The 121,962-nt window shown below is 39.4% G+C and overlaps 4 protein-coding genes and 3 non-coding genes across 8 annotated transcripts in view; 6 read left to right on the top strand and 1 right to left on the bottom strand.

Annotated features, from left to right (window-relative positions):
• The first annotated feature begins 10,269 nt into the window (after nt 1–10,269).
• On the top strand, nt 10,270–69,287 carry LOC134820800 (anillin-like). Of its 2 annotated transcripts, none has more exons than XM_063831431.1 (19): nt 10,270–10,399; nt 10,530–10,669; nt 10,931–11,639; nt 14,819–15,129; nt 15,541–15,723; nt 15,977–16,144; nt 17,849–17,899; nt 18,044–18,140; nt 18,395–18,594; nt 21,377–21,494; nt 22,745–22,846; nt 27,982–28,159; nt 29,111–29,264; nt 33,327–33,378; nt 35,332–35,474; nt 66,909–67,004; nt 67,412–67,525; nt 67,925–68,097; nt 68,403–69,287. In XM_063831431.1, exons 1-19 carry the CDS (start codon nt 10,285–10,287, stop codon nt 68,494–68,496), a joined length of 3,198 nt encoding a protein of 1,065 aa, XP_063687501.1. In that variant the 5' UTR covers nt 10,270–10,284; the 3' UTR covers nt 68,497–69,287. The 2 variants fall into 2 exon arrangements, with proteins under 2 accessions (XP_063687501.1, XP_063687500.1); XM_063831430.1 differs by having other exon boundaries at nt 10,521–10,669.
• On the bottom strand, nt 23,082–23,153 carry Trnad-guc (transfer RNA aspartic acid (anticodon GUC)). Its single transcript has one exon. It is a non-coding gene; the product is annotated as a tRNA-Asp (tRNA).
• Trnad-guc (transfer RNA aspartic acid (anticodon GUC)) lies at nt 23,268–23,339 on the top strand. The gene has a single exon. It is a non-coding gene; the product is annotated as a tRNA-Asp (tRNA).
• Trnad-guc (transfer RNA aspartic acid (anticodon GUC)) lies at nt 23,534–23,605 on the top strand. The gene has a single exon. It is a non-coding gene; the product is annotated as a tRNA-Asp (tRNA).
• A 6,689-nt stretch (nt 69,288–75,976) lies between the features above and the next one.
• LOC134820442 (nucleoporin Nup43-like) lies at nt 75,977–85,956 on the top strand. The gene is made up of 7 exons (XM_063830827.1): nt 75,977–76,085; nt 76,283–76,449; nt 83,368–83,493; nt 83,731–83,907; nt 84,102–84,225; nt 84,639–84,749; nt 85,331–85,956. The coding sequence occupies exons 1-7, from the start codon at nt 75,992–75,994 to the stop codon at nt 85,528–85,530; spliced, it is 999 nt and encodes a 332-aa protein (XP_063686897.1). The 5' UTR covers nt 75,977–75,991; the 3' UTR covers nt 85,531–85,956.
• Nucleotides 85,957–86,063: 107 nt separating this feature from the next.
• LOC134820441 (uncharacterized) lies at nt 86,064–108,353 on the top strand. Its single transcript, XM_063830826.1, has 17 exons — nt 86,064–86,204; nt 86,361–86,560; nt 86,754–86,882; nt 88,818–89,010; nt 89,174–90,763; nt 91,011–91,158; nt 91,282–91,392; nt 91,829–91,922; nt 96,978–97,050; nt 97,660–97,755; nt 104,729–104,784; nt 104,905–105,015; nt 105,233–105,335; nt 105,461–105,607; nt 105,977–106,144; nt 106,411–106,548; nt 106,684–108,353. The coding sequence occupies exons 1-17, from the start codon at nt 86,130–86,132 to the stop codon at nt 108,073–108,075; spliced, it is 4,824 nt and encodes a 1,607-aa protein (XP_063686896.1). The 5' UTR covers nt 86,064–86,129; the 3' UTR covers nt 108,076–108,353.
• A 143-nt stretch (nt 108,354–108,496) lies between these two features.
• The window catches only part of LOC134820888 (bromodomain-containing protein 7-like), a 22,415-nt gene continuing 8,949 nt past the window's right edge, over nt 108,497–121,962 (top strand). The window contains exons 1-3 of the mRNA XM_063831536.1: nt 108,497–108,548; nt 108,982–109,077; nt 109,519–109,618. Of these exons, the coding sequence (XP_063687606.1) occupies nt 108,514–108,548; nt 108,982–109,077; nt 109,519–109,618 (231 nt within the window). The 5' untranslated portion in view covers nt 108,497–108,513. The remainder of the gene's footprint in view (nt 108,549–108,981; nt 109,078–109,518; nt 109,619–121,962) is intronic.

Here is a 121,962-nt window from a genome sequence, read left to right as displayed (position 1 = left end):
CTTGAATGACTCCTGGTACCAGTACCAGTGGCATGGTTACAGGAGCAACTGCTCCAACCACCCCACCCAGACCACCCAGCATTTACTGGACTACCTGGGGATTACTTTCTCGCATAAACTCTGGATGACATGATTAGTCGAATGTAAATCTTCTAAATTACTTTCATGTAGATTTTTATCTTCTTTTTGTTAGCTCTGGCTCTGAAGCCAATTATTTGATTACGGTATGGGGTACTTACATGATCTTCGTCGTCGCCTTACTCTTAACCCGGCGTCTACATTGTAAACAAGGCATACAAGAATCAGCACTTTCGAAAACCTCATCACAACCTTGCTATCGGTTTCTTAGCTAAATTGGATGAGATTAGAATACGATTTTATTGTGGCTCTCAAAGATCAATACTTTAATAACTTAGGGTTGATTATCTGAAAACATAGAATTATAATTTAAAATGAGCTCTGGCCCTTTTAACAGTGGTTAAGGGTCTTTAATATAGACTGTACGTTCATAACCTACCGACTCGCGCACCGAGTTGCGTCTCCTTGCCGGATCAATATTTTAAGCAAAAATATTTACGGGTATCATCTTGCTACACGTTGTATACCTCTTATCTTTTCTTCGCGAAAAGAGGTATACAGCGTGTGTCAAGTATCAACTGTAAATTGACCCAAGACGTCCAATATAACTTATTAATTTAATATGAATAACGCATAGTTATGGCGAGCTGAGTTTTAATACTTTTAAATTAAAAACTATTATTATTCAGCTATTATTCAACAATACTTTAACAAATATAAATCGAATGTGTACTATACCGCTATTAAAATTTAAAAGTCCTATTTGATTTCCAAATTCCTAATAATTTCTTTTCACTCATCACTGAGTTGACTTCATAAGGCAAAATCAATAAAATCAATCCAATAACTTAGTTACAATGCACATTGACATACTAATACTATGTGTACATTAAAGAAACGTATAGGAAGTTATAACTGATCAATATTTCAAGACTGATATCTTACCACCGACCAAATCACGTGTCATTATATTTTCTTTTTCGCTTTTCGGTTTCCAGGCACGCGCCCTAGCCAGTCTACTCAGTCTTTCCTGTCCCTACTCAATATGCAAATATACAAAAACATTTTTCCTATACTTTTGTGAACCGATTCATCATAGAAGACGCTCATAACAAAGTAAGTACAAATGTGTTGTATCACGTTGCGACCCCCACGGTCGTTTCACTATGTAGCGTCTTCGACGCTACAGGGGGAGCCGCGCACTTCGTGCGCGGCGGGTCATACAACGTATGACAACAAATGTGTAACTGTGGTATATGCGTTACTGGGCGCCGCTCAGCTTGTAATTCCGCCGAACCTCTATTCCACCAAACCTCTATTCCGCCGAACCTTTATGTTTATGAACAAAATAGCCTGGGGTCCCCAGGTAATGGTATACGTAATCCGGAGAAAAATAGGACAATCATGACTTTGAGTTTGTGTTTAGTTCAAGGTAGATGTTTTAAAGTTAGTAACATTTTAATTAAACTATTCATACTTTTTTTCAATCCAAATCATTTAATCGCGAATCATGAATAGTCTTGAAAATCCTTGTAGCGCGATGCACTACTGGGTCGCGCCGCGCATCAAATAATTCTTCTCGCAACCACATATGCAGATTGGCGAGATGCGAAGGATTGACATCGTGAATCAATGAAAATCCTAATTTAAACATTTAAACTGGTTTTCAATTTTATCATATCATTTTTGCTTTCACTTTCAGCACCTGATTCGTCCCTGCAATGTGCAAACAACAAATTTGCTTTAATTAACGCTAGCGATCGTAGTAAGACTTTTACTTGGAGGACGTCATCGCACGAACTATCATTTATCATTTTCGCTTTGTGTAGTGTGTAGTGTGTTGCTCTATCCGATCCAGATCCCTTGCACTTGCAGTGGCGCCCGCCTCCCTTGTTGTGAAACAAGCGCGCCCGCAATGGTGCGAATGCACATGGTTAGGTTAATGTTACTGGGCCGCGCTCAGCCTGTCATTCCGTTTATGAACATGATAACCTGAGGTCCCCAGGTCGGTGAGGTGAATGTAGTGTTTAGTTTTGTTTCTCGTTGATTAATATTGAGCTTTCTTATCTCATCTCTAATCGCTGCAATTCAACGACAACTTAGCTGCTACTTTGTGTCTGGCGCTATACAATTCTTAATACATAATGGGAAACGTGGACTTTGGCTCTACAATGTAGTCAAGTTAATATATGTTTGCTGATGCTTTCATTTCATTTCATTTCATTTCATTTCATTTCATTTCATTTCATTTCATTTCATTTCATTTCATTTCATTTCATTTCATTTCATTTCATTTCATTTCATTTCATTTCATTTCATTTCATTTCATTTCATTTCATTTCATTTCATTTCATTTCATTTCATTTCATTTCATTTCATTTCATTTCATTTCATTTCATTTCATTTCATTTCATTTCATTTCATTTCATTTCATTTCATTTCATTTCATTTCATTTCATTTCATTTCATTTCATTTCATTTCATTTCATTTCATTTCATTTCATTTCGTCATGATCATTTAGAGTCACTTCCAACTTCAAGGACTTGTTAAAAAAGTGTTTAAAAAACACAATAAATGAATCTGCACTCTGCAGGCGAGGCAAAAATCAAACAATAATTTAACCTCGCAATTTCGATCTTGAACTTAACGGGTGATACTCGTAAAATATCTGTTCCATATATTGGACCGTCGACGAGTCCAACTCGGCGCGCGTCTTACTGGGCCGCGCTCAGCCTGTCATTCCGCCTAATCTCTATTCGGCTCTATATGTTTATGAACATAATAGCCTGAGGTCCCCATGTAACGCGCGTCCTGGTAGGTTGTAAACCTACAATCTTGAAGATAAGGCTATTATGACCATTATATTATAGCCTTATCACTTTTGGTAATTTCGATCTAGCATGCATTAAGGTTTTATAGAAAAAGAAAAATCATAGGTCCGATTGTATTACTAGTAGAATTTGTATTGGAATTTGCGTTAACCATGACCGGTCACCAAAATCCTCGCACCGCGCTTGCAGTGGCAAGTGGCGTGCGTCCGCCATTTGCATATTGTGAATTACCTGAGGACCCCAGGCTTTAATGTTGGTAAACAACCGAATAGAGATTAGGCGGAATGACAGGCTGAGCGCGGCCCAGTAAATTGTGAAAACAAGCGCGTCACGCGAGTTTAACGGGTACGGTATGATATTTTGTACTTGTTATTTACGGGTAATAATTAAATGTATTAATTAAATCCTAAATTGTGTTATCAATTATGCTCGTAAAATATTTGTCCCAAGATCGTCGACGAGTCCAACTAGGCGCACGTTTTTATATTAAGCTGTCTTGGTACGTTATAAACTTACAACACGGAGTACAACTTGACGGATGTTACTCGTCAAAATTCCTTCTAAGTAGCTTGCGCCGCTTTCTTCCCGATGGCAAGTGCTACGAAGTAGCGCGCGCCGGGCCAAATCATTAACAATGGTCAAAGTACGACGTATATTGTGCGACGTATATTGTGTGGCGCGAAGTACGTGCGTGTGATAAGCTATACAATATACAATATACAAATTAAAATGGACCAATTACTGATATTTTTGATTACAGTCGCCGCCTTTCAGCGCGCGACGGTGACAATTAACTTAATATGTAATTTGTAGGTTTAGAACCTATCAGGACGCGCGCCGAGTTGGACTCGTCGACGGTCCTATATGGAACAAATATTTTACGAGTATCACCCGTTAATATGTAATACATTGTGAAATTATGAATAGCTAAAATTAACATGTTTGCATTTAAATTTGCATTTTGCTTTGGTTTAAATTACACACTTATGCAGTATACAAGTAAATTACATTTGATTTTATCATTATTCATATAATTTGTAGCGTGCTGCGTTACTGTGCCGCGCCGCGCACTCAATGAGGCTTCTCACAGCGACCGATCGGTGAAATGTGCTACTGTGCCGCGCCGAGCTGCGATGAATTGACATCGTCAATTAATCATACAATTTATACATCAAACATACATTTTTTTCTTACTCTTGCATCTTGCCTTGTAGGTTTACAACCTACCAGGACGCGCGCCGAGTTGGACACGTCGACGGTCTAATATTTCACATAGTCATGTGCCTACGCGTACTGCGTGACGCGCTTGTTTCACTCTTTTGCCGCCTTCGGCGGTCGCGCGCTACTGCAAGCGAGAGAGCTCTTATCTGGTTAGACTTAGAGCAAGTCCAATATATGGAACACTAAACAGATATTTTACGAGTATCACCCGTTAACTCTTGCCGCGAAGGCAAAAAGATCTTAGGGAATAAGTAATCGGGTTTGGATATATGAGGTGGCCCGACGTTAACGGGTGATACTCGTTAAATATCTGTTCCATGTATTGGACCGTCGACGAGTCCAACTCGGCGCGCGTCCTGGTAGTTGTAAACCTACAAAGCTAGCGCCGCCCATGCAGTATAATTCGGCCCAAAATACAACTTTTCTTAATCCACAATGTCTATCCTTCACAGCTCGGCGTGGCCTTACTGGGCAGCACTCAGCTTGTCATTCCGCCGACTTTCTATTCGGGCTGAGTGTTCACCTTGACGGATGTTACTCGTCTAAATTTCTTCTTTGTTTCACAAGTAAAAATCCCCAAATTGCAAATATCATGATTCAATTTAAGGTAAGAAATGTGGCGGTTTTTGCATTTTGGTAAAAATTCCGATATTTTCGTCCCCAAATCATCTAAGTCACCATAATTATGTCGAACATAAATATTTTTCGTAAGTGGTAAGGTAATTGAAAAATTCTCAATATATTTTTCAAACAGTATACACATAATGTCACAATGACCCTATATAAAAATAACCCTTCAAAAACTCAATATTTTTAAAATCACCCTTGGCCTTGCGGCTCCAAGTTCTAATCTAAACTGTAAAAATGAAATTTTCTAAGATTTTTATCGAATTTTTATATAGGGTCATTGCCATATTATGAAATGAAATGAGGTATTTATATCCCGCTCATATGATTAACCAACAACACAAGGAAGGTGGTTAACCATGTCAGAACGGCTGACTATGAGTGATGCGAGCAAATGTGTAAAAGTGAACTAAAGTATAACTCATCATAAGGCAAAGACAAAAGTAAAACATCTTTTATTGTAAACCACACTAAACTAAATAGAAGCAGAAACCATACCATACATGTAGGTATAATAAAGGTAAGTACAGTGACATAACCAATCAAGAAAGAAACAGATCCTAGAAATTAAGAGATCAAGACATAAAATGGAGTGCGGTAAAAATAAAAGCCAATGTGTCTTGCAAAGTAAAGACAATGGAAAGAAAAACATCAGAACTGATTATATAAATGATTCTTTAACATTCGCTTGAAACAGTTGGTATCAGTAGTACATCTCAACATCAGGGGAAGAGAGTTCCATGCAATTGGTGCATGGCTTGAGAAACGTCTGTCATCAACTTTGGACCTTTTATTCTTTGGTACTTTGAGCATGAGATGGTCACCAGGTCTCTTCGACCTGGTCATGGTGTTTGAAAGCTCTATATCATATCCACTACATCCACATCCAGTAGTGCTTTGAGGTAATCAGGTGTAGTACCGTGAACTGATTTGTGGGTTAAAAGACAAACTTTGAAGAAGATTCGTTGGTCTATAGGGAGTATGTGGGCCTTCTTATAGAAGGGAACCAAGTCTGTGGTCCTCTCTTCTATGTTATAGATGAAACGAACTGCCCCATTAAGGGTTGATCTAAGTTTGTTCAATCTGGTCTTGGGTAGATTCATGTAAAGAGAATTACAGTAGTCTAATTTAGATATGACCAGTTAGATATGATCTAGGCAAACTTGACCTCACAGCTATTGCAAACACCAAAGCAGCACTGAAAACTGAAAAAGAAAAAGATTTTGCAGCAGAGAGACTCAGAATAGAAAACGCAATAAGTTCTCCAGCAAAGAAAAGATCGTTCTCACTGGCTACACAAAAAGGCAGTTCATCTTGGCTGTCAGCCCTCCCAATGCAGTCTTATGGTTACTGCTTGAACAAGAAGGACTTTAGAGATGGTATATGTTTGCGATATGGCTGGCCTATACAAGATATTGCTAAACACTGTGCGTGTGGAGAAAGAAACTCCGTCGATCATGCCCTATCTTGTAAAAAAGGAGGGTATGTTTCCTTTAGACATACAGTGCTTGTAGAAACCGAAGCAGATCTACTACGTGAGGCTAAATGTAGAAACGTTTATACTGAGCCAGCTCTCTTACCAACGCCCAGTGACATAAATTTAAAAAGGGACTAGGAATCCAGTCTGGAAAGAAAAAACGGCTACCATATATTTTTAAAACGACTACCATAAATTTTTCGGCCGCTCCGCGGCCGGATAACGATTTCATTTTACTTTGCTAGTTATATTACAGAGGTTTAGTTATTCATTAGTATAGTTATTAATTCATTAGTATAGTTATTCATAATTGCCAAAAGATTGTGAAAAAATTCCTTTCCGGGTCTCGAACTCGCGATCTGCTAATATAGTACCGACGGATTAACCGACTAGGATACGATTCCATGTACGCTTTAGTAATATTTACATATAGGTCTTCGCGCGTTCCTGCAACTACCATACTACCATACTACCAAACAGTCCATACTACCATACTGGTAGTAGGAAAATCTTGGATCCTGACAGAAATATCTTGGATTATTTGGTAACGCGCAAGTTAAGCGCAAGAACTAGGATCCTGACAGGAATCTGGCATTTGCGCTCGATTCGAACATCTCAGATAAATATAGAATTAAAGTACAGTGCGCGGCGTTACAGTGTGTAACAACCGAGAGCGACTATTTTAAAGTTGATTTAATAATTTTGTTGACAAAAATTAGTCGGCGTGGCTATGGAAATTAATATGGCTAGGAATTAGATTCTTAGATTCCTCACTTTATGTCACTGGGTACCAACGTCTCCAGAACTTCATCCCAAAGGAACTACTACTGACAGCGGAGCAAGGCTAGATATTGTTGCAACTGGATTATATGGCAGGAATGCCAGGACTTTCATGGATGTAAGAATAACACACCCAAATGCACCATCAAACCTTAATGTTCCCCTGGACAAGTTGTACAAGAGAAATGAGGAAGAAAAAAAAACTAAGTATAACTCACGAGTCATCAACACTGAAAGAGCGTCTTTCATTCCTCTAGTATTTTCTACAGCAGGGACTACAGCACCAGAATGTGACAGATTTCACAAACGTCTTGCTAGATTGATATCAAAAAAGAGAAAGGAGAGCTACACAGATGTTATCAACTACATCAGGACCAAGATATGCTTTGCTATGCTTAAAAGCTTAGTGGTATCAGTTCATGGTGTGAGGAGTCAAGAAGAAAAGAAAGTAACAAAAACGGTTGCTGACACAGCATTTGGACTTATACCTAGTATGACCTCTTATGAGTGCCGTTAAATTATTAACAGGAAAATTGTCTTAATTTTGGTTGATCGAATGTTTTATATCAGATGTTGATTTCTTAAAGATAGGTGTATATTTTTGGTATTATTTCTATGAAAGGGGAGGTACAGATAAAGTACCAAACCTTATTGTGTATATTTGGTTCTCTTATGAGAGTGATACCGTGAGTTGCTTCCTTTTTTTTTTTTTTTTTTTTTTGATATGACCAGTTGTTTCACTAGCATCAATTTAATGCCTTCATCCAGGTAACGACCAATGGTTCTTAGGTTCATCATTGTCCAGCTGCATTTCCTTTTGACATTATTGATCTGTCTTTCCATATTTAGAGATTCATCAAATTTGACACCCAGACTCTTCCAGCTATCTCCTTTACACTCCGTAGGCAGAATTTCAGTGCTTCCAAATTGCAGTCTGACACTGAGTTCACACTTTTTTAGAACATGGCTCTTTCCTAACACCAGTAGTTCTGTCTTTGTTTCGTTCAGTTTCATGTAGTTGTTCACCATCCATGCTTTTATCTCTGCAAGACATTTTTTGTATATTGCTTGAATTTATTTTCATCTTTTAACTGTGCTTTATTGATGATATGATTTAAACGTCGAAGATTAGTGCCCCTGTACTGTATTATTTCAAGGGGAACCACACAGCACCAAAATATATATATTTTGCATGGTTACATCTGCCAGTGCAAGTGCACTTTCAATTTCCATTCATAAGCAGCCTTTTGGGTTCCCACTTCATTCATGGTCATATATATATATCAAATAAAACCTCAACTATGTTCTGAACAAGCAGAAGTTCCAAGACAGCATACGCCTATGGTATGGTTGGAAGATCCAAGGAGTGCCTTCTAAATGTGCCTACGGAAATGTAAACAGTTTCTACCACGCCCTTGATTGTAAACTAGGTGGATACGTTTCCATGCGCCACAATGCCATTCTTCCTCCGAGTTCAAGCAAAGTGTAAAGACGTAAGGATAGAACTAGCACTCCTGACAGTCCAACCAAGCTCATTCTCAAGGAAGAATTGCACCCAGGATGAAGCCCGTCTTGATGTTGCAGCTGTCGGATTGTATGCACCCTTTGAAAGAACATTCTTTGACATCAGGGTCACACATCCTAACTGTGACACAAATATATTTAAGCCACTACATAAGATCTATAGAGATCATGAGAAAAAAAAGAAAGATTTGTATGAAGAGAGAGTACTTCAGTCAGAGAAAGGATCCTTTGTCCCTCTCTAGCTCTAGTCTTCACAACCTCCGGAGGTATGGGACCGCTCTGCACTGTGTTTGTAGATCGTGTCTCTGAAATGATAGCTGACCACAAATAACAAGCCAAGAGCCAAGTCAAAAATTGCTTCGGCGGGTAGTTGATGCACCGTTCACAAGCAAGAGCCACTTTGGTCTACTTGCTGTGAGGTGGCTCAGCTACATGGGTTAGGGGTCCCCCCTTTTTCTTTTTTTTAAATGAAACAAGACATAAACTGTAGCCATACTGGGAATTTCACACCCTTCAGTCAGCTTGTCATCCTGATAGTTAGTGGGGACCTCATAGAGGCTTTTAAAGTAACAAGTGGTTTGACTGATTATGGATCAGTGGCGTAACAAAGGGCCCCGCTGACCCCGCTGCACAAAATCGTCGTTTAAATGTGGGAAAATTTTGAGAAACTTAACTAAGGTACTAGCAAAACTGCACGTTTTGCTCTAGAATCACACTTTTTTAGAGATTTTACCTGCGTATCCAATAAAATCACCTAATTAGTTCAGGGAGGGGCGTCAAAAGGGGAGAGGGCGCCAACAGGGGGGCGCATTTTCGGCAGGGGCGCCAACAGGCAATGTTACGCCACTGTTATGGATCGGGGATGTGTAGAATTAGCAGATCCTGTAGAAGTTTAACTGAAATCAAGAATGTCCGGAAGTCTTCTCTTCTGTCAAGCGAGTTATTCCATATTGGAATAAACTCCCTCCAGGCGTCAAGAACTCTGTGGCAGTTTTAGGCTTTAAAACTAAATTAGTATAGAAGGATTTAAGAAAGATATGATTTCTAGAAGTATTACAAATAATTGCTTTTTTTAAAATGTTTCTAATGAAGTTTTAGTAATAATTGAGGGAGCTAGTTATGTAATAAAGAGAAACATAACGATTATCTTTAGCTTTGGTTTCATCCTTATGTGGCAAAGAAGCGTTTTATAAATCTTTATTCCACCGGGAAGTTTGATTAGGTTTTTAAAATTGGATAATGTTTTGATACATTTAAAAAAATATTGTATTTGATAAATAATTAATGTTGGTGGGGAAATATTCATTATATATTTTTTCAAATTGTGCGATGATATTTTGTTGACATGCGATGATGTGATATCATAAATTTTACTTTAATTTATTTTACATTACTTTACTTTAGTAGTTAATAGTAATATTCCTATATTTACAGTACACTACAATTTAGACTTACTGAAGGGGTATCCTAATAAGATTCTTGATCTTCTAGCAGGTACCCCTCATCAAGTTTCTTATCATTTGGTTTACTCGACCAAGGAGATTGCATGGATCCAATGGGTCCTTAATTACTCCCTAGACTTGGTGACACTGGGATTCGAACCCTGGATGATAATAGTGATAAGAGTGACCTGTAAAAAACATTCTGAGATACAATTAAATTATAGTTATAAGCTACAATGCAATTGCATGCTTTATATATAATGATAAAATTTACCGTATACCAGTTAAAATGTTTCCAATAGGATGACTGACACACAAGACAGCACAGAGATGCTTCTAAGGAAAGCTAGGGAGAGGAGGGCCAGGAATCCAGAAAATTTGCTACTTCAACGGGAGAAAACTGGCTCAGAAAAAATGTGTGAGTTAAAGTTAGCCAATGTTTAGTTAAAGCATCTTATTTGTATAAAACTAATCCATTTGGTTTTCAAATTTGGTAAACTTTTCATGTTATCATTTATATCTGATATACACCTCCAAAGTATCATCAGGTACTCAAAGTATTGCAAGCGGAATTAGATCCCCAACCCCTGCCCGTAAAACCTACAATACAACTGCTGGAATTGGTATGGGAGTTAGTAAAGGTGTGGCTGGTGGAGTTAAGGGTGCCAGAGTTACTCCAAAACGTGAGGTAAGATCACCATTTCTTTACTGTCTACTCCCCTATTTTCTGTGTGTTCAGGGTAGATCAGATCATCAGTATATATAATACCTGCTTTTGCTCGATGATCAGAATGCTGTTCAATATTGAACGCTTTTCTGGGCTTGTATTCCTGTTTTTGAGGTTTTTGTTCATTATTACTACCGTTTTGCAAAACAACGTCTCTCTGTTTTGCAATTAAAATTAAATGAAGAAGTGTTCAATCTTGTGTTACATGCTTTATTTCAACAGGTGAAAGCTGTACCACTCGAAGAGATTGAGGATGACTTCGAATGTCTGCAAGAAAGAATGAGGAATAGATTCAAACAAAATTCTCCAGACTTAAAAGAAAATCTTTTGTCGCCCAAAACAATGACAACCGGGACCAAAAGGACTTTCTTCGATAACCCTAGCACAGAAAACAAAAGGAACCCCCTCTCACCAAGCAGGCAGAGTAATGTTATGTCCCCTACTAAGAAGTTTTTCCCAGATTTAAAATCTGACGATACTGTTGAGCCAATGGCTCCGAAAAGGACAACAAGCCGTTTGGGGAAAAAAGATTTTAAATACTCAAGTCAAACAAAATCCGATGAACTATCTAATGAACCTAAACCAGCTCCTCAAGTTATATCTCCTACAAAGAATATTTCATCTCCTGTCAAGAGAATAGATTCCACTTGCAGGACTGCTTCACCTAAAAGACAGGAATCTCACCCCACCCCAACACCTGTGAACAACTTAGGATCACCAGTGAAGAGAGTCGAGTCAACTAAAGGATCAAATTCACCTTTGAAACGGGTGGACTCCATGAACAGGTCACCAGCAAGGAAACATTCGCCAGTCAAGATTACGTCATCTTTTAGATCACGTGGTTCCCCTTCAACCAGCAACTCCCCCAATAAAGGAGCTTCCTCCCCTGGAGGGGGTCTCAGAACCATGCCCTCAATCCGTGTCAAACCCAGTAAGTTTGGTTGTAATTCTATTTTATGAATTTATTTTCTTAGTTTTCCTTGTGCACATTAGAAAATTAGGAGATTTTCGAACTTTGCCGTACTACCAATTTGATCCATATCTGTAAAAGCCCAGGTCAAGATTTATGCGAGATTGCGAGCCAGACTCATCGCACAAAATTTGTAAATAAATGAGGAAACAGAAAAGGTTTAACTTAAAAGTTGAGGGAATTAGGAACTTAACATGTATTTTATACTCTTAACGTGTATTTTATCACTTGTTTATAGCGTGAAAACTTCGACGTAACGCGCGCGAGATTTTTGCCAGATTTTTGCAAGTTTCTTTTAAATCTCATAGCTAGGCTCACGATATCGTGAGATTTTCCGCGAGATTTCGGCACCCTCTTTCAGCACTACATATTCGGTCGCGCGCTTGCATTTTCATCGCTATTCAGCGTGTTTATTCTTAGTTTATTTACCATACAACGGCCCCATAATACTATTCCTCATCTTGCTGGCCTTTTCGTCTTTATCATCAAGCCGACTTTTCATGGTCAATGAACTTTTGGTATCGATTGTTTTGAATTATTACTGGTTGTGACTTGTGTTACTCTGACGGCTTACTTTTCTGTACTGTCTAAGTCTTAAAGGATACTAGTTGTTGTCTATACTAATCGGTTTATAAGATCAAGATTCACAGCGGTTACTATAGTTACCATGGTTACCATTAAAGGAGGTCCGGTAACGGTCGAAATCTCAAGGTACTATTCCTGGCTACAGTCGACTCCATCTTTCTCAGAATATACTTGATACTGCCATAGGCATAGTGAATATTTCTTCATTAAAAGTTTGAGAAAGGGTCTCTTCAACTGGAGAACTGACTTATTAATCCTAGCAGGTAATTAACTCTGGATCCTCATCACATTGATTCCATTCTAAATTCTAGCCCTAAATAAAACAAACATTACCAGATAACTCCGTTTACCATAATTTGACATGTTCCAGTGTGAACAAGGCCTTCCCCGGACAAATCCTTAAATGCCAGTCTTCTCTAGCTGAAGTACGAACAGTATAATCTATCGGATAACGTATATTACAAGGTGCTCTGATGATAATTTTAGTAAAATAATTAATAATTGCCAAATGAATGACCGTTGGCGAGACTCGAACCGGAGTCAACTGCATAACGACCGCGCCCTAAACCATCGTGCTACGAGAGGCTTATCACATTTACAATATGTAACGGATCCAATAACAGGGACATACTTACAATTCTGAGAAATAAACATCGAGCGACATAAAGCAACTTACTTACAATTTCGCTTACAAAGGGACTCGCGAAATCTTTTTAAATAGAAAATAATTTGTGGGGCAAGAAATCTTGCAGGGGGGGGGGGGGGGGGGGGGGGGTTGGTGGGGAGTACATTTCGCCACTGCACGTGACACGTGAAAATCGCACTTTTAGTCTCAAAATCCAATCTCATCGCACTTTTTTTAGAATCTTGATAGGGGTGTAAAAGTTATATAATCATTGTGTGTACGAATTTATAAGGAGTTTGAGGCTTGCTAAATTGATCCCAAATTTCCGGTAGTTTATTCGTACGGGTGTAAGGCTGTCAGAATGATGGTGTTTTTATAAAAGCCACAAAATCTTTAAAAACAGCTGTTTTAAACCAGAAACTTCACAAAACACCTAAAAACTAGGGAAAGTTTTCTTCCCGGGGTTTGGAATTATTAAAATTTGCCAGTAAAAGGGGGAAAAATCGGCATGAAATTTACCCCTTTTTAGACTACGGCTGTCAGAATGAAGTTTTGTATTTTGAGGCCTAAATTATTAAAAAAAACTTTTTGGTTTATTAGACTTGCAGGCAGTTAGATATATTATACATCAATACCATATCACCTCTGTTGTCAACTAAATCACTATTCTTGGGGAATTATACAACATAGAAGGAAGACTGCGGCTGTCAGAATGACGTTTTCCAAAACAAAGTTGTCCCCATTTTTCCATCATGGCTCTAGGAATCTTTTTATACCCTCGCTCTATCATTATTAACACATATCTGCAGCGTTATTCTACCCAAATCAAACATTCCTGGCATTTTGGTATAAGTCAATAATCGCAATTTAGAAAACCTTCATTCTGACAGCCGTATTGAATAGTACACTTTTAAATTTTATATATTGGGCTGTGAGGTATTTCTAGGGGCTATGTTAGCTGTGTGTATGAACTAATTGAAATTAAATTAAATCATCGTATCTCTTATATGTTTCTAACCCAACTCCACTCAGTACTAATTGACAAGTATGACCTTTTACACACTACAACTTTCCAATGCTGGCCCCCAATTACTGCACTAGGCCCCCAATTATTGCATGTTATTGTCAACTTCAAGCAGTTATGATAGAGAGCTTGTAACCATGGATTGTTCTGTTAGTGTTCACTTAGTGTAGTTGCAATTCTTCCCAGCTTTGTTTGGATGTTTTACTGTTTGAAAAGTTGTGCAATGTGTTATAAATATACTGACTATCTACGGGTATACGGCTGTCAGAATGATGCGGCTGTCAGAATGAAGTTTTTATCAATGATCAAATTACTTTGTTAGAAACTTGATTTTGGGCATATTAAACAGGTTTCACTAGGTTTGCATATATACTAAAAACACAAATAAACACATTCTTTTATGTATCGGTTGTTTCTGATGTTTTTGATCAACTTGTTTTGATTGCAGAATATCATCATTCTGACAGCCGCCATACCATCATTCTGACAGCCGTTTGAATTTTTTGTTTTAATTTGTTAACACATGTTTATTGAGGGTTTTTAGGGTATGAATGCATTCTTTTAGAGTTGTTTGAGACACCAGTACCAGGTCTTATAGGGATAACTTTAACAACAAGATCACAAAACTGCCTCATATTTATGCAATGCCAAAATTTGAAAGTGTATTTCCAAATATTTCAGTAATAAATCATTTTTAGCCTTTCTTTCAGTGATGGAAGTGTTTATTTGTGTTTTCAGTATATGCAAACCTGTTTAATATGCCCAAAATCAAGTTTCTAACAAAGTAATTTGATCTTTGATAAAAACTTCATTCTGACAGCCGCATCATTCTGACAGCCGCATCATTCTGACAGCCGCATCATTCTGACAGCCTTACACCCGTATAAACATCATCCCAAATTTCAGACAGCGTAGTAAGCAGGGCCCTTGCGAAGCTGCAGAGTAACTGTTCAGAAGATGAGTCTGATTCAGAAGATGAGTCATGTCTTCCCAAACCTGTGGAAACTGTTGCTAAACCTCAAGAAGTGGTCCACGAAAAAGTCACCGAATCACCTCAAAATAAGAGTGAGATTAAACCAAAAGAAGCTACCCCAGGGAGAAGCAACACCACTGTGGACGACAGCATGTTCATCAATAACAACATGGCCCAGATCCAACATGATCTAGATGCTATGAAGAGCGATATTATAAAGGAGGAGTCAGAACACGAAGAAAGCGTAAGTCTGAGTTACACCGCATCCTAACCCTGGAGTAATTCTAAATTCTCGATTGTTCGACCAATTAATGAGATATTTGTGATTGTGTGTGTTTTGCAGCGAGTGTGTTGGTGATTTGAGTGGGACAAAGTGTGTATTGTGTAAGGTGAGATTCGTAGCATGGAAAGCCTTTCGTTATTTAGTCTGATTATATTCTTGTTTACTGTTGAAAATATTTGGTTGACTTAACGTTTATCATGGTAAGATATTAAATACCCCTAAGATATTTATCTCGAATAATTAAACCTCAGCCTCTACCTTTGCTTTCTTCATAATCCGAACTTTTAAATGAATAATAAATGTAGGTTTTGAGTTGATAACCCCATATTATTCGCCTAGTTATAAACCATGGCTAAATTAACTTCTCCACAGCAAAACACCGAGGACTCAGGAAGTAGTTTTGAGGATTTATGTGACGAAGTACTACCAGACACACCAGCTGACCCTATTACCAAGATGAATATAGAACCTGAGAGGGAAGCAGAGGAGTCAATGGAGACTGATGATAGTTTGGAGGATTTGGTTAATGATGTCATGCCTTCACCTTCTAAAGAGGTAGTACTGTGTTCTAGGCCTGCATCGCCTCCCCCTTGCGCACGCCCCTGGGCTTGTGTTTTATTGTATTGGTCGCGAGGCATTTTGGCGAATTTCAAAGGAGTTCAATCATTGCATTGACTTGGAAATTTGTATCTGGAATATTATAGCAATGAACGATTGCTTCTACGTCATTTTGCTATTATCATCACTGATCAGGATCATTGTATCTCAAGCCCTCAAACGACCACTCTCATTATTATACCTTATTCAGGAGGGCGACATGACGGAGGATTCGGAATGGTTGGACTTCTCCCCGGATGTTCGAGACAAACAGAACACCTCATTGAAACGAGACGCAGACTGTCTCGCTGAATCTGTACTGGGGAGTGTGGAGAGTTTTATTAGCTGTGATCTGACTACCACTTCTACTGCTAAACAGGTGGGAACTAGGAGCCAGATTACAGATGGGTTATCGTACTGATTAGTGATTACTAATTACTTATTACTAATTACTAGTTTTACTAATTTTACTTATTTTACTAATTATTGATAGATTATTTATTACTGAAAGATTGTTAGGACAATGCTTTACCTCGTGGTTTATATATTGCTTATAAATCTACAATCTACATTGCAATTGTAGTGTAAACATAATAATATACTATAAATTTACAAAACGTTTCGCATCATGACACTGGAAAAGATGGTATATCCAAATAATCTGATATCATCTACCTAACATAACTTTAAAATTCTTTTGTGGCATTCCATACTGCTTACTAATTTACAATATCGATAAACTGACAGATTCATCAGTAATTGTAAACTTTAAATATTAGATATTACTATTCCTAAATACTTCCAACCATTACCAACAACTAACAATAGAGAGTAGAAAAGTATTTCCTATTTATAGAACAAATTCACGTGGTAACATTGCAATGGAATTAAAGGCATGACGGATGAGTATGGAATATAAATATTTGCACGTGCAAACAGGACTGTAAAAGGCACGCACGCATGCGTTCTTCATCAGTCATCACTCAAATTATCCCTCTTAATATTTTTAAACAAATGTATCGGTTCCCTCAGACATTTCTCGACGCACTGTGTTATTTTGTTTTATGTTTCCTGTAATTAATCTAATACTTAAAAAATAATCTTATTTTGTAAACTTCCGAATTATTGTAACATTTGGCATAGATATAATGTAACATAAATATTGGAAATATTCGGACGTAATGACTGTTATTTATCATAACATAGGACCAATTAATTTAGTTTTGCAATAATAATAACACGGTAGTGTAGCAGCTGTTGCATATCATGTGGCTACTGTACAGTACGTTCAGGACAACTAACTTTCAGTCACTTCCTGACTTGGGTTCTAATTTACAGGTGGACGAAGTTATGGTTTTGATTGTTTTCTAATTAATTGGGGTAATTTGTTGTTTGAATAAATTAGCCAGACTTCCGTTAAGTACATAATTTAGAGATTGAATTTCTGAAAAGAAAAGAAGTACCTGTGAATGATCGCATAGTTACACCACTTGGGGGTCTAAATTTTACCTAAAGTTCTTATTCCTTAGCCAATTTTTAATTTCTTCAGACTGTCCAAAAGGCAATAAAAAGATAAAAGCTTTCGACATTGTCAAAAACATTTCAATGGTATAGCTCTCACAGTTTTCGTGTTATTATAAAAATCTCTTGTGAAATTTCAATCCTAAGACCAACTTTCAATTCGCAGTTTGTGTAAAGTTTATTTGGTACAGTAATATTGCACCCCCAGCATATAAACAGACTTTTAAAAGGGTGGAATACCCCGGTATAGTAGTAGTACCTACTAGGTAGCTAACTACCTACTAGTACCTACTAGGTACTACTTACTAGGTTTGATTTTCCGAAAATAAGTAAGTCCGGTAATAAACTCACCCGGGATTAGCTCATTTGTAAGTCTAGCGTTTGACCGTCAGAAGAAAAGTTTGCTTTCCTCATAGCACACCCGTGATCTGATAATCAGAAATGGTGGACAATAATCACATGAAATGATGCTAATCAATAATATAATGTTTCGATCCGGAAACTACGCTAGCTGTTGCCGTCAGTTCGAATTGTCGAGTGTTTGAGACATGACTCGTTTCAGGTGCCAAGGAATGAACGAACCAAAGCGCTTTCGCCCGTTCAGCCTCTAAAGGTTAGCTTTGTAATGCTTAGTTTAGTATACAAGTGTCTTTAACCGCACTTTGTTTTTGTTTTCGAAGAGTTTTATCCAATATTATAACTAACTCACCATTATTGATTATGCTCTACAATTAAATAATAAAATCGTTAATTTTAGAAGATGAGAAGATCGATGTCGGTGTCAGATATCCCTAATGCCAAATCTTCCCCCGCTCGCTTTGTTAGACTGGATAACCTCAGATCTTCATCTTCTTGTATGTTAACCTGAAAACTGTTGTAAATTATCTGATTATATATCTCGGGATTACTTTTACAGTTTTAGTTGACCGTGTATCCTCAGTGTTTCAGATTTATTTTTAATATTATGACAGAATATACCAAGGATATGTTGAACATTCTAAACAAAAATTTTAAAACTAACATTCAGGACATTGCCCGCTCATTTTTGAAAAACTCTCTCTCTCTAACTCCATTCCTAGAATGTACACGTAAATAAAATCATTTTCAGCTCTGCGTTCCCGCAACGTAAACTTCGGAAGCCAAAGCAGTAAAGACAGCAGCAGCAGTACGAGCAGAGGTAGTGGTTACTACAGTTACAACAGTAGTCAGGAAGATGTTACCCCCGTTAAAAAGGGGAAGAGTAACTCATACAAGGGCCCACTGGAGGAGGGCACTTTGGAGATCAGACCTCCATTTGAGCAAGTCAAGGTGGGTTTTAAAAAAATTAAAAAGTAAATAATTTATCAAAAAAGATGGTTTTTTTACGGTTTAGTGTTCTGTTTTGTGGTAAAACACCCTGTTATAGTCTAATCATTGCGCTTAGGGTCAAAAGAATGAGATTAAAAGCTGAGTAACTGGACTGTGATAGACGCTGGGCGTGCTAGTCTGTGCTTGTTTTGATTTTTTTTCAAATATTGACTATTGAGTTGTTAAAAGTCTGAAAGTATCCATCCTCAAGTTCACTACACAAGGGGATTCAACTCTGATGACTTTACCTGTCAGGAATAAATATCACGTGGTCACTAGGGCAATAATAAACTGCACGTGGTAACTCTAGTCACGTGATGATGTCATTACTAATCACACATAAAATACACGTCCTCATGGGATTCTACAATGAATTGTATTGCATGAATATTTAACTGTTAGGCCCGTGCTGTATTTTGCCATCTATATTTTCTTACATTTTAGTACCCATTTCATCTTTATTTAATGTTGTCTATACAAGTATACACCGCATAAGTGCTGTTGTTTGGATTTCTGTTTGTTGGTGATCAGTATAATTAGTAAATTGTTCAATTAGTTAATTAGTTAATTAGTTGAGATGAGCTGTAGTTCCTTGGAGTGGTGGTCCGAAACTGGGACGGTTATAACGGAGTGTGTGGAGTGTAACCAGTGTCAGGAGCTTATGTTTAGACTCTACAAGCTGGAGAATTATGTAAGTTATGTAACAGTAAGCTATGTAAGTTATTATGTAATTTGTAAAAGTTGTGTAAGTTACTTAAAGAAGAATGAGATCGAGGGCCAGGGGTCCAATGTCCATAAATAGTCTTTAGTTTAAATAGAATGTTCTTTTCAGTTTATTTTAAAAACCTAGAACTTCATTACAATGAATAGATAAACACATTTAGGTATTTAATTAATATACGTAGTGTTGAAAGTGTAAAAGTCTAAATTCTGACGAAACTGTCGATCATCTCACGTTTTTTTTATTGAACTAATGAGCTGAAAAGAGATATTAAGCGTCAGAAAATTTCTAATGCGGCTGATAAACAATCATAGAAATAGTTCAAAACATACCTGGAGTAGTATTATATATCTGATATAGTGTTGTAGTGAAAAGTTTTGAGACATATTTTACTACTATTGTAGGATATATTTAATCGCTGTTTGCTAGTTCATGCTTCAAAGTTATTTGTCTCTTTCCATCGCTAAAATATAAAACTGTGGTAGCCTCTCTGCCTAATATTGCCTGGTTTGAGTTCCTGTTCCTGGTTTCTTTCTGGAATGTCTCCAGAACGAGATAAGTGTGAATGCAGTGCCAAAACTTAACTATCTTAGGTACATAAAGCTCAGTGTCACGTGTGAAATATGTCATGTCACGTGATGTTCTGTAGACAGATGTAACCACATCTCGTGAGGCTACGTAATTGTTTAATTTATTTTCAGTTGTTTTAATTGCAAACTTGTGCAGTGTGCACATTGGGCGGGGGAGAGGGGGGGGGGAGGGCCAATGGCATAAAATGGCATGAATGATTAATGGAGAATTACCCAAGGGTTTTTCCATTTTCTCCATATAAAAAGTCTCCATTTTATGCCATTTTATGCCATTTTATGCCATTTAAAAACTTAACTAAACGTTTTGTCTTTCCAAGCTGAAAATAATCCTGTAAAAATATTTCCGATTTCGAAGTCCCCACATCACCCTCGGGTAACAGGAATTTGAATTGCAAAAGAGTCGAATTGATCTTGGCATCTAGTAGCCTGGTATGAATCTCTAGTAGCCTGGTATGAGCCTCTAGTAGCTTGGTATGAACTTTGAGTAGCCTGGTATGCGAAAATAAACATGTTAGAGTGTCCAAGTAAGCTGCCACATACGTAATTATGTGGCAGCTTACTAATAATGGAGAATTACCCAAGCGTTTTTCCCAGGGTATTTTATGCCATTGCCCCCCCCCCCCCCCCCCCCACATTGCACATATCCAGTTTTGTTTAATTTCACGGCCTACAGTTTAAAAATTATACTGACAAATTAATGAATCACGTCGGCTCTTCAGTACTTCTTCCTTTAGTCGATTTTAGCAATTTCACTTCCAAGCCTCTAAGACCTAAGTAGCTAATTATGATAATTGGTATTATTTTCTAACTTCATCGGACTCTGGACTTCGGGTGCATATTAACATTTTGCTTTGATCTTTTGTTTCGGTCTTTGTTTTAATACGATAAAAGGATGTAACCACACAGTTGATGACAGCGTTCACGAGGGATTCAGTGTTAGTTTTACTAAATCGACCCAGTAAGCAGACGAGACCTACTTCTAAGGTTGTTCACCGTTAATTCACAGTTCCTTCTCTTTTCATCTCCGCGTGATCTCACTTTGTTGATGGATCATTGTCGTAAAGTTTTTGAGCCCCTGTTGCTGGTAACAATACCGTTTATACCTTTCACACCGTATGGTATTGCGAAAGTAAGTTTAGTAACTACAGGTGTTGTTGAATTGTTATCAAATTGTTCCTCTTCCAATGCAATGTATGTCACATATTCATCCCAAAATGCCCATTAAAACCCATAAATCCCCAGCTTCCTTCCTACATGAGATAAGAAGAAACGGGTATTTTGGGTTTATGCAAGAATAACCCAAATCCTAGATCCCCATTTTCATAAATCCCCTGATCCTCACATGAATAAATCATTTCAAAGTTCGCTGCCCAGTCACTAAAGTCACTAATTAAGTCACTCCTTTAAGTCACTAAAGAAACTCTGTTTTCAGGTACTGGAGCAAGGGATAATGGTACAGAAAGAACTGGAAACTCAAGCTGCCCAACTTCTTGAACATTGTCAGTACGGACTAGAGCAGGTGGAGGCAGAGAAACTCCTCTTGGTTGCTGGTAAGTTGTATATATTTTGTGGTCCTAGATTGTGTTCACGAATTGACAGCTCTGATATTATCATATGACACGTCATGTAATTCCGACAGATTGTATGAGAATAGTTTAGTTGTAGAGTGGATGTGGTAAGTTAAGCTAATAGGCTATTTTACTGTCTTTTCTTATCCCAAGTTCACCGTCCAAAATTGAAAATTCCGTTTTTTGTGACGTACTCAACTACACGTCCTCTTCTGAACATATTTGTTCAAATCTCAGTTTGTGGTTCTCCACTCTTATACGAGTCACAGTATTTGTATATGTCGAGAGTAAGCTTAAGGAAACAACATCAATATTAGATGTCCCCAATTACCCAACACGGATATAAGCAGAAACATAAGTAGAAACATTCATTGTCCCACTGGATTGCCACTGTCACAAATATCCAGCAAATAGGTAATTGAACGTCAGGAGCCAAGATATAAAAATAGACAGCGCGCCGCTGATTATGACATTTAAATTTCCCGGGTTTGAATTGATGTCCTGAGAGTAAGTTTGAATGTTGGTCGGATATCTTCTCGTGTAGCCCCTAATTAGAGATGTCATATGATGAAAAATGACAAATATTTGATGACATTATCTTCAATCATCTCATCATCAGTCTGCCCGCAAGATTTTCGAAAATTTCAAAATTAGCGGCAACTTTGGGGCTTAGTGCGCGTCGCGTTTGACTTGTTGTCAGCACTTACTGTGGCAGATTTCGACGATCGAGCCGCGCGCACGCCGCTGATCAGTGATCACCCTAAGCTAGTCAAGTTCCATAGAATTATATCTCGACACCTGGTAAAATTTGTACGGTTTCCTATGATACAAGTGATGATTGTAGGTATTTAGCTGATTGGCTAAATTAAAGTCAATATCGGAAATCATACAACAAGTAGCTGTCATGCAATCCTAGTTAGATAATTTAACATTAAACATTTAGTGGGATTCCGGCGGAGAATTACACGATGGTAGACGTAGCTAGGAACGTATGTCATCTGTATAGCAGTGATCAATCATAAATCAGTAAAACTAGAGAATCAAATGTGCTGGAATACCAGCTTCAAGCTAAGGCCTAGGGACCACATTTTTTGTTGAAGAGAGATTATAACTTGCACACTCTTGGCACATCTAAACAGTATACTCTTACCTGTTTGCTGACATGCAAAAGCAAACCTAGCCAGGGTATTGAGGGATTAGTATCTTCGTATCCTTTATGTAAACAATTGCAGGATTAAAAAAGAACTTGTGGAACTACCATTTGGCGGAAGTGAAGGACGAAAAGCATATCTTCTCTAGTGAAGAGGTGCCTAAAGGATACCTAGAAATCAAAGGTAAGTGATTGAAACGTAAAGTTTCACTTAATTAAGGTTGTCTTGACACATGTGACATGATAGTAATCTAGGTTGATCTGTTTTTCAGACAATCGAAAATCAATATTAAGGTTGTTTCATTAAATTAGCGTTCTTTGGCCCTTAACATAAAACTTATTCCTGTACTTTCGCTGGAAAATGAAGGTAACTTCTGAGTGAACCATCATTGACCACTTGCCTTGTTTTAGCAAAAGAACTCCATGTCAGGGAATCGAACCCTGGTCACCCGCGTGACAGGCGGGTATACTCACCACTATACTAACACGGAGATGTTGATTGCGTGAATGGACACTCGTAATTTAGCATATTTCCGCGCGTCCCACCTCATGGAGTGCAGGCTTCGCGATCCAATTATGGACAGTAAATTTTCCAATCAGACATCTCCGTGTTAGTATAGTGGTGAGTATACCCGCCTGTCACGCGGGTGACCAGGGTTCGATTCCCTGACATGGAGTTCCTTTTTGTCGGGTTCGTTCTTTTATTTGAGCGGTTAGCTAATCAAAGCCCACACTGCCTCGGTTGTGACTGAAAATTTAGGAGTAGAAGCAAACCCAAAGTTTTTGTTCAAATCACTTCTGCGCGTTCCCTCAGTAAAACATCTGGCTACATGATCGATTTTCTAGACAGCAAATGCACACATGAGTCATCTCCGTGTTAGTATAGTGGTGAGTATACCCGCCTGTCACGCGGGTGACCAGGGTTCGATTCCCTGACATGGAGTTCTTTTGTATGGCTGGACTAGAAATGGTATTTAATTCATACTAGCACAGAACTAGTATAACTACATGGTAGAACTTCAGTTGGAATACACCTAAATACAAGGTTCAGTTTATCAAGATTTGGTAATATTATCAAAATCTTTCGTTAAAATGATGTCATGATGTTGAGTTAGGAAATTGTGGCCTGTTCACAATCCATACAGACCTCGCAAATATGGTCACTCAGGTTTTTCCCTTAAATGTGATCGTAAACTTTAATAATGCGTACTGTTACGAAGATGTTACCAAAATATTATTATTATGGTTAATAATAATCATCATTAACAGTACCTTTAACTGAGCACCTCCACTAATGACGCAAATGGTTGTGGATCATGGAATTCCTGACCGAGGTCGGCACATGCTCTTAGACTACGTACTAAGGGCATGTGCCGACCGTCTGTGTAATGTGCATATGTCGATATAAGGTGTACATTGTTGTGTGGATAACATAGCGTTATAATAACATAAACCCGCCACGCAAAGGGTTTATATAACAGATCATCCCGCGCTAGCGGGATGATCTGATAAACACATACGAGTGCGCGCAGCGCACGAGTTTTGTGTTAATATGTAATCCCGAAGCGCCAGCTGAGGGATTACATTTATTTAGCCCTGAGCGTGAAGTGTTTATGGATTATAATCATCTCCGGCGATTTCGACAAGGGATTTATACTTTAGAAGAGAGTGATAAACCGATCTGTCATAGTGGAGCAATAGCTTGAACGTTAGCAGGAACAAGAGCTGGAAGGAGAGCAAGCAAAACAATACTATTTTTAGGGCACGGACAAGGGTAGCTGGCTAGTCGCCAACTTCTCACGCCACGCGTTGGAGAAATTCCAAGAATTAGCTGCTTTGACAACGTTCCCAGGAATTTGCGTGTAAATGAAGTGGACGGTTACGATGTTTCATATCACGTGGTGCGCTTTCGTGTCACGTGGTATAGACTCGGCGTATGCTATTGGTGGCACGTGGTACGCACGTGACGCGCCCACGTGATCGCGCGTCTAACTGTTCTACTATTATCGAGTTCTAATCAGCAGTATCATTGATTATTGTAAGTCGGAGAATTGAATGATAAACATCAGTTACGACTAAAAAGCGGGCCGGGTTTATACAAATTTCCGGGGCGGGATGATATCACCTTGAGATGTTTATCTAACAGCGGGCCGGGCTGAGTGATAATATGATCCCGCGTCGAAATCCCGGAGATATTTATAACCTGCATAGTGATATATCCACCAGCGTGCGCTTTTTCGCATAGCGGGCTCTCACCAGCCCGCTGTCAAAGGGCCCGATATCTCTACAGCCCGCTCATGATATAGCCCGCTAACAAGTGACATTTAATTTGACCAGTAGCAATATAGCCCGGAGTTCTCTAAAATATTTTCAGTTTCTGTATCGTCTCCATGTGAAATTCCTTATTACACTGACTATATTATATACATTTTATTTTTGTGTCCGGTAGGGCTGCTCATGCAGCTCGTGAGCAGATGACATGATATTTTGATTTATATCAAAGTTATTATAACACACTACATAATACACATCAGCACTATAATCCCCCTATATTATTGATATTCATCGTCACTGACATTACATTCATTATTCCCACGGCCCAGGAATGCAGTGCATCTCCAGCCTCTATATACGACACAGCCCTTTATGATTGGCTTACATTGAACACGTGACGTGTTACCATGGTTACAACAATTAGTGGCGACCTTTTCTAGAGTTGACTTTTATACAAGCTCCATTGTTTATTTATAAAATTATATATTAACTGTAATACGCCCGCTGGTGGATATAATCCACATCACCTCGACCCGCGGGCGGAAAAATCGTATAGCACTCGGGCCCGATGGGCCCTCCGTGCTATACGAAAATATGTCCTCCTCGGGCTAGCGCCCTCGGGGACATATGAAATATTGCACGCGCGTGCGCGTGCAATATTTTGTTCCGCCCGCGAGTCTCCGGTGATATGTATATATATCCACCAGCGTGCGCTTTTTCGCATAGCGGGCTCTCACCAGCCCGCTGTCAAAGGGCCCGATATCTCTACAGCCCGCTCATGATATAGCCCGCTAACAAGTGACATTTAATTTGACCAGTAGCAATATAGCCCGGAGTTCTCTAAAATATTTTCAGTTTCTGTATCGTCTCCATGTGAAATTCCTTATTACACTGACTATATTATATACATTTTATTTTTGTGTCCGGTAGGGCTGCTCATGCAGCTCGTGAGCAGATGACATGATATTTTGATTTATATCAAAGTTATTATAACACACTACATAATACACATCAGCACTATAATCCCCCTATATTATTGATATTCATCGTCACTGACATTACATTCATTATTCCCACGGCCCAGGAATGCAGTGCATCTCCAGCCTCTATATACGACACAGCCCTTTATGATTGGCTTACATTGAACACGTGACGTGTTACCATGGTTACAACAATTAGTGGCGACCTTTTCTAGAGTTGACTTTTATACAAGCTCCATTGTTTATTTATAAAATTATATATTAACTGTAATACGCCCGCTGGTGGATATAATCCACATCACCTCGACCCGCGGGCGGAAAAATCGTATAGCACTCGGGCCCGATGGGCCCTCCGTGCTATACGAAAATATGTCCTCCTCGGGCTAGCGCCCTCGGGGACATATGAAATATTGCACGCGCGTGCGCGTGCAATATTTTGTTCCGCCCGCGAGTCTCCGGTGATATGTATATATACACACTTACACAGTGTCTGACGATAAACAGTATGTTAATCACCTTGCCGATAACACCATCTCTGAGATAAGATATCATAGTGTCTGCCTGGTTATTAAGATTGATCTCTACCTAGGCCTACTCGGAACGCTGAGTCATCACTCTTATTTGTACAATTTACAGGCATCGTATTATTGCGGTATGTTAGGGATGTTAAAAAGGAACACAGAAGGAATTTATAGAAGCCAGGAATCTCCCAGCAGTTAATAATTAACACGATGAATTGGTCCCACTAAAGTTTCTTTAAAGTTCTTGGGAATAATGACTAGTATTTCACTAGATAAAGTGTAATTTAGTGTACCCTTTTTTACTACACTTTTCATTACTACTACAACGAACAGAATGAATTGGTCCCACTAAAGTTTCTTTAAAGTTCTTGGGAATAATGACTAGTATTTCACTAGATAAAGTGTAATTAAGTGTACCTTTTTTACTACACTTTTCATTACTACTACAACGAACAGAATGAATTGGTCCCACTAAAGTTTCTTTAAAGTTCTTGGGAATAATGACTAGTATTTCACTAGATAAAGTGTAATTAAGTGTACCTTTTTTACTACACTTTTCATTACTACTACAACGAACAGAATGAATTGGTCCCACTAAAGTGTCTTTAAAGTTCTTGAGAATAATGACTAGTATTTCACTAGATAAAGTGTAATTTAGTGTAGGTAGGTAGGTAGGTAGCTGTAGGTAGGTAGGTAGGTGACCTTTTTTACTACACTTTTCATTACTACTACAACGAGCACGATGAATAGGTCCCACTAAAGTTTCTTTAAAGTTCTTGAGAATAATGATTAGTATTTCATGAGGGAGAGATGTATTATAGCATCGGCTAGCACCGTATATTCTTGCAGTGGTTCGTATTTGTGTGTGTGTGGTAACGTTATAATTTACACGACACACGTCTTTCTTGACCCTTAAATGTAGGTACTCTAGTTCTATTCTCATTTCAACTTAAATAAACAAGTTACTGTCATGGTTATTCCGGTAGTTTCAACTTAATGACCGTGAATTACCGTTATTATGGGTTCAGAGGTAAAGTACTCTGTTGTTATAATGATAATCACTGGAAACAACTGCCCACCTTTTGTTCATATTTGGAGAGTGGAGCTTTGTACCTCACAACAAATGACACTCTTATTTTCCCTAACAAGCTTGCGAATTCCCACATATTACAACTTTTAATCAGACTATGGGGTAGTCTGATTAAAAGTCGTAATAATCCCCGCCCAACATTCCAAAATCCCCAATTTTGTCAGACTCCCCAAACTCATCTAATGTGGCCTCGATGTTAATCGTAGATTTGATTTGACTAATCGTTATCATCACTTCATTAGTCTAGGTTTTTCAAACTACAGCTTTTATTATCCCCAAGTGTAAATTACAACTTGAATAATTTCGAAAATCCTGGAAAAATAAGGCCATTCTAATGATCTTAATTTTAATCTCACTTCACAACTTTACAAGAGACTCTAAATTCCCAGAAACCCCACTTTTAGAAACTAACCATCTACACCTACCTTAGATTATCTAATTTTCAAATTTACAGGAATATCGATGCTCCTGAGACAGGATTACTTGGTTAACAAAGTCGTGGAAACAAAGAAAAACCAAGCTTTCTTCGTTGTGGTAAAAGTATCCCCTTACCGGATCCTGACCACCAATATTGCTACTTCTGAGTGTAATATTCACGGGACCAACCTCTCAATCTCTGATACTATCGTTATGTAAGCTAATATGCCGCTAATTATTTGTTAATTAGTCGCTGTTAAATTTAGAATTAATCATCCGACCAGTTAATGTAAGGAGTTAATTTATCGGCACCGAGCCACTCACCGAAACCAGGGTGTAGCCCCATCCCCGGGCTGCTGTCTCGTCCCACAAAACCAGGGTGTAGCCCCATCCCCGGGCTGCTGTCTCGTCCCATAAGACCAGGGTGTAGCCCCATCCCCGGGCTGCTGTCTCGTCCCACAAGACCAGGGTGTAGCCCCATCCCCGGGCTGCTGTCTCGTCCCATAAGACCAGGGTGTAGCCCCATCCCCGGGCTGCTGTCTCGTCCCACAAGACCAGGGTGTAGCCCCATCCCCGGGCTGCTGTCTCGTCCCACAAAACCAGGGTGTAGCCCCATCCCCGGGCTGCTGTCTCGTCCCACAATACCAGGGTGTAGCCCCATCACCGGGCTGCTGTCTCGTCCCAGATAGACTCCGTACTTACCCCTGGGTTCTCGGGTGCAAGGGTTGGCGCTCCAACCTTCAATTATCTGCTAATCAGTTAATTAATTCTGACATAACAGTGATGTAATTATCATTCTATGATAGATTAAATGATTAATTCACTGAATAATGATCTTGTTTATACCCAATACCCGGTCACTTGTTTGCACATGGTTACACCCAACTCCACATGACCTAACCTAATTTAACTGCTGTGTGCAGCGCTAAAATTAGCAAGATCCACAAATCCCCTGAAAATCCAGGCATTTAAACGCGCCAGCTCCCTGCATTATGTAATGATCACTTAGTTTCTCAAGATCATCTCCAGCATCGTGACGTCATAACCCGGTAGATCCCCTCAAACCCATGTAAATCAGTGTACAAATTACAGTCCTAGCTTGTGCTCATCTCCCACAGTGTATTTGTAATCTATTACTTTATATGATTGTTGTGTTTCTTTTACAGTGACAACTTACCGCCCGACTACAAGATCACACTCGAGGTTTATTGTATGTCCTATAATATGATGAACAATGCAACCCCCGCGAGGAAGACTAGTAAGGTATCCAACACTCCGAAGAAGCTGTTCCAGAATGCTATCAACAAGATTGGAGCTCAGGTGGGTAAACGTTACAAGCTTTTGTGAACAACTGTGCAGTGTGAAGTGTTGAGTTCAGCTTCAACTTCCACTCTCATTGTTGTACCATATAACTCAAATATTTTAAAAATGTAAATGAGTTAAACGAATACTAGGACACGTATGCTAACGGCACGCTTGATTCTGGTCTCATTGTAAGCTTTTCTTCGGAGCTACTTAGTAAATGACTTTAATTATGAAGAAGCCGGTACTTGCCGCCACTAATGGGGTGTGATGCACGGTTGCTTTGACAATTGTGCTTTTGTTGCTTTGTAAAAAGGCGGAGTAAATTTGCACTGTCGCTCAATGATCTGAGTAGTAACAACTTCCTGAGATTCCGTCTTGGGTATTGAGCTGGCGGCGAACCAAAGTTATTTTTATACTAAACTAATTTCAATTATTTTGGCGCAAAACGTTAAATTTCACCCGATTTTGAGAGTTTGATATTTTATTGTGTATGTGACAAATGAACACCTCGATTTCACCTGATCTAAACTAATGAACTGTTATCCTTCATTCCAGATCTTATCAATATCGAAAAATTTGAAATATTTGGAACATTCCCATCTTCATGCCTTGTTTACCACTGAAAATCGAATGAAAGTTCATGTCACAAGATCTAAAGCTACAAAAAGTTTTGGGATCATCCATATTGAATTACCATTGTTCATCTTAAAACCAGGCACCTTAACAATGCTATACAGACAGCATTTTCCTTAAGAATTTCCCTACGAATTTATGGTATTTCAACCTTGATAACACATTACACAGCACAGCTTGAACAATTCCCGATTGTTAGGATAAAGGGTTAAGTAGCGATAATCAGTCGATTAGAGGCCCGGTGGAATTACCCGACAAATTTGCTATAAATTTGATTAAGTCGGTACTTAGTGCTCGGTTGGAGTTTTTAAGTATGAAGTAGGTCTGCGGTCTCGTGTTCATTGTACGTAAATTCTAATGAAATTTATAGAATGGCAAGTATTCCGGAGATTTGACCTTATATTTTAGGAGTACCACGGCGTGGAACTGATGCTGTGTTCATGTCAGTACTAGACATAGAAATAACTGATATTGACGGAGATTATGAGGGTGTCTTGGTACAGTATGGGCACTGGGCAGTGTCTGCTGAGTAACTGGCTTTTATATGTGGTGGCAGCAAAAACTGGATAAACCAACTTAGAAATACGTTCGATGTAAACTGTAAAGAGTAGGACCATTTTCGTGCTAGCTCTGGAGTTATGTAAAACCACTAAATGATTTGATTAGAAGAATGTTAAAGTCTCTGTTCCTCGAGTTCACCAAGGAGTGTGTCAACTTTGGTACATAATATTTATAGATTTAGCTTCCATAGTCGCACTAGTGGGTATTGTAATGACTGAAATTATCAAATAATTAATAATAATAAATAATAAATAATAATAAATAATGTATTACAGGATCATTAGGTTGATACTAAAATAACATCTCTATCGGCTCCAGGACTTAAACTCTATTTCGATTACATTATTAATTTAATGTGATAAGTCCATTAGATAGTACTAGTACTACCTTAAAGAATGCCTGCTTACGATCCTGAGATGCCTTTATAGCTTCATTACAGACCAGTGACTATATTAAAGGCGCCTTATAATTGATTATAATGACGACTTTGTAAAGGCATCTGTAAATAAAGCTATAAAGAGCTTCATTACAGACCAGTGACTATATTAATACCCACTGTGGATGCAAGATATAAATGGAAATCTGAGAATAATGAACCTTATGTTCGAAGTATTGCCGTATCGTGGTAGTTTATGCTTTCTTTCTTGCTGACTTGTTCTTAAAATTAGGATGAAAGTGTCTGCCTCAAGCGACAGAGGAACAATACCGGAAATTTAGTTACGTCTATCAAGGACGGTAAATATTCAAATACTTAATACGCAATATTGTCTTCACATAGTATATAAGTAGAATTATGTCGTATGATGAATGTAAAACTACTACTAGACACAGACTGAAGCTTTAAAAATTAAATGTGAATCCGGACTCTTATCAACTTTTAATATCAACGGTTCCGTGGAATTTAATCCCATATTTCATGGCCATGTGTGTCGCACTACTGTACCTAAATTCTTTCTGTGTAAAGTTTTCTGAAAGCAGTTTCTATTTTTCTGTCTTATTATTGCAATATTATGATACACATAGTTTTACTGTTAGCTACAAAATTTCAATCATGTTGTTATAATATTCAAAACATTCAGGTATTAAAATGCCTAGTGCTTTAAATTTAATGAAGAAAGAATTCTAGAAATTCTGTGCCGAAGTCTAAAATCTTAAAACCTGACGACAATCCTAGTATGCATAATACATATTCTTTGGATTAATAGCTTGGTTAAAATCATGCGTGGTTCTCAGAAATGCGAACGCCGCCACGTCCACGTATGCCAACATTCAGTTTAAATAATTTCTTCAGATTAAATTCAGATTAGATAATGTTTTCGCTAATTTTTCGAAAGTTGTTTCTCGTAAAATTTACTTAACGTAATTTAGTTAACATTTAGTACACTAACAACCTTGATATCAGGCTCGTTTTCAGGCATCAAGCGTTCAGTCTAATTTTAAGCTTTGTATTCACCACAATTGCAGTGGACTTGTGGATTTACCTGGCTGGCACTGGACAGGACTCTGTTACTCTGCAATGTAAAATTAGAAACTGTGCTTTGAATAACTGTGTAAAATTAGAAAATGTAGTCTGAAAACAGATTAGGTCATATTTAAACTAATTAAAACACCACACAGCTACTACTTTTGTTTAAAAGCTAAAACGTTAAGTCGTTAAAAGGAGAAACCACGTGTTAATTAATCTGAAGACAATATGAAGCCTGTAATCTGTATCCTAAATTTCAAACCGTTCCTTCTATTTGTGAAAAAATGTACAGACTACAGTTAGGTTAAACATGTTGACAGTTGACGGATCTAAAGAACCAAATGGTAAACCAATCTTATTTTTTTGGAAGATACTACTCTCATTGAGCTTGTCAGGTTTTGTCCATCTGTATCATTTAATCGAATTTAGCTGTGTATAATTTCCCTGCAATGAACTTGACCTAGAAAGTGCCTTCTTTACTTCTCTCTGCTGTCAACTGTTATCCACTGCCGTTATCGTGTTTTATCGTATTAAATTGTCAGTCTCTCATTCCCACATTCATTATCAGGCTTATCATAACAGCTGTCATAACTTATCTGTGAGTTCAAAGTTCATCAAATATCCGATTGAATCGCACACATTTTGGATATAATATCTCAGAAATGATACCAATTTAAATGGCTTCAATGTGTCCTTTCGTAACTACTATAAAAATGGGAATTATTATTTTTATGGAATTTCTTTTTATATATACGTGTATTTAATGAAAACAGAAACTGAGCTTTAGTCATAATGGCATTTTTGCCATCCGATCCGAGAAGTTAGGCTGAAATTTATAAATTTGCATATAAATGGAACAACCCTACCCTCGGGCCTGTCTTCAGTGGTCGTCTGAAAAAGAATTTACGATCACTTTTAGAACTATTTATAGTTTTATACGCAGCCTTTCAAGTTTTTGCAACCGCCGTACAAGCGTATAATATATATAATATATAATTGATATGCCTAGATTCTTTTTCGCGGCTACTTGACCAATACTGTATTCGAAAATTTTGTTCAAATTAGTGAATGGCGGTTCATCTCAGGATTTCGGACTTTTATTTGGGCCTTTGACCTAAATGAAGAGTTCCTTTGGTGAATTTTATTGGCTCCATATTTATTAGTCCGAGTGCCTTATCAAAGTCATGACCAACTGATTAAATCCTCATTCAAGTGAAAGTAGATGAAATGAACCGAAATTTTCCAATTACGGTTAAGGTTAGAAAAAAGAAAATGTTTCTGTTATGAGACGTCGATGGCCTGCCACCTTAATCTAAAGACCAAACTACCGTATCTTTAATATTCATTTTTGATCTCAATTTATATTTAATTTATATTTAAACGCACAATGTCATAATTAAATGTTTTATCTTTTTCAGAAAAAGACTGCTAATCCGTTAGCCTCATCCATGGAATCGTATAGCAAATCAGGTAAATACTCCTTCATTTCTTCCTTATCTCCTTCCTTTCATTTAACGCCCCTTATTGTACCTAGTAACCACCCCTCTAACTCCCCTTCTGACTAGTAACCACCCCTCTAACTCCCTTTCTGACTAGTAACCACCCCTCTAACTCCCCTTCTGACTAGTAACCACCCCTCTAACTCCCTTTCTGATTAGTAACCACCCCTCTAACTCCCCTTGTGACTAGTAACCACCCCTCTAACTCCCCTTCTGACTAGTAACCACCCCTCTAACTCCCCTTCTGACTAGTAACCACCCCTCTAACTCCCCTTCTGACTAGTAACCACCCCTCTAACTCCCCTTCTGACTAGTAACCACCCCTCTAACTCCCCTTCTGACTAGTAACCACCCCTCTAACTCCCCTTTTGACTAGCAACCACCCCTCTAACTCCCCTTCTGACTAATAACCACCCCTCTAACTCCCCTTCTGACTAGTAACCACCCCTCTAACTCCCCTTCTGACTAGTAACCACCCCTCTAACTCCCCTTCTGACTAGTAACCACCCCTCTAACTCCCTTTCTGACTAGTAACCACCCCTCTAACTCCCCTTCTGACTAGTAACCACCCCTCTAACTCCCTTTCTGATTAGTAACCACCCCTCTAACTCCCCTTGTGACTAGTAACCACCCCTCTAACTCCCCTTCTGACTAGTAACCACCCCTCTAACTCCCCTTCTGACTAGTAACCACCCCTCTAACTCCCCTTCTGACTAGTAACCACCCCTCTAACTCCCCTTCTGACTAGTAACCACCCCTCTAACTCCCCTTCTGACTAGTAACCACCCCTCTAACTCCCCTTTTGACTAGCAACCACCCCTCTAACTCCCCTTCTGACTAATAACCACCCCTCTAACTCCCCTTCTGACTAGTAACCACCCCTCTAACTCCCCTTCTGACTAGTAACCACCCCTCTAACTCCCCTTCTGACTAGTAACCACCTCTCTAACTCCCCTTCTGACTAGTAACCACCCCTCTGACTCCCTTTCTGACTAGTAACCACCCCTCTAACGCCTCTTCTGACTAGTAACCACCCCTCTAACTCCCCTTCTGACTAGTAACCACCCCTCTAACTCCCCTTCTGACTAGTAACCACCTCTCTAACTCCCCTTCTGACTAGTAACCACCCCTCTAACGCCTCTTCTGACTAGTAACCACCCCTCTAACTCCCTTTCTGACTAGTAACCACCCCTCTAACGCCTCTTCTGACTAGTAACCACCCCTCTAACTCCCCTTCTGACTAGTAACCACCCCTCTAACTCCCCTTCTGACTAGTAACCACCCCTCTAACTCCCCTTCTGACTAGTAACCACCCCTCTAACTCCCCTTCTGACTAGTAACCAACCCTCTAACTCCCCTTCTGACTAGTAACCACCCCTCTCACTCCCCTTCTGACTAGTAACCACCCCTCTAACTCCCCTTCTGACTAGTAACCACCCTTCTAACTCCCCTTCTGACTAGTAACCACCCCTCTAACTCCCCTTCTGACTAGTAACCACCCCTGTAACTCCCCTTCTGACTAGTAACCACCCCTCTAACTCCCCTTCTGACTAGTAACCACCCCTCTAACTCCCCTTCTGACTAGTAACCACCCCTCTAACTCCCTTTCTGACTAGTAACCACCCCTCTAACTCCCTTTCTGACTAGTAACCACCCCTCTAACTCCCCTTCTGACTAGTAACCACCCCTCTAACTCCCCTTCTGACTAGTAACCACCCCTCTAACTCCCTTTCTGACTAGTAACAACCCCTCTAACTCCCCTTCTGACTAGTAACCACCCCTCTAACTCCCTTTCTGACTAGTAACCACCCCTCTAACTCCCTTTCTGACTAGTAACCGCCCCTCTAACTCCCCTTCTGACTAGTAACCACCTCTCTAACTCCCATTCTGACTAGTAACCACCCCTCTAACTCCCCTCACCCAGGGAGCACGACACCTCGTGGAGGCTCAACCAGCTCGCGCGGTGGCGCTAAGAAGAGTGCTTCCCAAGAGAACAAGTTCGCTTTGGCGGGAACGTTAAACCTGTCCATCAAAGATGCGAAAAAAGATCAGTTCCGGTTAAGAAGGGTGAGTCGATATATATACATATCACCGGAGACTCGCGGGCGGAACAAAATATTGCACGCGCACGCGCGTGCAATATTTCATATGTCCCCGAGGGCGCTAGCCCGAGGAGGACATATTTTCGTATAGCACGGAGGGCCCATCGGGCCCGAGTGCTATACGATTTTTCCGCCCGCGGGTCGAGGTGATGTGGATTATATCCACCAGCGGGCGTATTACAGTTAATATATAATTTTATAAATAAACAATGGAGCTTGTATAAAAGTCAACTCTAGAAAAGGTCGCCACTAATTGTTGTAACCATGGTAACACGTCACGTGTTCAATGTAAGCCAATCATAAAGGGCTGTGTCGTATATAGGGGCTGGAGATGCACTGCATTCCTGGGCCGTGGGAATAATGAATGTAATGTCAGTGACGATGAATATCAATAATATAGGGGGATTATAGTGCTGATGTGTATTATGTAGTGTGTTATAATAACTTTGATATAAATCAAAGTATCATGTCATCTGCTCACGAGCTGCATGAGCAGCCCTACCGGACACAAAAATAAAATGTATATATTATAGTCAGTGTATTAAGGAATTTCACATGGAGACGATACAGAAACTGAAAATATTTTAGAGAACTCCGGGCTATATTGCTACTGGTCAAATTAAATGTCACTTGTTAGCGGGCTATATCATGAGCGGGCTGTAGAGATATCGGGTCCTTTGACAGCGGGCTGGTGAGAGCCCGCTATGCGAAAAAGCGCACGCTGGTGGATATAAGTCCATTTTAAACTTAAGCTCTACCAAGTCTAATGTTTGTTTCCTCTTGTATTGTTTGATATCGTCAGCTCTATTCATAGTCGAATATCTAAAGTTTTTTAACTGATCGTGAAGATAACTACCAAGTTAGGGTGGGGTTAGTTTTGAATGTTTGAGGTGGTTAAAACTGGGGACAGGGTTGGGTGATTGTGGGTGGTAATTGCGAAAGAGCAACGCTTATCAAATTATCCCACAAGGAAAGTGTCCTTTTTGAATCTATTTGATGCCATTTTCCTCCAGTTTTTCCCTCGTCGTGAGAAAAAGAGTTTAAAAAACTTTTAACTCCCGAACATCACAAACACTTTCTCCACCCTGAATTCTAATTAATTCTCCCTCTCCTCTGTGGTATTACATCATGCTAGAGAGTTCTCTTTACAGTTCTCCTTGTTTGTGTGGTTACCCGTTATTTGTACTAGCGGTAGTAAAGCTCGTACCACATCCTGCTTTTACCACGTTTATCTACTTTATACATTTATCTGTACTGAGAACCATTTCATCTACCTCAACTAATAGTAATGGCTCTGAGGCGTACAGTGTAATCATGATACGCCCTGAGATGATGATAGATATGGATCATTTAATATCTGCTAACTTCTATTTGCCGCTCGTTGATTATAATGATCATATTATGTCGGAGTTATAGTGGTAAATTGCAGCAGGTTTTAATGTCTACTTGGTTCTTTGTTCCGGTTCTAAGATTCCAGCTATTTTAGATATTCTAGCTATTTCAGACGTCCAAGCTATTATTTTAGATATTCTGACCTTCTTTTGGTGATCTTGTGTATAGAATAGTTTTACTTCTCGGAAAACACCATTCAACTGTATTTGGTATAGCATCAAAGTGAAATTGCTTATGCGGCAAGCTGTTAAAAGCGAAATGTTTCCCGTTGTAAAGATGTCTTAAAGTGAAATGTTTCCCCGTTGGAAAGACATCTTCACGTGAAATATTATTTAGAGGTACAGCACATCTTCACGTGAAATATTATTTAGAGGTACAGCACAGCTAACGGGCTGCCACCTGGGATTGACGAGGAAGGTTCAACAGCTTATATGAATAAGGTATGAACCGTGTGTGCACGCTACCCCGCTGTGTGTAAGCAAACCGTTTGGAGACCTTGAAATGTTAAATATTTATCATGGAGTTTAATGCTCCTGAAAATAATGATTTAGGAATAAGTATGCTCTCAATAATGTTGAGAAAGTAATGATTCCAGTTTGCAATTGTAAGCTAAGTGTATAACACTATTTTCATTATATAACGTACAGGTTGAGAGTTGTAAAATTGCATTCAAGTCTACATTCTTAGTAGCTTTATTTGTGTAAAAATCGATTAAAGAAAATTACATGACTTAAGAAAGGGGAAAGAAGTTAGAAATAAAATTGGAACCAACAAGCCGCCACAAAATCAGTTGTCTGAACATGGAACCAGGGTAGATAATGTAGTTATTGACCACTAGCATTATCCCTTAACCGGTATGGCAGGTATGCTGATTGAGAGAGAGCTGAAAGCTCCTTTTTTATTACACTTCTGTTGCTATGAGTTAGCTTTTGGGTAAGAAGCAGTGACGTTGAAATGTTGGATTTGTTATGATAGGGGTTGTTTAAAAAACTCTTATTCCTTTATACTGTTTTAAAGGCCATAGAAGCATCCGAACCAGCCAAACAAATTTCAATCGTATGTCTTTTGCGGTTTTCACGGAAAGTAGCGTTAAAGTTAAATAATGTCGTGGTGTTACCCCGGTGTTACTCAATCCATCCTTTTCCTGGTACAAACATTATTACAGTTTATAAAATTAACTAAACTAAATTAAAAACAAAATATTCCTAAAGGTTCCAGAATGGAAAAATAAATTTATTAGTGTTGTCTAAAGAGCCAAATGATAAACCAATCTTATTTTTAGGAAGATACTAATCTCATTGGGCTTGTCACCTTTTGTCCATCTATATTCTTTATTATAATGGTATCTATTTATAATTATATACAGTAAGATTACAGCTGCATAGAGTCTGAGTAGTGAGTACTCCTTGTACTGTTGCTTAGTGAGGATCTGAATAATTTAGCGTTACTTTTCGAAAAGTAACGCTCGCGCTGAATTTTCTTCACTATCAAAAGATTCTCGACATCATTCAATAACGTATCTATTGATAATCAGCATTAATCCTCATCAATACACCAAGGACTAAGTTGTCATCACTTGGTAGTTTTCAGAATATGAATCATAACCATGACGTTATATTCTTCTCAAGCTTCTTCGCATTGTTCGCTGTACAATTCTTGATTCTGAAAGTAAAGATACACAGCGAGGTGTCGTACGTAACAAACTACTGATAACTATAAGTGATAAGAGAGCTATTAATATATTCTAGCAGCATTAAGCCCGGTGATACAAATTGTAAGAATTGGTAAAAACGTTTACGCTGAGCTAATTTTTATTGCTAATTTGTTGTTATTAAATGTCTTTTTCATTCGTTTTAATTTGTTTCTTTTTTAAGCCATGATATCATTCGTCTGATAATATGATTTAGACTCTCCAAATTAAATCACACAAGCTCAAATTTAAAATTTGAATTTTAAGTTAGAAGATTTATTTTCTACAGAAGCCTTTATAAATTTCAGAAGTAAACCTGTGAAGATAAATTGGTTCGCCGGAAAACGGATATCCGTCGTTCATTCAAAATGAATTTTTAGATGCAACGGTTGGACCCCTGCGGAAGTGTTTTCTGTCATAAAATATTATTTCGCATCCTGCTCCCATGGGAATATTTTAAAACATAATGACTGCTTACGATAGCAACGTACGATATATTTGGTAAATGTACGGATTGATCTTGCTCTCATCTTTCCCTAGAAATAAAGTAAACAATTAAAATTCCGTGAAAATTTTAGGTTAACAACTTCCGTCTTCAAACTGAGGTTTATAATATGCATAGCACATTTTAAAGCAGTAGGACTGTGTTTAGTCATCGTAACCCCAAACATTTCCCTCCATCTCTCGTTTCTTGTGGGTTACAAATCCGAGCTCCTGAATGTCTCCCCCACGATGATTCAAGTTTAATCTTACCAACATCACAACCTGCTTAATAACCTGTGTCTAATTAATCCCTCCTCCAGCTCCAGTACATCCTACTCCCTCTGCCACTGTACATACTGTATCCTCCTGCGCTCTGGTGAGCTGTTCTCATTCGTACAACAGAGCCCCCGCTACTACTGATCTACTTACTACCCCACTACATTACCAGTCCTGGTATAATAATTAATTAATTAAATTAAACCAGGACATTACCAGGCCAGTTATCCAGTGACTAGTACACAGTGACCTCTGACTTCCACTTAAGATCTCCTGTAAAACAGCTGAGACTTAGTTGGCCGTATGAGAAATCTGCGGCTCTCTCCACAACGTATAACGTGTCGTGATGTAATGGCATTTTCTTCGTGTATTTGATATTTTCAACAATTATCTAGCAATGGGATGGAGACTGGTTGATTTGTAAAATTGTAAACAGTTTCTTGTGTTTGTCACCAGACCTCGAAATTCTTTTCTGAAGTAATGTTAAGTCACACCTTTACTTTCATTATCGTCACCGTGATATTATATTGTTGAATTGGCACTGTCACCTTGTTGACACTTTCGTTCGTGGAGATTGCCGTCTTCTTCTATTTTATAAGTTCCTATCTCACCTTTAGGTAGGAACTCTAATCTATATCCAGTCTATATCTAAGGGATCTAACTTCTATACATACCAGCCATTTTAAACTTTCCTTCATTAGTCCCTATCTAGTATCTAGTCTACATTAGTATATATTACAGTTCCTATCTATAGTTCATTAGTTCCTATCTAGTATCTAGTCTAGATACTCCAGTCACCTATTAGCAATCCACCGCATGGCTAATTCGACATGTTAAAAGCCCCCTAAATTACAGACCCATCACCTCACACAGGCACTACCTGGAACGGTGTGTATATCATATGTCTGGGAGAGGGTCTATGTAGTGCCCCTGTGTCCCTGTGTAGTACGTGAGGTCTGTAGTGCAGTGCTAGAGGGTGCAGCTTCAGTTCCCTGGTAATCTTCAGCTTGGGAACAGATGTTTTGTTTGTGGTACAGCCCCTGTCCCTATGTCCTATGTGTCCCCTGTGTCCTATGTGTTCCAACTTCCATATATCCCTGTGTCCCATGAGGATATCATGTGTTAAGGTCGGGTACAGCTCCACTACCGGCCCCACCCTCTCCCAGCTATCTAACAGTTGTTGTGTTTGTGTGTTCAGCTGTTGAATTACAGAGTTGTTGCAGCAGGGGGGATATTGGAGACTTACATCATCACACTAAGCAGTGTGGTCGTCAGATTCACTTTGCTACCGAACACATTTGCAGGGTTGCATGTCTCGGGTTCAGATTGCTGCAACATAATATTATGACATAATGACACTGCATATTATTCTCTGTAACAGTGGTCAGAGTCACTAGTGAGTCAGTGACTGTAGTCTGTAACTGATCCGCGTTTCTGAGACTTTCAGAATAGCTTGTGCTTGGTGTCTTCTGCTTTATTACCTCTCGACGTCTGGGCCAATTTGCTGATAATCTGAGATACTTTAATATTACCCATGAGGATAATCTTGACTGTCTCGATATTATCTACTGGTTGTGTCAATCCTTGTTCCGTAGCTGTGGCTGAAGTGATGACTTAAATATAGATGTTAAAAGCAGTGGATCTACCCCTGACAATAAAGAAATACTCACCGACAATAAAGAAATACTCACCGACAATAACTGTCTCAAGCTCGCGGACAGTATCTACTATCTTCCTCAAACCATTATTCTTGGAGGGGTTATATTGGGCGATCTTGCTCTGTGACAATGGCTGTCTCATTATCCGACAAATTGCAAGAAACTGGTGCAATGTTAACATTGTCATTCCCTTTTTATCGTTAACTCTGATACGCCCCAGGGCCCAGGCTGTTGTGTGTGACTGTGACGTCATAACCATAGTGCTCCTTTCTAAATTCTTTTGTTTACTGTTTACTCCCAACATGCTCTCTCTCTCTCTCTCTCTCTCTCTCTCTCTCTCTCTCTCTCTCTCTCTCTCTCTCTCTCTCTCTCTCTCTCTCTCTCTCTCTCTCTCTCTCTCTCTCTCTCTCTCTCTCTCTCTCTCTCTCTGAAGACTTTTCTCTGTTTCCTAGCTTTTGTGAAGCTTGTTAACTAACTCTGACCGAGAGCGATTGTCCAATAACAATAGTCTGAACATTACATCTGTTATTTTTGGGCAATGTCCGTTACTTTTCATTGTTTGCTCTGCTGAGTGTTGGGTTATGGACTGTGAGGGAACATTTTGTTTCGTTAATGCTGCTAGATCTAAGTAATTTAGTCCCGATAGTAAATAGTAATATCGTCAATTCTCCACCAAGTCGGTGTTGGTGTTCCTTGATCGCTCTGACGTTTCCCTGTCCAATATTCTCCCTACAATTTAATGATATGGACACAATTATTGGCAGTAATTGGGTCAATATTAGAGCATTCCAGCTAAATGGCAACCTGCCAATTACCCACACTCCTCCAATATTGACACTCAATAGCTCCTTCAATCTCTGTACGTGATATTAGATTGGCGGAGTCATATCCCGCACCTACCTTTAACTCCGTATCATTCGACCCTTGACAAAATCACGAGGAAATAGATACGTATTACGTCCGCAGTGTGTGCTTAATGTGATTGTTCGTGAATTGCTTCAGGTAGTTTAAATTTGATTTGCCCTCTTGTGATCTCGGAGTGTATGAAAGTGTTTACATTAAATTGGGAGGTAGCCGTTACGAGTTATAACCCGTGGTTTTTCTTTCCTGCCCGCACGTCACGAAGAGTCTAGTGTGATGATGAGTTTTCTTTAGTTCAGTGTATTTGATATAAGTGTTTTGGTTAAGTTTATCATGGTAAAATACGCCGGTATAGTCTATTGTTGTTGTAAACATTCCTCTTTGCTTTTATTGTGTGTGTTTTTACCTTTATTTATTCTCGTATTTTTCACCACGGGATTCTCTCTCGAAAAACTTGAAATGGTGTGTTAATTACGTTAAAAAAAGTAATTTGTACGTGCTTGTTATGTGCATAATCAACCACTTTTAATTACATGCTGTTGAAAGGATAGTAATGTAAATACTTCTTATTTGTTTTTCAGTATAGAGTAATTTTAAACTCCTCTTGTTCGCAGTAGTTATTCAAATTATAGAGTTCTTTGTTTGCCTTAATTAAATGACTTTCATAAATATAGGGGTTTTGGTGCACTGCCAACAATGCAGCCGCTTTTTAGTGCCATCAAAATGCCGCTATCGTCGTTATTCAATCTTTCAAAACACTGTTGTTTTTCTTGGCAACATTCCAAGGGAATAAATTGACTTGAGAAAATGATTTCCCATAGTCCATTTATTAGGCCTTACATCGGAATGTGGTACCAAGCATGATGACAATAACATTAAGGCCCTGAACGTTACATTCAAGCTCCAAAGCGCGTAAATAGAATAGTTATTTGCCTCACCGCTAATCATTGTATTTATTCAATTTCATAATAATAATTTTTGTTTGATATTGGCATTTATAATACTCATTGTATTGCGTTGCTATAGTTGACCCCAAAGAAAGCAAGATGAGCGCCACAACAATGTCACAAATGGTCTCTACCAACAACTCACGACTGTCACAGATGGTGAGTCTATAATATGATTTTCAGCATGTCTTCAACTTATCAAGACACAGTTGTGTCGTATTTTGATGCTTTCAATGCAAGGTTAATGTTAATATGTTTGCAATTGAATTTTTGAATATGGTGCAATCGATTTTCGAATCTTTCCCTGAGAAAAATTAAAACTCTCAGAACCAATATAATATTACTTAATCTATTATACGTAGAGTTTTACTAATATGTAGATCTCTGCGGGCCATGTGAGCATTTTTATCTCGACCATGCCAATACGCAATGTATTACATGTAAGACACCATAGAGCGTTAATGTTCAAATGTTAAGCTGAAAAAGCATTGTAAATATTCTTCAGGGCTTGGTGAGTTGGTTAATTAAATTCACGTTCGAACAAGAGGGCACCTGGCCTTCTTGAATATTCCACGCGTGGCCATTCTCAGCTCGCGTACCTGAAGCATCCTTTAAAAATAAACTAAATAACTTCACAATTAAGTTACATTTAAAACTGTTTATAAATTAAAACTATTGTACTGAAACGTGACAGGGTCTAACGTTTCAATAGCAACACGGAGTCAGTCACTTTGGACGCGGAATGGAATTTATGCAAATTGGATGCGGATAAGCTTGTGCAAACTTCAGTTATTTTGTTGAGACTGTCGCGAGATCATCTTTCTATGGATGAAATTCTATAACTTATAAAATGATTAAGGTGACTCTACTAAATTGAATTCTACAAATACCTTGGTGAAATTATGGTTAATTAAATATTTATGTTTTCGCCTTCTCACTCAGTCACCGTTTGAGCATACCTTGATAACCCTTAAATTTACATTTTGTATCGGTTGTATCTTCTAGCCGTCTTATTATAATTATAGCCAGGGACATTGTCATATCTTTATTATTATCTTATCAGCGTGAAAGTGATACAGAGCAATGATCTAGAATTCAGAATACTTTGGATAATGAATTAATAGATAGATGTATTGATGAAAATTAATTTTTCCCAGGGCGAGCTGGTGCGTCGACTATATCTAACCGCACTTGGTGGTTACCCTGGAATTTCATCCACGTTTTTTATCATACCCGATAGTTTGACTCAGGCAATTATCAATAACCCTCTGGCTCTATTTTTATAAAAATGTTACGAAAAAAGTAATGACCTAAAAATACCAAGTTAGTATCAACGACATTATCATTACTCATCAGTCATTAAAGAAAGTTTCAGACGGGATTTAGCTAATCTGTGTTTTTTGTTGCTCGGTGTCTGGTTAATTGTACGGCGCAACATTAAACGGGCGCATCTGTTGTATCTGATTAGCTTGGTAACTTGATCTAGACAGAGAAGGGGCGCAACTGTCGGCTGCCAATTATACACGTTAACAACCTCGTCGTAAGGAGAGATAACCCCACCTTAACCTCACTTGACCTCACCCTCCTTGAGCAGCTGAGGTTACGTTTTCAGACTAACTGTTGTACTAAATGTTGCGATAACTTTAGTAAATTTTCTAGTTTAGTCAGTAGTTACTGTGTGATGTAACGTGCACTAATTATTATATTATGCAGTTAAATTACTTATATCATTGTGATTTAACCTACTTGTAAGTTGAAATTAGCTAAGTTGTTTGGATCACTCACTGAGTCATGTAGTCAACATGTGTTGACATTGAAAAGTGATTACTTGATGTTATGACAAAACTGTAATGCTAATTTTGTAAGTTCTAGGGTGTGGTGTAACGTAGCAAAATTGTTGGTGGTCGAAGAAACGGAAATATTTGACCATGAGATTTCAAATACCGAGTTAAAATTCTTCTAAGATAACGTAAATAATCTTAATTGACGGTGGATTATGCTCATATATTATGAAAGAAACTGAAATATTTGACCATGAGATTTCAAATACCGAGTTAAAATTCTTTTAAGCTAACTTAAATATCTTAATAATAATTGAGGGTGGATTCTATTATTGCTCATAAATATTTGACCAAGAAATTTCAAATACCGAATTAAAATTCTTTTAAGATAACGTAAATAATCTTAATTGAGGGTGCGTTATGCTCATAAACATTTAATTTGCCCATGAGATTTCAAATACCAAGTTAAAATTCTTTTAGATAACTCAAATAATCTTAATCAACAGTGTGTTATTCTCATAAATGGAATGTTGTGGTTGAACGACCCACAAATGTATTAATGTGCCCAAACACAAATCGGTGAATAAGCACATCTCCCCAAAAGACATGCCAACTGTTGAACTAGCCGGGAAATTGTAAACAGTTATATAGACTGTAGAATGTAAAGTGTTAACTATCTGGAACAGATCGGTATTCGTCCTCCAACCAGTGGACACCGGTCGTGACAGTGATTACTGATTAGACATGTTTTAAAATTTACAGGTGTGCCACGGCCTCTCGGGTGGCGAATTAATTGCCCAGCAGTTATTTTCTCATTATATTTTAACGTTGCATGAACGGGGAGATTAGGAACTTACTTTCGTTGCGACCTGTCCGGTTCATGTGATATTTGGCTCTGATCAAACTGTTTAATCCGTCTCCTTTCACTATATTTCACTATATTTCACTACTACGTTTGTCCAATTCAATCCGTCTCAGGTGATTGTTTTACCGAATTTTTCTAACATAACGGAGAAGTAGAATTTTCTCTTTTATTGATTGAGAATATCTTGCGGTCTAAGCACTTATAATGTCGCGTTTTTGCAATATTTTTATTAATATATGTTTTAGCATAGTTTCATGCAGTGTAAATCTGTTTTTCCTTTATCTGCCAAGTGCCAATACAGTTGAATATATTGTGCTTCCCGGAAACAATTTGAAGTCGTCATAGAATATCTGTAACGCTTTACGAGACATATTTCTAGTAGATTATATCAGACAGTAAGAACACGGGATACTTCGTTCGAAAGTTTGACGTTGTTGTCTAATTTCAATGCGGTTCTAATTAAAGTGATGTTTGATAATATCGGAATTAAGTTTTTAATAGTATCTTCTCAAACTCTGTTCCAAATAGATCGCACAAGGTATCACAGTACCACAAAGTTGAGAAGTTTCTAATTTAAACCTTTCATTTCCTTGCCAACTATTTTATTTTCCTCTCACAGCATGTGATCGTTGTCAAGCAACATGTTTTCCTGTAGATCCCCAAGTTGCGGCCTAACTCCTGCTCATCAAATGAATATTCATTTGATAGAACTTTCAAACCCAACCACGGCCGGATAATCACTGACCAGGAAGCATTTTAAAAACAACAAGCTGCAAATCACGTCACAGACAGCAACCTAATACGTCAAACACCAAACAAATCACTAAAATCCCTCCTTATTTCCTGATCTCCTCCTTGATTTAAGTGATCGTGTTTTACAGCCCACCCTCTCCCTCTCTCTCTCTCTCTCTCTCTCTCTCTCTCTCTCTCTCTCTCTATCTCACTATCTCACTATCTCCCACCCTACCAGCTCTAACATGTCTGAGAGTGTCTGCTGACACCTGATTTAACCAGCTACTCCCCCGGGCTGAAAGTGTGAGATGTACCACCTGTAACCTCCCTTACCTGCTCCCCGCTGCTGCACCCGGGACATTGTAAACAAACACACGCTCTCTCTCTCTCTCTCTCCGGGGAAATAAATCACTACAGCTGTCAGATCATTGGGTTTGGTTGGTCACGTGGGTAATTGGAGGGATTTCATTGGTTGTTGCTATGGTTACGTTGTTTCTATTTTTGATGGTGATGAGCTTGTACAAAACATGGTTTGCTATTTTGTGGACTGTTTGATGTTTTTAGGCCGGGATTTTTACAAAGAATTTTAATTTCTCTCTGGCCCTCAGACACGGACCGTGAATCTGATTACTGCGGTAAATTTGTTACTTTGTGTCTATGTATTCGAATTAAGAAAGTCTCGTAAATGTCACTTTCTCGTTTACGGCAAGACTCAGAAGTAAAAAGCAAAAGAAATCCAATATTGAGAATTCGAATGTCTTTGTCTCCAAATTTGGATAAAAGTAATCAGGTACGCCCAATAATTCCCTCACAATGACCTTCATAGTTACAATAACCCTCACAGTTACTCAATGTGCAGATATATTTACATATACCCTGTAAAATTCCAAATTCTGTACAGAACTACAGAACTATACCGAATAATGCGGCCTACACTCGACTGGCTCTAGTTTTAAACTCACTTTGTTCACCAACCTCCACTATTGTCTGAACTTGCTTCACCAACCTCCACTATTGTCTTGTTTTCTGCTTTCTGTTAAGGTATGATCGTGCGGAAGGGTGGTGCTGTATTTGTGTCCGCTGTCTCGTCAGGGTTTATAGTCAGGTCGAGCTATTGTCTCCTAGTTGTTGATCCAGGATAGTAAATAAAAGTTGATCCAGGATAGTACAGTTCTCACGTGAGATTCGCTTTGTTGTTAAATTGTGGGGACCATTTTGTCAATTTTTTGTCGTAAGTGGATCCGGGTCCACATTTGACAAAAATCAACCCCCATATCCGCCCTTCCTTTTCACACACATGGTCATGTTCTACTCAACAAACAAATTATAATCTCTATCTCTTATTTGGGTGTGCTGCATGATGTTTTGACCTATTTTTGGTAAAAGTGTGGCTCTCACACCACGTGTCCCAACACGCACTCCTGATCCTGAACTACTCAACACAAAGTTACAATCTCTGGTGTGTGTCTGTTCGTCGTGTTCTCCTACATCAGCTCTATCTCTTATCTGTGCAATAAGACATTGCTATCTCTTATCAACATCCTTATTCCTTATATTATTATCTGTTCAATGTCGTACGATTCTGGCGATTATAATAGTAAAATCTCTTTTGTTATCAATGTCCTTATCTTTTGTTTTTATAGGTGGATCAATGAATAATCGCAGGCTCCCATTCTCTCATTCTCCCATTCTTTGCAACGCCTCCAATCCCCGCTATTGTCCTGTTACATGTATTAATAGTCAATCTCCATCCTTTTTGTTGACATTGTCCCTTTGTTGTAGTGTATTGACCGGCAGATTACGTCAATTGTTGTTGCTCAGTTTCCGCTTTATTACACCTCACTGCCCCGACACGCTTAAAAACTTTTAGTAATCACATTGAAGGAGACAGAAGTAAGTCTGTAACTGAGTAAAAGTGAGGTTGTAACTGTCGTTACAGAGTTACAGCGGGAGATCTTCGATAATAGAGTCGGAGACGAGATGTACTGATATTGTATTGCACTGTATAGCTTATATTACAGCGATCCTATGAGTCAATGTTTATTGTTCTGTGAACAGTAATCTAGCTTCCTTCTATCCTGTAACCTCGTGTAGATTGTGCGAGTTAGATTACTATTCTGTTTAAAGGTTGACTCGAATTAATGTTGATTTTAAATTTATGTTATAAGGTTTTGCGAATTAATATTGTTAACAAATCTGTGCTTAATTCGGATGTACTTTTAGTGCTACACACCCTCATGCACTCTTATAAGTAACTAAATCTTGTTTAACAGTGACAGAGTGACATTTAACTTAAGTAATTAACTTTTTATTTAACTTGATTCCTGCATAGCACAAGTCTTACTGGTGAATCCTTTTACTATATCGTAATTCTGTATATTGTGGGTCGTAATTCTTTTACACTTAGGTTGTGATTAGTTTTTTTTTGCAATTTGTCATGAATGTCAATCCATTGTAGGATGTTCATATACTCACAATACCCATAGATACTCATATATTCCTGCACGTGCGTTGAATCAGAATGGATCATATCGCACGTGCTCCTGCTCCTCGATAATATCTAGTTTATCACGTGTAATTGTATGATGGTGCCATAGTTACCCCGTTACACTAGATACAGATAATCAGATATGCGAGTGTGTACTATAATTTGGTAAAGGGGCCGGTAACATTGATTCCACATTACCCTTACTCAATCAGTATCATTACTTGTTTTTGCTTTGGTTTCTCTTCATTTGCTTGATACTTAGAGTTTAGCGTGCGTAATATTGCAGCTGTGACCTGATTAGGGCAAACTTTGATTAGATGATGATTTACGGGCCGTACAGATTCCTTTTATTCATTTTCTCTTAGCTTCACTTCGTTTGTTTTTATAAATAGCTATTTTGTTGCTTATTTGTCCTGATTTAAATGATTTTATCGTTCATAAAGACCTTTAAAAAGCTTTGATATGACCTCCCAGACCTTTGAGATTCAATTTTAGCGGTTAAGTGTCCGTCACCATTTGCCGCAATTTACCATTAAAATTTGGCGATGTGTCCCAATTATACAGACACTGCACAAACGCTTTTAGCAACTTAATGGATTTACAAAGAAGAAAGTTGCAAAATCCCCCGCCGCCGGCTGGCGGATTGCTTGATATCCCGAAGAAGTAATTAAATCCTAATTTTACTAGTAGCCTAGAATAATCGGCTGTTGTTTGAGCCGTGTCCAATCATTCTGAACATGTAGCAGTCTTGACAGTCTTTAGTCTGTAGGACTAGGAATGGGACTCTCGAAGGATATAATTCCTGCATTCAGATCCGACTTCTGCATATTTCTGTGTCAATAACTACCTGGCATTATTGGTCTAACAATTTGCTTATGTTATTTTTTGCCTTGTTTATACTTTTTTCCTTCAAGATCTCTAGTACAGTCCTTACCGGAACTAGTTTTGTAATTTGAATTTCAATGAAGCTTTCTCACCTTTTTAACTATATCAACTCGATCAAGTGCAGACATAATGAATTATCTGTTGACATTAATAGGGTCAAGCCATTCGTGATCTAATTTGAACAACTGAAATAAAATTGTATCGTTGATAGAAGTTGCAGAGTTCACTAGTTCTGGTTTTTAGTCAGCTGTTTAACGAGTGAATAATGAGGGCACCGCTCAGTAAAGTTGATATTTTTATCCGGTTTCTGAGGATCTGAGTCGAACAATAAATTGTCAAGTCGTTGTATTGGGATATAATTGGCCTTGTTCTCGATATAATTTCTGACATTTCGATCCCTTAACTTAATTTTCCTGGCACGTTAACTTGACTGATTTATGCAGAAAAAGCTTTTTGTTAAGGTAGCATCTCAGGTTAAGTATAAACTTCTGGAATGTTTCTCTTTCGTCATCCTTTTTTGCTTATATTTCCGCTTTCAAATAATCTCCATTGAGCGTAGTTTTGGGTTCCTGCCAAGCATTCATTGTCTAAAATACCAAGGTATTTGGTAACATTTAGATCGAGCTAAACTATTCTTAATACCAAGCAGCCCCCAAATCATAATCCTCCTCTCAGTCGTACTCAGCCGCTCTTGGAATGTTATCCAGTTTGTTACAACCAGCACTTGCTTGCTTCACAAAGAGTTTGCTGCAGGCTTATGAGTATTGTAAAGATCTTTAAAATACTCATCAGCCTGCAACAAACCCTCACTGCAACCCGTTATTAAACTGTTAACATGAAATACTACGGTCACCTAAATGGTACTTGCAGCTAGCTAGACAGACATGACAAGCGCTCTCTCCCCTCATAACTAGTGTATGATTATAGATATTATCTGTGCTACTCTGACAATGAAGTTGTGTCTGCGCCCGTTCCTCTTACTAAAGACACAACTATTTTTGTAAACAATGGTCCGCACCTCCAGTTAAATCACATTTCTACCGTCCTTTTTTCGTGATTCAATACGAATTACCGAAGAATTTCCCCGACAACGCATGCCTTGCAACCGTGTTTTTTCCGCTAAGCACACATGTGGCTACTCCAAGCAGGTTTTAATCTTAAAGTGGAGCACGTTTGATGCCACGCTTAGTCACCATTCTGCCACCCGCCCGCCATGGCGCGCCACAGTCTTCAATGTGCTGCCATCAACTGGACTCCAATCTCACGTCCCAGGCACTATCCTGATACTTGAGCCTATAAAACTTTAAAACCTTCACCTTGTTATCTATTGCGACTCAACATGGAGATCACCATCAGGATCTCCTCACGGCTAACTTGTTATATATTTTTACCGTTATATGTTCCTTTCTCCAACAACTTTTAAAACTCTAGTCTCTGTAAGTCTGGTATGTACAAAGCTTTGTAGTCGTCTACCCAGAGTCTATAGGTCTATATATAAACGGAGGGCTGGCCGCTCTTCTAGTTGATTCTCTCCAGTTGAGCTCCTCACGTTTTGATACGTAGTATTATTTCTAGCAGTATTATTTCTAGCAGTATTATTTCTGGCAATGCTGTTTATAGGTACATGTTTCTTCTTTTTTGTCATTCCATTCCAATTTTGCATTCTTGCTTGATCCCAACGTTGGTTTTAGCTCCCATGAACTTGCTTGAGAAATCAGAAAATTGAACTGTAAAATTAGTTAACACTACAGTTGCATTAATCCTGACGAGTGCTCCCTTTTCGGTCTGTTTCTTCTATTTTTAGATTTTCGCATCCGACATTGGTAGCTGCCATCCAGCAGGCAGCCTGCTCACGAACATTAATAAGGCAGTGGCTGCTGCTGGGATCGTCCTTTGTTTTAAAAGTATGAATATTAATCCAAATCTTGTTAAATGTGGCTGGTATATTATAACGTTACACAGCGATTTAAAATTTAAGATTATTATAATTTTAACATTCGTGATGTTGTTGGCGTAGCGTATTGTTATATATTGTTGCCGTTATGATAAGTTAAGATCATGGATTGGCTACGAGATAAAGATTGGACAAATGAATATAATAATTTATTAATTTGTTGGACGCCTGCACTACTGCCGTGATCGATGATTGTTCCTCGTGCATCAAATGCAGCATGTATGCTAAAATAAATTTTATTGATTCCTAACAACTTAACAAAGAAGTAAGACCACATGCACGTTACGTCACGCCCACGTGCACGTGACGTCACAGCTTCACCATGGCCGAAAAGTACCACGTGACACATTTTCCCTGTCAACGCAGCTGACACATTCTACTTTAAGCCAGCATCTCTCATTTTCATCATTGTTCTCATATAATTGAAAATACACTGTCTCCCGCGCTCTGGCTGCCATCTTGCTTGCCGTGACAATATAACTGTTCAATATATTTCTAATAGCTTGACAGACAGTCGACATCTTTATTAGCAGTAATACCTGTCCAATATCGCTCATTCTCTCAGCCTCCTTGTCAAAATATTCCCTGGAAATTTTCAGCGAAGTTTCACAGCTGAACGTGATGCCCTCATCCACTTTACATATTCTCGCCCTTCCTTCCCGGGTATCTCTTCCCGGACAAGCCCGGACACGTGGACACGGTTAATTGCCATGAAATAGGGAACCATCAACATATTGTTTGAGACATGCCCGGGCTGGTGTCACGTGCGCAGAACGCATGTCAGATTGGTGAATGCGCTTTGTGGTCCAACACTTCGTCCAAATATTTGACACTTTTATCCGTTTTTATCCTGAATAGGGTGTTCAACCCCTTGTCTTTTTTGTCACTGATAGTGTTTTTATGAGGAGTTTTTCTTTCTTGGTTTGCTGTCGTTTCCCATGCGTGGTGGGTATTTTCAATTCGTTTAAATTGTTGATAGGTAGCACTATTAGGTCATTGCCGTCTAGTTATTGGAAAGCTAGAGTTTACCTACTAGACTCCTTTTTTCTTTTGAGTTTCTACATCACTTTGTACCCCTGTCTTCTCGTTAAACGATTAACGCAGCCTTTTTAGTTGGAATAAATGCAGACCGGCTTGACCTCTCCCTAAGTCTGAAATCTGTGATCTTTATTATAGATTAAAGAATGACCTTTGCTGTGGTTGCTAAAATGTTTGGTCACTTTGATAATTATAATTAAACCGGCAAGCTGATTATCAAGCGGTACAATAGACTCCGGATTGTGGACATGCAAATGATCAAAGGAATTAATTTTCATAACCATTACTTGGTGAGGTCGGCAAAAAGAATAGACTGTGTTCATTAGCTCTGATTAATTTCCTATTCTGTTTAATCGTTCTTTGTCGACTTGCGGCAATCCCTGAGATTTACTTTAATTCACATCTAGTTGCATGAGGAGTTAAATTACATTGCTTAAATAACGAATATATTTAGTAAAATTACTTAACTTGACAGGTCCGCCCCATAAGTAATTTGTCTAGGCCATGTCAAAAATTACTCACCGTCCGATTTGTTCCTAAATTTGTATTGGTGCAGAGATTAAACTCTATTTAACGGACCATGTTCCTCTATTATAATGATTTTGTTCCTCTATTATCATTATTGTACGGACTGCATGTACGGTAACCTAGTATGCCCGGATATACTTTCCTCCAATAGCAATATGAGAGCAATTATCTGGTGTTCACCTGTTTGGTTGAGACTTCAGACTAGGGTCCACTGCTCCAACTTCCTTGATCAAGTCATAACGATTATTGCCATGTTACCCCGACAACCATTCCTGTTGCTTTGTGGTGGTCACGTGATTAAAGTGTACTGCGCACGTGCGTAATGTTAACAAAAGTTCTCAGTATCTTATTCGTCAGATGAATTCATTCTCTGTCCAGGTGCTTGGCAGAGCTGATGTATTCTCTTTTAAGTAAGATCTTCTCATTTCTTTGATCCGGCCTTCACAAGCCTTCACCTTGACTCTTTGAACTTTAGTACAGAAAAGTTGCCGCTTGCCTTCATGTCTCCAAACCATTGTAACTAACATATATAAAATCTAACTCATTTCGTTCACTTTTTTAGCCTGTATAAAATAATTGTGCTCTCCTAGTGATACCGTTTAAAGTATTAAGTGTATTACTATAAATAACTATTATTATCTGCCTGGTGCCCGTCGTTATAACTTCATACTCTCCATTATTTAAAGTCTCTATAATATTGTAACTTTTCTCATTTCTGCTGACGTGACGGAGTTATTCTGCGATATTCGTGTCAGTATCAGAGTAGTACCGGTACCTTGTACCACCCTGAAGTAGCCTGATTTATCCAGTACCCAAACAAAAAGTTGTTGCTATTTGCCAGTTATTCAATTATCTCGTGCCCTAAAGCGAGCTAAGCGCCAAGTATCCATTACCGGCTGAAGATTCCGAGCAAGTACAAAGCTTTGTGTGCTGTCTGTCTCTGGAACTGTCCTGGTAATGGGGTGTCACGTGGTAACCGCGTGGGACCACGTGACACCGCGCGTGCAAATCAGAGCGGGCCATTCAAAGGGAGTGTTTCCTCGCTCACGGGGTCCCATCATGCCTTTCGGGTCAAAGGTCCAAATCTTAACGCACTGCTGATCGGCAAAAACGAATAAAAATTAATTTACGCCCACCTGCTAAAATACTGCATATTCCTCTGTTATGTTACCTTTCCGTTTTATGTATTCGTAAAATGCGTTTATATTAGTATTAATGCAAAAGATTGTTCACTGGAACCACTCTCATATCAGCTCTTTTGTTTACTTGTTGTTATTTATTAATTAACAGGATCGAAAGTGGTCCCAAGAATTGGACGGTTCAATTTTAAACTTTATAAGTGGTAAGTTGTATCTCTGATAACTCGAAAAATGTTTGAATGCCGATGTTGAATTGTTGCTGCCGAGAAATTAAAAAAATCATCATCTGGAAGTTTTAAAATCCTCATCCTCCTCCTCCCTCTATTATATTCGGATTTCTTGACTCCTCTAAGTCCAGTCGATATGGTTGTTGCTGTGGTTTCAATAGTGTTAGATGCCCGTGGCTGTTAGTGAAACCCATTTTATCGGTTACTTCCAAGCTTATTCGTGATAACATATCGCTCGTTGTATGGTTTATATGTGAATTATGCACATATTTCACGTTAAACCATCGTATAGACCCCGACCGTCTTACAGAAGACGTTCATTGGAATGCGCTACCATTGATAATATAATGCTGATCCGATATCCAATCACTTCCACCTAGAATAGTTAAAGCTTTAAATAGGTACCAGTTTTAAAGCTACTCAAAACTTTAAAACCTGGATACTTTTGGAGACTTACAAAATTAGAAAAGTAATCGAACAACAATCTAGAGATTTCCTGAACTCTATGATTATTCTTTCTTTTGTTCTTTTGGGCAGAGCCGCCACAGCTGAGACGTGGACCCGCGCCAACTGAACACCTTCTTTTATCAGCTACTTCCAAGCTTATACGTGATATATTATCCCTCGTTGTATGGTTTATATGTGAACTGTGCATATATTTCAAGTTGAACCATCGTATAGACCCCGAGCGTCCGACAGAAGACGTTCATTGGAATGCGCTACCATTAATAATATAATGCTGATTCGATTTCCAATCACTTCCACCTAGAATAGTTAAAGCTTTAAATAGGTACCAGTTTTAAAGCTACTCAAAACTTTAAAACCTGGATACTTTTGGAGACTTACAAAATTGTAAAAGTAATCGAACATCAACAACAATCTAGAGGTTTCCTGAAGTCTGGGATTTTCCTTTCTTTAGGGCAGGGCCAACGTAGCTACGACCTGAACCTGGACTCACTTAACAGCTTCCTTAATAAAAACTCAGGATTGCTTGCAGAGTGTAATTGTATGGTTAATAGATCAGATCTGAGGATTCACTTGAGATCACCACGCATATCTCTGCAGTTGGAGTACCAGTACCACACCTAATAATTCGAATACCGGTGGAATCTGTAGCAATAACAGATAACATGGTCTAGAAGGTTTAGATTCTCTTCCTCTTTTCTTCCTCCTCCTCCTCCTCCCTCTATGACTATATCCGATCTCTTGACTCCTTTAAGTCCAGTCGATATGGTTATTGAATGTTGATGTGGTTTCGATGGTGTGAGGTGAATCCTGGTTTATCGGTTACCATCCAACTTACGTCTGATAATATATGCGGAGTGGCTGAGTTGTATGGTTTATATTATGCGAACTATTCATATTTCACGCTAGACCATCTTATAGTCTTGGAATGTTATAATGCTGATCAGATTTCTAGTTGCTACCACCTAGAATATTAGTCGCTCAAATTAAATCAGTTTAACAGCTTCTTTAGACTTTAAACTATGGTTACAATTAGAAAAGTAAGTAAAGAACAGTCCAGGGGTTTCCTGGATTCTGCGATTCTCCGTTCTTTTGGGCAGGGCCAGCAATACTATGACCTGGACCTGCCCCAATACAACTTAACAGCTTCCTTTTAAGATTCCCAGCAGATGAGCGTAGTTGTATGGTTAATAGATCAGATCTGAGGATTCTCTGACATCAATTGAGATCAGCACGCACATCTTATCAGTTGGACTACCATCTAACTTCGCCCATCACCACTATATAATTCCTGCTTATTTACTTAACCCTTACAAGTCACGTGAGATATCACGTGATCAACTGTTGACAGGACAAGAGTGGACACCTAGACCTGGGTGGTGGTATTATATAGGGCCGTGGTTATGCCAGCTTGCAGGTGATACGGGATATAGTCTCAGAGTTGGTGGTTAGTTCGCACTTGCAATTTCCCTGAGAGTTTGTTCTAACATTCACTTGAGTCTAATTTGGGTGTGGTTAGTTTAGGAGATTTTATTTGCCGTGGAAACTTGCACCTCTTTATTTTTCAATGTCCTCTGCCTGATATGACTCCCCGAGTTTACCCCCGATAATTGTGATGTTTTATATCCAGGAAGCCATCAGGGTCCCCAATCTTGATATACCTGTCCTTGTCACCAGATCGGAGGGGTTACCTCTGAGTTGTTAGTTCCTGTTACTTTGAGATTATTAACTTCTACTAGTTCCCCTTATCTCCGCCCACATCCTTACAGCTTAGAAGTACAGGCAACTCATAGCTACCAAACTATAATTATCATCGGACTACTGATATTCTGTAAATTTTAATCATAACATGCTTACCATATATCACTAAATGTTTATTTAGTTGCTTGAGTATGCTCTACTTTAAGTTTCGTGTAGCTGGGTGTGTCCGAGTGTTTTCAGACTTACTTCCTCCACGTCGGAGAAGATTGGTGATATATCTAAATAGTCACTGATTTGTCCCGCTAGTTGGGATCCTAGGCGAACTTCATCCTAATTCAGCCTCCTTTGGGCCGAGAGGAAGGATTTTAAACTCAGTTCACACGTTACATTCAGCGGAAACACTGTATTTCTCCAAGGGACCGGAGGGTTCAATGTTATCTGCGATACACATGGAAACTTTTAAATTGAGTAACTTATCTGCGCTAAGTAGGTGTAGAAGCCTCTTAGCTTGTTGTAGTCATCCTTTTATTGTGATCTAACTTTATCGTGTCTTTATCGTATTTACAATAGTTTAATATTGCTACTTTGTAGACGAGCCTTAACGTTGATTCACCACTTGTCCGAGAGGTAGCAGCCACGACCCGATGAAAGCCAACTGCAAAGATCATATTTTATTATAGACTGGTAAAATGTCACAACACTCCTCAGGCTAGACAGATCGAATCGCGCCCATCTTTAACGATAATTTGTAAAATAGTAAAATTTCCCCGAATCTGCACTTTGCACCTCTTCGCTTGGTTGGGTTTGCCTGCTTGCTAAGCAATTGACAGTAGCTTCAGACGCTCATGAATAATAAATGTTAATGCGGTTATAAAGGCTAAAATTAGAGACGGATTGTCCCAGGTTCCATGAAAGGGCGTGGATTTCTGTAGGATTTAAAACCGCATTTCCCGGCTGAAGGGATCACCAAACGTCTCGTGGGTCGCCAAACTTATGTTGCAGCGTCGGGTGGGTGGGTTGCTACGCTTGAAAAAGTTAACTTTATCCGATAACGTTAATTTTTAAAGAAAGGCTGGTATTGTTGATATTGTCTTCATGGCAGCAGAGCCCCGGCCCCATTTTAACTAACATCCGGATTCCGGAAATTCTTTACTTTAAAGAAAATTCGAGCAATTTATAACAGATGGATTTCTGCAGAGCTTGCAGTTAATTATAAAGTTTTTGTTGATGGTTGCTTTGCTCATTGCTGAGCATTTCCTCTTCTACCACAAATTGGGTTTCTGATCACATCTTTCGAGGAGTTTACGTTCTCTGAAGTGATGGCCGGGATGGAAACTTCTGGATCAGAGTGTAGAATGACAGGGTAATGAAGTATAGTAGGGATCATCATTCCCGCCAGCCTATCTCTTTATGTGCTCTCAGATAACTCCTTGTTCCATCCTAGTACCACAGAGAAATAAGCCCTAGAGCGATTTCATGACCGTTCCAGATTGACTGCCATTTAATTGTAAGCACCTTAATATCCAGAAATTTATCTGGTTAGCTTTAGACATATATAATATATTTAATATTGTATCAGCTACAATGAGCATAGACCATCTTTTCACTTCTTTCACGGTCACAAACAAAAGCCCGTCTTCTGAGGATCAAAGAATTGATGAGGAAGACAAAGAGATCAAAGCTTTTTCTTATGTTCTCTTTTTCGGATATGAACGATGGGCTCGGCGTTATAACTCTAATTATTTCCCTTTAGATTACAATGCAAATCCATGCGGGTTTTTATATTGTTTTATGGAGCGAAAAGTTTTTCAAATTAAACTTATGATAAACTTCACGTGGATATGAGGCTATCGCCAAATCATTTACAATCAATCGGGCAGATCTAATGCAGATTTCCTTGCAAATAGTAGTTCACAGTCATACTCAGACTCTCTATTCAATTATTGTGCTTTGTCGTGATTTTGGCTATGAAAAATGTCGAGGTTGCTATGGAGCATCTCTATTTTCCTACCGTGTTTAGATACTAATACTCGTAAGTAAAATTATAAACAATTCTTAGAATTGTCGATTAATAAAATTAATCTTTTCATAATCATATTCTATCTAACGTTAAATTTTCTGTAGAACTAAAATTAGCGACTACCAGATATAGGGCGTATGATTCCACAGCGGCAATGCCGAAATTCTCGTCTCTATTTTAAGCTTGTCCCAAATTGTTCCTCATAGGATTTAATTCCGAGCCCTGCAGTGGTCACGCCTAACTGCCTTGGACCCTCCTTTCTGCGTCTAACCCTTGATTTTGTTGATATAAGTAGATTCCAAACCGATATTCCACGGTTAACTGCATCAGTTGAGGTTGATTGAGAATGCATGATTTTGCTCATGAGTCCACATTTAGAGTTAAATCAAATATTATAATCTGATGAGTAATGAACTGCTAGTATCAAGTATCTCGGGATCCGTTTCTGTGATCCTTAGATCTGATCTACTTTGGGATCATGATAACCTATCCGTGCCTTGTGGTGGCACCTTCTAGACACTCACCATTTCAAGTCTGCCTCTTAGTTCTTATTTATCTCCTTTCAACTTTAAATGTTCGGATTTAAGCATTCCTTGGACCATCGGATAGATTATAAGGAATAATTATAATTATTCTTTGGCCTTTTCAACTTCAATTCATGTTCTTGAAATTCAAAGGTCAATTTTATAATTATAATTATTCTTTGGCCTTTTCAACTTCAAATGTTCTTGAACTTTAAAGGTCAATTTTCCAATCGATCGACAAAACCCTTATAATCTCCGGACTTTTCCTAAGCTGCAGTTATGTTTTAAAGTTTTTGGATGAGACAACGCTCCACGGTTGGCCTATTTGTTGCAACATTTTTAGATCGACTCCACCCAGACGTACTGTTAAATCATCTAAAAGTCACCGTTATTTAAAAGCTATAATGATTGATTATATAGACGTCTTCAGCATCTCAAATATTTGATCATCCTCCTTGTGTTACAACTCTGACAAATACTGGACACGTGTACCGATTGTAACAAGCGGCTATGTCTGGAGCAGGGTTAAAAATACAAGTTTTTATACTGATCTCAATAGCTGCTTTGTGAAATGCCGGCGCAGAGTAATGTTAGTTACTACACTTACAGCAGGTTGACAGGGACGATTCTGGTTGATTGCTGTGTACGCGGTCCACCTTCCTTAAAGGTCTGTGCTCTGTTACAGTCCGACTGGTTTTAATCAGCCTTAACATTCCGGCAACTTTCATATTGAGGGCAGACCGTTGAGACATTTAGTTTTCGTGTCACCAAGTCCGGTAGTTAAGCTATTTTGACCAATTTGTCAAAATACCAATTCTGTATTCGGTACTTGCTTATCCCAACTTTACACCGCAGACGCAGATAGACTGCAACTGCTTGAGCTATGTGAGCGGGCTAGATCAGATTATAATTAAGACATATCTCAGGCTTTGCCACATAGTTTCTCCCCGATTTACACTCTTTTATATCTAGTTTACAATTCTAATTACACCTGGTCCCGGGGTTTGTACGCCCTTTTTACAGTTTGTCATTTGTTTGTCCTTTTAAATTCTAATTTGCTGCAAATTTTTGTGGCAAATTAGAATGTAAGAGGCTCAACGGTTTTAAGGCAGATTTATGTGTATTAGTGTGTTTAGGACTGCGACTCCTTGGTTTTAGCTAAGATGACTTACGTTTCATGTAATCGCTATGTGAGCTGTTGTAATGGATTTCAAACTATTCGTACAGACTGCATGGCAACCTTATAAGTAGGGTACTTATCGTACATTTATTTTATAATTTTTATAATTTCGATACGTCAGTATGTCTTTGTTTGATCGGTTTCTTCTTGCTATATAAAGTGGTTCCGTTTCAAATTTTGTTTGAATGGTTTCCGGTTTTCCTGCAGTGATATGACATTTTTGTATTAATTCGGGTTATTCGCATTTTGCATTCCTTTGATTTTAAAGGATTTGAAATTTTTGTTCGGTGAAACGTTTGATCCGTTTGATGTTACCTTACAAAATATGTTAACCAAATTTTGACCCAAATTTAACCCTAGCTTGAACCGTGAACACTTAACTATGATGAGAAATCGCAACGCACCAGACCCTAAAGCAACCATGAGCCTCAAAGAGCGAATGAAATACTTCGAAGCTGCAGCGGCAGCAGAAGCAGCCAAAAAGAAACCTCCTCCTAAACTGTCCACCCCCATGAGGCGGAGCATCTCGTCCACCGGGAGCAGCACAGGACCCTCTCCCACCACCAGCTCTCCCCGAGCACTGGCTCCTCGATCAGCTGCTAGCGCACCAGGGGGTGTCTGTACCAGGGTGTCTCTCAGTCGTACTATCAGTGGAGAGAGTGTGGTTAAAGAGGTCCTCTCCCCTATCTCCCTGCCCACCAGAATCAGAATATCAGAGGACGATGATAATATATTCCCGACAACACAGAAAGAAATACAGGACCTGAACAAGTGCAAGTTTTCTGAAGTTAGACGAGACAATGTGGAAGTGTTGGACCACAGCTCTACTCACTATCTAGCTAAAGGAGTGATTGAACCAGTTGAGAACAGAGTAGAGGAGGAGAAGAGCGGAGTAAAGGCACACAGAGACACAGACAGAGACAGTGGAGTGTCCTGTTCCTCAGACGACCAGGACCCAGACGCACTCTCGGACACGGAGGTAGCTGAGCTGAGGAGCGTGGACAGCAGGGACAGCGGAGTGTTTGCTTCAAAGAGTGGTGAGCTGGAGAAAGTGCAGAGAGTTTATATAGCCACCTCCTCCTCAGTTGAGTCAACTGATGACACCATGACTGAGAGTGAGGTGACGTCAGAGAGCGAAGCATCAGAGACGTCAGCAGCGGAACAGGAGCGCGCCCCAACTCCCGTCAAATCTCCGTGGTCTTCACTCCTGGATGACGATATGGAACACAGCGAGGAGACGGAGGAGGGAAGTGAAAGTTCGAATAAAGATAGCGAGGAAACTAAGGCGGAATCTGAGGAGGATGCTCATACTCTCGTTGACACATCGCTCAATGAAGACGAAAAGGTAATTGCTAATTATGTTATTTATAGGAACGCCGGAAGGATTGGTAATTGGTAATTATGTTTTATAGGCTCACCGCCAGGATAGTTACGCATCTATCAGTAAATTTTTAGGATTTTTGTTCATGTTCAGAAAGTGTTCAGCATGAACCTTGATGGGTGATCGCCTAAGCTCATCGATTGAAATAACAATAAGCTGAATAATTTTGCTGTAAATGCGATCAAAGACCTTAACTAAACGATTGGGTTAATCTGTGATGTTATTTGGGCTTCTACTGAATCGATTTAAAGCTGCTTAACTTATTTAAAACGGGCCAAGAAATACCCTGATATTAATTTATAGAAACGGAAATGTTTTAAAATAGAGGTAATTTACCGTTTACAGCCGTAATTCACCTTTTCGTAAGATTCGCTGGTGTCAAATTTGTGCACGACACAAAGAATGCACATACTTCATTTTGCTACTAATCGTATCTTTACCAATTAAGGTAAAGGATCAAAGATTATTAGTAACGTGAAGCTACAAGGGATACCATTTCCGTCTTACGATACAACTTAGTAGGAGCTCATGCGATTACGTCACTATATGATAGCAGTATTTCCTAGCAGTGACTATCGGTGCCACACCATTCTCCCAGGATTACAGAGCTATCGATGATGTAATTTGCTTGACCACACCGGAAGGGAAGGGAATAGGTTTTATAAATATGCTTATCAGTGTGTGATTAGCGCATTTCGAATCTTCTGCATATCTGTCGACACATCCTTAACTCCTGCTTATATACCCGTTGTTGTTTTTTTCTAAAACTTAAAACTTCTTTCGATTGTTCATTTGTGCTGAATAGCTTGCATACTAAGAATTCCAACTCTAAGAATTCCGACTCTAAGAATTCCAACTCTTATTCAAACCATTTCCAACGACTCGATGAAACAAAAGATGATTTGTCTTGAAGTAAGTTCCTGTGACATTGCTTTATTGAATTTGTTATCCATTTTGGAGGTGAAAGTTTAGGGCACAATGGCAGAAACCATAGAGGACAATGGTATGAACCATAGGGCACATGACGCCATAAATTTTGGTTAAATTTTCATTTATTTCCCGACAATTAAATAATTGTTCCTCCTCACGCACGTGTGCACCCGGGCCCTATTTCAGTTATCTGAAACCTGCCTAGTGCGGGACTAATAAATAACCTGGCACCTTCGGTCGCTCCATAGCCCCGAAATCTTCCCAACCATGTTGCATAACGTGAAAATAAACGGTAGTTTGAACAGGGAAATTGAAAATGATTAGATACAAATTTGTGCCTAGTTTAGGGCACGAAAATTTCCGTCAAACGTCATGTGTCAGCCACGAGCCCTGTAACCACGTTTATTACGTCTCTGTTTACCTGTTGCAGTTCCTAATCTCGGACATGATTCACCGTGCGAATTATAGGGCACGTTGCAAATTTTCGAGAACAACATTATGTTAATTTCTGACTTCCGATCATGGCAGAACGGCTGTCCGACCTGTTAAAAAATGAAGGAATTCACGAGATCGAGACAGACTGCTAAAATTTGTAACGATTACTCCGGCTCAGCTCTGACTTTACCTTAATCGTCCTGGTTTTGTGTTATGAAAATAAAAACTGTGTGAATATATTAAATCATCGCTTGTCTGTCCGTGACCTTAACCATTGTTACCTACGTCTAATATCATCCTGTAAACATATCTCAGCATCATCGGAAATAACCGGGTTTCACGGCTTAATCTTGAAGAAAGATCTTTCGAGTACCAATTCGTTAAAAGTTAATAATGCGGGGAATCAATGAATCATCATTTGATATTCCTAGTGATACCGGGGACAGTGGTTGGCATTAATTCAAGTATGGGAAAATATAAACTCTGGAGTCAGACTTCCTGACACGGGGGTTGACGTAAAGGGGAAATAATGACCGTTAAGGAGCTTTTGTACCTCTCATTGCACCTTGACCCCCACGTGACCACCGGCTTTGAAATATTTAGAATATTTGCGGCTGAGTAGCAGCGAACTGTTATTTGGAAATATTTACCTAATGAAGTTAGGCCGGCAGTGCACTGGTGTAAGGGTCCCATCTCTAAAAATAAAGCTTCCTAATACCACCATCTTATTAGATTTACTGATTAGCAAAACCTATGGCGTCCGCTTAAAGGGTGACAATTGATTATACTTTGAATCTTTAATGTGTTTCGCCAGGTGCATTCCTTACCTTATAAAGCGTTATATTACCTTATAAAGCGAGAGCGTCGAGCCGAATTAAGTTTTAATTCTAGAATGTTATGACCTCAAGTGAAAAGCAAACATGAACCATGCCATTCGTTCTCCTGGTATGTGGTTAGGTTGAAAGAGTCACGGGAGACGAGAAATATCCCAAAAATTATCAAATATTATGATAATTTGGGGAATCCGGTCTTGTAAAACTGTCACCTTTGTCTATTTCACGTTTAGGTGGGGTTTAAAACGAACGAGACCAGTGCCAGAGATAGTTAGTTCTATGCTACTTTGTGTTTTACGTAAATCCGCGTGGTTCGAATTATCATTTTTTCGTGCATGGTCTCGATAAATCACCTGCTGCTAATAGAGATACGTGAATATGTTTTCTAAGTTTCCTTAAATTCTAAGCTACCATGACAATTTCCTGCTAGGCGAGTCAACGTCTCAATACTTGGTAGACCATAATATGACGTTGACTGTACGGGGATTTTAACGCTCGTGTCTCTTTTTGACCGATGAACATGTCTCATGCTTTTGAACATGTCTGCTGTTAGACTAACGTCAATAATTTTCCCAGCAATTCATTATTGATGATGTATCGTTATTTACAGTATACATCATAGGTTACAACCTATTTTCCGGTTCTGTTAGAGGAAATGTCTAATTTTGTCCTAAAAGTCGTCATGTTCATCTTCACTGATCTTGCAGCTTGAGTGAGAGTCAAAGCGGTTTGATGTTCTAATTAGCTTGAAAGGATATTATTAGGAGACAACTTATCTTTAAGAATCTAAATTTAGGACCTCTGGGCTTTGATGAAGTGCGTGATTTCTCGTCAAAGGAAGTTCAAGTTCGGCTTCAGTGACAATGTCATTGTGTTTCAAAAGAATTTCCAACCTCCTTTGTACCAAAAATCATTCCAGTTCATACCTTTGAGGGTTCAAAACAGCCGAGGACTGAAAAATATAATTAATTTATTCATTTCCCTGAACGGCGTTTAGATTGCAAACGACCGCGGTAATCAATTAACTTATTGATCATCGTTTAAACACACTGCATATATTTACCCAAACTCGGTTTATCTTCGTTTTACTGAAGATTGAAATCTGCACAATATTTACGGGAGCCGATTTAGCAATTAGTGTGATGGAGGACAAAGCTACATGCCTGGCAAACTCGACCAAATTATCACCTATTAACCAGCTCTATCTTGCTGGAGAGAGCGAGAGGGGTCCGGGGAATCCGAGATTTTGAGAAAAGGTTCCGGATATTTAATCAAATTATCACTAAATGATTCCTTATCAGTAAACCGCCACGTGACTTGCGCGTGCACTTCAGAATCACGTGACCCATATCCATGATAACCCAGGTCCTCGGCTGAGCTGAAACCATTTCCAATTCTCGTCCAAACGATTTGTCAACTCTAGTTTACTATCTTTGCTTTTTCCGTTCACCATGCAAACTGTTGATTCAATGTACAGAAGGCTGTCAAGCAAAAGGGGCTCAAAGAAAGGCAAGAAACTGATAGGAGAAACTGCCGGCTACATGTCCACTAGTTTATTTGTGTTGAGTAACGACGTCAAGATGCTCAGATCTGCTCTGTGGTGCTCTGGTGGTGGGGCCAAGTCCGAGTGCGAAAAGGTACTTCAATTAACTCCTTCAATTAACTCCTTCAATTAACTCCTTCGATTGCTCCTCAATTAGCTCCTCCAATTGCTCCTTAGATTTGCTCACAGAAATTGTTCCTTTTATAGTTTCCTCTGATGTATTTGGTGAAGGGGGAGGGAAACGCAAAAATGAGGCTTGAAATATTTTATATCTTCCCTTCCGCATTGTTAGGATTCTTTCGCAAATTAAATTTCACCATTTAACAAGCTTCTCGCTCTATTCACCTGACCATCACCTTCCGCATAGTATGAATACCTCCTAATTGCAAACTTTAAGATAAATTGTGAACTATGAGATAAAGTAGTAAATGTAACAATAGAAATATGTGTCGAAACGGCTGCTGATCTAAAGCTCTAAACGTTCCTTAATGACCGATAGCTCCGACACTGTCTGGTCCGTAATAGGACAAGGGTTTACGACACAAATTGTTTGCACTTTAATAGACCATGCAAGGGAGAATTTTATCTGGTAAACATCAACACTCGTCTTTCTGGTCGCCAGAATTTGCATATCTGTGTCGGTATTGTCTGATGTTGAGTTGTTTTGTAGAGCTGTCCAGTCCTGATCTATATTTAGAGCTAGATCATGACTACAAAGTTTACGGTACCAGTGGTTTCTGTGGTGCCTCGTTTTAAGATGAAATTCAAAATGAAAAATGAAATTAAAGTTAAAAGAAATGACATCATTCATGTCAAGAAACCTGAAATTCAAGTTAAGAAACCTGAAATTCAAGTAAGTCTGACGATATACTTTAAATTTTAATACCGATTCAGTTTAATTAGTTGCATACAATTAATACATCTCTACTTCGTAATTGCATCGGTACCAACTCGCCAGTCATTTTTTCTCGAATACTTTTCAACCTCCCAAATTTATCCGTCTCTTAGTTGTAGTATGTCGTGTCTCCCGGGATTAAAGAATGTTGTCCTTACTTTAATTGGTTGCCAATGTCTTGGTGTATAGTTTTTGAGGCTGATTAACTGTGCAAGTGCTAAATTCTTCATATCTGGGGTACTAGGAAAAGGCGACTAAATCAATTAAAAACCTCCACTGTACTATAAAAAAGTAGAGAAACGTGTCAATAATCAATATATAGTAGTGTTGTATTGTCCCTGCTGCGCGAGTAAGTTATATGTTTTATCTAAACCGTGCTGTATATTTACCGTATGGCAAAAGTGGCCAATTGCTATTGTGTACCGGGATTTGGGTTACGGGATAAGGGGATATTTCGATAACGGGAATGTTTGATCGACCATATGTTGAATTTGTGTTTAATATTTTGTTTTGTATCTTTGTAGATTCTAACCGTTCTTTTATTTCAGGCTCCGTTCCACTCACCGTTCGAAGGTACAATCAATCTGTCAATGACCGCTAAAGAGGCCATCTCATCCCAACCTCCCTCCCACAAAGGATTCTTGGTTAGTTACTTTAATTTTTCAAACTTATTCAGAGTTCAACGAGTTTACCTTTTAAACCTCAAACATTTTCAATTTGTCCATCATTTTCAGATCCTTTGTTGATGTTTTTATCAATTTGCCGTATTAATGTTTGTTGATGTTTCCGTTATGACAAATGTGCCAAATTATCCTTCAACGCGAAAATTCTTGGGCGTAATCATTTTGCATTGACAATCTGCGGTCACAAATACAAGGTCGTTAGCTTGAACACTGTTTTACATCCTCCCGGAAACATAATGTCTTCATGACCACTTTTAAAGTGACACTCCAAACATTTGGCACTCCGTCCGCCTATAACATCCTGCAGCGACATAACCCAGTTAAGATAATAATTTTATACGGATTTACTAACAACCCCTCTTCTTCAGACAATATTCCAAGACGAGTCCGGTTTAGGAGCCTGGAACAGAAGGTGGTGTAGTGTTCAGGATAACAAGATCTACTACTGGCTCTACCCCGAGGATGAGGTCAACCAGAATAAGGTTATTATTTGAATGGGAATTCATCCGGTATTCAGGGTCTAGACTCTTGGTAATACGGTTCTTCCCAGGGATTAATTACTAATTATTAAATCATAATTAACGCACATGACAATGTTATCGCGATCTTGATATCGTCATCTGATATGTGGGTAAACAAGGCCGGTTGTGTCTAGATGGAAAGGTCTAGACGTTTCCCCGAGGGCTAAAGATCTGTCAGACCCCCTTATCTCTTTTGTCTTATTCTCGTGTTAAAGACAAATCAATTACATAATATACACGTATAGTATACGGGTGATAAAGTGTAAATTATCACATTTTCACCCATTTATTTCAATCTTATCTCAATTTAGTTCACTTTTATTTCTCCTGACTTAATCTCTAATATCCTTCCTTTTTCAGCAACCCCACGGTGAAATCGACCTCAGGAACTGCAAAACAGAGACTGTCTCAGTAGCGTCCCGTCTGGACTGCGCTCGTCCCAACACATTCGTCCTAGTGATCATGGCGGCAGCTCAACCTGGTGACAGAACCAGCATCATTACAGAGAGCAATGGCAAGACCACACAGACCAAGTAAGTAACTTTAAATTCTCTCTAGAAACTTCTTATAAACTTTAATTCCTCTCTTATGAACTTGTTGTGAACTCTAATTCTCGGACCTGTGTTAATACGTCATGGTAATTGTGATGCGGTCCGTTTCTCGCGTCTTCCTGGACCCGGAACTTTTAGACAACAATGAGAATTCTGTAATCCTCTCAGCCTTCTCATTCCTGGAAATTATCGGTTTTGGAATATTGTAATACTCGATAATTCACCAAAGTGGTCTAATTATTATCTCTCTAATACAATCTAATATTAAATATAATCTCTCTCCTCAGATACCTTTTATCAGCGGACAGCCGAGAGGAACGAAAACAATGGATGGAAGTGCTGAACAAGTGTTTACAGTCTGTACACTCTTGGAACCACTGAGCACTCACGTGACTGTAACGTGAGCATGTCACGTGATTAACTCCAGACTTTGTCAGTAGCAGCAGCAGTGTAACATGAACATTAACTGTAATATTCATGTGCGATATTATTAGAGAGAAACAGGAAGTTGAGAATTGTGATGTAAAACACAGAATGTGTTTGTTCAGTCGCAGTAGAAAAACAAGGGAACTTTCGTTATCTGCATTGAGACTTTCGGCTGATTGAGAGATGACATTATGGAATCCATACGGAGATGGATATCCAGGCGGCCGCAACGTCTACAAAACGTCGGTTGTTGTAATTGGACAATTTATTTAATCGTTGCACGTGAAAGTGTATATTCTGTATTAGGTGAGGACAGCAAATTGATTGTTAGAATTTAATTGTTAATGGTTATGTAGTTTCAAAACGTGCGCATGAGATACCTGCGACTATAAATAACTTTGTTTTGTTTTGGGAATGTTGGTTGGAAGATGGCCAACACAAAATCGTTAAAAAATAACCCTTTTTTTCTGTTGTTTGTTTTTGATTTCCGTTTAATGTCTCAAAATAAATTGTAAAGTGTTTAAGAGATTTTCAATCAAAAGGTGAACGCTTTAACTCAAACTGTCAACCATCACATCCAGTTATTTTTGCAGACTTTTCATTTCCAGTAGTAATACTCATCAGCAAACGTGTATATCACTTGTATGTATCTTTCTGAGGATCGATAACATGTTATATTTTTATACCGATTTTGGTTGATAAATTAATATGTCAATAAATATTATGAGAACTTTGTTGAAACATAATATGATTTGTTTTACTTTTTAATGGCACTGGTCCCGCAGTTGAACAATGACGATTGTTGACCCAAAAATTTAAATTTATAATCACCCAACACTTAAAGATAAATTGTATCAATATTATATCATAGTATGGAACGTGCCATGCTTATGACTAATGATATAGAATGTTAGTATCGAAATTCGAAAGGGATGAGAAGGTTTATGTAGCGAGCATTTCAGGATTACTAATATTGTGTATTCAATAAAACTAATTCATAATTACAAATTACCACTTTTGTATCCTGAACGTGAAGGACTGCAGATTATTATGTATTAGCTGTTGAGTAATTGAGTAGAAACCCTGAGATAATTCTGAATTCTCATTTTCAACCACAAACCAACACTTTTTCAAGACAAATAGATAAATACAGATGACAAATATTACTTGTGTTGCAAAAATACACTCACAACTCATCAACTATATCATATATACAGTATAAATATAATAATTAACCAGGCGCGCGCTACTTTTGTGTTTTGACTTCAGTTTCACAGAGCTTTGCCTGGGGTAATATTTTCAATTTTTCCCGATCCATGACTCAAAGTGCCGGAGGCACAAAAGAGTCAAAGACAAGGGTTATCATGCGGCTGCATTGTACTTGTAGCGCGATGCGTTACTGGGCCGCGCCGCGCACTCAATTATGCTTTTCGCAACCTCGCTAGATCGGCAAAATGCGCTACTTGGCCTCGCCGAGCTGCGATGAATTGACATCGCGTCGTCAATTAAGCGGCCGCATTTCTTGTTCATGATTTTAAGGCGCAGTTTATATCTCTACAGAAAGCTTACCTGTGACCTGGGGACCTCAGGCTTCGCATAGCCATGTACTTGGTACTGCATACGCGTACTGCTTGACGGATGTTACTCGTCTAAATTTCTTCGAAGTAGCGCGCGCCGGGCCAGATCATTAACAATGGTCAAGCGTACTGCGTGACGCGCTTGTTTCACAAGTTGAAGTCCTTTGCCGCCTTCGGCGGTCGCGCGCTACAGCAAGCGAGAGGCCGAGAGGGCACTGGTTAGAGCGAACCTCAGGCTATAATGTTTATTAACATATAGAGATTTGGCGGAATGACACGAGTGTGCTAAATCACTCTACAGTCGATCTACGAGACTGTTCTGAAAGGGCCCCCGACAGTTGAAACCAAATTGAATCCATGTATTTTCGGACGCTGATTCAGAATCACCCCCCATGACATATGGTTAAAATGCTCCCCTGCCGAGATATTGGCGAAAAACTGTCTTGATCACGTGATATGACCGTATAAGGAAGTTGGTCGAATTTCTCGTTAGGGTAAGGGTTTCAGCATATGCTTTTGTTAGGGATTGGGTTAGGGTTAGGGTTGGGATCAGATAAGAGGGTTAGGGTTTCGAAAAGTCGTTCAGGGCCAGCTAGAGAACGGGTTTAAAAAGTCACGTGACAGTCGAGTGTAGAGTGATTAATCATCATCCGGAATGACAGGCTGAACGCGGCCCAGTAACAGAAAGCTTAATACATTGTCGTTTCACTAGGTGACTGTATCGTGACTACGATACAGCGGCGGCTCTGCAACGTATGACAAGTTGTTTGTATTTCGAAAAAAATGCAAACGCGGCTATATATTTTGATTGACGATGCCTCCCCTTCCAAATCACTTTACACTTGACTTGTAGGTTTATAACCTCAAACCTAGCAAAACGTGTGCCGAGTTGGACTCGCATAATATTTGAAACAAGTATTTTGCGAGTTCACCTTATATGACCATGTGCGTTTGCACCGGCGTCCGGCCATGCGGGAATTGGGCGCGCGCTACTGCAAGCGCAAGGGTTCTGGAATCTCAAATCTGGATAAAGCAATTTTGCGAGTATCACCCGTTAACTGTTTGCTGTTAACACTTGATTATCACATGACCTTACTTAAACATTAAACATGCTTTGTAGATATAAGCCCTAAGGGTCTATTAAAAACCCATGAAACTAAACCCTTTACTTTGACCCCAACACTAACCATAACCCAATCTGCAATCCTTAACAAGTGATATTTTCACCTAGCCATGAGTCTACGCGTACTGCAAGCGAGAGGGCTCTGGATAGAGTAAAGTAATAGTCAAGACCGTCGACGAGTCCAACTCGGCGCGCGTCTTGATCTTGGTAAATTATAAACCTACAACCCAATACAATACTTAACCTAGGCTATCCATTATCGGTATGAAATCTTTTATCTAGATAAACAGATAAATATTTAGGTTTTATCTAGATAAAACCGATAAAACCGATGATTTTTCTGCTGAAGGCCAAAGCCAAAATGTTTTCCGAATTTCGCAAAAACTAATTGTCGACTTTTATTACTGTTTACCAGTAATCTTGCTAAAGTACCACTTCCTTTCTTTTGAAAATATTAGAGCATCAGTTTTCTTCTCCGGGGAGCAGAAGTGTACCAGTTTTCTTCAAAACAGTAGACCAACGGTTTTCTTCTCCTAAGAACAGTAGTGTACCAGTTCTCTTCAAAACAGTAGACCAACGGTTTCCTTCTCCTGAGAACAGTAACGCACAAGTTCTTTTCAAAACAGTAGACCCCACCGGTTTTCTTTTCCTGAGAACAGTAACGCACTAGTTCTCTTCAACCAACGGTTTCCTTTTCCTGAGAACAGTAACGCACTAGTTCTCTTCAAAACAGTAGACCCCACCGGTTTTCTTTTCCTGAGAACAGTAACGCACTAGTTCTCTTCAAAACAGTAGACCACCGGTTTTCTTCTCCTGAGAACAATAACGCACCAGTTCTCTTCAAAACAGTAAACCACTGGTTTCCTTCTCCTGAGAACAGTAGTGCACCAAATACCAATTCTCCTCGAAACAGTCAAGCATTTAAAGTGATTCAGTGAACCGTTTTCTTATCCTGTTGATAACTTGGAGCAACAGATTTCTTCTCCTGAAGACAATGTTTCACGCCCAGAACACTTACAGAATTCAATTGAGTGCCCTGCCGGTAATTTTGACTCTTGTTAACAGTAACATGCTCGTTCCCGTTTCCAGAATAATTATAAGGTAAAACGCCAATACCCTCAAGAGAACAATGTCAATAACCTTCTCTGGATTTCAACAGTTCATACAGTTCTACAGTTCCATAGGTATACAAATGTAAATAAACCTCACATCTAAGTAAACCACCTCTTATATCATACTAGAAAACGTTTGGGACTGTTTCTTGGATTACTTGGAAAGGCAAAAACACTAATATTTTTTTACAATTTTACGGTATTGTGGCAGTATTTTCGGTAATATCTAGTAAATTTTTATACCGATAAAAATATGTTTTATCTAGATAAACAGATAACTTTTTTAAACGAATTATCGGAGATAATTATCGGTTACGATTATCGGAGTGGATAGCCTAACTTAACCATTACACATTAATTATGGCATTTGTTCATTTTTAATGGACTGATCCAGCTACTTTGAAGAAATTTATACGAGTAATTGGTAATAAAACAAAATTTTTAATAAATTTGTATTTTATACCCACAATCAATTCATATTTAGTTCAAATATTTATAGTCGAAATAACCATTTTACCGAATAACCATTCCGAATCACCCCCATGACATAGCTTGAAGCCAGGCAGCTGCAGAAAAAATGCCGCGCGCGTTCAGCGTTGATTTTACAAATGACAAAGCAACTTTAATGATTATTAATGGAATTATCGGATATTTATAATTCAATATGTATTGATTCTTCTGTGGAAAATAAAAATTGTATTTTACTTAAAAATTGTATTTTACTTAGGGTTAAAATGCTCCCCTGACGAGATATTGGCGAAAAACTGTCTCGATCACGTGATATGACCGTATAAGGAAGTTAGTCTAATTTCTCGTTAGGGTTAGGGTTTTAGCATATGTTTTTGTTAAGGATTGAGTTAGAGTTAGGGTTGGGATCAGATTAGAGGGTTAGAGTTTCTAAAAGTCGTTCAGAACCAGCTAGAGAACGGGTTGAAAAAGTCACGTGACAGTCGAGTGTAGAGTGATAAATCATCATCCATTATGTGTATATAGTTTGAAATATTTATGTTCTTAAATTTGATCCTTCGAACAGCTGTTGAGCAATGAAACGCAAACATAATCTTAGCAAAATGAATATATTTCTTTTATCTTCAGCATTTAATCAGTCACATAATCTCAAATTATTTGTTATATAGTAGTGTTGAAAGTATTAAAACTCATTTATTGCTTATTTATTATTTATGTTGCTATATTATTAATTGAGGGGCTATTCTTCAGCATCCAAAAATATATCGATTGAAGTTTGTTTCAACTGTCGGGGGTCCGTTTAGAAACATTTCGAAGTTTGAGCGTAAAGTTATTTAGCACGATCGGATGCTAAATTGCCATCTTTTGTTAGAAATTCAGTGTCTGTTATTGATTTTAAAATTAATCTTGAAGAATTTAAAAAGACTAATAATTTAGTAGACACAGGCAACTTTTGGGAAGTGTCAAATATAGTTTTAGCAAAAATAGAGGGTGTAAATTATATCGAAAAGAAGAAGCAACAAGTCCAATATTTATATAAAAATCCGTGTGTTGCCAAGAGAAAGGGAATAAATATCTCATGAATTTGTTTTTATTTTATTTTTTAATTAAGGGTTTTTAACTTTTTAAACTTTTTAAATAACTTATTAATTTAATCTCTACTATATGTAAATAAATTATGACAATTATGTTAGTTATAGAATTTGTTTGTTTTGAATGACGAAGGCTGTGAGATGTTCACAGTTCTGATAATTAGGAAATCAGAAAGAATGTTTAAAAAACTAGTGATGATGTTTATGTCATTATTCTTAATCTAATCTAATCTAATCTAATCATCTCTTTCTTAAACTCTTGTAAATCATCTCTTTCTTGAATCATTCCAATTTAACTTTAAAACTTAGAACTTAACTGTCTCAAAGTTCTTAACGGCCAGAAGGAGTTTTTTCCAGTATGGTCTATCTCCGGGAGAACATAACTGTGGAGTGTCTTAATAAGAGTACCATTCTTACAACATATACTGTTTGACACCAGATGTAGTCTGGATTGACTCATTCCACACTTCACAATCTTCTAAACTGCTGATAACTTTGAAAGCTCCATCATCATGTAGGCCATGTTCAGCCACCATTGTCAAATTGAGGATTTCAGACAAATTAGGTGATTTCAGAGGAAACGCCGGCAAAATCTCTAAAAAATGTGTTTCTAGAGCAAAACGCACAGTTTTGGGCAGTATCGAGATAGCCCGACCACGGTCCGCGGACCACTGTCCGCGGACCACTGTCTACCAGATCATATTACTGTATAATAACAGTATCCCCTGAATCAAGCAGGGTTCACATCATCCCCTGAGTCAAGCAGGGTTCACATCATCGCACGCGAATTCCAATCAGCGGTGGTGTCAAGGCTTATTAAACGATTAAGCAACCTTACGAGATCAGTTCACATCATGCAATATATAAAGAATAACTATTATCAGACTGCATCAATCATTTCTATCATCAACTCCTTCTTGAACAACTACAACTATGGTCTCAGAGAAAACGAAACGGATGAACTCAGCCCTACCCTGCGACCCTATCTGCAAACCTATCTCACCTCTCGACAAGTGGACTCAAGCTGGTAAAACCCTCATCGTCTCCAGAGCCAACCCAAGCTTCTGATTGGAATTCGCGTGCGATGATGTGAACCCTGCTTGACTCAGGGGATGATGTGAACCCTGCTTGATTCAGGGGATACTGTTATTATACAGTAATATGATCTGGTAGACAGTGGTCCGCAGACAGTGGTCCGCGGACAGTGGTCCCGGACCGTGGTCGGGCTATCTCGATACTGCCCAGTTTTGCTATTACTGCAGTTAAGTTTTTCAAATTGTCCCACATTTAAACGAAGATTTGGCGCCGCACAGCAGATCAACGGGGCCTTCGTTAAGCCAATGTGGAAGAGTACCCACCTCATCAATCAGATGAGGAAACTACCTCTGCATCTACACACTCTCCAGCTCCAAGATGATCTTCCAATTTCCATGAGCCGCAAATGGGTTCCACAATTGAACACAATACTCTAGATGTGGTCTTATCAATGCATTGTAGATAATTATCATTACAAATTTCTTCCTTTAAATAATGATATTTCTTTAAATAATCCAACATATCATCTTGTTAGCTTTGGATACTAAAGCTTCAATGTGTTCATTCCAAGGAAAGGAAAATCAAATGATGGAGTAGTTCGCTGTTTATTAGTCTCATGATTGAAATACTGATAGTTGGATAATATCCGGTTGGAAGAGACTAGGACAAGTGAAACAGTTTTAATACTTTCAACACAACTATATAACAAATAATTTGAGCCTGAAGATGGCGTTGAAAACTTGCCTACATTCCTAACTTACTGTTTCATTTGTCCTTGTCTCTTCCAACCGGAGATTAACCAACTATCAGTATTCCAAAGAAAGGAGTAAAGGGTTATAGCCCCTAACTTTTTTCCTGTACAGATTTTTCATAATTCCAATCACAGAATATCTTTATCTTGGGTTATCATCAAAGTCTAAATGCATAATCGCCCAGGAACAAGACACCAGACATACTCTCATTTGTCTAGTAGAAATAAAATCTGTGCGTTATCCCTAAGCTCTCCAGCTTGACTTCAACATGTTCCATTGCTTTAGGGAGGTTATGGCAACAAAATTTGTTGGTGAGAACCTAAGCTGTGTCAAGTGGGTTCCTTTGAGTAATTCGGTATTGGACAGAGCAAGCCTTTGCGTAACAGGTTCGGATAGACATTTTGTATTTTGTTGGTTATTTCTTTAATTTTTTCTTTTAAATGGCACTGGCTAGTGGCTAAAGTTATAGCTATAGAGTTTTAATGTACAGTGCCCCTTGAATTTTGAAATTTATCATTATAATATTGTTTTGCAGCATCTGTGGTAATTCCAAAACCGAATCTAACGAATGTTTTATTTTCAGTTGGCAAAGGTTCCAGTAATAAATCAGTTAGTCTATGGGAGTGTTCAACAGAAAAGATAAAGCTTCTTGCCAAAACACCTCTCACAACTAATGGGACTGGTTTGGCATTTCTGTCTCACAAAACATTTGTAACAGGAGGGGATGATTCTGATAACCAACTTTTGCAGGTACTTTTCACAATTTTTGTGGTCATTTTTATTTTGTGCCACTTTTGCCAAGTGCCATATTACAATTTCCACGAGGCACAAGGATAAGAAAGTTAACTTTATTTATGGGACTCTTATCTAATAATATCGTGGTATATTATGACCTGTAATCAGGCGTTTAGTTAGTAAGTGGCAATATCATAATCTTTTTGAAAAATCCTAGCCTTAGCTACAGCCTGTGTAGTGATGAGCATTAAACACAAAGTATTTATTCAAGACGTTTTAGTCCCATTTAAAGATACGATTAATAGTCTTATATAATTGTGAATCAATTTACATATTTTAAGCTTACACAACTAACACAAGGTGGAATCTCACTTTTGACCTAATTTTTCTTCCTACAAATATTACCATAAAGTTCTTAATTATTATTATCAGTTGCAAGTTGATAATGCTTTGTATTTTAATACTATCAATATTTGATTTTTAAAAAGAAAAGAGGTTGAATCTTGGCAAATTAATAATAATAGCTCCTCAAGCTGGATCGCAATCCTCGACAGATTAAAATTGAGTCACTTTAGTCACTTACACAGATTACACACATTGTGTTGTAAAGTTATAAAACGTATATATTCTACTTACTGGGGGGGGGGGGGGGGGGGGGTCCAACCCGATGTCCGATATGAGGGTTGATGAGGCCAAAATCGGAATCGGAAAAATCGGAAAATTGAGAAATTTACAGAATCGATCTCTAAAACCTCTCAGAAGTGATATAATTCAACCAGAACCCCTACATATGCTATATTGTTATGAGAAAACGAACCAATTGGACATTCCAATAGTATGTTTTATGTGTTTTTCCACTGCAGGGGCTAGTATGCTCACTACTAGTTGAAGTTGTCATGTACTCCCAGACCCAGGTGCTTTGGCCTCTTGACGTGAGATCGATTGTTTCTGCTCATTAATTTTATCCCTGTTACTTGTTATTATGTATTAGTACAACACTAGGTACCGGGTTATATTTTGTCATTTTGTGGTCCCGTCTTTAAACATACCATAATATCACTAGTACACTGCACCTTAAATGTATAGTCAAGTACATTTGTATCGTAACACATGCTTGGCTGGGGGATCATGTTTTGTGTCCGTTCGGTACCCTATATGTTAAAAACGGACAAAAAGTAGGGCGGACAAAAACGGATAAAAACAGACAAAAACAGACAAAACATTTAGATGTCCTCTTCCTCCCTAGTCTTCCTCCTCCTTCTCATCAGTCCTCCTCATCCTCCTAAGTCTTCCTCCTCCTCCTGAGTCCTTCTCCTCCTGAGTCCTCTTCAGTCCTCTTCATGACTCCTCGTCCTCCTCCTCCTCCTCAGCCCCCTCCTCGTCCTCCTCTTTCTCCTCAGTCCCCTCCTCCTCCTCAGTCCTACTCCCAGTTCTCCTCCTCCTCCTCCTCCTCCTCCTCCCCATCAGCCCTCCTCAGTCCTCCTCATAGTCGTCCTCCTCCTCCTGACTCCTCCTCCTCATCCTCCTCCTCAGTCATCCTCCTCTTCTTCCTTAATCCCCCTCCTCTTTCTCCTCCTCATCAGTCCTCATCTTCTGTCCTCCTCATAATCGTCCTCGTCCTCATCCTCTTCCTCACCCTCCTCCTCAGTCCCCTCTGAGTCCTACTCATAGTCGTCCTCCTCCTCCTGACTCCTTCTCCTCCTAATCAGTCCTCCTGCTCAGTCGACTCCTCCTCCTCCTCCTCCTCCTAATCAGTCCTCCTGCTCAGTCGTTCTCCTCCTCCTCCTCGTCCTTAGTCCTCGTCCTCGTCAGTCTTCCTCCTCAGTCCTCCTCATCATCCTCCTCCGCCTCCTCAGTCTCCTCCTCCTCATCCTCCTCCTCAGTCCTCCTCCTCATCATCCTAATCCTAAGTCCTCCTCCTTCTCCTCCTCATCAGTCCTCATCCTCAGTCCTCCACTAGTCGTCCTCGTCCTCGTCATTAGTCCTCCTCCTTCTCCTCTTCCTCCTCCTGAGTCCTCCTCCTCTTCCTCCTCCTGAGTCCTCCTTTGGAGTCCTCTTTCTCCTCCTCATCATCAGTCCTCCTCCTCCTCTTCAGTTCTCCTCCTGAGTCCTCCTCCTCATCCTCCTCCACCTCCTGAGTCCTCCTCCTGAGTCATCGCCTCCTCCTCCTCCTCCTCCTTCTCCTCATTATCCTCCTCCTCCGCAGTCCTCCTCCTCCTTCTCCTCCTCCTTCTCCTCTTCCTTCTCATCTTAATCAATCCTCTTCCTTAGCCCTCGTTATCATCCTCCTAGTCCTCATCCTTAGTCCTCGTCCTCATCCTCCTCAGTCTTCCTCCTCAGTCCTCCTCCTCCTTCTCCTCATCAGTCCTCCTCCTCCTCAGCCTCATCCTCCTCATCCTCGACTCCTCCTTAGTCCTCCTCAGTCCGCAGTCCTCTTCCTACTCGTCAGTCCTCCTCAGCCTCCTCCTCCTCATCCTCCTCCTTAGTCCTCCTCAGTCCCCAGTCCTCTTCCTACTCGTCAGTCCTCCTCCTCCTCCTCCTCCTCAGTCCTCCTCATCCTCATCCTCCTCCTCAGTCCTTCTCCTCCTCGTCAGTCCTCCTCCTCCCTCTCCTTCTCCTCCTTCTCCTCCTACTCCTAAGTCCTCCTCCTTCTCCTCCTTCTACTCCTAAGTCATCCTCCTCCTCAGTCCTCCTCATCCTCAGTCCTCCTCCTCATCATCCTCCTTCTCCTCCCCCAGTCCTCCTCCTTCTCCTCCCCCAGTCCTCCTCTTCCTCAGTCCTCCCCCAGTCCTCTTTCTCCTCATCCTCAGTCCTCCTCCTCAGTCCTCCTCCTCCTCCTCCTTTTTCTTCTTATCAGTCCTCCTCCTCAGTCCTCCTCCTCGTCCTCGCTCTCATCCTCCTCCTCAGTCCTCCTCGTCCTTAGTCCTCGCGTCCTCTTAATCCTCCTCCTCCTCCTCCCCGTCCTCAGTCCTCCTTCTCCTCCTCATCAGTCCTCCTCCTCCTCTTCAGTCCTCCTGAGTCCTCCTCCTCATCCTCCTCCACCTCCTGAGTCCTCCTCCTGAGTCATCCTCATCCTCCTCCTGATCATTCTCATCCTTATCCTCCTCCTCCTGAGTCCTCCTCATCATCCTCCTCATTCTCCTCCTTATCCTCCCCCTTATCCTCCTCCTCCTGAGTCCTCCTCCTCATCCTCCTCCTCCTCCTCTTCCTTCTCCTCCTAATCAGTCATCCTCCTCAGTCCTCCTTCTCCTTCTCCTCCTCCTACTCCTCAGTCCTCCTCCTCCTCCTCCTTCTCCTCCTTTTCCTCCTTCTCCTCCTACTCTTAAGTCTTCCTCCTCCTTAGTCCTCCCTCAGTCCTCCTCCTCATCAGTCCTCCCCCAGTCCTCCTTCTCCTCCACCTCATCCTCAGTCCTCCTCCACCTCATCCTCAGTCCTCCTCCTCATCATCCTCCTCAGTCCTCCCATAGTCCTCCTCCTCCTCAGTCTTCCTCAAGTCCTCCTCTTCCTCAGTCCTCCCCCTGTCCTCCTTCTCCTCATCCTTAGTCCTCCTCCTCAGTCCTCCTCCTCCTCCTTTTTCTTCTTATCAGTCCTCCTCCTCAGTCCTCGTCCTCGTCCTCGTTCTCGTCCTCCTCCTCAGTCCTCCTCGTCCTTAGTCCTCGCGTCCTCTTAGTCCTCCTCCTCCTCCCCGTCCTCAGTCCTCCTTCTCCTCCTCCTGAGTCCTCCTCCTCTGGAGTCCTCCTCCTCCCCGTCCTCAGTCCTTCTCCTCCATGTCGTCTTCCTCCTCCTCCTCCTCCTCACCAATCCTGCTCCTCTTCCTCAGTCCTCCCTCTCCTCTTCAGTCCTCCTCCTCCTCAGTCCTCCTCGGTCCTTCTCCTCCTCCCCAGTCTTCCCCAGTCATCCTCTTTCTCCTCAGTCTTCCTCCTTCTCCTCCTCTTCCTCAGTTCTCCTCCTCATCCTCCTCCTCATTCTCCTCTTCCTTCTCCTCCTAATCAGTCCTCCTCCTCAGTCGTCCTCCTGCTCGTCGTTAGTCATCGTCCATATCGTCCTAGTCCTCGTCCTGGTCCTCCTCAGTCTTCCTCCTCTGTCCTCCTTCTCCTCAGTCCTCCTCCTCCTTCACTTTCTTATCAGTCCTCCTCCTCAGTCCTCGCTCTCGTCCTCGTCCTCAGTCCTCCTCGTCCTTAGCCCTCGCGTCCTCTTAGTCCTCCTCCTCCCCGTCCTCAGTCCTCCTCTTCCTCACCAATCCCTCTCCTCTTCAGTCCTCCTCCTCCTCAGTCCTCCTCCTCCTCCTCAGTCCTCCTCGGTCCTTCTCCTCCTCGTCAGTCCTCCCCAGTCCTCCTCCTCCTCAGTTTTCCTCCTTCTCCTCCTCCTCCTCAGTCCTCCTCTTCTTCAGTCCTCATCCTCCTCCTCATCAGTTTACACAATTTATTGTTACTAAAATGTTTTTAAACGCATGTGAGTCTGTAACATATTGACATGTTACTGTTACTGACTCAAAATGTGCTGTAGAATTTTGTTTAACATAGTTTTACTCTCCAGTACTATGGAAAAGTTGTTACATGATAAATAAAGATTTTGATAAATAAAGTGATTTTCATCCCTTTTAATGTTATTAAAAATTGTGTAAACTATTCTTTGTATCTAAGAGATAACTGTTTCTGCAGATAGCCTGTTACAAATTGTGGAGACAATTTAAATCAAAAGTTACTAAAGCGTTCGCTATTTGTTACGATTGTTATTACCAACCGTACCTCTTTCAATTGTGGACCGGGGTGGATGTTTCTGTCAAACAAGAGTTGATACGTGTGTTTTTTTTTCGGACGAAACGATTCTTGATTGGAACAAGAAACTATTTTGGGGTTCTGGGACCACCACCAATCGATTTCTTGTCATATTTAAGAACAGAAATACCTACCTATATCGCCTAGAAACCTCAGAGGGAAGATTTAAATTTTCCCGATTTTTCCGATATGAGGGTTGCTGAGGCCAAAATCGGGATCGGAATGATCGGAAATGATCGGGTTGGACCCCCCCCACTTACTGCGTTGTCTTCCACAACAATCGTGTAAGAAAACGTTATAAAAGTTACGATGTTAAATCATTGTTGAACCTGAAAGCTGCAAATGTGGTGAATTGTTTAGCTTAATTGCAGTGTTTTGGTGTCTCCGAATTTGCCACACATAGAAAAGATTTGGACACTTTGCAGAATGGCACTATTTGCAAACTATCACCACATCTACATGTTGCCTCTGACACAAGATCGTTATAATAACAAAAATTAGTATAAGTAACTACTACTCATTACAAACACATTCAACACCGTCATTTTTCCACCGAGTCAAATACTTGTACTTCATTGAAGGACAAAGCACTGGGTCCGCCTGCCTCCTACACTCGAATGTTTTATCAAGCCAATGAAGCAATTTAAGATAATGATAGAACCATTTAATGAAAAATAAGTTCGTTGAGTCTGTTACATTCTGAAGAACATTATCATCATGTTTTGGGATAAGAGCTCCGGTGATATTGTGCTTTTGAACAACACGAGAGATTAACCATCCACTGAGGCCATCTTCAAATGGTATGGGCACATCTGTCTCGTTATCATTGAGTTCTGTTATCTTCTGAACGAGATCACGTGATATGACATAGCCTCCTCCTTTACAGTAATCAAATGTTTGATTGTACGGAGTTGACTTCAATTTGATACCACATTTGCCAGTGTAAAGGTTCTGTCTTGGTGCGAGGTTGAGTCCAGTAACCAGGTTTGGTAAATCGATCATGGTATCGTGATCGGTCTTGATAAAGTATTTAAAGTCAAACATTTCTACACTTTTTCTCAGTGCCCAAAGTAGTTTTTCGTTCAGAGCCACTGTGCTTTCCATTGTTTCAACGAGATAAAGATCGTCGTGCATGGAATTTTCGTGTAAGAGATCATCGGAATATCCATTTTCATTGGTTTTTCCTACAACAAACATCACTTTGAATCTCAAACACTCTTTTGGAACTCCCTCAAATTCATTCCCATTCCACAGTGATATATTCAGTCCTTTGGTTCGCACATGTTCCCTCCATTTTCCAGCTTCAGGCTTTGACGGTATGAAAATAACCATGAATATTTTTTCTAACTGTTTCCCTCTAACGTACTCAAACATGACATCATGCTTCAGACTGGTTTTGAGGGTGATAATAATTGTCTCTTGTGGAATAGTTGGCAAGATGTCTGTGTAAAAGTAGAGCAAAACAACAAAAGCTATGGAACAAGCAAGATATCGTGCTCTAAAACATCTCATTTGAAATTAATCTTTAGTCAGAGAGCAATGGAAATGAAACAGCGGTGCAACAAATTAGATAGACGAACTAGATAGACACGTTACCCACATATTGAACACTCGCTTATGGTCAACACTCATCATGGAAACTTGACCACATGCAAATACACCAACCATGATCTTATGAAGTATGGACTATGGATGAATTGTGTATAGGCAAAATTTGGATGAGGTGGAATGAGGCTGGAGCCCCCCCCCCCCCTGTATATGCAGTATGTACATATACACAACACTGTAGAACATGTGATGTCGAGAACTTTAGTCTGTACAATGTGAACTATGGTGGTCCTGGGGAGACCTATAAACCACTAAATTGCAGATTCGATGAAAGCTTTTGTAGTGCAGGTAATCCACCAGCAGAGTCTAAGGCAACCCATTAGCTTAGAACTACAGAAAGAAACATCCTAGACTCCACGATCCTCAAAACATTAAGCTTTATATCATCGTGAAACCACGAAGCAGTACGAAGTGGTTACTAACTCTGCAAGTATGGACTGTGCAGAGAAACCTAAAGATCAGAATAAAAAAGGGGAGTAATTTAATATCTCGACCATTGTTATTTATGAGCTCATCACCATTGTTATTTATGAGCTCATCACAACAGGTTTGGAACGTTCTAGGAGACGAGTTAGAGACGACAACAACGCTAAAAACGGGGAACAAACTTACCACACACGTGTCATGTACGGAGAAATTAATCGCATCCGTTGGGGAGGAGGGTTTCCTTCAGGTGAAACATCTTTCTTTACCCTTAAACATACTCAGATACTCCTGAATTGTATTTCACCGCAACATTTGTCTCCTGATACAGGGGATACAAAAGATAGCTTTACGAAACTTTGTTGAAATTTCAGGAAGTATTCTCTGCAGTTTTTAGTTGTTACAACCGTACTGGCTTGTATCTATTTTCTCTTTGACATATCTAAAGACAACTTATAAAATATCTAAAATACCCAAACCTTATCAGGTGCACATTCCGGCCCAGTCCCGGCCAGTGTACTCCACGAAGTGTGAAATGTGCCTGAACACCTCCACCTTCTACTTGTCTCACAGTGTGTTGGTGGGTACCTCTGCTGGACAGGTACACTGTTATGATACCCGACAACAGGGTGAGATGCCCGCTTCCACCATGTCCAGCGAACTGGTGAGCAAATCATGGCTGTTATTTTGATAAATCTGTGAAAATTATGTGCTGTGTGGATTAAAGTGAATTTGGATCTCAGACATTTCTGTTAAAGGATACTTTTGTAAGCTGTCTGCACCATGTTTGTTATGAATCTGATTTAGTTACTCGACTACTTCATTACTCAACTGTAGTAAAATCTAACGTTATGACAGGTATCAATACTGGGAATAGCAGTGCACACAACGCAACCCTTTATAATAGCTAACTCTAGATCTGATGGTAGTCTACTGATATGGGACATGAGGAATAACAGATATCCTCTGGCTACTTTTGCAGGTGCAGTTATAGTGCAGTTATAGTGCGGTTATAGTGCAGTTATAGTGAAGTTGTAGTGTAGTTATAGTGAGGTTATAGTGTAGTTATAGTGCAGTTGTAGTGAAGTTGTAGTGCAGTTATAGTGCAACTTAGAGAGACAAATGTTAAGGTGGAAATAGTTTTCCATGTGATTCTTTTGTCGTGTTTTATTTTTACCAATCCGATATTCAATAATTGATGGGCTGTACTCATCAGTAAAGATCATATTTCGTGGCTGTAATTGGAGACTTAATGAGACAAAAACCAGTCAGCTCCAATATCAGTTACATCAACGTTGCTTAGTGGAAGTGAACTAACACGTAAAACTACTTGTTGACTAACCTAATTAACTCACTAATTACTCTCTAATAACTCTTTAATTACAATCAAAACAGGACACGCCAGTGCTATATGGGAAGTGCAGTTTGAAAAGGAGAAGTCAGACAACTTGTACACATGCTCAGAGGATGGTCAGTTGTTAATGTGGAACGGAGCGGCTCTCAGTGGTTTGTTATCTTATTTTACTTTGCGTTAATTGATGAAATAATTTAAGTTAGAAATATCGTCTCAGTATTAGATATCACGTTTAAGTAAATTATATGTTATTTCTAATTTATTACTAAATCGCGTGGCAGGATTATTGGCAGTTTAAAATATTTATTGCTCGTGTCAATTGGAGCAGCTGATCAAAGTATGATTCATGACCGTACAAATGGCCACTTTTTACACTGCCAGTTTAGGAAGACTACATAAAGCTTTTGTGTCGCCGGTTGAGATTGCAATATTATTTTTTGTCTTAATAGTCAATTTACTACTATAATCTGACATTTGAAATCTCGAACATGCTTTTTTATGCCAGATCACCGGTCCCATATCTGTGATAACTTAAACGTTTTGATTGTGCCATCACTTATCGTTCCATTGAGTGTTGTCCAAAGTGGTTAGCTCTTTCATTGAGAATTAATGTCGGAGATTGTTTGTAGAATATTACCCAACTTAAGGCCTAAAATCAATGAAGTTTGACCGTATAACAGAACTGGTTAGAAATGTTTAGAATTTGCAACCCATCTACACAATAATCCACCAGGAGTTGGAGGATTGCTGGGGGGAGGCGGGAAAGTGTCGCCCTGGTTAACTCCTGAGATATCTCACCAGAAGATGGATGTGTTCAACTTGTTAGGCAGCGATAATAAACTCAGTATCAATAGTTTTGATGTACTGCAAGGAAAAGTTGTGTGTGGTGGAGCCAGACAGACTCTCTTTTGCACGGACAGTTGTGATGAGTGACTTTAAATTTTGTTTTTAATCTTAAGTTTTAGGGATGGATTTGGTAGGAGCAGGTTTTTATATTTGTTTTGACTGGGAGCCGACGTTTCTTGTACCTATGTTTAGGGCACGAGACATCCTGCAGAAACGTTAAGTGAGATGCAACGTGCAATAAAATACAAGGCCAAAAAATGCGCGCGAAATTATGAAATTTTGTACTAAAATGGAACACGCATCAATATGTTTATATTTATTTGTGCGCAGCACGCCACTATTTATTGCAATATTTGTAGAAAATGTGCTGTCACATTCCTTTCACTCTACTAGATTTGACGTACTACCGATACCTGCAGCCTGGAGCTGACTTTATTATAATAAAGATATAATGCATCTAAATTGATAAATTTTCATTTATTTCGTATGAAAAACCTTTCTTTTACTGTGAAATTTTCTGTTCACGCTCAAATTAGAAATTTGACCTCTAATAATTATGATTGTTCTTAGGAAACAAGTAAATTATTGATGATTAATATAGGTTAGAGGCTTTAGCTTGCTACTTTTATTCAAACTGGTGACTCAATAAATCGACTTTAATTCACACTAAAAATATCTCCTAGCTAATGTCTGAAGTCCTGAATGATTTGCTGGAAGGGAAAGTAACAAGTAATGAAGTAGTTAACTGGATTACTGGCTCCGTGAGTATTTCAACCTTGTAACTTTAAATCCCATGACCCATCTAAAATACATCGTCAACTAACTATGTTCAATTCAAACAAATCATCAAATATATTAAACTAATTATAGCACTTTTAGACTAATACACAAACATTGATCTTAATACTTGACCGTAGGGTACAATACGATACAAATGCAGCAAGGACGCCTTTATCTGCCACTTTTTGGCTTGGTTACATAGTCACGTGACTCACGCAGTACAGAGTGAACCGTCACATCACCACGGTAATAACCATGGTTACTATAGCAACAAGTCCAGGAACACTCCTAATAGAAAGAGAACGGATAAGAGAAGGAGTAATGGTGCTCATTACAGGTTTATTTTAAACATTAGAGTTTTTATACGACAAAACAAACTATTTATAGAACAATTTTTTAGACCGAGATTGCTTGAACCTTAAATTCTAATAAGACACTTATTATATATATTATTTTTTGAGTAAACATTGGCTGGTACTTCGGGCCGGTCCCCAACAAAAAAAAAAAAAGAAGTTTTACATTTCCCTCAGTCCGGGAAATACATCGCACAAAGGTTCGCGGACTCCTAAAAGTGGGAGCAAGACCCCCCAGACTCCCTTCAAGGACTCTCTGACTTCAATGACCGACTACCCTCCTTTGAGTAGCTCCACTCCTGTCGAGTTAGAAATGTTTCTTTGTAAATTTATAGTGTTTATGTTTTCACACTTCCTTGGACAGTGTCCGGCTATTGCCCAAATTAGAGGTCAATATTTCCAGGACTACTACCTCTCTGTCAATGACATATTCGACAACCAACACATCACCACAATTGTCAATTTCGCAAACCGCACCAAACGCTTAATTGTGCCGGAGGAGCTGGATCAGACCGGGGTGACTTAAAGTATTATTTCATATGCTGTCTCGTCTCGTTTTACTTTTCCAAACCCATCTGGCATTTAAGGGGGGGGGGGGGGGGGGGGGGGGGCGACAATGGATATTTTTTTGTGAAACTTGATTTCGAGATAGCAGTTGACCAACAAACTAGGACCAGTGACCGAACTTTTGAGGGGTCCCGGACCCCAACCGCCAAACGGTGCCCGCGGGGCAGCCACGCCCATATTTGGTCCAAATTAGGCCCAATTTAGCCAAATACCCTGAACATGCCCAAAACCCAGATTTTAGGTGCTCTACTTGTAGTTAGTGGTCTCTTGAACTCGTATATGAAATTTCATCAAGATTGAACAAAAAATGACTGAGTTATGAGCCAAAAATCATAGGCCCATATTTGGGCATATGCACCAAATTTGGTAGATTTCGTCCCATAAATTGGTCAAATATCAATATTTTTGAATGAAACTTACTTTATATGAAAGGTAAGCCTAAACTACATATTCTCTAGTTTATATCTGTTTAAATGTGGATACTAAGGCGAAAAAACCACAAAAAATGAACTAAATTGCCCGTATCTTGGTTCGCGATATTCGCGGAATTGATCTCATTAAAATTGTAACAACTCAATCAGTTTTCAAAATTTTTCCATGAAATTCTTGGAATCGACTCGAAATTGCATTTCCACCTTATTTTGAGAACAGATTTTTGATTTAGGCCTCAAAAAAAATTTGGCGGCCAAATTCTGAATTTTTCCGGGAAAATTTTGTGGTTTTTTCGCCTTAGTATCCACATTTAAACAGATATAAAGCTATAACTTATAGAGAATATGTAGTTTAGGCTTACCTTTCATATAAAGTAAGTTTCATTCAAAAATTTGATATTTGACCAATTTATGGGACGAAATCTACCAAATTTGGTGCGTATGACCAAATATGGGCATATGGTTTTTGGCTCATAACTCAGTCATTTTTTGTCCAATCTTGATGAAATTTAATATACGAGTTCAAGAGACCACTAGCTACAAGTAAAGCACCTAAAATCTGGGTTTTGGGCATGTTCAGGGTATTTGGCTAAATTGGGCCTAATTTGGACCAAATATGGGCGTGGCTGCCCCGCGGGCACCGTTTGGCGGTTGGGGTCCGGGACCCCTCAAAAGTTCGGTCACTGGTCCTAGTTTGTTGGTCAACTGCTATCTCGAAATCAAGTTTCACAAAAAAATATCCATTGTCCCCCCCCCCCCCCTTAAGCGTATCATTTTGACTCATATAATAACATCTTACACCATCCTCCACCAATCACTCTGATTTCACCGGCAACCTTCCCCAAGGTTGCCACACCCCAGAGGTAGGCAGAGCATCTCAATGCTATCCTCTCGTGGGCTATCTTGGCCTAGCCTCTCATTTAAAAAAAAAGTGTTTATGTTTCATGGCCCCTCTGATTCCCTGAGCTGGCAGTTGTATCAGTTACTCACCTTTTGGGCGGGATACAAGCACATTATTGTATTAATTCTTTTCAAAAAAAGTTACAACGAATTCTACATGTAGTGCATCATGGGTTTGGACAGGATATGCCCGTTTAAAATATTTCCATCAAATATTTCCATCACGTTATTCTCAATAAATGTAATAGATTTGTAGTGTTGTAATTAGTCATTTCATGTGATTAATGTAAATAGTGCCTTAACCGGATTTTCACATCTCAGCCCTGAAACACTTCAATTTCAGAGACACAGTTTCTCGTATCACTAACGAAGAAGAAGTTTTAATCGTGAAGCGGAAGGTGGATTTCTCTCGGTCCTTCACGTCGAGTAATAGGTCACAAGGGAGAGATGAAAGTGCCTGTAGCCGTGGTGGTACCCCTGGGTCTCCTCCTGTCGTTAGGAGAGTTGCTCTCACTCCTGCTCCTTCCAAACAGCAGGTTAGAGAAGTTACATTTATAGATGGATATCATTCGGCAGTATCCAAGAAGCCGGACCCAGTCCGTGGACTATGAAATTATGGCATAAATAGATCTAAAATTATATGTGTTTTGCTTTTTCACTTTTTAGTGTGATGCATTTGTATCATTCTTTATTCCTCAGATGACACAGTTAACACAGCACGTCAAGGAAACAACCCCCTTCAGCCAGGATTCTGTTTCAACTCCCAACGGTGACGTCACCACATCATTGGTCATGAGTTTTGATAACCCTTCCAACATTGATCAAGATCGTGGGCAAAATGTGGACTTCCAGATGAACATTACCCCGACTAAGAAACCTGTGAAGAAACCGTCTGTGAACGGGGACATTATAGATAACAAGTCTGTTTTTGGAAGTACCTCCATCTTTGAGAATATTTCTGGGGTTGAACTAACGAAGAGTGGTGATTCAGAAAGTTTTATGCCGGATAAAGACTCTGATTCATCAGCGCTTTCTATATCACAAGTAAACAAAAAACAAATTGAAAAGGATGCTGATAATAAACTTGTATCAACAAAATCAGTTAATCCGCCCTCACGCAAAAAGAAAATAAAGCGTGTCCCACTGATGACAATTTCAAACCATGCCAAACCTAACTGGGCAGAAAAGTCCGAATTTCCACCCGGAAAAAGTTCTTCGACGGAGAAACTAGATGTTAAAGACTTAGACTCTAGGTTTGGCGACCGTTTAAAAGGTGGCTCAAACGAAATTTATTCAAACTCGTCTGGTTTTATCGAAGAGTCTTATAATAAATGTTCACGTGATTCTTTTAAAGAACTTTCGATTCCCTCAAGTGACTCTAATGCAAATGGCTTCGGGAGTAAGGGAGGCAATGCACCTTTGATCGAGACTAAGCGACTGACTCCACAGAAATGCACTCTCACCAGCGGGACAAAGAATTGCGGTGTTGAATCTAATCCTTTTCTCCAATCACAAACTGTTGAGAATGGAGATTCTTCATTTGATATTTCTACCTCTGAGAAACTTTCGTGTTCGGATAACACAATACCAATAAGAAGAGTATCGTTGCAACCGGTCAAGTCAAAGGATTCCCAGATCCAGGAGATTGGTTTTACAACTAGTTTCACCACCACCAATACAAGCTGTCCCTCTACTTGCTTTGGATCAACTGTGACTGCCGGCAAAGTAAGCTCAGTTGGACCTGGTAGAAGAGTGACACTTACTCCCGCAAAATCTTCGGACAATTCTCTGACCCAGAATAGTGGTCTAGCCACCGATACAAACTGTCCTGCTCCTTGCTTTGGAGCTAACCCAGTTTCAACTGCGAATATCAGCAAAGGAAACTCTGGGCTTCCTGTTAGAAGAGTAACGCTAACTCCCTCCAAAACTTTAGACAATTCTCTGATTCAGAATAGTGGTTTGGCCACGAGTTTAACCAATACCAATACAAACTGTCCTGCTCCTTGCTTTGGAGTGAACCCTGTTTCAACTGCGAATATCAGCAAATTCAAAGGAGGTTCAGTTTTACCTATTAGAAGAGTCGTGCTGACTCCCTCGAAAACTTCTGCTACTGAACAAAATGTCGTAATATTTAGTAATAGACCTTCGGCAAATACTTCCTCGACAATAGTTCAACCGGATGGTTATTCAGAGAGGCCTATAGAAAACTCTGTGAAGTTGGATAAATCAGAGAACGAACTCTCAGAAGCTAAGCGAAAGGAGAGGACCCTTGTTTACAACCTTGCTGAGGTATCTACCATCCTATATACTAGTGTTTAGTGACGCAATAGTGACGTATTTAGTGACGTATTTAGTGACGTATTTAATGACGTATTTAGTGACGTAATAATATACCTCCAATACGCAATCTGCTCTTTATCTCTCGGTATGATAGAATTCATAGTTGTTTCAGTGAGCTGGGTGCCTTTCTTCCTTGATATAACTTTCATGTCAAATTAACTATTAATCAAACGGAAGTTAATAATAATATCCTCAGATATACACGGTTATACTAAATGAGGTATTAATCAGTAATATGGCTACAGAACTACAGCTACTTCTATCAATGATAAAGTCCCCCTCTACTAAGGCTGTATCTTACATAACATCTCATCGAATATATTTCATCTCTACTGTACTCAAGGGTTTGTAAATAACTTCCTCGATTGATTTTTTGTTTGGTTATGTGAGCCTTTTTCAATTCGCGTAATCCTTAAATTTATATATGAAAAAATGTTTCCTTGTGTTTGACTTTAAAAACTCCACAGGTCTAGATGTCTGGACAAGACATCTGTCTCCTGCTTTGCTTGTGGAACTGGAGAAACATGTGAATATCTCTGTTACTAGAGTGAATCCTCCTCTCCCTCTTTTTGCTTATGGTTCGTTTAATTCTTGATATTATACCTACATGTATTGTATGGTCTCTGCTTCTTTTTAGTTTAGTGTGGTTTAAAATAAAAGATGTTTTAATTTTGTCTTGGTCTTATATTAATATTACGTTATACTCTTGTTCATTTTTACACTTTTGCTCACATCACTCACAGTCAGCCGCTCTGACATGGTTAACCACCTTCCTTGTGTTGTTGGTTAATCATATGAGCGGGATATAAACACCTCATTTCATTTCATTTCATTTCATATCATTACACGTTACCATGGTAACTGTTGGATAATGGATATTGGATAATAATGGGCATTAACAATTAGAAATAAATCGTTACCATCAGCTTGAACTACTCTTGAACTAATATTATGCACACTAAATAATGTCTTTACTGTTGGTTTGATAAACTGTAACCCGTTTTTTGTTCTCAGATATTTCGATAGCGAGTGTACCATTCCAAATAGATGAGGACACACGGCCACAGTTCCCTAACGACAGAGTATTTCACGTTTTCAAACGAATTAGGTTAGTTAAATAAAATTTTAATTAACTATAAACATTTTTTTTGAACATTTAAAATATAATTTGAAACATTACAGTAACGTTAAATTTCAAATCTCAAACAGAAAAAGTATATTACAAAGTTTTGTGTTTTGATCATATGATCGTGGATGTATAGTGATTGATTGCATAATTTTGAATTTGATTGATGGTGATTGTGAGTGAGTAGTTAGGGCAAGAATTGCTGTTTATGGGTCAATCTGTGAACAAATTCGTAACAAAGGTTTGTCTACAGGAATGTGTTGTCCATAGTCCCAGGAACCACAAAAAAAAACCGTCCAGCTGAAACTTTTGGGCAAAAATTTTTATAGTCATTTTTCTCCAGGAACCCATACGCCCCACCCCTAATATTGGTTATTCGGCTCCCGAAGGTCTTGAGATCTCCATAGGGGGTGCAAAATGACCGCAATGGCCACATTATGAAAAAAAAAATAGTTTCAGAACGATTGGAGCTTTATTTTTCGAAATAAATGGAATTTTTCGAATTTTTTTCTCAATTTTATTGAAATTTCGGAAAAAAAACACCAAATTATTTTTAACGCTTATTTCAAATCTATTTAAAAACTTATCTACAAATAACAAATACAGTTAATCTAAAATGTGTATTCTCAGTAAGTACCATGACAATTATTAATACACAGTTAATATTAATCAAAATTCGCTTGTTCTTCAGGTTCATCATGTCTAATGTTTGTGCAGTTCATACCATGGCATCGTCCACAAGCTGGCAAACAATTGAAGCCATATTTCCTACATGAACATCTGAAAGTCAAACAGGCCTGTTCCACATCGACAGAACAGTTACAACATATAAGGTTCATATGAGGAGGATAACTGAGGAGGAGGAGAAGGACTGAGGAGGAGAAGAGGGATCCAGGAGGAGAACCCAGGAAGAGGAGGAGGAGGACTGAGGAGAAGGACTAAAGAGAAGGAGGACTGATGAGAAGGATGAGGAAGAGGGTGACTGGGAGAAGGACTGAGAAGGACTGAGGAGGAGAATGCGGACTGAGGAGGAGGAACCAGGAAAAGGAGGAGGAGGAGGACTGAAGAGGAGGACTGAGAAGGCGAAGGAGGACTGAGGAGGAGGGTGACTGGGGGAGGACTGAGGAATATGAGGAAGACTGAGGAGGAGGAGGAAGAGGAGAAGGACTGAGGAGGAGAAGGACTGAGGAGGAGAAGGACTGAGGAGGAGAAGCAGGAGGAGGAGGACCCAGGAGGATGAGGACCCAGGAGGAGGACCCAGGAAAAGGCCCCAGGAGGAGGAGAAGGAGGACTGGGGAGAAGGAGGACTGTTGAGGACGAGGAGGAGTAAAAGAAGGACTGAGGAGGGGAGGAGGAAGAGGACTGAGGAGGATCAGGAAGACCCAGGAGGAGGAGGACCCAGGAGGAGGACCCAGGAGGAGGAGGAGGAGGACTGAGGAGGATGACTGAGGAGGAGGAGGACTGAAGAGGAGGAGGAGGACTGATAAGGAGGAGGACTGAGGAGGAGGAGGACTGAGGAGGAGGAGGAGGACTGAGAAGGAGGAGGACTGAGGAGGAGGAGGACTGAGGAGGAGGAGGAGGAGGCTGCACGACGGCCAGGCCCCCTCACGGAGATCAGATCATGTCACCAATTAGTGACGTATAATTAGTGATGTGATCCGTCAGTAGAATTTAACTGACCTAGATTTTCTGGAAACTACGTTTGTTCATATTTCATGCTACCCTGATCATTATGAGCTTCTGAAGTCCGTATATACATTCGGAAGGCTGTGGATGTGATTGGTTCCATATACTAACCTTATCGGACCTTATTTGGACGGTCATTACTTAAACGGACATAATTATGAACAGACATTAATATGAACGCTAGAAGGCAATCAAAACCATCAAAAATCCGAATTTTTTTCATCTTTTTTAAAACTTTTTTAATTTTAGCAAATAATTTTTTCCCTGCTCTTGCCGAAGGCAAAAAGATCGTAGGGAATAAGTAATCGGGTTTGGATATATGAGCTATCCCGATGGACCTGCGATGATGACAAAAGTCTGCTCCTTCGCAATATAGACCACTCCCCTATAATTAAGTGTATAGGGAGCGTCTGTTATGCTGCGCGCGACGCTCGGCATGTGTTAGTTAATTGCAGTATCCAACGCGAATTTCAACTGTCAAACGATGCCGTTCAAATTAAATTAGCCCAAAATTTGTGCGCGGCGTACTATATATTCGAGTACATGCAATCCTGCACGCGCGCAATGACAAATTACGATGAAAATATTGCAACTTTTTAACAACAAAATAATCCAATATCTAATTTTTATTAATCGATAAAATTAACTTTTCGTTGCAAACATTAACGGTTTAAGCAGGGAAAATTAATCGTGCGTGGTGTAACCGCGGCGAAATTCTTGTTAAACCCATTTTTCATACAGTAAGCAAGAAACATGTTAAAATATGAAAATCGCGATTTGTCGCTGCAAACGTCAAAAATCGCGATTTGTCGCGGAGATTGGGAAAAATCGCGACTCCGCACGTGCCGCGATTTCCTTTTGTCCTTGAATTATATACCTAAGAACACTTGATCGGCTCACTCCCGTTGCATGCCTTTGGCACGTACGTCTCACATCCCTAGATACGAGAACCCCCCTTTATTAAGAGCTCCCGTCCCTTATGTAATCTAAAAGATCATGTTTACTTCTTAATGCACATCCATGATGTACAGAGTTGATATGTGAATTCTACACTGTATCTAGCCCATTTCTAGGTCAGTTAAATTCTACTGATGGATTATATCACTAATTATACGTTACTAATTGGTGATATGATCTGATCTCCGTGGGACCCCTAATAATGAGGGGGCCTGGTCGTCGGCCTCCCGAGGAGGAGGAGGAGGAGGAGGAGGAGGAGGAGGAGGAGGAGGAGTGAATAGGAGGAGGAGGGGGACTGGGCAGGACTGAGGAGGAGGAGGACTGAGGAAAAGGATGAGGAGGAGGACTGAGAAGGAGGACTGAGCTGAGGAGGAGGACTGAGGACTAAGGAGGAAGAGGAGGAGGATGAAGAGGAGGTGGACCTAAGAGGAGGAGGTCCCAGGAGGAGGACCCAGGAGGAGGACTGAGGAGGAGGAGGAGGATGACTGAGGAGGAGGAGGAGGAGGAGGAGGAGGAGGACTGAGGAGTACTGAGGAGGATCGCTGAGGAGGATCGCTGAGGAGGATGGCTGAGGAGGATGGCTGAGGAGGATGACTGAGGAGGATGACTGAGAGGGAGGAGGAGGAGGACTGAGGAGGAGGAGGAGAAAGAGGACCCAGGAGGAGGACTGAGGAGGATGGCTGAGGAGGATGACTGAGAGGGAGGGGGAGGAGGAGGAGGAGGACTCAGGAGGAGGACTCAGGAGGACTGAGAAGGAGGAGGACTGAGGAGAACTGAGGAGGATGAGGAGGAGGACTGAATAGAAGGAGGAGGAGGGGGACTGGGGGGAGGACTGAGGAGGAGGACTAAAGAGGACTGAGGAGAAGGATGAGGAGGAGGACTGAGGAGGAGGACTGAGGAGAAGGACTGAGGACTGAGGAGGAACAGGAGGAGGATGAAGAGGAGGAGGATGAAGAGGAGGAGGATGAAGAGGAGAAGGAGGACTCAGGAGGAGGACCCAGGAGGAGGACTCAGGAGGAGGACTCAGGAGGAGGAGGATGACTGAGGAGGATGACTGAGGAGGAGGAGGAGGAGGAGGAGGAGGAGGAAGAGGAGGAAGCATCTAAATGTTATTTCAATTTTTGTCCGTTTTTGTCCGTTTTTGTCCGCTTTATTTTTTGTCCGTTTTGAAAATATGGCTGCCAAACGGACAAAAACGGACAAAAAACATGATCCCCCCCCCCCCCCCCCCCCCCCCCCTTTAGAAGCAGAGTTATTTTCTCTGATAGATCCTGAATAGATTTAGTCTTAAAGTTAACACCTATATTTTCGTTCACACATTTGTTGATGTAACCTTCCAAGTCTACTAGTTCCTCGTCGTAAACTTCTTCCTCTATAATGAAACAACAAAGAGCGGCGTCGATCAGAAAGTGGGCTCTCAACGCTTTATAGTAAGATCCTCCATCCGATATATGCGTGACGTCTCCAGGATACACGAGTTTGATGAGCTCCTCTAAACCCGAGTCTGCCATTATATAGCCTATGCAGCCAAGAAAACTCGTGAGAGTGTGGAAGCCCCCAAGTGCCCCAACCCTGACCACAATAGGCATCCCAGTTTCCAGTACTATTCGGGTGGCCTTAATCCACAATGGCAAATCGAATGTGATTATCATCGGCTCACTGTAGGATAACTTAAGACATTCAACCAGAGTAGCATGTACCGTCGAATAGCTGTCTGGGGGTTGGTCAATAATCTGTTGTTTGTTAGTTAACCTTGATATTTGTTAATTGAAGTTATTTCCCGAGTAAGATTTGAAATAAGCGTTAAAAATAATTTGGTGTATTTTTTTCGAAATTTCAATAAAATTGAGGAAAATTGAGAAAAATTCCATTTATTTCGAAAAATAAAGCCCCAATCGTTCTGAAACTATCATTCGCCTGCCATAATGTGGCCATTGCGGTCATTTTGCCCCCCCCCCCCCCTATGGAGATCTCAAGACCTTCGGTAGCCGAATAACCAATATTAGGGGTGGGGCGTATGGGTTCCTGGAGAAAAATGACCATAAAAATTTTTGCCCAAAAGTTTCAGCTGGACGGTTTTTTTTGTGGTTCCTGGGACTATGGACAACACATTCCAGTAGACAAACCTTTGTTAAGAATTTGTTCACAGAAAAATCAACTCTTGCCCTAACTATGAGAAGATGTTTAGAGTGCCAGAATATTGTTTTATTCCTGAAATTGTAAAATCCTTCCAAAATGTCTCCTTCTATCCTGATGATTTTCCGTACATCAAAGCTTTCTTTGGTAATCTAATTTTCAGCACTTCAGTCGTGTGTCATGCCATCGACATTGTGACTTGTGAACTATATATTATAATATATATTTTTGCCGTGAAATTAACAAGTCCTCCGCCAGGGACACATTCCACAGTTTACTGAGAGACTGGGAGGAAGGACACAGCAGTTCCCATTCCTGGAGTACTGAACAGGTATGTGGTATGTAAGGGATCATTCTCTTATAACGGGAGCCAGCTTGAGGGAGGGGGTTGGCAGTGATTATGCTAGTGTAGTTTCTCTACATACAATAGCTGCGTAACGGCGCAGGGGGGGGGGGGGGGGTCTATAATTACCAATATATATGGCTTATGTGAATAATCCCTGAGCAGTCATCATTTGTGTCACTTTTACTCAGCTGTGGTATTTTAATCATGTAATTGAGTTTAACCTGATGAAATGCCGCAAGAAAAGTACGTAATTTATGGACAAAATATATGACATTGTAAATGAAAATAAAAAATTCGTACTTTTAACTTTTACGTAATACTTTTCTTTAGAAATACGAAATTGTCATATTTTCAATTCTCTACAACTATGGATCCAAAAAATATGTCGACAGTAGCCAAGAAGCTCGACCATTTAGGAAAAACTTTAGTGTGGACGACTTGAGGGTTAGGTTAGGATTAGAGCAAGGGTAATGGTTACGGTTTCTAAAGTATACCTTAACGCTAAAGTTTTCTACCATGAAGTCTACCCTTAATGGTTGGGCTTTTTGGATACCGCCCATATTTCTGTCAGTATTCTTAAAAATTTTAATGCAGGTGCTAGGAGAGAGAATGAAGAGTCTTCTGAATCAGAAGCTGCAGCTAGCTATATTCACTCATTTTAGCAAGTTGTTTATCAGCCTACTGTTAAAGGTTAGTCTATCTGCTGTATTCACTCATAATAATATGTATATATATATATAATATATATGGCAAAATATGGCAAAACATCATTTCAATAAAACTCCAATTGTCCAAAGTAAGTAACTCTAAGTGTCCAAAGTAAAAGTGTATTGAACTCTTCTAATAAGTATTAGCTCGTAAGCCCAAGTAAATTTAAATTCCCCGAGTAATTTGGTTTCCAGCCCTTGGGTTTTCCTGTAGGAACCCTTTCAGGGCTTTATACCGAAAGAAGTTGGTAAAGAAATCCTGATCCTTTGTGCTGAGGTTCCTCGGTTCATAATGAACACTAGTGGAGGATCCCGTTCTGATACCCAGAAATCTTTTAGTACGCTTCGTTTCTATCCTCATAGGGGAGAGCTTGAAATCCAGCTGGTAGTACATGATAGCCATGTCAATCTTAGCATCGGACGTTTTTATTGTCGCCACCTTACAGTAGACCAGTTGGCTAGTAGTCTGCCCAACGTTGAACACAAATTCTTTTGAAACCAAAGTATTTTTCTCTGCATACTGTCCGCTCAAAATCTCTTCTTTCTTCTCATTGGGAAGGGCATGTCTGGCAGCCATCCGTCCGACCACCTTTTCAAAATCAGACAAGTTTATTCCTTCCATTACTTGACTGACAAGTTTCTCCTCGAATTTGTCGAATGTGAGACCTCTAACCGCCTCTTGAGCTTGTGTCATGTTGGTTCTTGTCTCTGTGGTACCACACAGGTTCTCTACTATCAGGGAGGCTACACTAACAGGTACGAGCTGTCCAGCCATTTTATTTGAGGGCTGCAAAAGTTGGTTCGTTTAAAACATACATTTTATGGAATGTTAAAGGACTATTAAATGTAAATCTTGACTACCTTATCGGACCTTATTTGAACGGACATTATGTGAACGGACTTAATGTTAAACGGACATTAAAATGAACGCTCGAAGGAGTTCAAAACCATTAGAAATCCAAATTTATTCATCTTTTTTTCAATTTTAACAGATAATTTTTAAATCGATTTTTCATACAGCAAGTAAGAAAAGCAGTCGTTAGGCATTAAAAATGTTAAATGCTGAGCAGATGAGGTATGAAGGTACGTCGGCCATATCCCTCGGAAGATATCCCGGTTTCGAATTATAAATTATCGAGATGGTTGGTATGGTAGATGGTATCGTCGTTGACATGAACCATCGAAGGTAGCCTATGTCAAGTGGGGGGGCTAGAGTGACTACGGTTACTATAAATGACTCAGGGTTCGAGCTAACCTCATCAATACGCTAGGGGGAGCCTTATTAGGATAAGTGACACTATCCGCTGATCATACGCCGTGCGATTATTAATGCTCGTAATACTTCGTGATTATCATTTACTTAGAACTCTAACCTTGAAGCTTGTTAGTATTGGTGATATTGTTTGATTAAAATGTTCTGAGCCATAGGAAGAACGGATATTCCTAACATTCCTAACATTCCTAATGCCGAGGGTTACAAAATAATGACTACAAATTGGTGGTTAAAGTAACACGTAAAATAAGTACTCTCTCTTGAATACAGAGAGAGTATAACTACAATGAATAATATATATCTCAATCCTGACTAATGTTATGACAGTCAATCGTGTGAGAGCTTGCCGTTCTCACCGTGATTACGCTGCTAAAACTCTGCTATTCTGGGAGTTCAGTTACAGTTGATTTAAATATACTCGAACGTGAGTGATCATGTGATACACGTAAAATCGTACAAGAAAAATGTATGGTCAGGAACAGGTTGTGATGATACGGAATATTAAAACGGGGGTATGCAACGACCATTAATGTCAGTAGATGGAATTTTGTCAAAACTGACATTGTCATTAATGGTCATTAATGGTCATTAATGGTCATTAATGGTCATTAATGGTCATTAAATAATTGAAATTCTGAACTATCTTGGAAGCAACATGTCCAAGAAATTTACAATTATGATCACTTTGTATCACTTCTATAAAGTTTCTCACAGCCCCCTACATCGATTGCCAGAGTCTCGTTTGAGAAAACGAATTAATATTCGCCTAATAGAGGCTCGGACCTCGGTTTCGGAATGAGTGCCAAGCACCATTCTGTTATACGTTGGTAACTTGTCTTGTCTGTTTGCTTGTTTGTATTTGACTTAGTATAAATGCTTGTTTGCAGTTGACTTAGTATAAATGCTTGTTTACAGTTGACTTAGTATAAATGCTTGTTTGCAGTTGACTTAGTATACATGCTTGTTTGCAGTTTGCGTGGATTTGAATTGTATTGATTTCCTTTATTTGTGTTGATTGCTTTTGATAATTTGGATTTTCAAGACCTCCTCACAGTACCTTCTATGCCATCGTAAGACGATATTTGGAAATAAAAGTCGGAGATCGAAATTTTTTTTTGGTACCGGCTGTTTCGAGGGTTCTGTGCCATACCAACCGGGCTGCAAAAATTCTTCTAAGCCCTGTCAACGTCGAACAATTCGAAAGGGCGACTCATTAAGTGCTACCTTTGTTCCAAAAAATGCTAAACGTCCCCTTCGTTGCCTCGGTACCATCTTATCAATGAGTGTCTCTGCTTCAAAAAAGGGCAACTGCAGATCTAGACGAATTCCTGCCGCATCAATTTGTCCCTATCATGATGACAGTGCTAAATTTTGGGTCAAAACTTTAAACTGCCAAAGGCAGAGTATTGAACTGTAAACGAATTGTTCTATCTAATCCTAGGAAAATATCAGCTTTGTTGTTGTCCGATTCAGACTGATGACGATGTATTTCATGAGGTGCTAAAGTTGAATAAGTTCATCTACTGTGTAATTACTATATAATCGACTAGCATTTAAATGATTTGGCTAAAATATAAATCTTGATATGATATAAGAACGGGAACGAAGTATTTAATTTTAATACCCGTGTTATTATTATTTTATTATTGATTGTTATTTTACTATTGATACGATCTGATACTCCTAAATTGCCCTTTGAATTATTATTATTATTGATAACTATAAGTCACCAACTGTTTACTGTTATCTGGTTTAAATCCCGTGGCCGCAAAATTTGTTCTTCATTACATTCGAAGTTAATAAATGTAATCCCTAACTCACTCTGGAATCCACTCAAGTGATATTCTGGAAGGTCTGCCTAACCACGGAAGATTCTATTCTAAGTTTTCTCTTTCGAATCTCTAATTGTAAATGTAAAATAATAACATATACTTGTAGTTAGTTAACTTAAGGTAGGGTCTAAGTGATGCAGGCGTCCGTCCTTTTCGCTCTAAGAAGTGCCGGAAAAAACATGACCATTAATGTCAGTAGATGAAATTTTGACAAAACTGACATTGTCATTAATGGTCATTAATGGTCATTAATGGTCATTAATGGTCATTAATGGTCATTAATGGTCATTAATGGTCGTTGCATACCCCCCATTAAAACTGTCCCTTTGACTGTCTCTGCGAAGCACCTACAGCTTTAGACGTCACGAGGCACACTGTTCCTAATCAAGTATTGTATCCTACAAATCGTCTCTCCAGATACTATTTATTCAGGCAATACTATCGAGAATATATCTATTTATATTTTAAACTTGACGAAAAAATCCATAATTTCTACAGTATAACAGAGCTAGATGATGAAGAAAAATTAAAACATAACCGATTTTTTAAATTTCCTCGAACAAAGCTGTTTTAAGTGTCCAAAAGTTTATTCTCTTCTAATAGGTATTAGCTCGTAAGCCCAAGTAAATTTAAATTCCCTGAGTAATTTGGTTTCCAGCCCTTGGGTTTTCCTGTAGGAACCCTTTCAGGGCTTTATACCGAAAGAAGTTGGTGAAGAAATCCTGATCCTTTGTGCTGAGGTTCCTCGGTTCATAATGAACACTAGTGGAGGATCCCGTTCTGATACCCAGAAATCTTTTAGTACGCTTCGTTTCTATCCTCATAGGGGAGAGCTTAAAATCCAGCTTGTAGTACATGATAGCCATATCAATCTTAGCATCGGACGTTTTCATTGTCGCCACCTTACAGTAGACCAGTTGGCTAGTCTGCCCAACGTTGAACACAAATTCTTTTGAAACCAAAGTATTTTTCTCTGCATACTGTCCGTCCAAAATCTCTTCTTTCTTATCATTGGGAAGGGCATGTCTGGCAGCCATCCGTCCGACCACCTTTTCAAAATCAGACAAGTTTATTCCTTCCATTACTTGACTGACTAGTTTCTCCTCGAATTTGTCGAATGTGAGACCTCTGACCGCCTCTTCTGCTTGTGTCATGTTGGTTCTTTTCTCTGTGGTACCACACAGGTTCTCTACTATCAGGGAGGCTACACTAACAGGTACGAGCTGTCCAGCCATTTTATTTGAGGGCTGCAAAAGTTGGTTCGTTTAAAACATACATTTTATGGAATGTTAAAGGACTATTAAATGTAAAACTTGACTACCTTATCGGACCTTATTTGAACGGATATTATGTGAACGGACTTAATGTTAAACGGACATTAAAATGAACGCTCGAAGGAGTTCAAAACCATTAGAAATCCAAATTTATTCATCTTTTTTTCAATTTTAGCAGATAATTTTTAAATCGATTTTTCATACAGCATGTAAGAAAAGCAGTCGTTAGGCATTAAAAATGTTAAATGCTGAGCAGATGATGTATGAAGGTACGTCGGCCATATCCCTCGGAAGATATCCCGGTTTCGAATTCTATATTATCGAGATGGTAGATGGTATCGTCGTTGACATTAACCATCGAAGGTAGCCTATGTCAAGTGGGGGGCTAGAGTGACTACGGTTACTATAAATGACTCAGGGTTCGAGCTAACCTCATCAATACGCTAGGGTGAGCCTTATTAGGATAAGTGTCACTATCCGCTTATCATACGCCGTGCGATTATTAATGATCAAGTCGTAATACTTCGTGATTATCATTTACTTAGAACTCTAACCTTGAAGCTAGTTAGTATTGGTGATATTGTTTGATTAAAATGTTCTGAGCCATAGGAAGAACGGATATTCCTAACATTCCTAACATTCCTAATGCCGAGGGTTACAAAATAATGACTACAAATTGGTGGTTAAAGTAACACGTAAAATAAGTACTCTCTCTTGAATACAGAGAGAGTCTAACTACAATGAATAATATATATTATCTCAATCCTGACTAATGTTATGACAGTCAATCGTGTGAGAGCTTGCCGTTCTCACCGTGATTACGCTGCTAAAACTCTGCTATTCTGGGAGTTCAGTTACAGTTGATTTAAATATACTCGAACGTGAGTGATCATGTGATACACGTAAAATCGCACAAGAAAAATGTATGGTCAGGAACAGGTTGTGATGATACGGAATATTAAAACTGTCCCTTTGACTGTCTCTGCGAAGCACCTACAGCTTTAGACGTCACGAGGCACACTGTTCCTAATCAAGTATTGTATCCTACAAATCGTCTCTCCAGATACTATTTATTCAGGCAATACTATCGAGAATATATCTATTTATATTTTAAACTTGACGAAAAAATCCATAATTTCTACAGTATAACAGAGCTAGATGATGAAGAAAAATTAAAACATAACCAATTTTTTAAATTTCCTCGAACAAAGCTGTTTTAAGTGTCCAAAAGTTTATTCTCTTCTAATAGGTATTAGCTCGTAAGCCCAAGTAAATTTAAATTCCCTGAGTAATTTGGTTTCCAGCCCTTGGGTTTTCCTGTAGGAACCCTTTCAGGGCTTTATACCGAAAGAAGTTGGTGAAGAAATCCTGATCCTTTGTGCTGAGGTTCCTCGGTTCATAATGAACACTAGTGGAGGATCCCGTTCTGATACCCAGAAATCTTTTAGTACGCTTCGTTTCTATCCTCATAGGGGAGAGCTTAAAATCCAGCTTGTAGTACATGATAGCCATATCAATCTTAGCATCGGACGTTTTCATTGTCGCCACCTTACAGTAGACCAGTTGGCTAGTCTGCCCAACGTTGAACACAAATTCTTTTGAAACCAAAGTATTTTTCTCTGCATACTGTCCGTCCAAAATCTCTTCTTTCTTATCATTGGGAAGGGCATGTCTGGCAGCCATCCGTCCGACCACCTTTTCAAAATCAGACAAGTTTATTCCTTCCATTACTTGACTGACTAGTTTCTCCTCGAATTTGTCGAATGTGAGACCTCTAACCGCCTCTTGAGCTTGTGTCATGTTGGTTCTTTTCTCTGTGGTACCACACAGGTTCTCTACTATCAGGGAGGCTACACTAACAGGTACGAGCTGTCCAGCCATTTTATTTGAGGGCTGCAAAAGTTGGTTCGTTTAAAACATACATTTTATGGAATGTTAAAGGACTATTAAATGTAAAACTTGACTAATGCATATTGCATATATTGTGTAATAGGTATTTAGAAAATATCATAATCTAAAAAGCATGGTACAGAAACGTCAACAAATAAAGCGAGCAAACTAGGAGACATAAAGAGGACAATTCGATTGAGGAAACACATCCTGCGGAATGTGGATTGATGAAATGGTAGTTGCATTGTGAGATTTGTGGAAAACTTGCACTGTTTTATAATGGTTCCGTGAGCAGGGTGTGTGTCATATTACTTTTGAGTTTTGCATTTTCTGTGAGAAAGCTGTCATCATCATTGCTGATGTTATTGCTGAATCAGCAATAACATCATTCTTCTGGAGAAGTGTTATCGGCTGTTTTGACCATTATTAGCAATTAGTTAATTAGTGCTATTAATAACACGCACGCTCAGTTACGTAAGACATGTAATAATTATCTGTCTAATATGAAGGTAGTATCTTTCAAACTCACATGATGTATGCTCACGACTTTTTAACCTCGTGAGTCACGAGGTTAAAAAGTACAGAAAGCAGCGTAGCTTTGTTAATCACTTTCGAAAATATGACTAGAGATAAAAAGGAAAACTCCTCTCACTTATATCGAGTTATTTAATGCAATTAAAATTTCAGAAATACAAGTCTGATTTGTGTGAGTTGAAACGTAACTCTACTGATAAACTGAAGAAGTAAGTTTCTTCTTATAAGTGAGCTTTATTTAAATTTATAATGTACCTAAAATTAAAAACCAGTGCTTGAATAAATTAATTTATATTGTTCAGCATTTAAACATTTCTGAATGGCTTCAGGTTACAGACAAGACTATCGGAAAGTGACAAAGTTTCGAGTAAAATATGTGGACCGGCAACTTTTCCTAAATCTCAAGACTTCTTCAAAACTTTTATTGTCGTGTCCCAGAAGTAAGTGTTTACTTTTAACCAACTATTTCTCACTAATTTTAAGTTTAATTTGTGCGACCGAGAGTAGTGCGCATGTGAGACGTGAGTGTTTACTGTCCATATAATAAGTTAACGTGCATTTGTACCACTACTACAATAATTTCACGTGCAGCGTGCACGACCTACACGTGTGCACGTGCAGTGTGCACGTGTATTTTATAACAGGTCAATGTTTCAGTTATTCGTTAAACAAACACTTGACTGACCACCTAATAGGAAAGATAGCTCTGTTAGATAAACAAACCAAGAGCTTGTTCACTGACAGTATCGACCTAGACCAAGTAAGTGTAAATACTTTTAATAACACTTTAATTTGCTTAAATAATTAGCTATAATTAGATTCCACTTTTTGAAATGTACGCGACAAATTGTAACCATTTTCTTACGGAAGATCATATTATTTCAGAGTGACCTACAGGAAGATTTCAGCTGGAACCTGTTGTCAGTGCAACTTCTGGGCAAGTTCCTTGGTCTAGTGTGGTACATGCCGTACTATACCACCCAGAAGATTCCTCCTACAGTCTTGACTACTCTTAGAGAGACTAGAACTGAGGTATGTGGAGAGAGGTGTGACAGTAGTGTGACAGTAATGTGACAGTAGTGTGACAGTAATGTGACAGTAGTGTGACAGTGATGTAGCAGTAATGTGACAGTAGTGTGACAGTAGTGTGACAATAGTGTGACAGTAATGTGACAGTGATGTGACAGTGGTGTGACAGTAGTGTGACAGTAATGTGACAGTAATGTGACAGTAGTGTGACAGTAATGTGACAGTAATGTGACAGAGGTGTGACAGTGATGTAGCAGTAATGTGACAGTAGTGTGACAGTAGTGCGACAGTAGTGTGACAGTAATGTGACAGTAATATGACAGTAAATTGAACCTTGTAATATTGTGGAGCGCTAATATTATAAATCTTCAGCCATTTCCCCTTGATCTGGATTGGTATCTAAACCAAAGTATAGCAGACGGAACCCTGACATTAACACTACCCTGGGTATGTGAGCTGCTGGTTATGATGGATGCTGTGTGCGCCACGCTGAAGAGGAGCAAAGTCCTCTTGGCCGCTGTTAATAACCTTTACAATCAGGTTAGTCGTGATTTCAAGTACTGTTATTACTTAAACATGTTAAATACTTATTCAAGAACTGTGTATCGAAATTGTGGATAGAAAAGGGAGGGATATTAATCAATTGTAGTGACATATTAAGTCACCATTTCATAGATTGTCACTTCCATATTGATTATAAAAGTGAATCTTCTGCTTTATCTTATGGAACAGGAAAAACTGCATGCATTTATTTCGGGATATTGATCATTAACAATAATGTGACCCATGACCCGTTTCTCTCGTAGCTGTCCAGTCTACCGATACGACAGGAGAACAAGTTGATGCTGCTCTTCAAGCTTGGAAGAGTAACGGAACTGTTGCTAGTACCACATGGACTCTACACCTCAGACTCCACTTCTAGTTTTGATTATGAACCCACTCTGGTATGTCTTATTTACAGTCTGATCATTTACCACGTACAGTTTTTCCACGAAAAGTTACAATTGAAACTGTAGGAATATGTGATGCATAGGGTATACACTCGCACATGCCAGCAACCACATCACACTTGTGTTCAGGACGCGTTACCGTTACTGAATAGTACCCTACTTTACGCATGCTGTCCCTGGCTCTCAACCCTACAACAAGTCATCCTGAAACAGCCCCTCTCTGACTCCACCTCCGTCCCCCTCACCCCCACCAAGATGTCCCTTGTAACCACGGACAACGGAACTCTTCTCCAGCTCCGTGAGAATTTCTTCCACCACCAGCCCCATACTGTTCGGAAGGTATGTGAGTTTGTGTGTGAAAGAGTACACTCCAATTCTCTGTTAGAGTTACAGGCACGATTAGTTCCCATGGTAAAGGATGAGACGGGGAGTGAGATAAAATCCTGGATTAACGATCAAGATCCGAAGGAATTACTAGAACATTCCCTGAACTCCAGACTACAGTTTTTCCTAGGCTCCCTGGTATGTAAATGTTGCGAGGGAGTGAAGGAGCAGTGTATGGAGCTGGTTTTAGAGTTTTGTCAGACGTCTTGTGATAGGTTTATGAAGGATTTGTTGCCCGCTAATACGGAGAGCAGTGTAGTTGCTGTGGCGACGCGCTTAACTGTAGGTAAAGCACGTGGTAAATGCGCGATATGGTGGAACACCATGGCGATGAGTTTTGTGGAGAGGGAGGTTCAGCAGATATCAGATATTCACATCAAACATGTTCTGAGCGAGGTGAGGAATTTGGAGGTTGAGGAATGTGAACTAAGATCGCTCAAGGGTTGTGTGAGTGATATTTTATTGGACAGAGAGTCAGAGGATGGTTGTTGTTTTGATGATTCTGGGAAGATCTCGGAAGGGAAAATTGAGCGGCTTATGAAACTGGTTAAAGATACCGTGATTAATAAAGAAAACACCTCACTATTTCAAAATGTCGCCGATGGTACAGTTGATGTTTTGATAGAGTACATATCAAATCCATCTACAACTCTAAAATGTGATCTGCGCCGTGGTGATAATTTAGGAGATTCCTCAAATACCGAGTCAGTGACGCCGAGATTAGAACCCAAAACACAAAGCAAACTCCCTAATTTAGACGGCACTGTGGACCTCCTGGATCCTACAACCCACCTACTCCTACTTCTCCGTGATAAGAAGGGAGTGGAAATACCTCTTACCAAACTTCCCTCTCAAGTATCCCACCACCTTCTTACTAGGAATGTGAAGAATGTGAACTGTCAGAACTCGTCCTCAGAGGACAGGTTTGTAGAAATTTGTCTGAAACTCATCTATATTGGCGTGTTATCTCCCCCCAGATTGGAGCATTGGTTGCTGTGGTTGCTTGAGACATCTGATAAGGAAAGCAAGTGCAAGGTGGTTGCCATGGCAACGAGAATGATGGACAAATATTTTGAACTTAAAGCGGGCGTATTACAAGGAAGGTTAGATACGTCCCGAGGGTTGCTTATTTTGTAAAGCAGTACATAGTCTCTGATTTCGAGATTTTAAGGAATACACTAAATTCGCTGTAAAGTTAAATTAAAATGATGAAACGGGAATTCGCGAGTAATTTTGTTTTATTTTCTCCGTAAGATTTGTTATAATTGAGCCGTGATTTTTGTTTAAGCTTTTGTGCACTGTTACGTTTGATATATTCTATAAATAGTACTTGGGTATATTTATATCATATTATTTACGTTGTTTTTACTGTATTATGTTTCTGGTTTTTATTATTAAAGCTGTTTGATTCCAAATAGCTCGTTTTTCTGGTTTACATGGAAATAGAAATATCAACAAACAATTAGATTTAAATAGTCGCACTTGAAATACGGCTTTTTAGCACTATTCAACAAAAAATCCGAACTTATAAGATAATAGATTGAATAAGACTAACATCAACTGTAAATTAGGAACATGTCTGACTCAGAGTGGTCCAAGAGGAGAAAAAGGTAACTTATTATTTAATCTGTGTTCATTTATTGTTCGTTAATTGTTGTTAATTGTTCGTTAATCGTTAATTGTTCGCTAATTGTTCGCTAATTGTTAATTGTTCGCTAATTGTTCGTTAATTGCTCGCATGCTTATTTCGTGATTCTTCATCACTATTGATTTATCATCAGATTATTACTGGTATTTAACCTGATGACCTGATTTATTTTCATGGACAAAATTTGGATAAAATGATATTTTTAACTTACATACAAATATCATAAGTTTAATTCAAAACTTGAAACAAGAGTTAATTCTCTGAAGACGGACATCTGAACCAATTCAACATCTATAAGAATCATCTATATCTCCAATAATCGACTAATTAATTATTATTAATAACCATTTAATTAATTATAATTAATAACCATTTACATCAACAAACCGTCACAGGAAGAAATCTAGCAAGGAGAGCGCTCCAGTTGAAATGGTTGTAGTCACTCCCGAGCTGAAACACAAGATGATGGACCTTATTCAAGCAATTATGAGGTTAGAAATCTTAGTAAAGTTTATGATTTATCCTCGAAACATTGTGTTGTGACATTTCGTGTGGCCAGCGTCCCTTAGTTTTGTGGCAATGGTGAGTATTAATTAGTATGATATTTGGGCTCAATTGGCTCAGTGGCTCAGTCGGTTAATCCGCCTGTCTACTGGCCTGGAGGTTGCGAGTTCAAATCCCAGTTGGGCCAAAATATCAAAAACTGAAGGGCAGCCGTCACTCACCAAACCATGGTGTAAATGGTAGGTAGTGGCTTTCATTAGAGCTGCGAAAATAACACGAGTGTATATGCCTGGGGTTGCGCCCGAAAGGACCGTGGCCGCACCGCAAAAGAAAAGGAGATCGGCCCCTCTTTCCTAGCTTGCTAGGTTCGCCATTGTTGTTGTAATTGTTGTTGTTGTTGTTGGGCTCAATCTCTATTTCTCCCCCAGGAAAGATATTCACATGATATTCGCGGAGCCGGTGAGCGACATGATTGCACCTGGTTACAGTACCATCATTCCTAACCCAATGGACCTGAGCACTATGCAGGTATCTTTTTTCTTTTTTCTTTTTTTTCTTCTTTTTTTATTGTTGATATAGATTATAGAGTTACTTGCCACTTAGGTCCAGGATCATTATATAATACATCACGCCGGACTTCTAGGCAATGTGCTTGGTTGTCTTGGTTAGGGGTCGTTCACATATTACGTAATCAGCTGAGGGGGGGGGGGGGGGGTTTCCGAATGATTACGCTAGTGTAATTTTGACACAATAGCTATGTGTAAAACTGATTACGGAGGGGGTAAAAATGTTCCAAAACATGGTTACGTAATATGTGAACGACCCCTTATCTTGGTTATCTTGGTAATCTTCATTTACTCCACCAATAGTATTATTGAAGCACAGAAATAATCTACCAGTATAATTTGTAACTCCATATTCAAGTCTGTAAGTTCTGAAGCTCACAAAATAAGATTTCACGATTAACAGGATGCAGGTCACAACCGTCGTGTACGTTTCTGATTGAGCAGTGGTTCTGATTGGTTTCAAATCTTCGTCTTCCATAGTAGCTTGATATAGATTAGAAAGGGTGCAACCGTCTGGCAGACAAACTGTTGAACACGTGATTGTCAGACAGTTTCTTGGGGCGTATTTCACCAATTTTGCTAATGAAATGAAATGAAAACGCATTTATAGTTAGTTTATTACTATTAGTTTGCCCCAAAGTTTGCCAAACTGTTGAACACGTGATTGTCAGACAGTTTCTTGGGGCGTATTTCACCAATTTTGCTAATGAAATGAAATGAAAACGCATTTATAGTTAGTTTATTACTATTAGTTTGCCCCAAAGTTTGCCAAACTGTTGAACACGTGATTGTCAGACAGTTTCTTGGGGCGTATTTCACCAATTTTGCTAATGAAATGAAATGAAAACGCATTTATAGTTAGTTTATTACTATTAGTTTGCCCCAAAGTTTGCCAAACTGTTCATGTTGAACACGTGATTGTCAGACAGTTTCTTGGGGCGTATTTCACCAATTTTGCTAATGAAATGAAATTAAAACGCATTTATAGTTAGTTTATTACTATTAGTTTGCCCCAAAGTTTGCCAAACTGTTGAACACGTGATTGTCAGACAGTTTCTTGGGGTGTATTTCACCACTTTTGCTAATGAAATGAAATGGTCGCATCTTAAAACGATCGCATCTTAAAACGATGCGACCTTGATCAAATTGTCTTAGACTTCTGTAACAATGCTCTATTGAAAGGTGAGAAACCAGACCAATGGTCAACTGCCAACATTATACCAATTCTAAAGAAGGGCGACCTTAGCGAACCAATGAACTATCGGAGAATAAGCGTGTCATCCCTAGTTGCCAAGGCTCTAAACAAGATGGTCCTAAACCGGTTGAAGCCAGAAATCAAGACAATTCTGCGCAGAAACCAGAATAGATTCAGACCAGGAAGGTCAACAACTCAACAGATATTGGTACTGAGGCGTCTTATAGAGGGTGTCAAGAGTCGGAAACTGCCAGCTGTTCTGACATTTATAGACTTTAAGAAGGCTTTCGACACTGTTCGACAGTCGACAGTGTACATCGTGGGAAAATGTTTAAGATTCTAGAAGCTTACGGCATTCCAGTCAAAATCGTACAGCTTATACGGCTCAATGCTCATGTACGAGAAGACAATGGCCAAAGTCCTAACTCCAGACGGAGAAACGGAATTGTTCGAGATATTCGCAGGTGTGTTACAGGGTGATACCTTAGCACCTTACCTCTTTACAATAGTTATCGACTACTGTATGAGGCAAGCCATAGGCGATGATGCGGAGCGACTTGGACTCACTCTCGAATGTAGAAAAAGCAGAAGAGTGGGGCCCAAGATCATCACCGATGTGGACTTTGCAGATGATATAGCACTTATATCTGAGGACATGGACAAGGCTAACGAGTTCCTGCTCAGAGTAGAATCGGTGGCAGCAAGCGTGGGGCTACACATAAACGAAGGCAAGACCAAGGTCATGACGCTGAATATGGAGGATCGATCTAGCGACCTACTAAGTCGATCCGGGGAAGCCATAGAAAATGTGGATGATTTCATCTACTTGGGCTCTTGGATTGAGAGCACAGATATAATAGGGAGATAAGGGTTAGAAAGGGAAAAGCGTGGGGTGCCCTATAGGAACCGACCGGAAATCCGGCTGAATCCGGTTCCGGCCGGATATCCGGCTTCAAAATCCGGTTTCGGTTCCGGCTCCGGCTGGAAAAAATTTGCCGGATTTTTGCCGGATTTGAGTTTTTTTTACCGAAAAAAAATCAAAAAAATATTTTCGGCTAATAATGAACAGGGTAGCCTGAATTGTGGAAAAAAAGTGGTTTTCAGAAAAACTTTAAAAAAATTTTGACTTAGAAGTTTTTCGGTCCGAGTCGTTCTCGAGACGTACCTCCTGTATCGAGAGCTCCCGCTTCCGAGCTCGTGTTGCAAAGGGGAGGCCTGCCTTCCAAGATCACATTACCGGGGAAACCTCGAGTCCAGAATTGTGTATCGATGGGTAGGTGCGGACTTCGAAAAACCGAAAAAATATTTTCGGCTAATAATGAACAGGGTAGCCTGAATCGTGGAAAAAATTGGTTTTCAGAAAAACTTTGAAAAATTTTGACTTAGAAGTTTTTCGGTCCGAGTCGTTCTCGAGACGTACCTCCTGTATCGAGAGCTCCCGCTTCCGAGCTCGTATTGCAAAGGGGAGGCCTGCCTTTCGAGATCACATTACCGGGGAAACCTCGAGTCCAGAATTGTGTATCGATGGGTAGGTGCGGACTTCGAAAAACCGAAAAAATATTTTCGGCTAATAATGAACAGGGTAGCCTGAATCGTGGAAAAAAGTGGTTTTCAGAAAAACTTTGAAAAATTTTGACTTAGAAGTTTTTCGGTCCGAGTCGTTCTCGAGACGTACCTCCTGTATCGAGAGCTCCCGCTTCCGAGCTCGTATTGCAAAGGGGAGGCCTGCCTTTCGAGATCACATTACCAGGGGGATCCTCGAGTCCAGAATTGTGTATCGAGGGGTAGGTGGGGACTTCGAAAAACCGAAAAAATATTTTCGGCTAATAATGAACAGGGTAGCCTGAATCGTGGAAAAAAGTGGTTTTCAGAAAAACTTTGAAAAATTTTGACTTAGAAGTTTTTCGGTCCGAGTCGTTCTCGAGAAACCTTGAGTCCAAAATACAGAATAATGTATCGACTATCGAGGGGTAGGTGCGGACTTAGAAAAAACCGGAAAATATTTTGGGCCACCTCCCTGGGCTAGCCCCCGGCTATAATCGCAAAATTGGCAGTATTTAATCTTCTGATATGAAATACGAAATATGAAGGTCACGTGTTCAGGGTCTGGGTAGCTACTTAATTAGCTCATTACTGCAATCATGTGACTCAGCTCTAGACGCCAGACGGTGATTAGTACTGTACTAGACAGTGCCTGCTTACGAACAACCTTATTAAGCACCTCTGGTTGTAAGTCACGTGACCCAATGATACTCAGACTTGCATGAAAAAAAGGGAATTCGCACAAACGCGCTCAATCAGGGGTCTGGCAGCATATGCCAATTAGATATCATTTCTGATTATTACTCGTCTAGTGTCGTGACTCGTGTCTACTCGTGTTACATTGTGTCTGCTACGTACTGCTTGTTTAAGCAATGTCTAGTAGTAGATAGGAAGATTTGTAAAAAAACTATATCTGTTCGGACGTTGAAGCCGCCCTAAGTCGAGTCGAGTAGTAGTAAATCTAAAACATCGTCCGTCTGGTTGTTCTACTCAGAAGAAAATGGGATCCCTTATGCAAGCTGCAAGAAGTGCTCGATGAAGATTAGGCGTGGAAAGGAAGGAAATTTTCCGGCAACATCCGGCAAAAACCGGCAAAATCCGGCAAAATCCGGCTGCCTTTTATTTCACTCTGAAACCACCGGTTCCGGTCCGGCAAAATCCGGCTTGCCGGATTTGAGATCCAAATCCGGCTGAATCCGGTCCGGCAGCCAAAACCCCAATCCGGTCGGTTCCTAGTGCCCTACATAGACTGAAGGATATCTGGAAATCCAAACTCGCAAAGAGCCTACAAATTACATTGTTTATAGCGGCTTGTGAATCAGTACTGCTCAACGGATCAGAAACCTGGAAACTGACAAAGGCTCAAGAGAAAAGTTTGGACGGGACATACACAAAGATGTTGCGTATGGTGCTGGGTATCTCATGGAAGGACAAGGTCAGCACTCAGCAATATAACTTTGTATTGTAGCCTAGTGCCTACCAATGCTGTCAAACAAGTTACGAAGCAGGAGATTAAAAATGGTGGGACACTGCATCCAACATCTTGACTCCTGAGCTACTTGCCAGTGATTTAGTCTTATGGAAACTTACGCACGGTACAGCACAACAAGGCCGACCAAGACAAAGCTACTTGTCTATGTTACTGAAGGAAGTTGGGACAAAATAGGAACTGCGAACCCTGATGCGAGACAGGGATATATGGAGGGGGTTTCTGGTGTAGATCGGACTTAGTTCCGACATAGTAATAGTAGTATGAAATGAAAACGCATTTATAGATAGTTAATTAGTTTGACCCATCCATCTTGACAATCTGCACCATTTCAAGATAACCAAAAAGTGCTGCTTTCAATGTCTCACCAATAAAATTACGTAATCTAAAGACAACTTCAACTTTGCTATTAAAAAAGGTAATTTTTATGTTATAATTTATAAATGATCAAAATGTTCAGAAGTGTCTATTGATAATTTCCTCCCACAACGGTTAAACTCTGAAAGGGATGATTTTATAAGCGACCTATTAATATAATTCATTACAAACCCTCACGTGCCACACTAACGTTAGGACGGAGCTCCATTTTAATGACATAGCCAACATAGGGTGATGGTGTTGATGTAATAGGAATTGACAGAAAGCTTCTGTCATGACTGTCTGGTACAAATTTAGGACCATATATAGTGTTAAAACAAGGAACTGAAACCGAGGAGTTCCGTTCAGGCCTTTCACACTTTGTTTCTGTCTAGTTCTAATGTACCGTAACAATAGTGACTTTAATATAGACCTTTTTTATCGGGTTCCTTTTGACGTAGAAATAGAAAAGGGCAAAGCATCTTGACACCCAATGAGGTAATGGGCTATATTGATTTCACCTATGTTGGTAAATCGATGGCTGGCTTTTAAATTGAAAGATTTTGACACATGTGCCATAGATTTCAGGGGGGTGAAAGTAATTTCAATTTTGCAGTCACGATAGTGATGTAATGCGTTAAACGTATTTAGGGTACTTTATTAAATTGCAATAAGAAACTATCGTCCAAGAAGTACCCGCATGGTGGACTGAAAGAAGTTCATAATCTGTACATGCCCATGCCCGTCGAAAGCGAACTTTCATCTGGAACAATCTCCAAATTGAAAGTGTTAGTATTCCATAAAGAGATTATACCCGATTTCCCATTTGAACATAAACAATAAATAATAATCAATTAGAACACCGTTGACCGTAAATATTTTACAATGATTACTTCTTAGAAGTCTCCCCCAGTTTGCTCCTGCACTTCGCCGTCACTCTTTAAAACAGTTCAAACGAAGGGTTGATTCACCGAAAATTTAAGGGTATTTTGAAACTACGGGTTTTTCCCCCAAAATATATAATAAAAACAATTGTTATTGATATGACATTACGAATTCAATCTGGAGTATCACAAAAATGATCAGTTTACTGACAAAACTTAATAGTAATCTTCAGTCTCCTGGTTTTAGAACTGGTAGTAGCACTACCTTAGCTTTGTTTAGGACAGCCTTTGTTTCGATGGCACATGGTAAAAGAGAAGAGAGAAGAATGGTTCACTCCCCGAGAGAAATATAAAGAGTATTTACAATCAAAGCTATGAAAATAAAGCGTCCAAGTCCTTAAGTCCTTCTTCACCGTTTCTGATATATTTCCCCCTCATTTTAAAAATAGATACACACCCCTAATATTTTAGCAGTGTTTAACTTTAAACCAGCAATCTTCCACAGCTGTATGTGCATCTCCTAAAAACCCAACCACCACAATTATAAACGCAAGAATACAAGACATTACAACAACCGCCATTCGAAAAGGCACGCAAAAGTGTAAAATCAGTGAAGTGTTGTGACATACTCCTAATAATAAAAAGATTTTACGATCTTAGGAACAGGCTACAAATTTCAAATTTCAATTGTGTTGCAATTAGATGTCTACACGTCTGCAATGAAAGTTGATAACTTGCTCATAGCAATTGTTCATCAATTAGGTTGACGTTTCTATGCGGATAAACGATACAAGCAAATGAATCCTGTAGACATTTGTGTGTCAATTTCCTGACACTGTACAATTAAAGTGATGATGTTGACCACCACTGTGTATAGAGATATTCGTTTGAATCAACATCCAAGGTAAGGGAGTGTTGTAAAACGGAATAATTTCAAATCAAGAGTTTTAAAACTTTTTTTCGAAAATATCGCGGCAAGTTGGTAATACCGTGATATATAAGCAATGGAGGTTTCAGTCAAATATATACAATTTTTTCCTTTTCACCCTTTTGAAAAAAGGCAATAGTGAAAGGTTACGAATGGAGGTTTTTGCAGAAAAACGTGGATTTTGGAGAACGAGATAGGTAAACAAATAGAATAATATATAACAATATAATTTACAACAATGTATATCGACCAGATTTGAATCATCAATTAATTGAGTCCATAGGACTCCTAATTAGCTAAGCTTTGATACAAAGCATGCGAACTCAAAGTCGCTTTCACAACTTTTTTCAACTGAATTGACAGAAGATCTGGTTCCTCTTATACACAGGAGAACCAGCTTCCTGATAATAAATGAAAGTTTACATCTTAAAAAATTTACAACATCTGAATAATTTTGTTGAGTTTTATATGCTATTTTCTCACACAATAATCTAAAAAATGTTCTCGCTTCTGGCCCGCTGCCACCCGTGACAGAGTACACCAGTGGACAGAAACTCCCATGTTCGACATTCAATATTCTCTCGTTGTATAACCTCCGCTTCTGAGTCTCAGCTCTCTCGTATATTTTTTCTGTTGATGATGAGAGATAAGACTCAGAATTGGGATTGAGAAACTTTATGTCGAAATAGGAGTTCTGTCCCGGACGATAGAATCCCCTTGCACGGACGTCAGGGTGGGCATTGTCTCCTGTTAGTGTGGTACTTATTGAGAAAGTCTCCCCGTCTAAAGTCTGTAGGTGGGGCTCACATTCTACGTCTTTGCAAACAGTTGATAGTTGTTTGGCTATGAAATCCCTAACTGAGTTGTGGCGGATGATGATGTAGCCTCCTCTTGGACAGTTTAGAGCATGGTTGATGTCCATTTTGGCCCCACAAACACAGGATTGAGGTAATCGTGGAAGGTCTTTGTTATATCGAAGAAGTAGACTATCCCTGAATTCCCCTTTGTTCAATGTGAACCCATAAGACTTAAGAGGTAGGACAGTCAACCAACTTGAGCTTCCTTTTTCTCTTGCCTGATTAATTGCACGTGTAGATCTATCACTGCTTTCATTGCAGATTAACGTGTATTCTAATTCATGCTTTTCTGCCCTCACTTTTAGAATTTCTTTCAGCGACTCGGAATCATGATCTATATCCGTTTCAATTCCGGCCATGGCCTTTACTAAGGACTTAGTCACTTCCATGGATGTTTTATACTCCTCTGATGCCAACTTTGATAAAACTGGTATGCCTAGTCCCCCACATCGTACGGGTAGCGCAACCGTTCTTCTCTCTAATGGTGTAATAGGGCATCCAAATAAAGCCGGTATGAATTTCTCAACGATAAGCATGTCAAGAGGTTGCAAGTATTGATCTAGTCCTTCGATTGTTCTCATGAAGTATGTCATTTTGTGCCTAACTCCATGAGTGAATGCTGCATATGCTGCTTGTGGCTGGGATTGACCAAAATCAGATAATTTGTTGATCATTTTGGTCCATTCTTCAACTAAATTATTGATGTAAAGTCGTTTATATTCCTGTGACCCAATAACCGCTCCAAGATGTCTCTGTCCAGTTATTTTTATCTCGATCCCGCTTTCTCCAAATATTTCCATAGCCCTCTCCATGCTCGATGGATGTTTTATTATCAAACATGATTTGCTGGGGTTGACATGATATCCATATTTAATTCCCTCTGCCACTATCATATCCCACCAGGTTTTGAGATGTATCAGTGTTCCAACAGATGACGCGTCGTCGGCCAGCCAGACTTGCATAACTTTCCTTAGCTCTTTAAGTTTCTGTAAAATTGGAAGTGTTGCGAGTGCAAATAGGGGCATTGCCAGATTGTCACCCTGGGTAGTGCCTTCTGCCGATGGTATTTCAGTCCCACAGACAAACAAGCGACTTGGAGCTCGGTACATATTGATGGCAATTGGTGCAAATTCAGGACATTGCCGCTGGATGTTATGCAGCATCACCATTCGATTAACAGCATTGAAAGCATTTGTCGCATCAACCAATATACACGCTTCAGCTGATTCCACTTGGAATTGCTGTCTAATGAAATGGACTGCTGCTTCAGTACCAGATTTTAGCCCTGTGCAGACTTGTGATGGTCCTGCTGTTTCCTGAATATCCATCTTAAGTGCCCAAGCGATAGCCTTTCCCACTATTCTTCTTACAGTTTCGCCAATACCAATTGGTCTAACACCCGGGCATTTGTTAAGCGGTATTAAACGGCAGTTGACATATGAATCAATGATTGATGGATCGATGTATTCAGATGCCAACGAACGTGCAAATTTGGCTAGCTCATCACGTAAATCTTGCCCCTCTCCTTTGAATCTCTTGTGCAGCAGAAGATACTTAAAGAAATCTGCATCAGTGGTGGACGGACCTGCTGCACCGTTGGTCATCTTTGCCGCTCGGCCAATCATATTTCCATCTATTAAGTCGAAATATGAGGAGTCTAGCTTCATTATTGGGCCGTATAGAAGTGTTTCATCTCTGATTCCAGTCGGTATTGGGTGTTTCTTTTTTAACTGCGTCATTGTTTCTTCCGATAAGGGTAGCACACCGTTATTGTTGTCATCACACAAAATTCTGACAGCTGCCGTAACTTTACCCTCAAACATTTTGTTAGCGAAAGAGCGAGCTAAATCTTGTGTTTTCTTCCTTGAACTATTTTGCAGCCTTTTTTGGACGTTCTTTCCCATTCTTAGTAGTTCTAAAATATCCCCATTTTCCCATAACCCCAATCTTTTCGACAATAATTGTTTGTGATCAGCTCTTTTACCCTTTGCCGACGGTTTCTGGAGCAATAATGCTGGGAGAATATTAAACGTTTTCAATGCGATGCATCTATACTTTGTTTTGGCATTGAAATGCTGGAGCCAACTGGATAAAAACTTCACAAATTTTTTTCCCCCTGCACATGTGGGAACCTCAAATAAATTCTTTCTCCAGTGTACGATTTCTTCGTAGACTGTGTTTATGTGTTCACAAAAGCTGATTAGTTCAGGATCACACGGCTCCTCGTGAGCAGGTTTCGGCAAATCTGCTTCTATTTGTTTAATGACGATGGACGTGGCGGTTGTAGCGTATGAAAAAGTAAACTCACTAGACTGATCAGCACATTGCTCTTCATTTTTCATTGACTCTCAAATATCTTTAAACAAATTCAAAACGAACGAGAAATTTGTATATTCTCCACAAATAGGTATTATTTAGACGGCAGCACCTGACAGGAACTCGTTAAGTTTAACGAGATAGGTGGGTTTAAATATGTCGTGTGTCCTTCCTTCCTTCCTTCCGTTCGTTACCATGCAACGAAAAAGTTGGGCGCGCGCGAGGATTGCTTGCGGAGATGTGATGTATAGATAGCCTGTGATCTATGAATGCGCGGCGCGACTGTGTTTTAATGTATATGATGCATGTAATGTATAATATTACTATTAGGTAATACGCCCAATTTGTACGTGGCACGCGTAGTGTATTGATGTGTACACGAGTATAGTTTACCTTTGCTGATAATTTCTTGAATTACAGATACAAGTTAAGTTCTACGGCAATTGAACTGAATTTCAAGTGTTTCCCGTATTTGATGCATAATTTATCAATATTATTATGATGAAGATTGAAGTGAGCTGATTGGAGCTTATACTTAAATTTATAGTAAATGTGAAATGGAAATCTAGCGTCCGCCAAAACGAAACAACGGGCGCAATTCTTGTTTCACAATGTTTTTCTTTCTTTTCCATTATAAGGTTCAGGGCCAAAAATGATATAAAGTTATTTTAGGTGGAACCTCTAATCTCTATTAATATGGAATCCCACGTTACCCAAGTGTCAGTTTAAATGATGTTCAAAAAGGACTTTCTTCGTAATTTCGACATAATTGGAAATTTAATTTTAATCATTTTGTTAAACCTCACTCTTTAGCAGATCTGGTTTGTGTTTTTCACTTGAAAAAGCAGAAATACAGTTTTGAAGCAGAAAATCTGTGGATAAATTGTAAGGACGAATCACACTACAAATGATTTTAAAATTTAACCCAAGTAGAGCAGCGCTGAATTCTAAAAAAAGAGCTCAAGTTTTCGAGAAAAATGTTTAATATAACCCAAAAATCGTGAAATAAAATCAGATGGCAAATAACAATATCCCACACCGATCACATCATAAGTTCAAAAACAGTAAAAATGTCCTGATATCACAAAAATGTATCACAAAAATGATCAGTTTACTGACAAAACTCAATAGCAATCTTCAGTCTCCTAGTTTTTAGTACTGGTAGTAGAGAAGGAAGGAGAGTACAGGGAAGATGGTCGAGACGAGGGATTGACTCAGTCCAGAAGCTCCACTCCATGCGGTAGGGTACTCATCAGTGTAGTAACCGTCTCGGCAGAGTGCCATAACGAGCAGAGCAGCGAAGATAAGGATTGTCTTCAGGTCCATAGTTGGAGATTTATAGTGTAGATGAGTTCTTCAGGAAAATAACGAGTGAAAGTAGAGATTGGGTTAAGAGCGGAGAGGGCCCCCTTTTAATACCAGGTTTAGCACTGCACCTGGTTTGAAGTTTTCTTTTAAGGCGGTCTTTGTTTTCATGGCACATGATGCATGAGATGAATGGAGCACTCCCCCGCAGAAAGATGATAGGAGACTTATAAGGGATTTATTACAACAGAAACATACCTAAGTCCTGAGAGGACCTGATCATTATCATTTCTTTCTTTACATGGTTAGGTGTTTTACGGAGCTTGATTGAGGAGCACTACCTTAGCTTTGTTTAGGACAGCCTTTGTTTTGATGGCACATGGTAAACGAGAAGAGTAGAATGGTTCACTCACTCCCCGAGAGAAATATAGAGAGCATTTACAATCAAAGCTATGAAAATAAAGCGTCCAAGTCCATTACTCCTTCTTCACCGTTTCTGATATATTTCCCCCTCATTTTCTTTTAATGTGGTCTTTGTTTTCATGGCACATGATGCATGAGATGAATGGTGCACTCTCCGGCAGAAAGGTGATATGAGGATTATAGTAGAAATTGATTTTAAGAGTTTTAAACTAATTACAACACTACAAATCTATTACATTTATTGAGAATTATGTAATGTAACGCGATGGAAGTATTTTAAGCGGGCATATCCTGTCCAAACCCAGGATGCACGACATAGATAATTTGCTTTAACTTTTTTGTATGAAAAGCATCAATACCCAGGTCTAAGAGAGCATTCTAAGGATTATCTACGTCATGGCAGATGGTTTATAGCTTTATTTAGGGCAAGCTTTGTTTTAAAAGAGCGTGACGAAAGAGATGAATAACAGGCTCCCCGAGAGAAAATATTGTATGATATTTACAGATCAGGACACGCGCTGTGAAAACGTGTCCCATTCAGAAATTTATTAAGAAAATTAAATTAATTAAAGAAAACATCGGTTCAAGTTCCTTTTAGCTAATTCCGATAAAATTTGGGAATTCTTAAAATGTCCGTTTCAGAAAAGTCTTACGGCACTCACTAGGCTTACAATGACTATTTTGATCCTAGCTACGCAGGTAATACTTCAACAAGACCAATTATGGTAAAAAATGTGTTATTAAAAACCGAAATGTCTTGATGTTCTTAGAAATAAAAAGGTGATAGGTCTTTGCAACATCCATTCATCAAATACAATTTTCAGTCTGTGTTTACTGTTTCTGTCACCTACGTTAGATTTCACATTAAATTGCAATAATTTCTGCTCCCTGATTCTACTACTTCTTCTTATTGGTCGGCATGGACCGTAAGACTGCCTTCCACAACTCTTTGACTCAAAGGGGTTCCAGGATCCTAAATCGTTAGACATTTTATTTATTCATCTTTATGC

Source organism: Bolinopsis microptera, chromosome 9, assembly GCF_026151205.1.
Source record: "Bolinopsis microptera isolate Bmic1 chromosome 9, MBARI_Bmic_1.0, whole genome shotgun sequence".
Lineage (NCBI taxonomy): Eukaryota > Metazoa > Ctenophora > Tentaculata > Lobata > Bolinopsidae > Bolinopsis > Bolinopsis microptera.
The sequence above is the reverse complement of the archived record's forward strand: the minus strand, read 5'-3'. Positions and strand labels throughout refer to the sequence as shown.

What these genes read in the sequence shown, in the direction of transcription:
- LOC134820442 (XM_063830827.1), top strand. Translation starts at nt 75,992, where the DNA reads ATGGCAACAAAATTTGTTGGTGAGAACCTAAGCTGTGTCAAGTGGGTT. An exon ending in CCACCATGTCCAGCGAACTG is followed by an intron (nt 83,908 to 84,101) that starts GTGAGCAAATCA and finishes ACGTTATGACAG; the next exon opens with GTATCAATACTGGGAATAGC. An exon ending in TCCTCTGGCTACTTTTGCAG is followed by an intron (nt 84,226 to 84,638) that starts GTGCAGTTATAG and finishes CAATCAAAACAG; the next exon opens with GACACGCCAGTGCTATATGG.
- LOC134820441 (XM_063830826.1), top strand. Translation starts at nt 86,130, where the DNA reads ATGTCTGAAGTCCTGAATGATTTGCTGGAAGGGAAAGTAACAAGTAAT. An exon ending in TTGTTTACAACCTTGCTGAG is followed by an intron (nt 90,764 to 91,010) that starts GTATCTACCATC and finishes TAATATCCTCAG; the next exon opens with ATATACACGGTTATACTAAA. An exon ending in CATCTCTACTGTACTCAAGG is followed by an intron (nt 91,159 to 91,281) that starts GTTTGTAAATAA and finishes AAAACTCCACAG; the next exon opens with GTCTAGATGTCTGGACAAGA.
- LOC134820800 (XM_063831430.1), top strand. Translation starts at nt 10,285, where the DNA reads ATGACTGACACACAAGACAGCACAGAGATGCTTCTAAGGAAAGCTAGG. An exon ending in AGGATACCTAGAAATCAAAG is followed by an intron (nt 22,847 to 27,981) that starts GTAAGTGATTGA and finishes TCAAATTTACAG; the next exon opens with GAATATCGATGCTCCTGAGA. An exon ending in ATGAGGTCAACCAGAATAAG is followed by an intron (nt 67,526 to 67,924) that starts GTTATTATTTGA and finishes TTCCTTTTTCAG; the next exon opens with CAACCCCACGGTGAAATCGA.